At 42.5% G+C, this 144,179-nt stretch overlaps 2 protein-coding genes across 3 annotated transcripts; both read left to right on the forward strand.

Moving 5' to 3' along the window:
- The first annotated feature begins 8,309 nt into the window (after window positions 1-8,309).
- Window positions 8,310-81,107, forward strand: insrb (insulin receptor b). The gene is given in 26 exon segments (XM_034583971.1): window positions 8,310-9,686; window positions 31,569-32,117; window positions 62,737-62,945; window positions 63,056-63,189; window positions 69,343-69,482; window positions 69,788-69,932; window positions 70,025-70,239; window positions 70,631-70,757; window positions 71,253-71,503; window positions 71,923-72,090; window positions 72,209-72,407; window positions 74,084-74,102; window positions 74,105-74,227; window positions 74,709-74,862; window positions 75,579-75,727; window positions 76,964-77,120; window positions 77,905-78,001; window positions 78,228-78,295; window positions 78,469-78,698; window positions 79,200-79,308; window positions 79,407-79,571; window positions 79,723-79,852; window positions 79,947-80,081; window positions 80,618-80,652; window positions 80,655-80,936; window positions 80,939-81,107. Coding segments are annotated over 26 exon segments (4,116 nt in total). The 5' UTR covers window positions 8,310-9,592; the 3' UTR covers window positions 80,971-81,107.
- Window positions 81,108-92,131: 11,024 nt separating this feature from the next.
- LOC117760724 (rho guanine nucleotide exchange factor 18-like) lies at window positions 92,132-132,077 on the forward strand. Of its 2 annotated transcripts, none has more exons than XM_034583968.1 (31): window positions 92,132-92,266; window positions 96,791-96,945; window positions 97,711-98,309; window positions 98,631-98,805; window positions 99,756-99,882; window positions 99,992-100,046; window positions 101,200-101,274; window positions 101,651-101,759; window positions 102,298-102,478; window positions 110,681-110,748; window positions 111,338-111,383; window positions 112,461-112,662; window positions 113,274-113,380; window positions 114,171-114,311; window positions 114,698-114,948; window positions 115,121-115,246; window positions 115,934-116,051; window positions 116,153-116,404; window positions 116,617-116,693; window positions 116,963-117,141; window positions 117,394-117,467; window positions 117,752-117,937; window positions 118,142-118,288; window positions 118,611-118,726; window positions 119,733-119,801; window positions 119,990-120,037; window positions 120,187-120,468; window positions 120,560-120,709; window positions 128,810-129,149; window positions 130,064-130,183; window positions 130,653-132,077. In XM_034583968.1, the coding sequence occupies exons 1-31, from the start codon at window positions 92,191-92,193 to the stop codon at window positions 130,973-130,975; spliced, it is 4,974 nt and encodes a 1,657-aa protein (XP_034439859.1). In that variant the 5' UTR covers window positions 92,132-92,190; the 3' UTR covers window positions 130,976-132,077. The 2 variants fall into 2 exon arrangements, with proteins under 2 accessions (XP_034439859.1, XP_034439860.1); XM_034583969.1 differs by having other exon boundaries at window positions 99,995-100,046.
- Window positions 132,078-144,179: the final 12,102 nt, after the last annotated feature.

A 144,179-nucleotide genomic window follows, 5' to 3' on the forward strand; every position in this document is an offset into this window, starting at 1 on the left:
ATTAAATGTTCATATCCAACGACCTTTAATGTGCATTTAACAACAACCCACATAAGGTATCTACACTGGCAACATCATTTCTGTCGGTTTGTTATGTTTGAAACATAATTAATTTTTGCAAATAAAGGTCAGCTCATGCCAAGAAAACCTCCACATGAAACGTTCATAGTAGATAAGATGGATAGTTTAAATCTTACATATCTATTACTACTCTATTACTATCTTACTACTACACATGGTCCAGTGTCCCCATGTCACTGGAATCCAGGGATTCTTTGATCCTGCTGTCAGTTGCAATCTCAAATCCTTTCACTGCTGATTTCACATGCAGTAAATGAAACGTGGTCACAGTCACAATCCTTAAATGACACGTTTAACAGAAAGACATGACTACATCTAGAAATAAATTATCAAGATTCTCTTGATTCCATGAATCAACATATACTGACTGATTCTCAAATTCTCAAATTCTCAAATTCTCAAATTCTCAAAATCGCATGGATGGTGATTTAATAATTATACATAAGAAGGGAACTGAGTGTGTGAAATATGGTGCAGCTTGATTGAATTTCAGGGGACTTTTGGGCATTGGCAGACTGATATGTGCTCGTTGCTGCACATTTAAGTCTGATGTGAGTATTTAATCAAGAAAAGCTGAATAAACCTTAAAGTAAGTTTAAAAAGAAAAACAAAACTTGATGCTGAATCTGAGATTCCTTACAGTAAGATAGGTTTGACTTTTTAGAGCCAATAAACTTACCAGACTCATCAATAGAATAAAGCTGTACAGTTGATGTGTTATTATGAAGTTTCAGGCCACAATCTAAATAAAAAAATGCAGGTTTTAATAAAGATCTTCTCAATCCTGCCATTCGTCCAAACTTTAATCAAAGTTAATTCCCCCTCCCTTTGCTGACGGGGTCACCACGTGTCTCAGTCAAATTCAGTAAACTCACTTAAACTACAACCTTATATAAGTCTTCACTGTGTCGGAGCACCTCTCGTGGCATGTGTGCACACACGTGTACGACTTTCGTGTGAAAGGAAGCAACAAAACAACAGTGTCCCCATATTCCCAGTGTGAGGGGAAGCACCACAGCCGCACTTTGATGTTGTGCAGCACACGCTATTTTCCCGAAGGCACACCTTTCCCCCCCCTGAGCCGGCGCTGCTGAGGGACCTGTGACATTGACCTGACCTTGACTGTGCAGTGTATTTACCGGGCCCCTCTCTCTGGATGTGTTGTTCCCTCTGTCACTCTGACAATATGTGGATAAAGCTGTCACTGACACATCCTCCCAGGAAGGGCATTCAGGTTCACACTGGCCATGCAACACTCCGCCCCGCTCCCTTATCAATGATGAAACTAATCCTTTAACCCCCCCCTGTACATGAACTCCTAGACTCCTGCACCGCTCAGCAGTGTGAGAAAAGGAACACAGGGGGCAGAGGGCAGGAGACGGAGGAAGAGGGGAATAAAGGTAGATGGACACATGGAAGTGGATTCAGTCTTGAGATCGTGAAAAGAGCTGATGATGAGAGTTTGTACATGGAAAAAGAGGAGCGAGCAGCTGAAGTGACCTTGACAGTCTAATCTGTTTATAGATAAGTATGCTGTGGTCCATTTGTGGGAAAACAAGGCTCCCTGGGATGTGTGCATGACCCGGGGTTAAGTGTCTTACACTCAAGGCAGAGGTGAACACACTGGGACAAACACACACGCACATATAGAAGACAGTGGAGTATAACAGGGGCTGAGGTTGGGTGGAGGGTCCCATACAGTTCAGGACATTGTGACAGTGATAGAGCTGTCCCAGAGAGGAAACCTCTCCTTTAGAAAATAAGTCAGCGACATATAGAACAGACAGGATGTTGTTTTCACGAGGAGCAAGGTTATGTTCTCCAGTGTGACTTCAGTCACGTTTGACTTCACTACAAAACATGCAGAAGATGATTACGTCAAACAGCCTCTTAGGTAACAGCTCAATATTTCACACAAAATACTGTTTATTGCCATATTTCAAGGGGAAAAAAACTACTTTCATCGTTAGTGTGAGTCATGTACTTACAGTTTTAGTTACAAGTACACGAGTTTGTACTTGAAAGGGTAAAAGTAGAATGACCCCATCAGTATTATATTATTCTATTGGATTTAAATCATTTGGTTTTTCAGGTTTTTACTAGCTTAGATTCTAAGATTCGGTTCATCCAGATACGCTCCAGAATTAAATGGTTTCTCCCTCCCGTCATGCCCCACTATCCACAGGAAATCATTGAAATCGTTAGTTTCTGTGTAATTCTGCTAACTAACAAATAAATGCAGATGATAACCTCCTTGGTTATGTGGAACTGATAATTGTCTACAGTCTATAAAACTGTAAATTATAGTCAGTCGTGAATTTCTGATCCTCATAAAACAGCATCTCTGCTTGTCAAATGATTTCCAGAAGTCTGTTCTCTCCCTAAATGTACATCAATAGATGTATTTCATTTTTTATACAGTACACAACTTCTAATAAAATCTTTACGTGATAATAACTGAACATGAAGCCTTGAGCAGGATGAACGTGGAAGGCAAAGGAAGTGAAGACACAGTGCACCTGATATATGTTGAAACATTAACATGTATGGCTTGTGTGTGAATGTGATGGAGCAGTAAACTCAATGAGAGACTCCCTGTCTGAAGGGCTGATTGATGCACAGCGTGTCCTCTGTGATTCATCAGTCCTCCGCGGTGAATATCAAGCTGCTTCAGAGATGGAAACATCTACACTTGGTTCCAATTTCCTCATTGGTTTGTCAGACAGAGGCAGAGAGAGTTCAGACGCACCGAGGCTCCACGGATCAATCCGATGACCTGAAAGGCAGCTGTTATCAACATGGATTATTAACATGAGTTGTGTGGTCTGTGTGCGAGATTTATCGGATCACTGAACGCATCATAGGGCACATAATCATAGTGTTGAGCCGGCCGCCGTGTTCTTTCCGAAAGCTTTAGTCTTCCTCATCAATGGCTTAGTCTGACATCTACTGTCATATAGTCTGCAGCTCCCCTAATCTTCCTCACTGATCGCATTTCAGACAAACTGTTCCACACAGACAGGTGGGCTGCTCCTCCTCTCCATCCTCATCTTCAGGGAAGCGGACCGCTTCAATCCACTAAACTTTATTCCATCGACAAATCCGAGAGAAGGACATTTCTTTGCGCAGGATCTTTGATGTAAACTGTCACAGGTCGATGGGATTGTATTGGAGACAGTTACAGATGATGATAGTTGCAGTGAAGGTGCTTCAATAACACAAACAGGCTCACAACACATGAGGAGAACACAGAGACTTGAATACAACACAAGAGGAGAAGGTGATAAGACATCACTTTAGGGAGGAGCCGGTCATCACAGGTGGGAAACACACGGTCCAGGAAGCCACAAGGGGAAGATCATGGCATAGACATATACATAGTTTGGTTTTAATTAGTAATTTGATGCTATAAAAACGGGGTGAATGTCAGGATTGAAAGCTGAGACGGGCTCATGATTGGACGAGGGTGTGTTTCTGCAGGACCTCGATATCCCGGCTCCATCCCCTGATTACTGAGCAGACTCTGGCTCCAAGTGACATCACCGTAACAAGATGCCGGCATTTGTAGCTGAGATATTTTGGCTTCACTTCTCAATAGTAGGAGAATGTGAGTGTGTTGTCCATCTTTATATTCAGTCTAACAAGTTCACAACGACAGACAACGCCAATTTCCCTTGATGATGATGATGAGTACAGTGTTTTGCACGTAGGATACGTCTGAACCTCAGTTGACTTCTTCCAGATATTTTCTGTAGGTACAGACCTTCCTCTTGTCTCAGACGCCTGCAGATGCTTTGTCATACGAGAGGAGTGATGTGCGTCGGCCTGAGAGGAATAATCTCTCTTTTAGATGACGATACATGTGATTGCACCGTGCCTATAGCGACCATGAGAGAGAGAGAGAGAGAGAGAGAGAGAGCCTGTTGTTTGTGTGTTTGTCTGAGCTGCAGCCTGTGGGGCCTGAAGTGCAGGAACAGCAAGTGCTAAAAGTGTGAATCACTAACACAGGGAGCCGTCTGAAGAGGATAATCCAGCAATGCTTTGTCTGTGTGAGCTCATGACCCTCTCCTCGGTGGACGCAGTCTATCTCACGCACACACACACACACACACACACACTCACTCAGATGCCCTCATGCATACAGTGCACACACAGGCACGCTGAGGCTGAACGGAGGCTCCTTCTTCCTGGGCTCTCTAGGCAGCCAATTACCGAGCGTTCCACACCAACAAAGGAGGAGACGCTCTCCATTCGAACGTATTAATCCCTCCATTTACCGAGAGAGAGACGACTGCAGAGAGAGAGTGAACAGGAGTTTGTTTTGCCTTCTGCATCTGTGTGTGTGTGTGCGTGTCAGAGAAACAGATATGTGGGAGTTAATGTTGTAAAAGTTGTGAGGCAGGACGAGGAAATGCAAATATGTAGATTTATGATTCATTTATTTGTACGTGCGTGTTCAATTCACTGTACTGATGCATGCTGCTGCTTTCTATGGAGCTGGTATCTATTGCCTGAGTGCTGCTTGGTTGATAAGGCTAATCCATGTTCAAGATATTATTTGGGCCTAAAGCAGCATTAACATTCAGACATATAGAGGTGTGACAGATCTTATATAAGGTGCTGAGACACCACAAGCAACAGTTTCAATGCTCCTCGACAGATTCTCCATGTTTCTGGACTACACAAGCTTCATTCGTACAAAATATAGTGTATTATTTGGTGTTTTATAATCTCATTTCATTGCTCGCCAAGGTTAAAATCGGGTAATTTTAAAAAGCCAAAGCTTACGACTCATGTCATTTTCATTCTCATTAAACCTGAGGATGCATCGATCCGATACGCCAGATTGACTTTATTCAGCTGATAGATTATTGTCCCTGATGTGACCTGCCCAGCCTTTTTGTCCGAGCCATTGAAGAATTCAGTATTCCTCCATGAGTCACATTCATTCAGTAAAACTTAACTGCTGACTCAGAGCCACTGCAGCGATCCCTCGCATCAGGTTACGTGACTTGAAAATGCTCCAGAGGAGTTCCCCACGGTGAGGTACACGCATCCAGGAAAAGTGTGAATCTGAGAGAAAGCGCACACTGGTTATGAGGTCAGAATCAGCAGATACCCTCAGCTGAGCTATTACCGGGATCCGGTGGCCGGTGAGAAAATGGCTGATTGCTACGTCGCCAATCAAACCATTGACTGACTGCTGGTGCAGTGTATGGGTGCAAATGCAAATTTTTGTTTTGCTTCTCATTTGTTAAAGCCATGCCTTTTATTGATTGCCTGTATGTTATCAATAAAGAGATTGCTGAACAAAGTGAAGATAACATCAGCCTTCCTAAATGAAATCACAGATTTTAAAGCAAATATTCTGCATGAATGAAAACAATAATTGGTCTTGTACGCTGTCATGCACTTGATTCTTGTTGGTACTTTATCTTATTGTACCTGTAGACACAAAGTAGACATTTTGCGAGGGAATGCATGTGTTTGCTGTGCACTGCTGATTCAAGATTGATGATTCAATACTTTATTGCCATATCGATAAAGTTGATTTCAATTTTTCTTTGAGAGTATTGGTATGTTTGTATAAAACACCTAAATAAAATCCAAGCCAAAGAGATAGACTATACAAAGAATAGAACAACAATCACGATGTTTCCATACATAGATTTATGCTGTTTGGCTGTAAAAATAAAAAGAACAAAAAACAATATGAATTGGTACATTTGACGGGGGGTGAAGAACACCTTTCATTGTGGTGGTTAGTGCTGACCCTGCAGCTTTCCACTCGACAATTGAAGTACAACCACCTCTGTGTCTTTCACAGATCTGTACATCTCACAGCCGGAATAACTGAACAAATAGCAGGTGGAAACATCCGAGCTCTGCCCCAGATAAAAAAAGAGAGGTGTCAACACATATCCGTGTTCCCAGTGGAGAACGATGCCTTTGTGAGGGACTTGTGAGGATAAAATGCTTGGGATATAAAAAAAAAACAAACATGTTTTATTTAAAATTCTTCATTTGCAGTCATTATTTAAAGCAACGTTTGTAAAAGCTTCCCCACAAGCTCACAGTACAGAGTATATGCTGACAGAATCACATTGTGTTTATGTGACGAAGCCCAAAGCTCGGGGCGCTCGCCTCTCTGGTCAAATTGAATCCTATTTATTCACCACTTCGTATCCCTTTGTCCCTGTTTGACATTTGGTGTAGTAAGTGAATTGGCTGGATTTATTTTTAGTGCCACCTACTGAAATGAAGCCGTAGTACAGCGGTGCAGGAGCAGGGCTGGGTAGTGATGCACAAGTGCTGCATGTGTAGACTCACAATAACAGCACTCTGGGTAGGTTAGTGGGATACGAAGCCGTGCACTCGACTGCCTCCACTCCCACGGGAAGAGGAGAGGAGAGGCGAGGAGAGAAGAGTGTGCATGTGTGTGCATGTGTGTGTGTGTGTGCACGCTCCTCATGTTGGCGTCAGACAGGGTCACTACAACAAAGAGTTCTGTTTTGACTAGATTCCACAACCCTGAGTCCTTCAGACCTGTGACATTTAATCTCACTAATACCTCATTTACTCTGTTCACTGGGTAACAACATTCCTCAGATTAACAACAAGCCCGCTGCACCACATCTTAGCAGAGCAGCAGCAGCACTGTGTGTCCATCCAGGCACACAAACTGCATCCCTGTGATAAACAGGTAGAACACATTCTTCATATCTATTCTACTCCGAGTCCGTGTGTCTCAAGGTTGGCTGAGCACTGTGGTCAGGTGTCGGCCATGTCGTGTGGAGAATTGGAGTATTGTGTGTGTAAAAGTTCCATTCTCGAATTTTCACTATGAGCATATATGTTTATGTAAATCTGAGGGACCTACGTGCACCTTCCTGACTGCAGGCAGGTATTTATCTGATGTTTACACTGCTCAATGACACACAGCCATGTTGTTTCACCCACAGTCTCACCAGTGGAGGACGATGTGACAATGAAAATCTGGAAAACAGGTTAAATGATCAATAAATAGTCACAGTAGCTCACCTGATTTGAAAGATGGCAGCGTGTACGGAGGCAGCAGCTCTTGGCTCTCTTTTTAGTTATTGGTTGTGTATTTAGTGGTTTGAGTCTTTTGTCAGATTGTAAACGTTTTTTAAATAAATGTTTACAGTTCTTGCTGAGGTATTACCTCCAGTTGCATAGTACCGCTTTCTCTTGTACAATGACAATAAAGGCGTTCTATTCAATTGTACTCTACTCTATGTTTTCTGATGCGTAAACAATCCCATGAATCCAAACTTTAGCGTGAGCATCACTTAAATGTGCTTTTCTTTTCACTTTAAGCCAATGGAGGACCTGTTTAAAAATAATGTACACCTAATTTTGGAAGAAAAAAAACACATTTTATATACTTTATAGCGTCAGCTGAGTCTCTACATTTCAAGGCCACTGTAGATTAAGGCATATTAATATATTAATGAAATATGTGGCACAGATCTTTTCAATGAATCCACGTGTAAATGTAAACATAAAACATACGTGATATCCATGCAAAAGACAACCTGCACCATCAAGGCTAGAAGTAATAGTATAAAGTTAACATGTGTCCGACAAAAAAACAAAACACAAGCCAGACCGTTTTTTTGTTGGTCAGCAGATTAGTTGATTGATAGAAATTGAACCAGCCACTAATCTGTTAACGACGTCATATACGATAACAAACTGGATGTGTTTGATTCTCAACTGTTGAGCTTCTGAAGTTCCAAATGGTCATTCTTCCCCTTTTCTGTCTTTCTGTGGACCAAACCCTCTGATGGTTATAGACGGTCAGATCAATCAATAATGAAATAATGAAAAATAACTTCTTAGTTGCAGCCTAAACTCTTGTTATGCTGCAGGGCTGTGGTGTTGTTGTTATGATCTTGCCCTCAAAGAAACTTAAACACGAGCAGAAATGTGCATTTTAATAAACAGCCCAACAATCAAGCATTAAACATGAAATGGTCAATGTAAGAAAAGGCTTATGGTTTCTTTTCATTCACGTTTCTATTTGAATGTGTTTTTTGATTCACCTCCTCTTTGACAAAGAGAACCCGGCGCTGTGACACCGCTTCAGACGGTCCCGATCCGGACTCCGGCGGCAGCTCGGCGCCGGTCCGCTCCGGGTTTTGGCGCAGACCACGTGTGGCCCAGCTGACTGGCAGGACTTGTTTACTGGAGGAGAGAGAGACGGGGAACCTGAGGGAGAGCCAGCGCCGAGCGGAACGGGAATACAAGTTTTTACACTTGGCCCGTCTTTTTTTTACGAGAAAAAGCTTTTTATCTTCGTTTACCTCATCCCCTCCTTTTCCACTACCGGAGCGGGGGACACTCACTTTGTGTGCGTGCGTGCGTTTTTCCCCCCCTCTTCATTTCAACTCTATCGCCGACACTGAAACCTCGTTTGTTTTGGATTAGCTTAGCACAGGCTAGCTGTTCCCCCCCCCGCCACCAGCTAGCGTTCATGTGAGAAAAAGAAACGGGCGGCGTGGCGGAGACTTCCCTCACTTCACGGCGGCGTGCGGGTCAAACGGAGCCGCCATGCTCGTCCCTTCCCCCCGCGGCGAACGGAGACACGAGTAACGATTCTTCAAGTTTTTTCCCCCCCCCTCCGCGTTGCGTCGTTTTATGGGTGTCTGTCCATTCGTCCGCGGCGTGGTGGTCAGCGGGGGTGACGGAGTTCAGAGGAGGGTCGTAGCGGGGGAACGCTGAGGCGCTTGCACGTTTTCCCTGCACGTAGCTGCTCGGAGGAGTTTCCTGGGATGTGCTCCCATCTGTCTTCAAAAAAGAACAAGCGGCTTCTGAGGGGATCCGAGCGAACAGGAGTGATCTAAAGACCTGTGGGCTCCAGTCCCCGTCAACTCCCCTCCGACCCCACAACTTTCTGCTGGAGCGACACGCGAGGAGGCTGGCCGTGTTTTTAATGCTGTGCGGGAGAAAAACACCGATCGCAGCTCGTTGGTGAAGGGGGGATCTTCCATCACCGGAGCGGTGCATCACGGAGAAATGAGCCCGGGGCCGGCGGAGCTCCTTCGGGGATCTCCAAACTAGCCCCCCGCGTGTGGGGTATTAATAATAGTAACAGCATTATTCCTCGCTCGATGTGCCGCGGCACCCAGATTACACAGATGAACGTGGACTGGCGCCTTCACGTGTGGAAAATGAAGATTTTCACTCACACATGTGTGACCAGAAGCCAAGATCACGTTATTTAATGGTCTGCATTTTTTTCCAGGGCTCGCACACATCACGGACTCTGCTGGGGAGATACTCATAAATTTATTACCACCACCTCCCCCCCCCCCCACCCCCGGTTTACGACGGGAGGGCAACCTTGAATCACTTGTCCTCATTGGACCTCCACTTTTTATGAATTGTTTTTGAACTTTTGATTTTTTTAAATTAACATTCAACCCCTCGAGATTGGAGGTTTTTTTGTTGTTGTTGTCGGAGCACAACTTCTCCTCAAGTCAAGATGAGGCGGTGGACGCTGAAGCTGAGAGCACAGATCGTGTTTTTTATCATCTGCACCTGCATCATATGCCAGTGTGGACTAACAAACGGAGAAAGTAAGTCTTTTATTTATTCATTATTGTTGTGGTGTGTGTTTATCATGGCACATATCATTAAGTTGCCTCCAAAATGCATCTAATGTCCCTTAACACACTGACTTATCAGTTTGAACATTTTGAACTTTAGCATAAACAAACGTGTACAATAAAATGGATAGTATATTATATAATATGGTAAAACACTCAAACATACAGAATTGGCCATTATTGGCTAATAATTGCAAAAGGGGGGGAATTATTATTATTATTATTATTATTATTAATTACAAAAGCAATCTAATCAATCCAGGTGGTGTAATAAGTACAATTTAATTGTAATTTAACAAATTTGCAGTAGATGAAGTGATTGAATATAAAATCGATGGAGCTCAGGAAACAGTGTGACTGTTGTATTATTTTATATCATTTTATTCCATTGTTTTTGTGGAACTGGACCTTCAGCATGGCGCATGCGTAAAGCCTCCCACGGGCTCTAATTAAGGGGCTAGTGTTTTCAGTGGTTGCGTATGCGTGGCCGCGCGCTAATAATTGATATTCCTCAGCAGAACTCCCCCCCCCCCCCCTCCCCTCCCCTCCCTCCTCTTAAAGGCACATATATGTATTCCAGCGGCCTGCGTCGGATGCTCCGGCCCCAGGGCCAGATTAGCCGCTGTAACTGGACGAGGGTGGTCCGCTGCAGCGAGTCTAAACTGGGAGTAGCAGGATCGGCCCTGTGAGCGCGGATAGGCCTCTGATGGCGACAGGCGCGCGCGCGCACACACACACAGACAACAACAACACACATGCACGCGCGCGCACACGCACGCGCGGCGCTGCTGCTGCAGCCTGAACGTAAACAAATTAGCCGCCGACGCTAAGAGGTCTCTTTATAGGCGCGGGATTAGCCCACATCGGTGTGTCGAGCTGCAGATCGGAGTCCAGCGCGGTCCTCTCCTCCTCCGCTGCGGCTCCGTGCCTCCTCCGCGTCGTGGTGTTGTTGTTGTGTTTTTTTTTTATCAATGAATCTGGGTTTCCACAGTACAACAGCGTGTAATCTAAACAGCACCGTGATTCTCTGCCAGACACACACAGACAGCGATGGAGATAATGACCCCCCCCCCTTTAAACTGCCTAATGACCTCATATTAATAACGATGTTAGTGCAGCGATCATTTCCAATAAGGTACTTGTTTTCAATTGAAGCGATTATTGTCATTATAAATATAATAGACTGATCTAAGCAGAAATATAGAGGAGCAAAATAACAGTTAATGCTTTTTATTTGCAGAATAAACGTCATAAACGTTCCCGTAGAAATAGGACGTTACACCAGTTAATAGGGGTAAAGTGATTTTAAGGATAATTTACAGATTAAAATTCTAAGCATAAAATAATGTTAAATGCTCAAAGACAGAGTGCAGAAAGAGGACTTTATAATTATTTAATACGCAGGCCCACATGGTAATGTTGTAGTGTTATCTGAGTTTGAATGAATGAATGTCTGTTTAAAACAAACTGGTTGTGCATACAGAATGGCTCTAATACAACTGTCATTATTACAACAATTATTTGATACCCCTGTTACTTTGAACCTTTGGCCTACGATTGTCCTGTTGAGATGTGTGTTCAGTGTTGTTGATGATGTGTTGCACAAGTACACAGTGTTTTCAGTACATGAACTTAGTCCAGAACAAGTCAGCAGGTAGGCCAGTTTAAAAATAAAGAACAAATAACCCTAATCACACTCTTAATGAAATAGTGTTTGCTCTATTTAGTGACATTGTGGATCTTCTGACTTTTTAGCTGCATTACTTACGAGTTTGCTCCCAGAAACCAAGTACAAAGAAAATGTTCAGGCTACTTACAAAGTTTATGTATGCAGACAGAACTGAGGCCCCTGAAAGGGGTTTTATGAGGAAACATTGTAGGTACCCCTTCTTTCTTTCTTTCTCTCTATCTCTCTGTATATTTTTCTCAGGCAGTGCAGTGGTACATGTCTTGGGCTGTTTCTGGTTCCTGATTTACTCAATTCTCTGGGAAGGGACCATATTTGGCACTCTTGAGATGTTTACGCCTGGGGGGCTGGTGGTGCGGGTGTGTGTGTGTGTGTTTGGGGGGGGGACGCAACAACCAAAATACTTAGAATACTTCATTCTGAATCCACACGCAGCCAGACATCTGACATCTCCACATCAGTCGTGGGAAAGGGGGAACCAGTATTGATATATAAACCATGCTTTCGGGCCTGATCTGCTTACTGCACCCTTAAGAATGCTATGAGGTGGCTTTTACAGGCCGTCGTTAGTTGATTTTGATTGAGCTGTTTGTCGTAGTTATCAGCGAACAGTTTTCTGAAGTAACCGCTGAGCTGTCTCCTGGTATAACTCGCGAAAAACAAGTTGTGCAACTGGGAGCCTTGCCCCCTTCTTGTTCCTCTCAGGCTTGTAAGCACAGCTCTGTGTGTGTGTGTGTGTGTGTGTGTGTGTGTGTGTGTGTGTGTGTGTGTGTGTGTGTGTGTGTGTGTGTGTGTGTGTGTGTGTGTGTGTGTGTGTGTGTGTGTGTGTGTGTGTGTGTGTGTGTGTGTTATGCATGCATGCTTTCCACAGTACATATGCTTCTTAAACCGGCTCTGTCACATAGACTGCTTCAAAGCTGAAGTACTTCCCACTATGATAATCTGAATTAAATGCCCACAGCAGTCTTTCTTATTCAGGAAGAACAGTTCAATAGATATGTTGTCCCAGGTCTGTTGAAACAAATTTGAGTATATACCCTACTAGTTTGGTAGTTGCCCGTTTACACAGGCTCTATTCATTGAAGTGCACTGTGGAACGTGTTTGAAGAGGCTTACCATACAGCTGCTCTGAATGTGATTGTGTACTTGTATATCAGTGTGTACTGGAGACACCCTGTGCTGTCTGCAGGATCTCATGTCTCAGCTCTTGACCTGCCCACTTCCGGGTAATGTATGTTTTCTCTCTCTGTGTGTGTGTGTGTGTGTGTGTGTGTGTGTGTGTGTGTGTGTGTGTGTGTGTGTGTGTGTGTGTGTGTGTGTGTGTGTGTGTGTGTGTGTGTGTGTGTGTGTGTGTGTGTGTGTGTGTGTGTGTGTGTGTGTGTGTGTGTGTGTGTGTGTGTGTGGTGGCCATGCATGAGAACAGTGTGTACTAGAGCGACAGGCTCAAGAATGGGCTGCCTGTTAGCACTAGCCCCTGTGCCCTGAGGGGCCCCTTGACCCACCACACATCCACTTCTTTGAATGGACACATTGCACGATGTGTTTTTGTAATGAAATTAGAAAGAATTGATGCATGACGTCCTGACACATGAAAACAAGGTGGAGGTGAAGAATGTTATGAAGCTGAGTCTCCTTTCCTCGATTGAACCCTTTGCTTGATTTCAGCTTGACACATTGAAGCACACTGTTTAAATTTATGTTCTTGAAATTATTACGTATACTTAGAGTTTCAAACATGTACAGAACCAGTTTCTTTACACTGTGTGAACTACCGTCATAAAACACAAGAACAGCAGAATCACAACTTAACAAACAATGCACAAAACAAAATGAGGAGAAAAAACAGCCGCACACGGTTACCACAAGGCTAATATAATTGCATTCAAATTTCCAGGGTATGTTGTAGTCAGTTCTTGTGTTGTTAATTAGGTAGAATCAAGTCCATTCCAGAGGGGTCCGCCGTTTCCAAGCCTGGTTGCCATAGCTTAATAAATCCCTCGACATTGTCATGAAGGGTGTCGGTTAGTTTATTTTTTATTTTTTTCAAAGGGACTATTTTCAGTTCCTCCTCATGCCAGCAGTCCTATAGGGGTGTCCTCAGAAATCCGATTATGAAAATAACGTTTATTGCTCTATACAAGAGTTTGCATCTTTTTACATTTCCTAAAAATGTGTGCAAATGTTCCAATTTATACATTTCTTTTAATCCAGATATTCTATATCTGTCTGCCATGGCTTGAATAATTAGAATTACTAAATGTTTTATAAATATAGGTTGGTAAAGATATTCAGTTTACTTCAATGTAAGATGAGCAAAGATAAGCTAATCACATCTTACAACCATGAGGTTTTATTTCATTATATATTTATTTTCTGTGGTTCAAGAAATAGATTTATTGACAAATAGTTTTAGGCTCTTGTAAATGTAAAATTTAATTTGACTAAATTTAATTTGCCCTGATAGTATCTAAAATTGTCACTAGAGTGACAGTTTGAAACTTATTTTTCGTGGACTATGAAATTTTGGAATTCCTGCCACAGTAGTATTAACGATGTCTGAGGATTGAGTTTAGAGTGGGATGATGTGTATGAACCGGTCAGTGTCTGATATAGCTCACATGTTTTATTTTATATAAGTTATTATTGTTAGTAATTATTGTTTCTTAAATAATGGTTTTATTTGCTGTTTCAATACATTGCTATCAGAAAGCCCTGTAGTGTATATGCAATGGACTACATGCAGAATTCTGGCTTTCACAATAAACCGCTGTACCGCTGATTGCAGTTTGCCATTGTATGTTTGGGTAGTCCATGTTTACAGAGCCAGCAGACAATGGGGGTCATGAACTGAGGCTCCAGCAGCTGTGTGTTCCGTTTGGAGTGTTGGCCAGGAAGGCAATATGTACTGCTGAAGGAAATTAACTGTTGGGGTGCCTTTCCTAAGTGCTTCCTCCTCTGCTCTTATTTCTCCAAGTGTCCCTTTCAACTTCTCCTTACTTGCCAAAGCAATTTTTTTTTTTCATCTTGTTTGCACTTCTGTGCGTTTGCAATGCAAGCAGAGGATGAAATACAAAACCTGACTTTATGACTTCCTCAATTCACAGTTTGATCAGCTGACAAGCAAATACATTCCTCCAGCGTGTTTGCTTGTGTTCAGTTTTGTCTGCTCTCGTCAGACATTTCTGTGCTAAGTTTACGCTGTTTTCAGTTTATGATCATTTGGAAAGGCTCAGAGGATATCTTGAATTCAGCCGAACAGCCAACTAATATACTTCAGAAACAGCAGAGGTGTTCCAAGAGTGTGCTCTTACAAAGGGTTTCTGATACCCATCATGAGAATATCTGAAAGATATGAAGGTTGGAAACTTGATTTACTGTTCACAAATAATTTTAAAACAAAGAAAATCCATTATATTGGAAGTTAAACAATGAGAATTTCCAAGTTGTTACAGTGCATGGAGCATTTAATAAAACTGAAAGATCATCATATCATGAATAATATACTCTGTTATTACGAAATTGATCCACAATATCAAAAACAATAGATGTAATCTAATCAGTGTATTTACAGAGTTTATTCAAACTAACCCTCAAACAACAGAATTCCTAAACCACTTAGAAATATAACACAGAAACAAAAACATAACAGTACTTGGTGAACATGTTGACCCAGCAAGGAAGCTGAGATTGATGTGAACAATGTGTTTCTGAGACTTCTGAGAATTCATTGTCTCATTCATTGTGCACTTGGAGACAATAGTTAGTCATATTGTCTTGATACATTTAGATCAATTAATGTAAGTTAATTCATGCCCTTAATGCAGAGTTTTGCACTTACAAGAAAATAAAGGGAAATACTGAATTTTCTAACTTGCAGATACGTCACTACATAGACATCTTCCTGTCCAACACATTATCATGCCAGCTTCTAAGTTAAATGAGTAACTGTAATGTGTGTGTGTGTGTGTTGGTCTTTCCAGTTTAGTAGCAGATGACCTCCTCTCTGACTCCCAGTTCGAGAGAAAGAACTGTGACTGTTTATGTAAACCTCTGCTCACTGCACAGAAATGTGGTCAGGTTGGGAGGGGATGGATGGAGTGTGTGGATCACACATATACACACACTGGGAGCGCCGTTACGCCATGCTGCAACAATCTGATTCGATAGTCCTTGTTGCTGTTTGGATCTGCTCTATTTTAACCGTTGGTGACTTCACAGGAAAATCCAACTTGAGCTGGCTCTGTAATGCAGGGATCACCACAGGGATCTTTCGGGGGCCTTTTCCAGGCAGGACCAGACACTGACAAAGGCCACATCCATGTCCTGATTTGTATACATCTCTTTATTTTGTCCCCTTATCTCAAAAAATTATAAATATGTTTTTTCCCAAGATGCTGTCTAAAACTCATACGGGTGAAATGGCTATTTCGGTTTGATTTGGACGAGGACAATTAGTTGAAAATACCGTCATGTAATTATGACTCTAATCCATGTCTCCAAAAAGACTCCCCGCAGAGTTTGTTTTTTATCCTTGCTTTTCAAACAATCGTTCATGTGGAAATCTGTTTGCCAGGAATGACGTAAAGCTTTTGGCTCGAGTGTCTCTCGCCTGCCCAGTACAAGACAAGTGTTTTTGTATTGTTTTGACCTTCAGTGGACGGCAGACTTTATGAAAGCAACTGTGTAGAAAGAAAAACTTTTAACATTTTTAACGGTGTTTCCAGATTTATCGACATAAGTGCGACTTCAGAGAGGGAGGCTGAATTTAAAGCACATTTAAATATGCATCAGTATATCTGTACTGCGGTTGTTACAGTTCAGAAAACCCTCCGACATCTTGAAAGTTACACTTCCAGCAGTCAATTCAGTTTTACTGCAATGAAGGCTTTGCTTTGTCTGAGATTTATATTTTATATTCTATAATCCTCTTGTAACTGCACACTTTAAACATTGATTGTGACTAACACTAAGGTGTGGTGCCCCACAAGGTGTATTCTAATTCGTTTGGTTTATTCTCCATCTTATTATTGTTATTTTTCATCTTGTCTAAAAATGTTCAGGGTGTATACAATGGACTTTTAGAAATACGCCTTTGAGTTGTCCGTGTGCTCGATTCCCATATCTCAGGAAGGACTCGAGGGAATTTCTTCAAGTCGGCCTCAAACATTCACTTTGACTCAGGAATGAACTGATTAGATTCTGGTGGTCAAATGTCGCTGTGACCTCACGTCTGGCTCCTTCTTGTGAACGTCGTATATCAGGAACGTCTGGAAGGAATTTAATTACATCTGGCTCATACATCCTCTTGAATTCAAGGATGAAGTTCATGTGATTTGTAATTTGGTCGTGAAAGGTCAAGGTCACTGTAACTTAACAAAACATTAATTGGTCATAAATCAAGAAATAATTTTCAAATTATGATGAAATAGGGTTTGAACTGACAATAACTGTAACTAGATTGGTTGAGGAAAGCGAGGCTGTACACAGAAGCTGTATATATGCACCACAGCAACTTTTCCCTCCTGTGTCCGTGCTCACTGTGTTCGCTCTCCTGCCTTAGACTGGACCTCCCTCTCCTCCCATCCTCCCATATCCATCTTTCATTCTCCCTCCCTCCCCTTCAGTTGCTTTAACGTTCAGGGGTAAGAGGGTTCACTCTCATCCACTGATTTGTTTTTCTTTCACGCTGCAGATGCGCACAGCCTGCGGACCTGTCTCTCTCTCTCACACACACACACACACACACACACACACCTGCTAATCCTGCTCTGTATATGGTGTGAAAGCCTCCTCTTAAAGGTGTGAATACCATCCATTTGACACCTCTCCCTCTCCCCCTCTTTGTGTTTTGTGTGTCCTCTCTTATTAGACCTGCTCACTACAGCTGGGCCTAAGTAATACTTAACATTTACTCTTTTATCCAAAGCAACTTAGTCCCGATGAGCTAGCCTGAGATGGGTTGCTATGGTGACAACACTAGCGCTTGCTGGCAGTAGGCACCTTTAGCACCCCCCCCCCATCTCCTCTCCTCCCAACTCCCATGTCTAAATGTACTTCAAGCCTCACTGCATTTAACTGAATGTGTCATGACAGAAAGTAAGATAATCCTATTTGGCACAATTGTGTTGTCTTAATACACACTATAACCATATCATATTGAATTGCTGTTGTGATATAGTCATGGTTATTTTTTCCTCTTCTTACCCCCACTGTTAGCGAAACATAATCTATCCTAGAGTCCTGCACGGTTCATTCTACACAAACACGCACCTGCAAAGCTCCGGACCTGACCAGTTAACCTGCAATTACCTCCAAGTCATATCCTGACCCGTTCGGACCCCTTAACATGTGATCCGTGACCCAACCTGTCAATTCAACACCTTTGCCACATACACAATGAAATGGGTTATGATCTCCTTACCCTCCTGTTTTGATGGTTGAGTTTTGTTCTTGGAAAAGTGTCGCTCAATTGTCGCAGCACCTGAGCTCCTGCAGCGGTCGATGTGTTTCCTGCCCAGCTTGCGGAAATCAAAAGCTAATATATTTGACCGAGCAGCAAAGCTACTGAGAACTTATTCACCACTTTTGTCTTTAAGTGATCCATTGTGATGTACTAGCTAGTTGGATGTCGGTAGTGACAGTTACTTGAGCAGAAGTGAAGGAGTCAAAGGTGGTGTGATAAGCTTTTACAATAATACAAATCCTTGCACTTGCTAGGCTTCATATAAGCTGATTTAGATGTTACAAATATTGCACAATCATTTTATTGCTGATTTTTTCCCCACAATGAGAAATAACATACTGTAGTTCTAACCCGCTGCCCACGTACCCGTCTTGGTGCAGGGCTCTAATCCTGATTGTTTTCTAGTGCCATAAAAAATATCAGTAATCATGTCAGGGCCAATCGTCAATCAGCATGTGTTGTGTACTGTGTGGGAGTAACCTACTGTATCTCAATAAGTGGGTCATAATAGTGATCTTTGTCCCAGACTCACCATAGTACCACATTTATATTTTTGTATTGATCCTTATTACTTTTGAGAAATAGTGTGACTGACATCTCAGTTTTTAGGATCGGTCTTTTCTGATGAGGGACACCAACAGAATAAAACGGGCAAAATCACCTCAAGCAAAACTGCACTCGACCTCCTCTACTTCCTCTGCATGTAACACAAACACACTCTTCACTACGACTTCACCAATATTACAACAGATGGAGAGACTGATGGAAACCACCCAGAGAGAGGTTTTCACAAAGCTCCTTTCTGTGCTTCTTTTTTCTTGCGCCTGCTGTACCCCTCTGCACCATTTCACCCACTAGTCATGAAACCAGATGGGTGAGAATCTGGCCATGCCTCACAAAACCACTGTCCAGGCAGTAAATGTGATCTTTTAATTACAGAATATATGCTTGTATGATTTTTATTAGAGGGGTTTTATTAACTGTTAACTGTTTTTTTTATTAACTGGTTTGTTTTTGTGTGTCTGGAGTAAAGAGAGTTTTATCTATTGACCAGCATCGTTTATTAAATCCTTGGCAGTAATTCATGTAATAACAAACCCACTAATACCTAGTCTTCTACATGCCAGCCCGGCACACATCTGCTAGTCCAGTTTCTCATAAATCTGGAAGACATTCACTGCAAATCAATTGAACCCTCTCGTATTTATACCAACCAATATTTCAACCCATGGGGAGAGTTTGGACAATTACATAACAAGTCAAAATATAAAATGTCACACAACCCTGCAACTGTCAGAGGTATTTGATCTTTAAATTTGATCAAAAGCGGATGTTTGACAGATTAAATAAAATTAAAATTGGTTATATAAAACCACAATGCATTTCCAGCTCTGAAAATCATCATCAAGGGCCAAAGTCCTAAAGCGGGTCTGCATTTTACAGGTGCATAGTGTACTCGATGCATCAAGCTGGCCACGATTTCACACACTCATAGATATCAGTTCCATAAAGATCCATGAATTATTTCCTAGAAATATGGTTAAAAAACGCTGAACTCCCGGATCAGCACCAACATTTAAAGGGTTCTTCCCATACTGACCCCCCGACCAATTGCCGTCGCAATCCGTCTAGTTTTTGCGTAATCTTGCTTACAAACAAACAAACCAGCAAACGGACAGGGGTGAAAACATAACCTTCTCGGTGGAGTTAACTAAAATCAAAGTAATGGGCACCAATGTTGTTTTTACATCCAGTTTGTTGTTAAATGAAATCGCTGGTTTGACATTTATCCTTCCTATATGTGTGTGTGTGTGTGTATATATTCTAGGACTAAAATCAATATTAGAGACAGAAAGCATCAGTTATGGCAAAAGATTAAGCTCTGAGGCATTCAGCTGAGACCCAGTTTTTTTTTTTTATCACTGGATAGTTGTCGATGTGTGTGCAGTGCCATCATGTGCACTTTGCTACGGTAACAATGTTTAACTGGTCATAAGGTGGCACATATAAGGACATGAATCGAGTGAAGGGATCGTCTTAAATGTTTAGAGCTGATACTGGAGCCTCTATCTGAGAGCTAACGTGTGAGGGACTGATGCCAGGACGGAGACAAAGAGCTTTCACCTAGTTTATGAACTCGCATCAAGCATTCCTAATTCACTTACAGTTAGAGGGGGCCCATATTGAATCATGCCTTGCTGTTAAATGACAGCTTAATGAATGGAAGTCATTTTACAATACTGCCGTGGCCACAGACCCTACACTCAAGGGACCAGTCTGTCAGTGGCCGGTCAGCTGATTTGTTGGCCAACGGGCCCTTTTCAAAGTTAACATGACGTCAGTATATGATCCGTGCCATACCTAGCATGCTCGTGGATATCCTGTACGGAAAAACCAACAGAGGGGAGGGCAGCGATTGAAAGTCTTTGGAAATGTATGAAGGGTTTTTTGTGGAAAAACAAACAGCAGGGAAGGGGTTAGTTACGCATGTGTGTTTATTGATAACACAGTCGAAATAATCTCCTACTTTATGTTTGATGATATCAAGTCATACAAAGAACTGGCATCAAAAGCAGAGAGAACATTTTCCTGGAAAAAAGAAAGTCATAAACAGTTTGTGTTTTTGGTAAATGGAAGGAGGCGCTGAAGATGTGGGTACAGGCCTGAGCGATGGAAAAGGTAGAAGGAGGGAGAGATATGGAAAGAAGGAAGCAAAGGCAGGATGTGTGTCTGCGTGTGTGTGTTTGTGTGTGTGTTAGAGGTTTTCCTGCAGCAGCCAGTGAGAGCTGGTGGTCTAACAGCGCAGACAAACGGGCCATTAAACTGACCTGGCCCCTTCACTCTCCATCCCTCCTGCCTCCCCTCTTTTCCGTCTTGGTTTGTCGACTCTCACGATGTCAAATCTCTCAGTTCGCTCTCCTCTGCCACTTTGCTCTCTCCATCTTTCAAATTCCGCCTTGTTTTTTTTCTGTCTTTATTCTTTCCCCATCTCCCCTGCTTGCCTCCTAATTCCTTTAGTACACAGACACATATACATCCTCATACATTCACACACATACAATTTCAGTCTCATTTTGAGGCTGTTAGAATCAAATTATTTTCTCCTCCTCTTGGTGTTTTTCTTCGTCAAATTTTGGCTTCAGCTGTAGCTCGGAGTTGGCAGCCCTGCCACAATCCAGTCAAATCACAAGGATTTGCCATGCTTGGGATGAGCTCACTTGGAGCTTACCACACAGGAAACACCTCTGCTATACCCCTAAACTGTTGTAGCTGAAGGTTAAAACTACTGAATGTCAAACTGAGTGTTCATGTGTTGATACACAGCCTGGGCAGAGTCCCATCACAGTTCTCCTACTCTGTTATTCCTATTTTAATCATTCTTGTCTTACCTGATTGAGTCTTAATGCTGTAGCCTTACTGCCAGTCTTCCAATGAAGAGGCCTAAGCAGATAGACAAGCAGATTTGGAGAAGGAAAAGATGCCATACTGGCTGGAAGAAGTCGACTTGACAGAGCCGCCAGGCAGGCGTAGCTCATCCAGCCTCATGTGTAGCTCTGGTTTGTGGGTCGGAGCGTTGGTGGGGCCGGGCCCTGCAGCTGCTGCCGTGTGGCTGCAAGTCAAGCAGGGATACTGAGCCCCGGCTGCTTCCCTCTTAGGCTGAGGCTCACCACACCAAGACACTGCACTGCGCTGCACTCACTGACGTGGGAAGATGAAAAGGAACATCAGATGTTTTTTGTATTACTCACTGTGTGTGTGTGTGTGTGTGTGTGTGTGTGTGTGTGTGTGTGTGTTGTCTGTCTCACACTATGTCTTCAGCACAGTCCAGCCTGCAGTTGATTACCTGCTCCCGTTTCTCTCCTCTGTCTGTTCCAAAATGCTATGTAAGGAATGCTGCTCCCCCCCAACATGCTCTTTATTTGTTTGGAGCACCACCTGGTTTAGCTGTTTTTAAGGTGTGTCCCGAATTTTTCAGATTTCTTTTCTTTGGTTTGTGTGTTACCAGCTGTCCCATTATTTTCTACACAGGGAACATGTTGGTTGTGATTGGTCATATAGGTGGAAAACCAGAGTGAACATGTGTGAGTCTGTATTTGTTTGAAATAACATGTTGCTTCATCAGAGTACCAGTAAAGTGCATTTGAGTCATAGTAAACATGTCAGGTTTGGTGTATTCTATTGTAGAGGCAGTTTGCGTGAATGAAAAGTCAGGAAAATCCTCTGATGCAAAGACTATGACCATTTATGTGCTGTACATTCTATACTGAGAATTTTGAATTCTTATTTGCTTGCGTACGTCTTCAGCTCTGCTGTGAACATGAGTTAACCGAATAAAACAGTCCAGCACGCTCGCACAAAAACGACTCCACTTAAATTAATGTTCAGATGAATTTGCATATAAAGAGGAGAAGTGAGATCTGATCACAAGTGGTCACTGGGGACACATATGGAGACGTGTTCTAATGCCAGGTGTGAGCAGTTGCATTTTTCAGACCTTAAAATAAAGTAAAGTAAACAGGCTGTCCTCAGTCCTCAGCATTACAGACAGCTTGTCTTCTGTTTTTTTATTCAGGAATAGCAACATGTCCACATGATGTGGGGTTAGTGTTGTTTTCAGTCTGTTAACTCTGAGACCAGTGGTGGAGAATACCCACTTAGATGGTCCCAGGAATGCAGAGGTTGTCAGAGGGGCCAGCTTCAGGAAACAATATATCTACTTTAAAACTAAGAGTAGGAATTGGTCTGGATTCTTACTGTTGTTTAATGGTTAAATGATTAATTGTCATCTAAATCTCTAGACATGAGACATATCACTGTCACACTACACACATAGTGAGTATCTGTGTTAGCGTTGGTAGTCATGGACATGAAGGGTCAGTTTCCATCATGTAGCCTGTTACACTTTGCAGTTGTCAAACATGGCAGTCCACACTCTTTCTGCTGTTAATTTTTTTCCTCTCCTGTGAGCCGTGAGTCCCAAGGTCGATTCAGACTCGACTTGGAACGAGAAAATAGTGAGTCACTGTTTTTAAAAACAAGTGACAGTGACCCTGGCCCCACTCCTTCTCCTTTTCTTTTTCTCTTCCTCATTCTTTCTCTCTGTTTACCTTTCTGTCTCTTTGTCTCCCTCTGTCTGTATCTATCTTTCTTCCCTTCTCGTTCCGTCCCTCCTCCTCCCCTCCTCTCTCTCCTTTGCCACTGCCGGGAGGTAGAGGGAAGAAGGCGAGCCAAAGTCACCAGTGTGATCTGATTTAGGCCTCTCTCTTCTCTTGGCCAGCCATCTGACAGCGCTGGGCCTGCATGTTGCTCTTTTCTACCTGCCTCAATCTGCCACAGTCTGGCCCTCTGCCACAGCTGCAACGAGACCCAGCGTTGTATATAAATAGGTTAGACCAGCTCCCCTTGCCGTGCTCCTCAATGGGAGGCAGAGGCAATGGAGGAACAGGTGCTCCAACCCACACACTGCCTCTATCTCTGCGCTGTCTGCCCCCGCAAGCCCCCCCACCTTTATCTGATGTCCTCAAATGTGGAAGTACAGGTCCGGTAGAGAACACATGTTCGCTTGCTTGTCATATCACTTGATCATTGTTCCCTCTCTTTGTTAACAGAATCTTTTAAAAACTATTCTATATTTTATGGCACATAGAGCCTGTTTCCAGTCGGAATGCCCCCCCGCTCCCTGGCTCAGGTAGTGTTATTTTGGTCCTCAGCTCTCTTTGTTTTGGAGGTACAAGTTGGTACATGTTAATCAAAATGCCTCTCATGCATTTTCTCAGCATAATTTTTGTTGCTGTAGAAGCAACAGCTTGGCAGTGGGAGAACAGGGAGCTGGCTTTACTTCTCAGGACTTTCCACCGCTATATTAACAAACAAATGCATTTTCCACTGGCAGTCCACTTGGCACCACGGCCACATATTCTCTCTCCTGGGGTTTGTTCAGCAACTGAGCTGTTGACAAATCTATAATCAGCAGATCACCTCATCAGGGGCAACGTGCGCCTAAGCTGAGAGAGAGGGGAAACTTCTCACAGTCCGAAGTTAGCTGCCACCTGATTTCATGCTAGACAGGTCTGGTTTCACGCTAAGCTAACGTGCGGCTGCCCTCCGCTACAGTGAAAGGCAGAGGCAGGATGGCCTGTGGGCCACAGAGGGCTCTGCTCTCACCTTCTAAAACTGCCACCATGATCCACTTTCTCATTGCCAGCCAGCACCGGCTAGCTAGCCAGCTACTGTTAGCTGATGCATATTAAATTCTCCCCAGGGAGCACAACTCTAAAAATAAGAAAAGAATCTTTCTGAAATTGTAGCTACACTATAACGGAGGCTGCAGCTGTGGGTGCTCGCTGAATAGTGGAGATGGCAGCTTCAATTGGAGATCGGCGTTACATTGGTATGACCTCAGTTGCACCAGTCCTGCTCATTTCTGAGTTGAAATTGTGGTGAACATAGTCAGCGAGTTAACTCTGCTTCATATTTGATGCAGAGAGGCAGTAGAGATGTTTGAGTGACAGTTGACGGCAGGGAGCTGAGGAGAATTGTGTTAACATTTCTTCCATTTGATGAAGAACTGCTGTAAATTAGAAAAAAGACTGGATTCAACTTATTTAGCTGTTACAGCAGTCCTCCAGGCTGATATTCCTGTGATGTAAGCAATATCTACTACGGAAAGAAGTAAGATTGTTACACCAGATGTTTTCTTCTTCTTCACATCACATTGTTGCACACAACATAAACCAGCCCGCCACTCCACACAGCCTCAATTTTCTGTGTAGTTAAATCTAAATTAGAATATTTTATTCTCAGTTGCCACCATATAGCGTCTTAACACTCACGGCCTGAAAACTTTTTGTGGGAATCATACAAGACTTGATTCTAGAGTCTCACTTTTATAATAAAAATATGTTCAGTTGCCAAGTATATTAAAAATACTGGAATTTTGACTGCTTAGTTTCATAATACATACTTGCATGTAATGGAAAGCAGATGGACAGTGTGGATTTGTAGTGTATACAAATTAAATGCTGAGTATTTCATAGGGTTTTCACATGTGCAGCCTGACACTTATTGGTTAACTGCATTTTGCTGATATTTGGTTGAGTGTGAGGAACTGGACCTTTTACTAAAAGGATTGAACAATATACTGTTTCAGTATCGATATATGCACATTTGCAGAGGATGCTGTGTTATCCAGCAAATGTGACCCACTGTTGTAAAAACCAAAAGGAACCATTTTTCTACTTGATAGGAAATGAACCCCATCAAAATCCACCTCCTCTGTCCAATCCTACAGACAAACAGTCAGTCCCTCTGTTAAATAACATCATTTTGCCCCATTTCATTACATTCTGCTTATTGATTTGTTATTCATGCTCTGCCTGCGCAGCAAACATGCAACCAGGCATTCTCAAGGAGGACAGAGCGTCTTACTGACTGGTTTGCGATTGTCTTTACATTTGTCTCCATGTCCATATGTATGTTTTGATGGTCAAAGGTCAAGGTCACTTTTTTTTTCTTTGTATGGAGGGTGTATAGATTTCGGTGTGTGAACGTTTACATCATATTAAGATAACAGTAAAAATAAATCTTGTTTAATAACATGAAATCATTACTTGAATGAACATTAGAAGCCTTCACAGCTTCAGCAATCTGTCCATTTGTTTCTTGGTTGGTTTGTTTGTAAGTAAGACTACACAAAAACAATTGAACCACGAAAGTTGGAGGAAGGATGCAATAAGGGTCCGAGAAGAACCCAATAAATTATGGTGCAGATCTGGATCAAAGGGCAGATCCAAGATTATTTTTTTACTTCAACATTTTCATGGTTCTTGGTGAACATAAATCTGGCACATTTAGGGGACTGATGTCTATGAGTGTGTGAAATTTGGTGCAGCTTGATTAAATTTAAGGGGATGTTGGACCTTGGAGGAGGTATGCGCTATGAACCATTCTAGTTCAGTTAATGTTTCAGCTTGAATGTGTGAAAAGACCTCCGAACTATTGAAACATCTCAGATAGTCACAAATGTCTAGACAACATTTGGATGCTTTTTTAAAATAACAATAGATCTGACATCTCTCAGGATACATTTCCCTGTGTATTTCTAACTGAACATTTAAGTGTTCATTTGTTCTTCTCTATTTGAAGTCTTAAACTTATGCACCTCGCTCCATCTCCGTGCTTTCTTTCTGTCTGACACCCCCCCCATACCTCCCTCCTCCTGCTCCTCTCCTCATTCCTGCTGCCAAATTAAGTGTCAAACAGACAGGGAAGGCGGGTGGGATGGCCCACATTTCTCCTATAGAGGTCCACACAGTATGGCACAGTACGTTCCAGTCTGTGCTCTGTTATTCCATTCTCTCTCTGCCCTGCTCAGACACAAACCCCACCCCCTCACCCCGGCTCATTAGTGGCTGATTGGGTTGTTATTGTAATTAAGAGCTCCTGTACGGTCAGTGAGAGCACCGGGCTGTCTGCTTATGGGTGGTCCTCAGTGGGAGGGTGAGCTGGAGAGGGGTCACGGTTATTGTCCACCAAAAAAAACCCCCACCCACACAATCTCTTTTTTCCCCTTTCTGTATCACACATGAAGCTCCAACCTGGACTTAGTCCGTTTAAGTGAGTTATGTGAATCAAAGCCCCAGAGCCTTTTGTTTGACAGGTTCCTTTCTTTAGGCAACACAGAAATGAAAAACTCTGCAGCAGGTGTCTCTCGGTCTGTCTCCATATGCCGCGATTCTGTCTGTCCTTTTGTCACACGTTTGTCCATCACACCAGTTATGGTCTCTGTTTGTTTATTGTAGGTGAAAACCACTTATTGTTGTGTTTGTGTCCCTGACCCCTCATCAAGGTGGGGGCATATGTGTGTGTGGTCCAGGTACGTTGTGAGGACCTAAATGTGTTTACACAGTCAGATAAAAGGGACTTGTCTTACTTGTGAAGACAAATCCGCATAATGTAAATCAGGGAATTAAAAGTAAGTTAATGCAATGTCCTCTGAAGCCATGGAGACACGACTGTGCGTGTGTGTGTCATGTAACAGTGGTCCATAGCGGCCCTCCATTCATGCATGTGATCACCAACCGTCCTGTAGGTCCCTTACGTCACTGTATTCCTGCTTGGGCTCAGGTTACACTTTCACCCCCTCCCACCATCTCACTCACCCCTTCGTCTTCTTCCCCCTCTTTTGCCCACAATCCCGCGACTCAGTCTCCCTCTCCTGTGTCCCCCTGCTCCCAAACCTGGGAGGAGAGAGGAGATGGCTCATTATTTTAAAGACACAGTGGCTCTCATAGCCAGCTGCTGACTGCATGACAACCCCTCCTCCCCTCCACTCCTCCTTTACTCCCCCCCCTCTCTCCTCCCCTCCTTCCCATCTGCCCCCCGATGACCCCCCTCACTCCTTCCTCCTCTCTCTCTCTCATTCCTGTCAGTCGAAAACAAGACTCCATTTTGCGGAAGGGAACTCCCAGCAGCACCGTCTTCTGCTTCCCCTCATGGCCCACTAACATTTCTTTGTGTCAATAAAGCTTCTCCAACAGGAGGCGTAACATATGTGCGAGCCCGTCCGCCTGCTGTGCAAGTATAAAGACCTAATCCCCACTAAAATATTTCCTACCTGCATTTGGAACAATACATTAATGTGAAATGGTCACTTTTGTGTCCTCTTGGTACGTCTCAAAGAGCAACGTGGGCAGAGGTGAGATGCACCTTTGCCCTGTTGGTGCTGCGTGACGCTGTTTGTTATGTTGTCATGTTGCACAGTAGGTATCCGGTTAGCGCTGCAGACTGAGTGGGTGGCCTGTAGGCCTGTTTGATGTGTCCGGGAGATAAGGAAACGGGGGTAGAGAGGTGTAAGGTTGCTGTTATCACTGGAAATAACACCAACTGCTGTATTGTGGAGGCAGAAGTGTGTTTTTGTGTTTTGGTTTCTGTAACTTTAAGTGTCTTATAAAGAGGGTGTGGTTGAGACAAGCTGCTTAGGTTGTATGAATGAGTTGTCGTTTTTCAAACTCAGTGTTTATTTTGAGAGTTGGTTCACAGCTGAAACGCATTTGTCTTATTTACGAGTTGTTATTCTTCCAGACCAATGTGGATGAATGAGAATACAGTGTTCAAATGTTTGATCTAGTGTTTTACATTGTAATTTAAGTTTGACAAACTCACTGTTCTAAACCGGCGGCACATCTTCTCACCTTTATTTGATTTTCACATCTTTTATTGTCATGTCACTCCACACCCTTGCGGCTTGTAGAGATATTTGTGGACAACTGCTGTAGTTTAAACTCTCAGATAATTGATGGCTCCTTCAGCTCCACATTTTGTCTCTCCACCTGGAGCCACTGCTTCCTGGATCTGGGTGAAGTCAAGTCATGCGTCACCTCTCAGATATTTGTTGTTTCATCATTGTAAATATCCTGGCACTCCTCTGTTGGTTTATAAAATCTTGATGAGCTAATATAAAGTTGGTGAACAATGCTCCTGACATGTTGCTATAGAGAGCTGTTTCCTTTTTCCTAGTTTTGATCTCAGTCAATATAAACAAAAAAAGAAATTTAAAGGGCTTTGAGACTCCATAGCTTTACTTCATTCAGTTCAGTTATGAAAAATTCATTTTAAAAACATGAGACAATTTTGTGTGACATTAACAATTATGTCTCTCCCAATGATATATGCAGATCTTTTTAGTGCAGTGACTCGACTGCCTGTAACTCTAATGTAGTGCACTTCACAAGTGTTGGAGATAGATTTTTTAAACAAACACTTAAACAAACATTTCCATATTTTGAAATCTAGTTTTCTACAAGCTGACCAGAGTAAAACTTTATAATTAAGAGGATGGCTTGACTTTTTTTACTTTCTATCATTTACATTACACCAGTCACACTGAAAAAGTAAAAATATATACGTGCCAACGTAAACATAAGCATGTTTTACACTGGTGCTCACTGCTTTATTGGAAATTCCAATTTCACTTTAAAACTTGACCCTTTTTTTCAATCTGATCCAAACATTTTCTTCTAACCTCTAAGGTAATAACATGAGGTAAACTAGTTGGACCAATATTTTATGACCATTTGGAATCTAGGCTTGACTTTTTTCTGACCCCTGCTGCCAAGATGTGGACGTAGTAAAAAACATGGTTTTATTTGACAGTGTAGTGATTGTCGGCTTTATTGGCTGCTCTTCATTATAAAGGTCACTTGAACTGTTCCATTGATGTGCTGCTGGTCATAGTTTTTACCTGGACTGTTGACATGTTTGTCTTGCTAACCATTAACAGAATGGGAAGTTAATAGGTAGCTTACACATGGGAAATGACCAGGGCCAATAACAACTCAATGAAACTCCGCAGTCCGCTGCAATGAATGTTGACTTTTTTTCCATTTTACAATGCAGGTTTTAGTGTGATTGATTATTTTTCTAGTGTGTGCAAAGGCGTTGAGGGGAATTGAGGGTAATAAATAGTGGAAATAGAAAAGGTGGTGAGCAGATGGGGTTCACACCATTAAGATGCATGAAAGACACTTACAGATTGTGATTAGCAGACGTGTGTCTGTGTCATCGATTTGAGAACAGCAGATGAGATGGACACCATTAGATTGTCTCAGTGATAGAGATCTCATTTTGCCCTGCGTGTACAGGCTCAGGCCCTTTTCAATGTTTCATTTGCCAAAAGATAACTGTTGACACCAAAGTACCAGTTTTTCTTATTTGATTGGTATTCATTTAATCTTTATTTACATATTAGGCTTGACGTGAAGAATGACCAGTTTCTGTTGGTGTATCTTTTTTCATTGAAGTGTTTTTAGCATCAGAAGCATAAACTTCTTTATCATTCTTCATGCTGCAGTTTAACTGCAATAAACGTGGCTTAAAATAGTAACCTCATGTTTGTGTCTTGTAGAGGAAATGGCTTTGTAATGTTCCATTAGAAAGTTGCATTTAAATACAGTGTTCTTGCACATTGTTGGTTATTGTTGATCATTAACCATCTGTTTTGGGCTCTAATGGCTGCCAGTCTGGTTGATACGGTACATGAGTGGTTAAGTCATGTGAACAAATTAGTATTTTATGTCTGTGTTTTTTAATGAGTGTGTTCACTGAATGTAAATGGATGTTGACTCGGAGTTTGTATGCGCATCTATGCAAATGATTCGTTCATTTTTATCGCTATGTACAAACATCATCTGTCGCGTCACTCTGTCAAGCAGTAAATCGTCCCCTCTTTAAAGGAGTAAGTCTGTTCACAGAAGATGTCACTTGCTTTGACTATTGACTGATGAGCTTGTTCAAAATTTGAGTAATCCCACTGCTAGATTGTTCTTGATGTTTTTTGTGAAGCACTTTGTAACCTTGTTTAGATAAGTGCTGTACAATACAGTTATTATTATTATATTACTCTGTAAGAGTAGTCTAAACATAATTTTGTGGTTATATATTTAAAGAAAAATGCTGTTTTCTTCCAGTCATCTCCCTTGCCACTTTGAAATTTTCCTTTAACCGCTGTAGAAAACATTAGAAATGTACATCTCATTACTTGTAGTGAGCCACAGCAGCATGCTGCTTCCCTCTCTACACCTCCTGAAGTTACTGTCATCCTAATTGAATAGTGTGTGTGTGTGTGTGTGTGTGTGCGTGTGCGCAGCAGTAAAAGAGTATGAATGAGCATGGATAACCATTTGGTTCAAGGCTTTATTTCAGTTTAACCCCTTCACGTCTGCTCCATTCAGATCAGACAGTGCCATACAGTGAGTGTGTTTGTGTGTGTGAGAGAGAGATGGGGAGGAACAGGGAGAGGGAGGGAGCGAGCACAGCCAGCCAGTCAGATTGCAGAGGGGACTTGAGTGAGGCGGATTCATGAATGGCTCTGCTCTACTTTATGTAAATCACTAGAGGTTTCATGGCTTAAATGGGAAAAGAAGGATATGTTGATGAAGCTGTCATACTAAGAGAACACTTTTTCACCCATGATGCCTGTTACTATAAAACCAAAGTCAAGCTAGAATTGCGAGAGGGAGGGAAAAGTACGAGACATAGAAACCAAGTGTTGCTCACCTAGTTTATCAGTGATGGAAGGTTCTGAAACCATTAGTTGATCAATCAATTAAAGGGTAGTATGTTAAAAAAAATCTGTCTCAGTATCACTCTCTGATTATAATATAAACAATTTGTTATAATTTTCACTTCATAATTTGGTTATGTAAAGATGTCACCTTGAGGTTTAGGAAAGTTACATTTTTTCACTATTTCCTGTAGTATTAGGAACTATAAGCATTTCTAATGGAAAAATACTGCAATAAAAATGATAATCATTCAGCTGTGTTAGAAATGCGTCAGTGTAACTCAATACTCATCTCACACCTCAGACTTGTCTCTCAAGTTGAGCAAGACTAAAAGCACCTTAAACAAAAACTTACTTGTGAATGCAAGATTCATTGCTGGACTGTTTTAGGCTGCATTAGTTTTAGCTGGTTGTAATAAACTGGCAGCTGTGTGAGTGTATACTTGAAGTACACACTGATGTGCCTAGTTTGTATTTATGTTGCAGAAAGGTGTCTCAATAAAACTTAAGTAAACACAATTTAACTATTGATTAAAATATATTGATAAAAACTAGTTTAATATATTTTCAACTACTTGTAACTTATGCCTGTAATATTCTCTAATATCTCTCTCCATCATCTTCTCTCTGTTCTTCCAGTATGCCCGAGCAAGGACATCCGGAACAATGTGACCACCCTCCAGTCGTTGGAGAACTGCACCATCATCGAGGGACACCTGAAGATTCTGCTCATGTTTAAGACCAAGGCCGAGGACTTTCGTGGCCTCAGCTACCCAAAGCTACGAGTAGTGACCGACTACGTGCTTCTCTTTAGGGTCTACGGCCTTGAGATGCTCAGCGATCTCTTCCCCAACCTGACAGTGATCCGCGGCAACAACCTCTTCTTCAACTACGCTCTTGTGATTTATGAGATGCTGCAGCTGAAAGAGGTGGGCTTTTACAGTCTCATGAATATCACCCGGGGCGCCGTGAGGATTGAGAAGAACCCAGACCTGTGCTACCTGGCCACCTTGGACTGGTCCAAGATCCTAGACTCGGTGGAGGACAACTTCATCGTGGCCAATAAGAACGACAGGGAGTGTGGAGACGTGTGTCCTGGCACGGCCCAAGGTCAGACCATCTGCCCGCAGAACACCATCAACGGACACTTCAGGGGACGATGCTGGTCGCAGAACCACTGTCAGAGAAGTAAGTTTGTACCTGTGTTAACTTGTCTCCAACAGCTGAGCGTATTCGTCTTTTTTGTCACACAATTCTTTTTTGACACAATTGATTGTTGTCAGGTCTTTAAACCAGCCTCATACTCACCGCATAAAAAAAAGAAGACTGACCTTTGTGCTTGGAGCAGTGGAGAAGTCTTCATATTGACTGGCTGCTGTGTGCAGACATGATAGTTTAGCACCTTTCCAGGATCCATCACACAACTCGTAACGTGCTCCATTGGAACACATAATGAGAATATGCACTGGAGATTTCTTCCTCCCAAAGAAATCAATTGAGGCAACTGATGTTTTCATTCCAAATGGTTTATGTAATGATTTCTGTGATGCAGTGGGCCTGTCCTAATATCAGCAGCAAGGGGTGGTGGACACGCCCTCTGATTAACATTCATTGACTGGATCATTGTGGGCAAGTGATCTGTAATTACAGGCTCAGGATCTGCTTGATGTGTGAAATGACTCAACTGCATTGTCGAGTCAGGGAAGTGCACATTCAGAAGTAGGGAATTATGGGAAGAAAATGCCCTGAAAGGAGGAGGTTGGAGTGAGAGGCGTCGGACAGGCATAAAACAGTACAGTAAATATGCTTGTTAGAAATTGTGCAGATTTCCTCTTTGTAAAGCAAAGTAGAAGAGCTGCGGGTTTGCTCGGTGCAGCTGCCAGTGTGTTGGCCAGTCAGTCAGTCTTTTTCTCTCCTACCATAAAAGCAGAGAATGGCTTCTATTGTAAGACACACAGAGGGAATGCTTATTATTTTTTGAGGGCGATTATAGCTTGTGTTGTTTTTTTTTCTCTTGTGTCTGTGTCTGACAGAAAGGCTAGCGTTCAAAGCTTGACGACCTTGGCCATGTTTAGGCTCGAACATTGACTATTGCAGGCCGCCTTTGTAATGTCGGCTCCTCAATTTTCTGCCAGGTCCGACTGTTGGGAAAGTAATACAGGAAATGGTTCACTTTGTGTCTCAGTGTCCGTCTCTTTGCACACATTGCCTCAGAGTTTTGACTTTAAGAATGTGTACAGTACTCAATTTGTTGTAATTGTTAGTGTAAAACAATTATTTCAAGCATTACCCGGGAAGAAAGATTTGTTGTGTTTTCCCGGTGACTCTGGCTGTTGGAAAATTTAGAAATCTAAAATGAAAAGCTGCTGTTATTTGTGTCAACATAAAAGATGTATTGTTTTAAAAAACTTGCATTGACTAGATACTTAAATTAATTAATTAAAGTAAATTAATAAGAATTCCAAATGTTTGAGCGAGGTCTCAGATAGCTGCAGTATAGAGACAGAGTCTAGCACCCACCGCCTTGAACGAGTGACGGCACAAAATGTTATTGGTCGTGATGAATTATACGTTAGCTGAAGTTATATGTATAATTCAGAAGTGGGTAATTTTAGCCTGTTTTTTGCATTTCATTTGAACATTAGAAAGCATATTAGACCACTCTGGTCTCTGACTTTCTATGCACTCTCACAGTCTGCACTTGTTGATGTAGTAAGAATCTTTTCTCTCCTCTTACTGTACATGTACTTCTTTTGAAGTTTGATAGATACGGGCTCTGGACTTGGTCTCAGAGAAGAACAGGCCTGACCATTAGGGAAAAGAATGTGGACTGATAAAGAGGAGTGTGTACAGTACGTCACACACCACGTTTACATTTGCGTTCATGTCTCCTTAGCCTCGGATAGGCCAGAGCAGCAGGTATGACGCTGTGCTCTGTGTCATGTGACAGGTACCAGTTTAGTCAAGAGCTGTGTGTCAAAGCAGGAGCCATTTCTAGAACATGAGGCAATGGTTGTGTGCCCCTGTGGTGGGGGGAATAGTGTGTGTGTGTGGGCTGCACATGGAATGATATGTGCACACTGACTGTAAATGTTGTGTGTTTGATGTGTTTGCGAGTGTGATGTGTGTACTTAGGTACTTGTCCCTAGTGAAGGTAAAAGCCACAGTTACACAACGTTGCTTTAAGCCCACAGTAACTAAACTCTCAGACTTTAAGCAACGTTTTTCTCAAATCATTACTTTTTAAGATAATATAATTAATATACAAAAATAAAGACCATGACAGTATTTATAAAGATAATGGCAGTAATGTCATACTTTCCGTAACTTCTGTTTAATGCTACCATTCTGCAGCTTCATAGTAGTGTATCCTCAGCCTGTTATGGCCTCACAGGTCAACCTAGAGGAAATAAAAGTTTGCAAGATAAAAACATCAACAGAGAGAAAAAAGTTGTTTCCCTTCGGTGCGTGTGCAGCGCTACCCACTGGAACACGTGCTGGGTGGTGGCGTTGGGAAACTATAGGATCTTTAATTAGAGTTTCTGTGAATAAAAAGTCACAGTTTACAAACTTAGACGTGCACACATACACACATGTGTGCGCTTACAGACGCGGGTGCAGAGCAAAGGAACATTAGACGGGGCATTAAAGTTTATGTGTGAGTGGAAACTGCGGGGTTGTTTTTGTTGTGTTTTTTTACAGGGTTCCAGTTGCCTTAGGTAAGAACCAGGGGAGAACCTGCATTCCTCTGATCTCACACGCATCCCTTACTTACAAGCAGGAAAACCACTGTGTCCATGTGTGTGGGTGTACATGCACGTGTGCGTAAATGTTTAAATGTGCAGGGTCCTTAAGTGACTTGTTGTCAATCCCAAGAACCAGCAAGTTACAAATGTCACACTGAGCTAAAATGAAATGAATGAACATAAGTCTGGTAAATAAAATCAATAAAATATTACATTTTCCCATTTTTTTAATAGCTTCCTGGGGGTTTGGGTCCCCCCTAATGGCAGTGGAAATAGAAACACTGGATGATACAATGCTCTATCTACAAATGTGATACAGATGGATATTAGACCCTTGTACTGGCTGATGGTTAAATACAAATCATAAACACACACAAGGCTGGGAAACAGATTTTTCGTATTAGAAGTAACGGGAGACAAAAGTGCAGGTACAAAGAAAGTAAGTGTAATAGTCACAGATGAAAGAATGAGAGAATGGGAACAAGCTGTTGATTTTCTATCTAGTATTACAGACACCAGCCACCACTACGCTTGCACAACTCGCACACACAACCGCATACACACAACCGCATACACACAAACAGGAGGAGAGAAGGCTTTTCAGGTTAAAGATCACTCCGCATGCGCCTGTGTGCTTTGTTGTTTGTGCAATTGTTTTCAAGAGCATGCACGCACGCACACACATGCACATGCACACGCACAGAGCGAAAATGCCCTCTCTCCATTGCAGGAACCTCAATCAGACCGACGTAGTCACACAAGTTTAACCTCTGATGTTGGTCGATATGAATGGGTCAACGTGCGTCATCCACTATGACTTTGTGACCCTCTTTCTAACTAGAGTTTAATGCAGGTTGTTCATCACCCAGCTTTAGTCAGGAGTAGGGATATGAATATACTTTTTAGACATGGGGACTTTATAAAACATAGAATTAACTGCTCCTACTGACGATGATTTTTGCTTTGGCTGAAGTGGTAAATAAACAATGTAGAGTCGTCATGTGTAGGCCCATTGCTGGAGTTGTTTCCCACCAACAGATCTACATGAATGTACCTGGATATTTACCACAGCATTAATTCTGGGGTAAGGAAAGAAACCAGTAAATATAGACACAGATGGATTTTCCCCCCCATCAGTTTGGTAAAAGACCAAAATGTACCATGTTAATCAGTAAAGTTTTGAGATGCGTCCAGCTCTCAATTCTTCCTTCAGTTTTTATGCTTCGTATTTAACTGACTGACAACAGTATCTATCTTCTCGTCTGACTTGGTAAGAAAAGCCAAACGGTCTATTTTCCAAATTGTTGAACCCCTTAACATCAGTGTATGTTAAAATCAAATTGTGTCATTATGTTGTTTTTCTCAAGTGGTCATGAAATATCTTGTATACTGGATAAATATTGACCATATCAAACTGTAAACTTAAGTTGTCTCTTCAGCCGCTGTTCATGGTCGCCTTGGAAATCGATGTTTCGCTGTCGTTTCCATTCGTGCTTTATTTCTCATGCTATCAGATGAACGTGGACAGTCAGTGCGGATAAGACGAGGGCCAGATGAGGAGGCCAGGAGGGGAAGAGAAGGGGTTGGGCAAAGCAAAAATAAACAGAGCAAAACAAACATGGCGGGGTGTTTTCAAGTGTGGCTCCCAGGTACACACACAGACACACACTCCAAAACCACGCTCACACACAGACTCGCACCCTTTTGCCAGAGTGGCGAGCGGCCAAGCTAGAGGAGGCTAAAGAGAGGAAGAAAATGACAGTATTAAGGATGGAGGCGCTCAATGGAGCGTGCTGTTGGCCTGCACCCACAACCAAACAAAAACACTTCACTGGCCCAGCCTCTTAATTGGGGTGTAAAAGTGTCTCCACTCCGGCTGCTTCCACACACACACTTCTCTCTCTTCTTCTCTTTGCTTCAGTTTCTGCATTTGCTTCTAATGAGAGTGATACGAAAGTTTTTCTGAAGCTGCTGCTCTTGATTAGCCGTTTAGTGCTCGATGGCACAGGGAACATCGGAACATAAATGCAGAGCGACAGCCTGACTGAGTGCACAAGTTTTATACTTTTTATAAATGGTGTTCAACTCCCCCCCCCACCGTGATTTCTTTGTTTGTGAGAGTCCAAGCATCATTATTCATGTTCAGGACTAGTTTATACAAATGCTAAGGCTCATTTACAATAGATTATATTTAACTCCATTTATAACACATTACTAATGATAACATTAAATTTGAAGAAAGTGACCTAATACTTTCTTGAAACAATTTGTGTTAGTTTGAGTAGGAATCAGTAACATTTAATCTGAGGTGATACAAGTTCTTATACAGCACCTCAGTTTAGATTTTTATATCACAATACTTCATTCAATACCTTAATTTAAGAAACGCCGTTTTCACCTAACAAAGATGCGAAACGTCTCAAATTTTATACCAGTCAACAGAATTTTACTGTTTAATTGTATAAATTTGAGACGTTTTGCCTCTTTGTTATTATCAAATAAGTAATAAAGAACATGACACGTCCAAAATATCATTAGTTTATGAACACTGACATTTCCATACTTTTCCTAGTTTTAAAGACTTCCATGATATCAAAAAATTCTAACTAACAACTATCTCATATTATTGGCAGAGTAGATGAAATGCTGGTCTGTTACAGTTGACAGGTATTATTATTGTAGTTTATATACTGGAAACTGTCAATGTCTATATGGGCAATCAGTGAGAGCTCGCAGAGTTCGGTATCGTGCATATTCAAATGCTTCATTAAACTTGATGTTTTACTGATCTGTGAAGCAAAAACCTCTGGACACATTGGGCCACTGCCAATCACCTGTGTAAATAACACAAACACACACTCACTGATTCTCTTTCCCTGCTGGGAATCAACAATTGTGACGGGTGCAGTAAATGCCTAAAGGACATAGCGGCACATTTATCTTACTGTGTCTATAAATGGTCACAAAATGCAGCCACAAAATAACAATCTGGAGGCCTGGGGCCACTTGAACTTTGACCCAGATGCTTTTCCAGTAAGAAGGGATTTGAGATAGAAATGCTATCCTGTGCAGTCTTCTCCCTTGCTGGAATTAACCTGGCTGCCGGGAAATGGAAGCTGGTTTTACAGTTAACTAAACAACTTGTAGACAGTGAGAGGAAAACAAAGACTTGAACATGTGCTACATATGAAGCATGTGTTTCTGGAACATATTGTACTAGAAACGCTCAGGAAGCTGTCTGGTTTGTGACTCTGTATGCTTTCAAGTTGAATTGAGGTCATGCCAGCATAAGTGTTAGAGCTGTAAGACAACAACTAAGACAAATGTGAGTATAGATTTTACAATCATAACTATAACTAATGTTGCTACAATACGTAGATTCATGAATGCAAACATCATATTTCAGGGAATTGATTATTTCCCCAAAAGATGAATGTCTACTCTTCATGCTGCATTTGAACAAGAAAAATTACAGCGCAAACACTTTAATTATTGTATTTAAATTGTGTCAAATTTACCTTTAGTGCTGAGTTAAGTGAATTGCAGTAAACGTGATCCTGATAGTGGGACACCCTCACTCAGAAACAGAGAGCAGCGTACATTTGTTCACATCTTTCTCACACTTATTACTAAAGGCAGGGGTAAGCCCTCATTTGATGCTGCCCATTTGTGATAGTTAAAGCTTTTCTCTCCTAGCTTGCCTTATGCACACACACACACACTCGCTGGTGTTTAAATTACCATGAATATCTTATAAGGGACATTGAGTGAGGGGAAGAGACAAAATCTAAAAGAGAGGGAAAGAGAAGAAGGAAGGAAGGATAGTGACAGACAACAGGAGAGGGAGAGGTTGTTATAAGGCTCATGTGTTTGCTTCCCTGGTAGCCTTCATTCTTGTTAACAAATCCAAATGAACTTTGATAAGCTGGCATCAGTTAGGTACGTGTGTGTCTGCACGCTTCCCTCTCCTTCTCGTACAGTGAGTCCAGTAGCAGGCAGGCGGTGCTAGCCCTGCGCCCCAGGGGATCTGAAAAAGTCTCTCTCCTCCAGCTCATCAATGGACTGACACTCCCACATCCTTCTCCGCACACACACACACACACAGTGCTCATGCTTATATGTCAGTGTGACACATGCAAAACAAATACACACTTGCACACATGGCCAAATGGAGCACAAACGTACACACAAGGCTAAGTGGAGCACGCTGACACTGCGGCCCGCTATCCTAACTGTCAGATATGTACGTAGCCTATAGTGCTGAGAGGAGGGAGCATTTGATGATACCAACATGCTGTATCTAGATGTATGGCTACTATTGCTCCCCTGTGTTTTTTGTTAGTGTCAAAAGAGAGAGGCAATTATCAGCAAATATAAACTTACTTTTCTTTTTTTTCATTTGAATATACACTTTACACGTAGGACAGGTATATATCGAGAGGGAGACTTCATAATGAGGGCAATAGTTTGATTCCCTCTGCATGTGTGTGTGGTTTGATGTGAGAAGTTGTGTTGGAAAGCATGTTGGCAGGCGAGTGGTTGTTACAGCCTGAGCAGTGTGAAAGGACTTCCTCATTACTTCCTGCCTTTGTACAAAGCACTTCCTACTGCCGAGCTGTACAACTGATCCCTCGGGGAAGGCTGGCGGGGGAAGAGAGTGGGACGTACCAATATTATTTACATGTGAGAGCAAATGAAAGGAAAGGAAAGTTAAATGAATAGTTGACAGCTCTACTGGTCCGTAACCCTTTAACAGAAACAAAGCACTGACAGTCCTGCAAAGGGTTATGCCATTCATTGTTTTGCAAGCCTCCCGCAAATGCAATCCCCCGGGTCATGTACCGCTATTTCAGATATTAGATTGCAGGCAGCATTGACGAGAGGTGAGCTGTAAGGATTGCATTAAAGTGTTTGTGTGAGATGGAGGAAATTAACACGACCCTCCCTCCGGTCGAGGAGAGGGATTGTTTTCAGGTGTTTGGCCAGATCATATGACTGCCTGCTACCAGTTCTGATATCAAGCCTACAACCACACACACAGTCAAGACACAGTCTGATCATCAGCAGCACTACTCATTGTACTGTGCCATCACGGTTTGTGTTGTCATTTGATGAATGCCAACATGGTAGCTTGGAACATTGCAGCATTATAAATTGTACCCAAATGTTACCTCTAGGTAAAAAAACTACTTGCATGACATGACTTGAATATCACTAAGGCTTCCGCTCTATAAAAACATGGCGGTGGTAAAAAGACGAAAACATCAGGCGTGTGTAGACTGATGAGAAAATCAGTTGGAGACAAAGCCATGCAAAAGCCATGGTCACTAAGATCATCATTAGTGGTGCAACCTTATTCTCATCCACATATTTCTGTAGTGAATGAGTTTCCTCAACAGTTGAGAATGACCCTATTTGGCCTCCAGCTGTCTGAATACCAAAGAAAAGTCATCAAAGTAGATAAGACCAACTGGACTTGGCTGTAGACGTTTCCACTCTCATCCGTCTTTAGTTATCACCGACTGGCGGAGAGACCCAGGCACTTAACCTCTGTGAGGGCGTAATCAAGTCCATTTATGTCTCTTAGTTCATTAGCGCTTCTGGCTGTTGGAACAAGTCGCTGGAGTCACATGAGACCAAGTGTGAATGGTTGTTAGATCCCTTTGGAAAGGATGAAATGACACCATTTGAAAGTTAGGGGATAGGTGGCATAGTAGACTTCCTGAGCTCTGCTTGTAGTTCCTCCATCTGATCATTGGTTCATAGAAAACAAGAGTGAAAATTGCATTTATGATCTGCACTACTGAAGTGAGAAATTTCCTTTATTTCAATATGTTGATGATCAGGAACGTAGCAGAGTAACTGAACCTTCAAATCTTAAATCATGCCACCAAAGACTCCGCATACCTGCCACAAGATCTACTAATAATAATGTCTATTGCAACACTGGTCTGGTATTGTTTTGTGACTAATTCAAAGCAAATGCAGTCTTTACCTGTACGTCATTAACTCAATGTACAGGCAACGCCACTGCAGCTTCAGTTCAAGCATACATTAACTCAGAACCGCGTGGTTGAGGCTTAACATAGTCTGTAACTACAGCTGCTAGTATGTACTGTATTTGGAATATGTGACGCTTATGCTCCATCAAATACTTGAAATTTCATGGGTGACTGAGGTGTTGCCACGGCTCGGCTGGGAGGGATATTTGGAGATTTTAAATTCTCAAGAACTTTGTTGTTACATCCCCTTCTTGGGAACACATCATTTCCCACAGGTATTCTTGGGGTTGAGTTCTTGCTAATCTGACAACTCAGACTTACAAAATGAATATTATTCATCCTTTCATCATTTCTTTCCTCTTGTTTTGATGTTTTACACGCTGCTCCGGTTGAGTAAAAACACTAGAAAATACTTAATACTTAAAGCAAACGGGAAAAAGTCCGTAAAATTCAGCGCTGGAAATCAGCTTTGTGTTTCTAAAGCTTTTCCAGAACTGAACTTGTTTATCCTCATATGACCTCCCCATCCTTGAAGTTGCATCCAAACCCAACTCTTTCCATGTATTTCTGTCCAGACCCATCTCATTCACTTCGCTGAATGTCATGTCCTTGGCTTTCAAGAAACGGCTCTTTTCCTGGAGCCATTTAACAGGTTTCTATCAGTGCAAAAACAACAACAGCATTATCCTTCAGGGAGTGCAGCCCTACACAGAATGTGCTAAGTGTCTGGGAAAGAAGCATAATTTCTCTGCAAATGGAGCTTTGATGACGGCTACCCCCCCCCCACCCCCGTGCAGCCTGGAGTGGTGTGGTCCGGGGAACCTTTGTCTATTTAAGGCGATACTTGTGACACTGGGCTTTGAGGTGAGGGAGGATGGGGTGGACAGATGCATGGGTGCATTATTGGGAGAATGTGACCCTGGGTTGACCCACCCTGGTCAGGGGTCAGAAACCAGCAGGCCGTTTGCCGGCCATAACTACAGGGTAGCACTTGAACTCACCCACAGACATGTCCATCTATTCCTTTGGGGACACTCATTGACAAAAAGTATTCCCTGGTCCGTTACTCATACCTTAACCGTAAACCAATTGTTAACTGAATCCTAAAACATTAAGTCTTAATCTTCAAAAACCCATTTCTACTAAATGGGATCTCTATTTTTGTACCCATGGTGACAGAAACTTCAATTGGTCAGTGTACCTCCAGGTTCAGATCCTGATATAAAATCACTATTCCATTTTGGCTCACTATGAAAACTACAGCCATGTGGGGTCAAACACACAAACGTCATTGGTATTGGTTGAGGCTGTGACGTGGCTGGTCAAAGTTCACTGCAGTTAAACTCCATGCAAACCCACGCTGCGGATTTGCCTCGCCACAGGAAGCGAATATTTTATTCGCTTGCTTGGACAGAATGGAAGTGAACAGGAGGCAAAGCTTCACCCCTGCTACATTCGTGTATGTGCGACCGTGCCGTTAAACTTCATCTCACATCATGCTTTTATAAAATGAGGTGTTTACAGCATCTATAATTCATGTTTGATCATCTTTAAACAAAAGGCTTCTACTTTAGCTGAAATTTCTTTTACAGTTTCTTTAGCTGAACGTCTGGCTTCACCATCGCCTCTCCTCTGGTCTGTCTTCATCATGCCATAAGTATCCTGTAGTATAAAAGGGATGCTGTAAATATATCGGGTCTATAAACTCCCTTGGCTGCTCATGCCGTCTCAGCTCTCTTCCTGATAGCTGAGTGTTAATATACATTTGCAAGACAGATATAAAATAGCCACAATACTCCTTCTGTTTTTGCATTAATGCATCCCCTGATAATACCAGAGTGGTGACAGAGTTAGACGACTGCAGTAAAACTGGCTGCTGCTGTTCCACGGCCATCTCTCGTCTCTCCTGCAGTACGGTGACTGTATTGAACAGAAGTGGCAGAACTGTAGCACAGGACACGAGTGCAGTCATGCTCGTAGTATGTATTCCCTGCACTTCAACACTTGTGATGGCACCACTGCCCTCATGAGGAATGAATGCAGTTAATACATTTACAAACATGGATGGGATGGTCTAGTCGTCTGGCCATGTGGGGGAAAGCCTGGAAAAAGCATCAGTTTGATGAAAAAGAGAAGAAATTAATTCTCTCCTGTTTTGTTCTGTTTCTCTGTCCATTTCTGTTCCCAGCTTCTGTTGCTCCACCTCATGTGAAAGATCCTCCCTCCGCAATCCCTCCCTTTTCCCTTTTTTTCCCTCTCTCTGTCCCTCTGTTCCCTTGCTTTGTGTGCTCTCTCTCCCCCTCTTCCTTCCCCTTCCATGCTGTGGTATGCAGACATGCAGGAATTTCTGGGCCTCAAAATGATAGACCAAACTTGTCAGCCCTGGCTCCAGTTACTAAAGATGGCTGCCTTGGCAGTGTGTGGGCCTGTGATTGGTGCATGTCTGAGTTACTCACCATGTGATTGGTCATAACATGTTTGTCCACAGCTCGTGTTGTTGGCAAAAAAATGTGAATTGTATTTTTTTTCAGTTTGTGTAAGAATGACTTTCCATCCGTAATTTGTGACTGCTTAGTGACTATAACTCTTCTTATTGCTATCCTGCACAGTTATGTGTGTGGCTTCGGAGACGTTGGTGTGTGCGGCTGTGTTGTGTCTTCTTGAATGAGGGGTGTGTCGCTCAGAGCAACTCTCCACCCTATTTAGGGAAAGTGTAAAGGTGGAAAACATTACAGCACAAGACGAAGACAGCTGCTTGAAGATGGGCTGCAGCTGTCAAGTATTTTCAATATTAGTTAATCTGCCAATTGCTTTCGTGATTCACGTATTGATCATTTGGTCTTGAATGCCAGAGAATAGTAAAATGATCTTCTTTTGACCAATAGCCTTTAACCCAAAGACATTACATTTCCTATAATCATTATGTCTGTTTAATGATTTTAATGATCATATAGGGACTCAAACACATTGTACTGAGCTTTATTTTAATATAATTATTTATTAGTAAGATGCAAACATGCACTTAACTATTCTGTCTAAAGAAAGCTTTTAAGTGAATGCCTATATAGATGATTGAAAAAGTTGGTTAAACCAGTTTGTATGTAATGAAATACATATGAATATTTTGGACATTCCACAGGGATCTCTGCAGACCTTTCCAATTTGAGGAAGCGGCAATGAAATCAAAATGTCCTCCCCCATTATTTCCGTCTCCTAATATATACTGAAGATGACACTGACTCGGACCAATGGGTTGTTCTTAATATAGACCATGAGCTAGTGAGAGAGACTCTTACGACTCTTGTGTTTGTGTGTGTATCACCAGGCAGAGTGACGTCCATCCCAGCTAATATTTAGAATGCTTTGGCTGTTGCCTCCTCTCCAGTGTCTGCTGCTCGGGGCCTTGTGATGGCATTGTTGCAACTAAAAAAGGTTCTGCTCTGGTGCTCTGCTCGCAGCCTGTCAGCCAGACATACTGCACTCCACCGTCTGCTCCGCACACACATGACATACGTGACGCTCCCAACTATGTTTTGCTGGTATTTTGGATGAATCATGTTGCACCTGTGTTTCTGTGCGTGCACTGCGTATACCCATATCTCATCTGGCTACCCCCCCTGCGATTATAATAATAATCTTGACAGAGATGGAGTGGAATTAGTTTTTTTTTCTTCTCTCATGAGGAATTTTGTTGTCATGTGCCGTTGGTTTTCTTTCCTTTTTTATTTTGCCTGTGTGTTCTGTATCAACGATCTCAGAATTTAGGTAAATGAGATTAACCCGGACCACAATATTTCTGGTGTGTCAACCGCAAGCATGTGACACAGTGTAATTTATATCCACCACAAGAGAGGGCCACTGGACTTTAGCAAATGCACAACAACAACACCAGTGCATCTGCCAACCTCCAGCCAACTGACCCAGTGATCAGACCACCGTTGTGGAACTGCCATTTTCACTCAGCATGACTGCTTCTGAAATAAGGCGCCAAGGGAAAAAAAAAAACACACTTCCAAGTGAATCTGTCTCTAGTCACAAGGTTTACTTTTTCTTTTTTTTCTGTGGACTGTGTTGGAACTGGAAGATGAATGGGAAACTTAGGAAACGGTTAGGTTTCTGACACAGCTGATTACAAATGGCTTTGCTTGTCATCCACATAAAATGTAAGCCCCCGGGAGCAATGCTGGCGTATGTCTCCCCCTTATCGCCCACCATCTCTCTTCCTGCCGCCTGGCTCAACCAATCCCAGCGGAGTACAGAAGGAGAGGGGCACCCCTCTGGCCAATTCCAGGAAACTAATTGGTTGCAAGGGCTTGTGGGTAGAGGGGAGTCTGGGGGCAGAGGTGAATATCTGTGTGTGACCATGCCTGTGCAGACATGTGCACTTGGAGGTTCGGCCTAAGGAGTTGGGTCCTGTTTAGTGTGTTGTATGTTTATCCCTCAGTTCCTCCCAGAGAAGGAATGGTAACACCAAGGGAGGAACTGGGCGGGGCTCCTATTACTGGAAGTGCAATTCTGTTGCTGGAGGGGTTAACACTCGCAGAGAGAGGTCAGCCTTACCAAAAGGATGTGGAAGCAGTGGCAGAAATAGGACCACAGGAATGTAGCTGCTGATATTCATTGTTGGTCTCGAGTCTTGTTTATTATGCATCCAAGACAACTCCATTATGAAGATTATATTTCATTCTTATTGACACCCCGTAAGTGAAGTGTTGATTCAACTCCATGGTAACTTTAGAGGCTAAATAAAATGTTATTATTGAATCAGTGGGCTGATGTTTGAATGAATCACAAGCACCCAGCCGTGTTCCTCTGAACAACTCAGCCTGTCCTTAATGGTTTTCTTAATGTTCAAAGTCAGTGCTTGTGTGTGTGTGTGTGTGTGTGTGTGTGTGTGTGTGTGTGTGTGTGTGTGTGTGTGTGTGTGTGTGTGTGTGTGTGTGTGTGTGTGTGTGTGTGTGTGTGTGTGTGTGTGTGTGTGTGTGTGTGTGAGATTGTGGTTGGCTCGGTATGTGCGACCCCCTCTGAAGAGCGGACAGCAGTGATGGAGGGACGGATGCATGGAACAGCTTGGATGACAAACACCCCCCACCCCCCTGTTCTCTCTGACGGGGACGTATGTCTGGAGGAGGGACTGTCTGGCGCTTCATATGTCCATACTGTGGACAGTACTTCCATGTGTAGATTGAGACAGCTGCTCCATTTTCATGGTCTCATGTGTACCACTGACAGAGATAAATGTGCCAATAGCACTTCCCTGGACTGCAGAAAAATAACTGTTGTAATGCATGGCACTCTTCACCAGTGCAAGCTTGGTCTTAGTGCTTAGATTGGTTGATTTCAAGCTGTGGTATGATATTTTACAACATAGCAGGGCTCCTATTAAAAATGTGACACTGTTGTATTTAATCTAGAAACAGGAGCCTTCTGTCGTCCAAATCTGATATGCTGGTCCTTTACCAGACGCCATCTTTTTTGTTGTGTTTGCTTCTCATTAAGTAAAGGAGCGCCTTAAACATTTATATTAGGGAAAAAATGGTGATCTTCCTTGAGAGCATGAAAAAGCAGATTCTAATTTTTTTCTGAATCATACAGCCCTATTACATAATATCCATAAAACTAGAGCATTTGCTTCATTTGATATTTTCTTTGTTTGTCTTGATTATATTTATTTGCCACTTCTAGCAGGCTTCATAAATAATTAGAGATAGAGCCAGAGATCACAATGATAAATCACTGAGTTTGATCAACGGAGAATATATTAACAATGGAAAAGTTAGTAAATTATTTAGCATCTCAAGATCACAAATTCCCCATATGTTTGTTTGTTCAGTGGTTTGAGTTATGCTGATTATTGATCATTAGCGTGGCTGCCAATCAGTTAATGAAACAGCCAAAGATTTACATGGCTAGTTCCATTATGGGTGATTTAATTTAAGGAGTCACAGCTCATGGTAATAGCCTCTTTTCTTCACATCCAAGACCGAACGGTGAAAAGGAACTGATCTAACATGCGAGTTACCTTATTAAAACAACAGTATTTTAGATTTCCTCCTTTGTGAATGATAATATTTGCTCTGCACACACCACTGTCAACAAGTCCCTTAGCGAACACTTCCTTATTCCAGGAATCGACCGTGGGCTGATGGCATCAATGGTTCTACTTTTTAAAATCTTATTATAAAGACACACACATGTGGCTGTTTACCTTTTGCCAAGCCAACGTCTTGTGGCAGAGAATCACATCTGTTATACAGCGGTGTAGTGATGTGAGAGCAAGTATCGTATTTAGAAGCTGACCGCTGAAACGTGGGCTCGCTGGTTCACAGTAGAAAAAAAACCTTAAGCATTTTGTTCTTCCTTGTTTTTATATTTAGTTAAAACAATGTCTGATCAACTTGCAGACCTGCGTCATGCGGTTTTCTCATTATTCTAATCATTAATATATGGGTTGGGTATATAGGAACCCACCTGTTATTGTGTGCTCACACATTAATGTTTGCTTTTTTCCCTCCCTCACACACAGAACAGCAGCAGTTCTTGGGATAACAGTCGTACAGTAGCCAACTGAGCTGCAGGCAGCATGTTTTTATTTCTGAGCATTGTGTGTCCTTTGGCAGCATCCACAGATACAGTTCTTGCACTTTCTGTCATTGTTTGCTTGAATGTGTAGAAGTCAGCTTTGGGTGTTAGTCTGCCTTGGGTTGACTACTTTAAGGTGTGTGATGTTACACATAAAAGTGTGGTTTAATAAGATTAAGATTTTGGCCATCCAGTACATTGTGTCCTTGTAAACAGTGGTCTGTTGGTTAAGGGATAGAGTGTAGACTCTTTACCAGGTTATATCTGTGATTGACAGCGATTTAGAATCATGAACCTTCATTTAAACACATCGTCTTCTTACCCTAACATTTAAGTTGAGATATTTTTTAAAGGGTCTCAGTCTAGTTTAATCGATGAAAACAAAAAAACTACTATATATATGGGTATGGAACTCATATTAAAGTCCCAACCATAATAATAGAATAGCTATCAATCAAATTTCTTCTGCGAGCTGCTTCAATATAGCATCTCAGATATGACCCAAACTCTCACACTTATCCCAGGTATTTGTACAGTATCATGAAAATGTCCTCATTTGAGTGTAATCAAGCTTTTGTGAGAGCAAAGCAAACTCCAAACATTGCTTACAACTGACGTTTGTTCCCACAGGGGTCATTCTGTGCTACTTTGGTCTCTCACGATAAAATCTCAATAATTTCTGATTAAAAATAAAAGTTGACGCTGTCGACTAAAGCACAAAGCTCAGCAGACAGCACCTATGGGGCTACATAAACCTGTGGTAATGAGCACGGTGGTGGACCTCAGTCACTTATTCTTTATCCAGCCCTTTATAACAGTAAATACAGGTTCCTCCTGTGCTGTGTCGTTGGTACGATTTTGAATGCAGCATTGGTGACCATCACAGGCTGTTATCTTAGAGATAAAGTCTCATTCATCAGCACAGCGGCCAGTGTTTATTAAAGACAGAAAATCAAGATATTTAATTGTTGTGGGGAATTTTAGGAACATTTCATTTACTGCCTTTGTTATTTATTCCATGTTTTATTAGCAGCTGCGAATTGAAAGCTTGCCACGAGGCACAGGTGACGTCTGTTAGTTTGTCGTTCACCCTGTTTACCTCTGGTAAAGGCTTTTCTCTTTGTGTGCCACCCACCCACTCCCGCGAGCTGCCTGCCTACTAGAGGGGCCTCTGCTGAAAACACCTGCGCCCCCAAGGATAAGCAGGGCCTCTTCAGTCCCCTGACACCCTTTCCCCCCTCCTAATGTATGTGCTATGTTCCCTATTCTTTTGTCCTTTAGCCTGGTTTACATGTATTATGTATATGCATACACACACATACACACATATGGCCACACGATACAAACAGGTAGTCCTTTGTGGTCGGACCCTTCTTCTACAGCAGTCACCCCGCTGTGTAAATCCCTCAGCCGGGGTTTGTTTTTCAGTCAGGCCCCTGAAGGGACGCCATGTGCCTTAGCCTGGCATGTTCTGAGGCTGGCTCGAGGACTCGGCTCTTCTGTACTTTCTGCTTTGAATGTCCACATTAAGTGCAAGCTGCGGCCGTCATAGTTTGTGAATGTTTTCAGAATAAAACCTTTGTTTGGCTGGTGGAACCTCCAGCAATTTTTTTTGTTTGATTATTTGCTTTTTATGTTATTATCAAATTTGGACTGAACCCACCAGGGAAGAGGATCAAGTCAATTATAGCTGCATAACATCCAAAGGCAGTGGAAGCCTTGAGCGCAACTCTTTGTTATAGGTCACTGTTCAGTAATGCAGGCTGCAGCGTGTTATTATGCCCCGACAGAAGAGATTATGTGGTTTGTATTTCTGATATATCTAAATTCTTGGAAATAGTTTGTACACCACGTGCACCGTTGTTTGGTTTGTAAGAGGAAAACATGTTGTGAGTAAAGCTGCAGATTCTATTGTCTTGAGGTTGTGGAAAGCGCATGTACACGTTATTACTTAGGGACTGGAATCAGCAGAGGATTTAAATATTTTGATTCGGAAATATTGTACTATGTTACGGGTTTAATCCCACAGAACAATGGCGGACGATGATTCATTCTTTTAATTACCTGCTATATGTCGTGTTATATTACAGCCTGTATGTTTCTTAATGAGCAAGTGTATTCCTTTCTTTTCTGTCACATTTAACTCTGGAAAATGTTGCGATTCAGATGCATGTTGGTGCTTAACTTTGCCTGGACCGTCTTGATTAGCTTTGAGTCATATGTTAAATATGACATGTTAAAATAAAATAAAATGTCGTACATGTGCAGAAGCTCTCTTCCCTTTTTCTTTCTTTGGGGCTTCCAGTGAAAAAACAGCTCCTCCTCCTTGCTCACAGTCTCACACTTGGCAGCTTTGCAGACAGAAACATGCAGTGAACGACAGAAGTGAGAAACTGAAGTTGGCACTAATGTCGAGTTAAACCCACTAAATTACTGTCATATCCTTTTTAAAATTCCTACACTCAGTCTCTTCAATTCATGCAGTGTTGTCGGGTATCAAAATGCTGATTTGCGACTTCCCATGAAATCATATTAACATTTATTTGTGTCGAAGCTTGGTTATTTCTGTGTTTATTATAAAGGGCAGAGCATGGATTGACTGAAGTAGTTTGGATGTTCTATGGATGTGCAGATGGGAATCAATCCATGAAACGATTATTAAAATAATCACACGTTATATTTAAAGCAGCTAATAAAGTGGATTCTTTAAATATACCATCAATAAATTTAGTTTCCTCAGGGAACAGAGAGATTTTTAGAATGGGAATTTTAACTGAAATGTAGCTCTGTCTCTAATGGCCCTCCTAGGTAAATGAAGTGTCCACCGTAATCTTGTTTTTGAGGAGACGCCCCATGAATTCCTGTACCAGGAGAGAAAAACAAGACTGGGGGAGGGGTATTTGTCAAAGCAAACTGATCAGAGTGTGTGAGTGAGTGAGTATGAGGGATATGCGGACAGAAACGGAGAGCTCTTAATGCTGGAACTGTTGAATCCATGTTGCGTGTTATTTTGCTAATTGTTTCCCTCGCAGGGCCACGTGTCTGCTTCCTTACAGTTCACCGTCCTTAATGTACATGCTCATTCTTTTCTTTGGCTCGTTCAGCTCCTTTCCTCCTCATGAGCTGAAAATCCCCCCTTCTGTCTGCCGTACCCCCTCCTTCCGTCAACCAATCACTTCTTCTGGGCTTCTGTATCACTGCGTTCTATCACACTCTGTTTTCACATGCTGCATCGGCATTACTCTCCCCCTCCCATCATCACTGACATGTCATGGTACACTCTGACCAGAGTGCCAGCGGCATCTGTTAATGGCCTGTCTACCTAACTGTGCATTCTCTTACATTGAGGGCGTAACATTAGTGTCAGCCTGTTTGCAAGACTTTTGTTTTCTGAGACTTGCAGGAGTAAACGTCCATGCATCTCATAGATACAGCTTGTCATTGGCTTGTGAATGCACACCCATGCACACACTGCAATGCACGCACATAATCTCCCTTCATTCTCTGCTCCGGAGTTAATAGTGTGTGCTTATGCCAAATCTCTTTAGTCTGGCAGTTATTGGAACTAAGATTTTAATTAGCAGAGGTTTTAGAGCAGCCTGCGCTGCATTAGCATTACAACGGGGGCACGTTTGAGGGTTGGACCGGAAGTAAGTCAGGGAGCCGTCATCAGATGTATCAGTCTTGTCAAAAAGAGCAAAGAGATGAAAATGTAAACTCAATGGTAGGTTTAGTATTTTTCCACAGTCTAGACAAATAAGTGAAGTTTTATGCTGGATTTGAGGACTTTTTAGAACATGATCACACACTTTGTTGTCAGAAATACCTGCTGCTGTTGGATTGACGTGACTGATTCAATCATAGGTTTGGATTAGTGTTCGATGTAAAATGAACTTGGAAACATCCGTATATGTCTGCTGCTTTACTATTCACAACACAGCCAATAATTGCTCATTTGAAATCCTGCGGCCCTGTGCATGATGATGATGCAGATTCTGTGAACGTTTTCTTAAAATCCAAGCTCAAGAACAATCTAAAACTAGATTCAATTTGCAAGGCTGATTAAAGTTTGAATAGAAATCTGAAAAGTTATGGTATGAAATATATTTGTTTTTTAGTGAGGAACATCTTACATGTTCTTCTTTGATCCATATAATTGTGGACCTGTTCTCCTTACAACCATCAGAACCCATTGCAGGTTCCAGTCTTTGGTTTTCCCACAAACATTTCCAGTTCAGAACAAAAATAACCTGTTATTTGAGCGATCAGACAGACGAGTGATGACACAGACGGATGATCAAAAAGTAGAGCAAACAGAAGCAAAAGATCCCCCAACTTTCCCCAAATTCCTTTAAACCAGCTGAGCCTGAATCTGAGTTCACACTGTTTTACTTATGACTAACACTCTCCATAGTCGGTCCCTTTGCACCAGCTCAGGAGACCCCTGGCCGGTCTTCTCAGCTGCTTTCCTTGGCCACTTACTTCGCTGATGGAAATAAGACGCTCAGTGAGGTCAAACTGAGGCTTTGACAACTTTAAGTGAGGTTGTTGTGAGTGATGATGGTGAATTGATAACCACACTTCCATTGCTTCGATTTTTGTGGGCTAAGATGTTATGATTACTATGTTCTAGATTTTATGACCCAAGCACATTCATGACCAAGAGGCCTTGAAAGCCAGGCCAAGGAATTGGACAATCAACTATTTTCATCATTGTGTTCTCTCAACTCCTCCAAGAACATTGTGTACCTCACAGCGTAATTGTTAGGAAAAGGTAAATCATAAAGGTGACAGAGTGTCAGTCGTAAGGGCTGGCAGCTGTATGTTGTTCTCCAGTCTTGAGGTCAGAGGTGGGGGGGCAGGAAGGGAGGGACGCTTGTCTTAGAACAAAAGAACGATGCTGGAACCTCACATGTCTGCGACATGTGACCTGTGTACTGTATTTTTGGTGGGTTTTGGACATAAGATGAGGGAATGTGTGTATGTGACCCCTTGTGACAAGCCTCTTTCTTGTAGTAATGATGGAGAGTTTCCCTCCTTCAAGAATAAATAGCCTTCCTGCAGCATTGTGGGATATGAATGGTGGGAGGAGACAGGCGTGATGGGTGTGCTTGTATTTGACTGATACAAAGAGCAATGAGGGCACTTAAAATGACATCTGGCCACATTTATGAAAACCATCACGTGGCCAGAACAAAACTAACATTAAAATATACAATAATCTGTTTAATTTTTGTCAACTGTTGCTTTCTCCACATAACATTACAACATGTTGGAGCTTTATCGTCTCTCCTAAAACTTAAAAATTGATATTTGCAACCACATTGTACCGTGCGGTATTGTTTTTTTTGCTGCTCTGCTCTGTGTGCATGAATGCATTTGAGTGTGCACATATGTGTATTTGTGTGTGACTATGTGTACAGTGGCTCAGCTCTGTGCTATGCTGTGAATATGAAATAGGGCAGCTAGCATCTGCACTGCAGCCATCTTGCTCTGGCCCCCACACTGTGTGTAGCACTCAGTGCAGCTGACCAGCATGCTGAAACACAGGAGTGTGTGTGTGTGTGTGTGTATATGAGGAGGAAGGAGGTTAAGTAGTTCACTATTCTTTCTTCTTCCTCCTTATTTCTTCTGCTTTTCATTTCCGAGAGACTGTTTGTGTTTACCTGTGCATGCATGTCTTCACATCTGCCTTTATGCCTTTTTCTACGTCTTTATCTGTCCCTGTGCATCAGTATTGTTAGCGTCTCTTTTACAGTGTCTGTTATCTATGATCCAGTCGGGATTCCAAAAGTTTTCATGATGTGTTTCACATTAATGACCTAGACTGGCCCGTCATGGTCTAATTTGTCTGCTTCAGTTGCATAATAATCTGAAAAAACTTCTCATAATAATGTAAAAGAGCTCTGTTTTGCAGCATTGCCTAATTAAAGAGCTGCGTTCAGCACTCTTTGCCCCACTGTCTCTCTCTCTCTCTCTCTCTCTTCTCTCTTGCACTGTGTACAGCTGGTGACCCACCAAAACATCCATACAATTTTTACCATCCTCTGCAGGCAGGCAAAATTTGGCATGTTTGTGTTGAACGACCCCCCCCCCCCCTTCGGCTACAGCCATAGACTGAATCAAATTCTACAGGAAACACTGATGGATCTGCTGATGACAGTAAAGACTGAAACATGTCCATCAGGTTACCAGACCCAGGTGTTCGTGGCAAAATTGACTCATTTGTCAAATGCCATCACAGTGTTGAAGTTTATTTGACAAAATAATGAATTGACTTCCCATTTAACTTATTGTTCCCTGGGTTCCTTTTTCTAGTGTTCTCGGAGCTAATCCAACAAAGCTTGTTAGAAAATTTCGTGGCATCCCCAGCAAATTATTTTTCCAGTCGTTCGGGCGAGCTGAACTCAAAGCCCCTGTAACACAAGAAAGGCAGGAAAGAGGGAGAGAAATAGAGGTAGTGGGAGGTGGAGAGGAAAGAGAGAAAGATGGAGTAAGGAAAGAGGAGACAGGAACGAGATGGAATTTGTGACAATCAGCCCTTTGATAAACATTTTCTCTGTCAACTGAGGACACAGAGAAAATGAGACAGAGGGCAATCTGAGTTCTCTCCTTTTGCCTTTGCCTTTCTCTCCCCCTTTCCGAGGCTAATATGAGGAGATAATGGGCCATTGAGGCAGAAAGGGAAGGTTTAAAAACACCTTAGTCCCGATCAGACCTGGAGTAAACATCTGTCTCAGGCCATCTGATCACAAGTTGATAGTTCCACTTGTACAGGTGTGAATGCACCCAAGACGCATTGTGATCCAATCACTCAGACCACGTTCATAGGCGGCCATATTCTTTTAGCAGTGTAAACACAAATATGTCCTGGGCCTCATTGAAGGACGACCTACAGATGACACCTTCTGACTGGCTACAGTTTCTGAATGAACAGAAAATATTCTTTCACTTTATTCTTTCGCTTCGCTTTCACATACATTGATTTCTTTTAGTGGCAGCCTGCCACATATTGATGCTGTGTTTTTTCTTTACTATTTCCAAAGGGTAAAATCTTTTTTCATTGTAGAGCTGTATCCTTTCTCGCTCTCTATGGCACACACACAAACACGTTGAATCATCTGAGTCAATCACACTGGAACAGATGCCACTGGTTTTCTTATTGTTTGATGCATGCGTCTCTTTAGGCATGACACAGACCCATCAAGGATTCACTGACCTGATATCAGCCCAGACATGGTACTGAGTCTCTTCAACTGGCTAAAGTGTTAAGAAGAGACTCCTGCCTCTTATATTGTGTTGTGTGAGTGTATATGAGTGATTCTCAGTGGTTGTGATGTGAAGGGAAATCATGAGGCCGGTGATGCAAGTGTCTCGCTCTCTAGATGGATGTTCCCTCGCTGCCTCTCTCCATCACCTTGCCACTGTCACCAAACTGTCCAGTCAGCAAAACCTGCTGGACCTCTCCCTGCGTGTGTGTCTGTGAGTGTGTGTTTTTGCGTTTGTGTACAAGTATTGGTGATCTAAATTATGTCTATTACTGTTTTAGACTCCTAGCTTTGTGTGTGTGTGTGTGCGTGTGCGTGCGTGTGCGTGCGCGAATGAGATTGTGTTGACTGCAGCAGCGTCTGCATAAGCGTGTGTTTGTGGTCGTTGCGTGTCTTTGTGTGTGTGTGTTTTTTATGTTTGCATCCAGATGTCAGAAAAAGTGCTGCCAGCAGCAAGTGTTGTTACTGGTGGCACCGTGACAAAATTAAAGATGTAGCTCTGAGAGAAGGTGGAAAGGGGGGTTAAGAGGAGGGAAAAGGCACAAATGTGGCAGTGAATAGGGGGATGTAACAGAAGACAGGTAAGGAAGGAGGGATGAGAATGTGAGAGTTTTGCGACCTAAACATAAGTAACATTTTAATTCACGGCACCTATTACAGTAGCACAAATTCTGTTGTCTTTTCTTTCCCTGCAAAATCCAAGTTAGAACCATCCTGAGTGATCTCAGACAAGGGGGGATGTGGAGATTTTCAAGGAGGCTCTATAATGTTAGGTTGAGAGGAAAACGGCTGTGGTGCATTCTTCCTGCTGTTTTCTCTTAAATATAAAAATCACCAGTCTTGGCAGCAATGTCCTTTTTTTCACATATCACAAGCTTTTGGGTTGATAAACTGCAGCTACACTTTTGATGTTTTAGATATTTGTACAGCCACTGTAGAATGTAAACTGTATTGAAACCGTGAGAGCCTCGTCTCTGGGCGTAACAGCCCTGCATGCCTCCTATGGCCTGTTCATGTAATGTTACATTACACATCCAATCACATCCAGCATTTTTAGATCTTGGTATAATCATGCTGCATGCTTATTAGCTCCAAGACGCTGATGAGAGTTTGGCCTTAGATATTTGCTACCGTAAATGACAATGTCATTTTTGATGCTGTAAGCAATTTGTTGATACCATAAAAGTATTTAAGTTTGGTTTCCAGCCCTAATGGGTGAGTGTGGATATGTAGGAGAAAATGATAAGGAGTGGCGAGGTGGGCCATCAGCAGGAAGTATTGATTGTAGCTCCTTACTGACTGTAATGAGATCTAGTGGCTGTGGCTTTTTGGAGGAGCTGATTTGTCACCTGGGGCTAGAGACCATGGCTGGGCGGGACAAGAGGGTCAAGAGGAGAGGAGTGCACAGATCTTTTAGGGTTAGAAAGATGAGAAGAATGTGGCTTTACGATATAAAGATGAGACATAAATGATGACTAGAGGGGAATCTAAGAAAATGCCTGTCGGGAGCATGCAGCTAATTACTGCAGACAGTCTATGTCTGGACTCATCTCCATGGTAACAACATGGGCCAGCAAGGCTGGCCAGCACACAGGAAGACACAGACGACGAAATCAATGAACAGACAGACAAAGCAGGGAGCGAAACCAGGCTCATTGAGCTTGATTCACCCTTTAATTTTCTTATTTTGTTATCAGCATGTATTCATGTATGTGTATGGGTTCCTGCTCGTCCGTTGACCCTACGCTGTGACTTGATTAGTATCCATTTCTAGAGCAGCTGTCGATGATAACCTAACCTTGCATATAAAAGAGGATTGACTGGACGGCGCAGCAGCAGGCCTCAGCTCTAGAGACGGTCCTGCGAACTGAATGTTGCTGGTTCGAATCATGCAGCAGTCTGGAAAGTTTGTGGTTACAACAGAGGTCTCTGCCCCCCCCCGGCAGCTTCAGTTGAATTGTCCTTGAGCAAAGCGAGAAACCTCTAATTGCTCTGATCAAGCTTTTCAGTGTCTGAGAGCAGCAGCAGAATGTGATTTTACTTGGAAGCGATTAAACAAGTGTGAAAGACTCTACAGTGAGAAGCAAGACACTGCTGACTACACATGCTATTAAACCAAGGACATATGAAGACACTTGTTCATAACAGCCTGGTAACAGGTGTAATTCTATTAGCTTGTTGTGGCATTGGCATATTTTAAAAGTGGTTGATGAAGTAACTTCACTGACTTGCAACAAAGATGAATATATTATTAGATGCTATTCATGAACAGACCTTTCTTTGATATGTGGAGATTGATAGTGTTGTGACATGTACACGAGGCAAGTGCTAATATAAATGCTCTTGGCCACTCAATCGCCGGCTGGTCAACAGGCTAAAGAAGCGAAAACATGGTGTTATTTTACTAACAAAGGCTACAGCCATGGCAAACCCACGGACACTATGTAGCCCCTCTGTAAAAGATGTTTGAAACATACACAGAGCAAGGGAGACAACACGCAGACAGACATGGCGACAGCACTGGTTAGCGAATGTGTTGGAAACAGAAATACTTGGCTCGTGTCCTCAAATGGCAGTCAAAGAAATCCAAACCTTTTCCACCATTGGAGTTAGACGGGGCCGTTAAGGGCAATGCTAACTGTTTGATTTGGCCTTTAACTATCCGACAATTTGCTGAAAAATCAAGACAACTTGATCAACAACACCAGTGATAAATAATCCATGGTAATCATGACACATAGATTTTGATAAATGTACTAATTCACCTTCAAAAACGAACCTCCATGTATTAAAACATATAATCAACAAAACACTTAGCAGCACACAAACCACTTTTTTTTATTGTGCATGAAAATAATAAACACAAATGACATTAACTGCACTTAATAGTGATGAAGCTCAAACCCAGTATTATTAGACTGCTCACTACAGTAGTGCACTAAAGTAGACCGAACACAAATCACTCAATACACCTTGGCAGAGGTCTGTGCTCTGCTGGACACATTTGAGTGACAATTAATGAGAGTAATTACCCTCTCTCACCCCTCTCTCCTCCATCTACTGTCATCTATTACTTCATTACTTCTCCTGACGTTGTAGCTTGTTGCTGTGGTATTGTTTCATTATTGTTATGGAGCTATTTATAAAGATATCTTGAAGTCATAATTTCAAAGCTATACTTGAGTTATGCTACAATGCTCTGTTAGTTGTATACTTGCATTCATACAGTCTAACATGAATAAATTCATCATCGAATTCTGCTTGACATATACTGTGACATTTCTGGTTGTTTGTGTGTGTCAGTGTGTTTCCACCTGCAATATACAATGTGGTCGATAAACACCTTGTGACCCAGTGACATGAAACAGAGCAGCGAACATCTTGGCATGGTAAACCACCTAATCTCATTACTGAGTGACGAGTGTGTGCCTGTTTGTGTGTGTGTGTGTGTGTGTGTAGTGATCAGAGATGGCTCCCCGCTCATGGCTGCCTCCGCCTCAGTCCTTGTGGACATGCGTAAATGTCTTGTCCAAACATTTACCTTTTTTTGATTCAGGCTTCAGAGTGTGAGTCATACACACTGTAAAGAGACACCACCCAGTGTCACGGCCGTCATCGTCGTCGTCTCAGCCCCACAGGATTATATAAAAATAGTGCTGATAGAAAGGGAGAAAATGTGGTGATACTTCTGACAGATATCTCTGTATTTACTTCACTCATTCATAGTGTTGGCCTCACGCAGTATTGTAACAGCAGGGAAATATCTTGGTATTTGCGAGTGCTCACGAGTAAATTCATAGACTCCTGTCAGGTTCCCGTGTTTGTTAAGGTGCTTGCATAATGGCTTCCCTTTATCTGTGTGTCAATGACCCAGAGAGGGAGTGGCTGCTGCAGAGTAAAAGGAAGCGTATGACTGTCTACTTCTCCTTTCATCCTTAAATTCCGGTCAGGATCTATGCGCCTACTCAGGGTTCCGCATAAAACCTCCTATAATGAAAATATTTTGTTGTCACCTCTACTTCACTTGTAGTGCAGTAAAAATGCAGTGTAATAAATCACTGTGCTTTCCAACTGCTGCCAGCCTGCACCATTCACATCCATTGAAAAAAAAAAAAGAAGTAAAAGGTATGATAACAAAATTGTATGATTAAAAATAGCAAAACATCTGTATAAGCAACAAGTCATTTGGGAATCACACAGGAGAGACACTGTTTTGCTCTATACATAAGGACAGGCAACACTAGACCAGATGGGTGATGTTAAGCTCTTACTAAAACATCTTTGAACTCCTATGATGGCTATCTACTGTGATCAAATGAAACTCTTTACATAATGGTTTGATAAAACGGCATCATTTTGATCAATTAATTGAACATTTTCGTGTTACCATCACCCCTCTCTTCCTCTCCTTCACCTTTTACCTCTGCTCTGCTCCTCTGTTTTCCTCCCAACTCACCTCATACCCCTCTCTGTTGCCCTCCTTTCAGCCATCACAGTGAACACAAACAGACCTTTGCCTTTGTTTGTGTGTGTGTTTGTATTTGTGCGCTCTTGCTTTCATGTATATTTATGCTTCTGATGACAGTATCACTCTCGCCCTCCCCGTGATCATTTGTTTACACTGTTTCCCTCCCCCCACTGCCTCTCCCCTTTACTCTCTCAGGGTGAATGTCTTACATCAGATCACTCGAAGCATTTATAGCAAAGCTTTTGAAGCTTAGGACTCCCATCGTGGCCAAATATAGTAAACGTGAATCCAGCAGCCGTGTGTGTGTGTGTGTGTGTGTGTGTGTGTGTGTGTGTGTGTGTGTGTGTGTGTGTGTGTGTGTGTGTGTGTGTGTGTGTGTGTGTGTGTGTGTGTGTGTGTGTGTGTGTGTGTGTGTGTGTGTGTGTGTTCTCCTGAGTAAATGCTCTGGGGTAAAAACGTGTTTGTTATTGTTCCGAGCACTTCGACTGCAGAAAACACTGCCAATTAAAGGGGAGGTTTTATGTGTTAAGAGCAGGAAGTGTTGCCGTGTGTGGCTGCATACTATTGGCTGCACAGCTTCTCCCATGTTTCTTCCCCTGGGGACTGAGCAGCCAGAGCTCTTTACTGCCATTGCCAAATGAAAGGTAAACACGGCACACCTTTGATCAGGATTTGCATTTAAAACCCTTACTGGAACTGTTCATGAGTGTGCGCCTGTGTGTGTGTGCGGCAAGCAAATTATTGAATGACACAGTGAGGTTTTACGTGTGTGTGTGTGTGTTTAGTTTAATGAGAGGTAAGCTCTCCAGGATGCTACTGCCACCTCCTCCTCCTCCTTGTTGTTGAAGCATGAGTGAAATCATCCCTTCATCCTCGCCTCCTTCCCTCCATCCCCCCACCCGGGCTGCATGAAAACAAAACAAGGCGTTGTATGAATGAAAGTGGGAGGGGCTGAGTGGCCTAGAAAGGCAGGCAGATAGAGAGATAGATAGTGGTGCAGGGCAGGGTGAGGCTGTGGCAGAGAGGACGGATAGAGAGGAGGACAGTGGAGTAGCAGCAGCAGGAGGAGGAGGAGGGGATGAATGAATGAGTGAGCTGACTGGAGCATGTTTGGCATAGCAGCTAGCTTGTGTAGCCCAGCACTAGCGTGAGGAGAATGGGGAATAATGCTGCTGCAGTAGTACTCCCTGCTGTACTACTTGCTGAGGCCACAGTGCAGGCATGAGATAGAAACAGGAGAGTAACAGGGTGAATACAACTCGAAAGAATAACCGAAAGACAACAGAGCCGGGTGCATTGATTTATTGTATATATTGCATGATTCTATTAACATAAGAGGGGGTTGTAAACAACAGTTTTTCATGATCATGTATTGAATGGATTTGAGGTAAAGCTGATTTACTAGATCCACCTATCTCTGTTTTGGCCTCGCTCCAGTCCTAAGCTCATTGTAATTCACCCAAAGCAGCAGCAGCACATTCATCTTCCCTGGCATGCTGGCTGCTTAGCTGCGTCTGCCCCCTGTCTGCCCCAGCAAGGCTAGGGTTAACCCTGGGCGTCTCTCCTCCCAACATGGAAGAGGCCATTGAATGGCTGCCTCCCCCAGCCAGCAAACACATTGGCTGAAGCTGAGGGTGGATCTGGGGTTGGAGCGGCACTCCGGCATGGATCCCTCAGCTGGAACTGGATCAGGGGAGCTTTTCTCAGCCCTCCCTGCTCTGCTATGTGATGCCTTGGTCACAGCATGTACACATACACAGCAGACAGAGGAGAGGGGGAGGGCTAGAGAAGAGCTATGCATTTTTCTCTGTGGGTCAGAGACGACTGTGGGTTTACTAGCTCATTGTAAAGAAAACGCAGTGGAGCGACCCCTGCATGAACTAACCCGGAAGGTCAAAGATGGTTTTTTTTCCTAGATTGGTCCTCTTCTCTTCTGTTTGGACCTGCTATTGTCATTCTTCTTTTCTTTAACCTTATCATCCCACCCCTCCTTTTCCTCTGCAACCCTGTTTGTCCTCTCTGCTTTTACTCAGGCAGTATAATGGGCAGCCCTCTCAAGCAAGGATCCTAGCTGTATCCTTGGCAGTGAGGGCTCATGTCCTCACAGAGGTGTCATCCAAACAAGACTGTCATACTGTGCCCCCAAATGCACTTTTCAACTATTTTATACCGTGATGCTCTAAGTGGTGTTTCTTCCAGTGTTGACGCCGCAAGGGGATTTTTAAATGCAATAAATTTTACCCAAGAATAGGTCGGATATTAAAACTCCTAATCAAAATGCTCTTAAATGTGGAATCTTCCTTTTCGTTATGTTGTCTATTTCACCTATAAAGGACCTGACACAGGGCAGTAAAATCACGGAAATGTTTTTAGCTTTTTTATTTGACCCAGATCTGCTTCTTGCCCTGACTTCTTTGGCTCAGTTAGCACATGATATCAAAGCTGACAGTGTAGTGAGAAACATGGTGAGAGACGCACATTAACACGCAGGGTCATGAACAGGAAACCCAGTCGGGGGTCAGATTTGGCATATTTTGCTGTTTTTCTCTAGTGGATTCCAAAGTAAATGAAAGGATTAGATGTTCGAAATGCCGATGCTGTTTGGGGTTTTTAAGCATTATTGAACATTTTTCATTTAAAGGTGAGTAGCTGATAAACCCAAGGTGTCTGAGAGTAATTTACTCGTCCAAATAATTTACCTAAGAAATGTTACTGATGTCCAAGACTGGAAGGTCAGTGCCTGGTATCAGGTGAGATCTAATGAGTCTACTGGCTCACAGACAAGGCAATAACAGCTAGTTTATTGGATCATTGCAGGGCACAGGTCAAATCACAACTGACACTCAGGCTATTTCACCAAATGCTGTTTCCAGTTAGGTCAAACTAAACCTGAAAGAACCAGTGACGTAATTTTTGTCCCATAAGCAATTTAAGTTGGAGCTGTAGATTTCCCCTATTGTGGTCACTCACTCTTTCTTGGGTAAGAAATGTGAAATCAGTGGTTTTCCAAGTGAATGTTTGCAAGTCATCGCTGCAGCATATTTTGGTTTTGAAGGTTAATCATTGTTTTTTAATTCTATGCTTTTGTTTGAAATTAAGTTGAAATATTCAGCAAACCTTTTGGGTGAACAGTCACATTTCAGTATAACAGAGTAGAGACTGTGATGTAAGTATCAGAGTCAACAGTCCATCACTCAATAAGGAAGTCACTGATCTTAATTTTCTGTGCTTTGTCATAATTGATGGTTATTTTCGTCAGGGTCAAAACTTTTTTTACTTGCAGGACTGTAATTCTTCCTGTTGTCCGAATACTGTTCTTGTTTCTTCTTTGAACAACCACAACTATGAACACAATAAATAAAGCAATAGGGAGCCTAAAAGTCTAGCTGAGAAAACCTGTTTATAGCAGACACAGACATGTTCATGTGTGTGTACATACACTCCTCCAAACATGCATGTGGATCCCACGATGCTCTCGGATCAGAGCAAACCACCACCTGGTGGCCACTCTGACCACAGGGATTTGCTCTTTCCGCCTCTTTTTGTTTTAATGTTGTGAGAGAAAAGCCTTTGCCTACATGCTGTTTATTTATTGATGTTTTGTTTTTATATTTGTACCTTTATGTGCACATTTGTCTTTTCATCTCCAAACGCCATCTAATCTAAGGAAAACACTAGAGGGGCCAACCAAAGCTGATATTAACCACCTCTTTCTTTTCTCCCTCTCCTTCTTCTCCTCAGTGTGCTTGGACAACTGTAAACATGGTGGGTGTAGCCTCCAGGGCCAATGCTGCGACCACCAGTGCCTGGGCGGCTGTTCTGAGCCAGGTAATGCCAGTAGCTGTGTGACCTGCAGGAACCTCCAGCATGGGAACACCTGTGTGGAGAAATGTCCTGCTGGATACTATGTCTTCAGGGGCTGGCGCTGCATCAGCTTCTCCTCCTGCCAGGTTCGTAATAACTAGGATTAAAGATGAACTAATTTAATATTTAGCACAAATTAACTAAACTCAGGTACTATACATGTTTTATATGTTTTTGTTTATGTTTTCAAATTCAGGAACTTCACAACCAGTGTAAGCAGACTAAGAAGTTGAACCAGGATCGAGAGTTGAGCTGCAACGAATACGTCATCCACAATGGGGCCTGTATTCCAGAGTGTCCTTCTGGATACACCACTATAAACTCCACTACGTACGTCTGGCACACACACGCACACATGCGCACCTTAATGCCACCATCAACACTGCCACGGTTAATGATGGTAGTTCCATCATCACAGGATTGGAGATGTAACTGTCACCCACAACAAAACAACTCACTTATGACTTCAGCAGAACAAGTGGATTGTGGTCACTGAACACACTCAATAACATTTGGACACAAGAGATGGTGGCATTTGGAAGCTGATCAGACAGAAAGTAGGGCAGAAATATTTTCCCCCTATGGAAAGTGTTCTCTTGTGCTGTGGACATGCAGCTGGGTTGTTGAAAACAAAGTTCACAGACCCAGTCAGGTGAGCAAAGAAAAGGGCAAAACATCACCTGCTCCTCTGTTTGCCTCTTTGTCGACCGTAAGCAGAGGTGTTTAGCTCGTACAAACACGTAGCATTACGAATCATTTGTAACCTTGCACATATTTATAATTGTTTTAGTAAAAATAGCATTATGGATGTTTCATTCTTCCATCTGAACAAAAACATTCTGATCAAGTAAAAGGTCAGTATTTTAAAGCCCACAAAATAATAACATATGTCACTGAGTAGCACCAAATACAAAGTCTCCATATAGGCACGAGAATACATAATTTCATATGCAGAAAGCTCTCAGTCAGTTTCTGTAAACGAGTCCCTGGTGTTTTCACAGCCTCCATCACATTCTGTTCTCAGTGATTACACAGCTGCATCAAGTCAAAGCACAGAACCAAACATAAAAGAACAAATAATTTTCCACAGCAGTTTATAAATGTTTGTAAGCGTTTAAACATGCAGATTATATGCATATATTTTGTTAACTCACACTGGGTTTTGTGTTGCCCACGAAAAAACAATTTTTAGTCAGCACAGCGCAACATTTCTAATCATACTCAAGTGCTGATTATTTTGGAAACAGCCTACAAGGGTGCAGTGGAGTGAAATAATGTGACTGGGTATTTATGCACCCAAACAGCCAATTATTTTCCTATTCAAAGGATTATTCAGGAGCAACCTGAGCTCAACTTTACAGTTTGTCTGGTACATGTTTACTTAGTGTGGTTGAGCGGTTCACACAAGATTATTTTGTGTGGATTAATAGTAATTTGATTGACCTGGGGATGTATTTAAAGACAGTTAGATTTGAGCACATTGTGTGCTGCCAAAGAGAATATATTTTAGTTTAAAGGTGGTGAGAAAAGTTTAGCTGCTTTCAGATATGCACAGAAGTCTGGACATTTTCCTGTATGTGAGAACGCACATGTTGAGTCAGTTGCCGTGGACATTTTCAGGTACCTTTCCTGCCGACCCTCTAGTAAAAGGTCTGAGTGAGCCCATATGAGAAGACAGCAGGAAAAGTGAAGTGAGTGAGCGGGCGTGTTGACAGCGTTTCAAATAAGAGACTAATGCAAAACTGGAAGAAATATCTGAATGAAAAAGACACCTCTTTATCATGGACATAGAGGACGCAGACAAAGATCTTCATCTTGGAAAGACATTGAGACTTGAGGGCTTATTTTAATAATGGTCGACGTCTGCGTCGAATTCGATGTGTTGTAAACAAAAACTCATGATTTTAATAGTGGTAAATATACATCATGTCCTACCTCCTGCATTCTTTACCCAGGCGGCACCCCTCACCTAAATGGTGTTGAGAATGCGTCTGAATCAGAAAATCTCCTCTTCATATGTGAAAGGAGAACTCCAGAAAATGTCCGGACCTCATTTTCCAGAGTTCATGTCTGCAAACAGCTTCAGTCACACGGGTGTAAGATAAAAAAACAACTAATTCCTGTAGGATCTATTTGTCCATTAACGCAAGGAAGCGTTTATGTTATTGTAAATGGCCCATGAATGTAAAACCAACCTAAAAATAAATTATTTGACCTCACCTGGTCCTGTTTAGCTCGCAACTTTGTCTGCATGTGCAACAAGCAAGGGTGTGACCTTACTTAGCACTCCTACATTCTTGGTACTCATACTATTACCAGGGGGGGTGTTAAAGAACGTCACTGGCATCCTCATTAAATTACTTCAGTAGCTGTTGCCAAATGATGAGGACATGTATTTGTTTTGATGCCAAGTACATATTTCGAAACCGCTACTTGTTTGCATGCTTACAAAACACACACCCATTTCAGCAATGAGGACGAGACGTTTTATAGTAGAAACGTGGCGAATGAAATACCCCTGTCGTCCGTCTGTGGCGAGTTTAAAGCTGACGGAGCAGCTACGACAGGCTCTGCCAGGTTAGTTATATAATTTAAGACACATCATCACATGCCAAGTCACATACCGAGGAGAAATGTTATGCACTTATGCTATAAGGGAAGTCTTTACGTTTGTTTCAGATAAAGATGTGAAAGAATTTCGAGCAGGAAGAGAGATGAAGCACGAGTGAAGAAGAAGCAGAGTGAAGTGTATTTCTGAGTGGGTTCTAATAAGAGCAGGTTGTGTGCTGGGGATGTCAGCACTGATTGAATCCACAGGTGGTAGGATGATGGATGGTGTTTTTATGTTTCTGGTTTACCTGAATGTGTGTATTTGTGTGTACATATTTTCATTAAATGTTTATGTGCACAGAATGTGTTATTTCCTATAGGTGCAGTCTGAAGGAAGTGTCCACTGTTTCCAGATATAGAGAGATATATGGTTTACACACATGCACATATATATAATTAAACTTCACAGTTATGGCTAACTAGGTATAGTGTGTGTGTGTGTGTGTGTGTGTGTGTGTGTGTGTGTGTGTGTGGGGGGGGGGGGGTGTGTGTGTGCAGAGATTGACTTTCCCTTGCTTGCTGCCAGCCTGCAGGGATTATCAGGTGCTTAGACAGAAAAGAACATTGCTTTAAGTCTCAGTCATACGCCCTCAGGTATAAGACAGAATGGCATCCTTTTTATGTTTTTGTGTTTTTTGTCTGTGTGTCGATGTGTGTGTGTCGATGTGTGTGTGCCTCACATTATGTGATAAACAAGACTTCTCTTTTCCATTGGGATTCAGTTGCAGTCACAACATCAGGGCCTGTTTGTGTGTGTGTGTCTGTGTCTATTTGTGTGTGTTTTACTGCTATGCTTTACTTGTACAAAGAACAAGCGTCATCACAGTGGCTGAGCCAGGCAGAAGCTACACTCAGACACACAAACACCCAGATAGTCAGGCCGACGACAGACAGATCATATGAATGCGTACACGTAGCGCACGCACGCACGCGCACACACACATTTGGAAAATGGAGACTCTTTGCATCATGGTTTTTATTTGACACCAATAAACTGATAGATCATAACATGTTATCTCTTTGGCCTCCTATCATATTATGCAAATATAATTATATGTTTTGTCAGTCTGGCTATGTAGAATTTGAAGTTATTATATATAATACAAACAAACAGCTAAAACCTAATGAACCAGGTGTCACTTTAAGGTTAAACTGTCTCATGATTCTGACACAGGAACTGTCAGGTGAACGATATGAGATATGTTTGATAGTAAGATGCTCTTCATGGTCATTTCTTCACTTCAGACAGTTTGCTGTGCCCTCTTGATATTTGGTCATCACTCACATCTACTGTATGAAGTGTTTTCCTGGAGGCTGTGTGGGACTCAAGCGGCAGCTGCTGCCTCAGTTCTAGATGGTTCTAGCAGACCCTGGAGCCCGAGTCACAGAGTTCAGCCGGACAGAAAAACACTGTCCCTTTAAGAGCCGCCGCTGGACCCAGCCTGTCTGCCTGTGTGTCTGTGTTTTTCAGTACAACGGCCCAAAACATTCTCTCTTTCTACACTGCAACTAGAGCGTTACTTTTGAGAAGCTGAATATACAATTTTCCATGTGGAAGAGAAGAGAGAGGGAGACACAAAATATTCTAGAAATAGTTTCTCCTCTTCCTTCACTGTTGTTTCGGATCATTCGGATCATTCCAGTCCGTTTCCACTCGCTCAGAAGTCATCCAGGGGAAACACTGGTTTAGCCACTGATTGATGTAAATTATTAAGAGCTGGATAAGATGGAAACTAGGAGAAGCCAGGTGTGCAATGGGTCATTTGGCCCTCGCAGGGTGGACAGGAAATGCCAGACGAGGACCAAAACAGCACCCCTGGGAGTCAGTGTCGCATTTCACTGTGTTGAATTGCGTCTATAGCACAGCCTGGGAGTTTGGAGGGAAAGAAGGGGCTCGATATGGATAAGAATGTATGTACGTGTGAGTATGTGTGTGCTCCCTGGAGAGGAGGATTATAATAAGAGTTGCATAAACATAGAATTAAAACAGGGTCAGCTCACAAATGGCAGTTCGCGCAGAGCTTGCAAGGACCCCGCAGTGAACAACAGCATCCTTTGTTAGCTGCTCCCTGGACACAGGAGCTGCTTTATGAAGGTGCCTGTTAAAGCTGCTCTTTGATGTCACTGTCACCTTTCGCTTTGAAACTCTGATCAGCTTTAAAATCTATTAAATCGCCCAGCGTCACGCCTGCTCTCTTCTGATTTATAGATCGCATTTTCAAGAAAAAGGAAAACGTTTACTTTCTTATTCCTGTTACATCAGTGTTCTGAATAAACGCTGATGGGCGGGGAATGCAGTCATTTATTGGTGTTGGTGGCTATATGTGGAGGTCACCCACCAAACAAAATAAAGCATTTTCTAGTTTACGTGTGAGGCAGCTCTTTGTGGTTGGAGATGTCAAAGCTGGAAGTGGAATTAAAGAAGAGGATGATGTTCTTTTCAAGAGGGCTTAAAAAAAAAAAAAAAAAAAAAGAATAAATAGCGCTCATTTGTGAATGAAGCGCCCGGGTCCCTTTTCTCTGTGTGGCGTGTTCCCGGCTGCTCGCTAGACAAGGCCTGCCTTTTGAGAATGAATTTCCTGAACGGCAGTGCTTTCAAGGCCTCATTGCCCCGCGTGTGCGAGTGCGATTACGTGCATAAGCACATGTTTGCAGGGAGAGGATGCAACTCATGGAGCTGAGTGAGGGAGGGAGAGAGGAACAGAGGAAGCCTGTTGGGAACTGCAGCTGGTGTTTCAGTCCTGTTGTTTTTGTTGTCTGTGATTGTGCATTCGTGCGTGCGTGTGCGTTGCATGTGCCACAGGAGTAATTGAGGCAAAGGAGGAGAAAGCGAAGCTCTCTCCCTCTAACGCTCGGTACTAAAAAATGAAGGAGGGTGAAATGTGGATGAGAGATTGCGTAATCTAATTGTGGTCCTAAAAGCCTATGTATTCATTATGAGACTTATCAAATTAATTGAGAGAATTATAGAGATTCACCTCAGATTACATCTCAGCTCATTCATTGAATTTCGGTGCAGTGTTGTGATGATTGTCACTTATTTAAGACAAGTGATGGATTCGATCAGTGTGGGAACCACTTTAATACTAATTCAGATTTCTAAGCATTTTTTTTTACTGCAAAAGTTTAGTTCTAGCTCAAAGTTTATTCGTCTCTAAATCACTTTGGTCATTAGAAAATCTTGAGTTAGTATTTTGTGATGTGCTTGAGTGAGCACGTTTTTTTTACATTTTCTTAATGTTGAGAGCAAAGAACGGAGCTAAAAATTTGAAATGAAGTAACGTCAACATTAAACACGTTGTAAACTTAAATATTTGTTCAGAAATCTGTTGGTCTGCATTTGAAAAATCTGTATATATTCCATTGCGCAGACGAAATGTGTATCAGTTAAAATTCCTATGAACAGATCCGCCCTTGTTTGAATACGTCGTTCCAACCCACGCCACGACTGTACGTCACTGAGCATTCCTGCCTCATGCCATTCAATCCTGCTCCATTCCATTTCTCATATCTGCACACACAAACATTCATTGTATTATTTGTTTTGTTTTGTTTTCCTCTTTCATAAACTAGGTTGTTGTTTTGTTCCACCGACGGCATTACTCTTGAAATATGTCAACGATGTTTCCTAGCGCCTTGACTCCTGACACTTTACTCATCACGTTACAAATGATTGTGAAATTGGTCGTTAGCTCACATGGAGAGTGCAGCTTTACTTGTTGTGCAACATATTCTCATTTTGATACACTGCACATCATTTCCACACTTTCCCGTATTGATCAACATCAATAAGGTTCAGCGCATGAAAGTTAATTGATGCTGATGTTGTATTTATGGTTCTAATCTGTGTGCGCTTCTCTTGTGTGTTTACAGGTTGACCTGTTCACCTTGTGCAGGCCTGTGTCCTAAACTGTGTGTGGGAAATAAGACGATTGATTCGGTAAACTCAGCCCAGGCTTTGCGAGGCTGCACTGTTCTCCACGGCAACATGATCATCAAGATTCGAGGAGGGAGTGAGTACTGCTACACCTCACTGTCTGACGGGCTCGTGGAGAGGCTCTGGCTTTCTCACTGTCTCCATCTCCTCCTTCCTCCATCCCAAGTGTTTCTAAGTCCATGTCTGTCCCTTTATTAGGACATTTAGTTTGCCTTTCTTATTTCTTACCATTTGCTGTCTGTATGACCAACGGCTTTCTTTTCATTGTCTTAATATGTTCTGTTTTTTTTCTTGCTCTTTGACCTCTGAGATTAATTTTATGCTATGAAATGTGCTTTATAAATAAAGTTTATAATTATTATTCCTATCATCCCCTTGCAGATAACATAGCTGCTGAGTTGGAGGCTAGTCTGGGCCAGCTTGAGGAGATCACAGGCTACCTGACTGTTCGCCGAGCGTACGCACTGGTCTCCCTCTCCTTTCTACGCAAACTACGTATCATCCGGGGGGAGCATCTCGAGACAGAGTAAGTCCTCTCCTCCTCTCTTCCTCTCCTGTCCTCTCCTCTCCTAAGTTGTATTTAACTTCTTTATCTGTCTTGTCCTCTGCCTCTCCTAGTATTTATGCCTTCTATGCGCTGGACAACCAGAACCTGCGAGAATTGTGGGATTGGTCCAAGCACAACCTGACCATCCCGCGTGGTCGTATGTTCTTCCACTACAACTCCAAACTCTGCATGTCTGAAATCAGAAAAATGGAGGAGGTAACGGGAACCAAGGATCGCAACCAAAAGAATGACATCGCTGTACGCAACAATGGGGACCAAGCCTCCTGTAAGATATTCAAAATGTCTGACTTATCTTTATGAGCTTTGATGACGACTGTATTTATTTTAAAATGTTTTAGTTGCAGATCTTAGTGTAGAATTTTGCTGTAAATCTTTTTTATTTTTGAGCGTTTTAGTTACTAAATATATATTTACACATATAAGATAAATATTGGCAGACAGAAAAAAACCCTTAAAGCTCATGAGGACATCCTTACTCTATGTGATGAGCTTTTAGCCTCAGATTTATGTTTTGACACATGATTTTATAAATGAAAAAGCAGCAATCATGTTTTAATCTTTAATCCTTATTCTGTGATATCCTCGACCTCAAAAGCATTGATGTGTTTGATGTTCTGCTGTTCAATATCCAAATGCATATGCTTTTTAACCCTTAGGTGAGACTAAGCTGCTGAAATTCACTCTGATCAAGACTACATCAAATATGATTATGCTGAAGTGGGAGCCCTTTTGGCCGTTAGATTTCAGAGACCTGCTGGGATTTATGGTTCTCTACAAAGAGGCGTAAGTATCAGACAAAAAAGAAGGGATTTGTTTTTGATATCATGAAATAAAGTATTACCAAAGTTATATTAGCAGTTAGTCATATTGGGCAACTGCTTTGCTTGAATGACTGGCCTTGTTTCCTGTCACTGCCGCCTTTGATACTGTTAATAATGATATTTTGATGAAAAGACTGAAAGATTAAGTTGGTTTGGAGCAGGTCCTCTTCTCATTGGCTTTAAATCTGATGCAAATATTTTCCCTGAGGTTTCACAAGGATCTGTTGTAGGACATTTGCTTTTTTTATTCGATACATATGCTGTGATACAGAGGACTCACTGCTTTATTGTGATGTTCTTGATAATATTAACTGCTGGATATCAAGATGATTCACAGAAAAGTAACAAAAACCGAGAAAGGAAATTGATTGAATCGTAGAATAACAGTAACTTTGAGAGTCTTATCAGGAACTATACTACAACTGTCTTCTGACCATTTTCTTTCCATCTGCTCCAGGCCTTATAGGAATGTGACAGAGTTTGATGGCCAGGACGCGTGTGGCTCTAACAGCTGGGCAATTGCCGATGTTGATACTCCATCCCGTTCCACTGATGGCAAGAAGGGGGAGGATCCGGGGCACCTAATCCGACCAGTGAAGCCCTGGACCCAGTACGCCATAATGGTTAAAACTCAACTGTCTGCATCTGATGAGCATCAAGTTCATGGAGCCAAGAGCGAGATCATTTACGTCCGCACCAATGCCTCCAGTGAGTTAATCCAAGCTATAAAAAACACACTTCTCTGGAGTTCCTTTTTTTTTTTTTGTGAGAATTTGTACTTTTTATTTCGGACATTGGATTCAATAGAAACTGTTTAGCTGACAGTTGAGAGTGTCAGACTTTAAAAATAGATGTTAAAGAAATTCTACACAGACTCCCAATATTTTGGACTTTTGACTTTCTTGGCTTAAGGGTACCCTGTGGAGTTTATTCTGTAAACAAGCCCAAGTTTCTTTCTTCTTTTTTTTTTGGTGCCCTTTGCTTTACCAGTCACAGGACAGGTTTCATTCATGTGATCGAGTGGGATCTCCTTTCTCATTTTGGTTAAAGTATCTCTGAATGAGGCCTCAAGTCATAAAGTACCAATGCTGTCCTGACTGTTGTCTCTCTTCCTCTGTCCTTCCCAGAGCCCTCAGTGCCTCTCGACCCCATCTCCTCCTCCAACTCCTCCTCTCAGATCATCCTGAAGTGGAAGCCGCCAACAAGTCCCAACGGCAACATCACCCACTACCGCATCATCTGTCGCAAGCAGTCTGAGGACAGTGACCTCTACAAGTTCGACTACTGCCTACAAGGTTAGTATCCGCTGATTGCCGCTCCTGAGTTTGTCCAGACTGTTTGAAAACAAGTTAGCTGCTGCTCACGTCACATTATTACTCTGACTGTCCCCTCTCACCTGTTTCTTCTACTCAGGGATGAAGCTGCCGTCTCGCACCCCGACCCACCTGGACAGTGAGGATGAGCAGAAGTGGAACCACACAGATGAACCCACCTCAGGGGGAAGGTGCTGCGCCTGCCCCAAGACGGACCACCAGCTAAAGAAGGAGCAGGAGGAGATCGAGTACCGCAAGACTTTCGAGAATTACCTGCACAACGAAGTCTTCGAGAGCAGGTACACATCTCTGATTGTATTTAAATGTTGATTCTCATGCTGATCAGGAAAGTAATACAATTGGCACACTTGCATGGTCACACATGCCAATGCTTTCCGTTGCCCTTTAGCTGTAAGTCATTTTTATTTATTATTCTCTTGTTGACTTTAGGGGGAAGTCAATAAGCAATTCAGAGGTTAAATCATGTTTCCAGCAATATCAGAATGTTTTTAGCTCTTTTATTTCAAATAACTTTTACCGACATGCCACAGAGATACTTATGACACCTAGTGCATTAAAGATGCATTTTCATACAGACTCATACATTAATGAACATGTACTTGTTTATTTTCAATGCTCAGTGCATTTAAAGTTACAGTGGCACCTAGAAGAGCTCCCTGTGTTGTTAGTTTGTGTTTGTGGCCACACAGCAACAACACTGGAGCTCCTCTGTCCAGCCAGAGTACATCACTCCCACATGATGTGTGTCTCAGTGCGACTCTGTGCCAACCTTGTCTTTTCCATCCATGTGTGTGGTCCAGGTGTTATTCATGTTGTAGGGGCCTGTATCACATTATCGAGACTTGTCTTCCTCATGGAGACAAAAGGGAAATAACCATGATGTAAAACTTTAGATTTTAAGGTTCAGCAGGTTGTAGATATGAATGTGTTTAGAATAAGTCACCAAGAAGTTAATGTTATTCGTGGTAAGGCCTCTGAAGTCACAGAGACACGACTGTGTGTGTGTGTGTGTGTGTGTGTGCGTGTGCGTGTGTGCGCGCAGTTTATGTAGACACTTGTTTTTGTACTGGGCACCACAGTGGGGGGCTTAGGGTGGGAGGTGCTGATTGTCTGGGCCCCGGTGCCCCTACCCTGACACACACACAAACACCCACAGTCTCTCCCGCCGCTTCCCTAGGGGAGTGATTACTGTGCCCATTATTATTCATGCCAGTCAGGGATGCAGTCATGCAGACTGCCATTTGGACACACACAAACCTCCAAACTCACACACACACCTCCGCTGCATTTTGAACCCATGCCACTGAATCAGCCATGGTAAAGTACATGAAAAATAAAATAAGAAACTCTGTGTGCTTTGTTTTTCCAACATAAAAAGAGATGCAGGACATTTAGTATTTTTCTCCAACCTGAGCGAGTATTGGTTCAACATTAACTCAGTCGTACACTTCCCTGTCGAGTGAGGGAGACGCCTCCATTACAGCAGCTCTGGGGTAAAGTGCAGTGCTCAAGGAGACTTAATGGTGATTCTTTAAGGATTCTACTTGATGTTACACTGCTGGAGTTCTGGGTCTTACCTTTGCTGCGTTCATGGCCTTTGTGGTCGACTAACACTGAGTGGACTTTGTGGACAGTTGACTTTGCTCATCGGCACCACTGAGTGGTGAGGGTCGGTAGTTCTTCCAGCCAGTAGTAGATGGTATTTGTGGATAAATGTCATGTAATCAAACTTGCCCCACACAAGGTTATTGTGAGCAGAGGTCCCCTCTGGTCTCCCCCACACTACTGCTTCAGTTTAATTTACACAAAATGCTTCTGACTTAATGTTGACTTGCCTGAGACTAATGTAGAAACTTCAGAAAAAGTTTTTACTGACACTTCAAGAATTATTTTCTCCAGTTTGTGTTTTGCCTGAACTTTGTTCACTGATTTTCTTGTTGCTCTGTTGCTTCAGACCGTCTCGCCGTCCGACGGCTCAGTGGGAGTTGCAAACGCCACCCTCCTCCCTCACTTCCTTACCACAGCTCCCAGTTTTCCATTTGGCTCCACAACAGCCAGCCCTGATGACGACGACGACAAGGGCGATGAGGGATCCAAGGTCTCAAAGACGTTACATTTTTTTATATCATATTAGTATTTTTCTGCATATCCTTTATGTGTAGATGTATTTATCGTTGATTTTTCTTTCCTTATTTTGGGTTGATAGAAGCTCATAAAAAATATCAATCCTCTTTACAAGTCATTTGAAAAAACATACTCGAAAATCTGTAAATCCTTTTAACTTTTGCTAAATTTGTCAATCTTTTTATTTCTATTCTGTATTTTTTGTAAATCACAAAAACATACATTTTTGTATCCGATTATATCATTATCCGGAAAAATGCAAAGAAGAGCACATAAATATGTTTGCCTCAGAATGACACAGGTAGATGCTGTATTCTATGAAACACAGTTTATACTGAGCTTAAACAAAAAATAATTTCTTCTTTGGCATCAACTGCAGTGTGAGGGAATTTGTCTTGTGCCCATAAATCCTTGATGCCACTAGAGTGATAAGATTTCTCATCTTTTCTGCTCAGGTGGAGCTGAAGGTGTTGTCGAAGGAGTCAACAGTCATTTCCAACCTGCAGCACTTCACCAGTTACAAGATAGAGATCATGGCCTGCAACCACATGACGGACATCAAACGCTGCAGCATGGCTACTTATGTCAGTGCCCGAACAATGCCTGAGGGTAAGAACACATGCAAACCTCACACACACACACACACACACACACACACACACACCACACACACACACACACACACACACAGTTTTAGGTAGCCAACAGTAGATGCTTCGCTACAGTAAGTACGAAAAACAAGTCCTGATATGAATCCTACCTTCATGAAGGTTATAGAGTTCAGTTTTTGTTGAAACCATTACAGATCAATGTATGGGTCATTTTGAAGCTTTGTTTTTTGTGGTGTACTACATTAGAAATGTTGGCCACCCTATTTATAATCAGTCCTGGTAGGCTATATCGCAGAAAAATACTAATGAGAACTCAGATTAACACTAGAATGGCACTCAGCAGAGTTTATACCTCTGCCAAGGCTCAACAGTGTCCTTATAAAACCACATTTGAATTCACTAGATACTGACCTGGCTCCACACCCAAAATGAATGGGTTCTTCCGTGATTCATACCTTTCACCAAGTTTCGTCCTAATCCATCCAGTAGTTTTTGCATGATCCTGCTAACAAACAAACAAATGCTGATAAAAACTTAACCTCCTTGGCGTAGGGTAAAAGAAAACGCACGCAGTTCACACAAGTTCCAAAAAAGCAGTGAATATTTCTTTCTAGAGGCAGAAGTTGCAAGTGGCCACACTAAGAACTCTGTGGTAACACTTTGCTTTATACTGTACATATGTCACATGTTTCTCTTCATGTCTGGTTCCTGCAGAGAAAGCGGATGACATCCCAGGCCTCGTCACCCATGAGATAGTGACGGCTGAGCCTCCCTATGTTTTGATAAAATGGAACAAACCCCGATCCCCCAACGGCCTCATCATCCTGTACGAGGTGTTCTACAGGAAAGTTGGAGACTCAGAGGTCAGTATGAAACCATTGCCCAAGTATTAGAGTGTTGGGATGCAAGAAAAAAAGTGAGTGGAAGGAAGGAAGGGTCGTGGATCTTTTTTATGCAATGCAGGAGGCAGGGATGAGGGGGGGAATGAGGCAAGTGTACTCTGCAGGAAGAAGAAATATGGGGTTCAAAGGCGTGCATGAAATCATAGATGAAGGTAAGAAGAGGTGCAGAGAGAGGGAGTGATCTGGGTGAACTCTGGGGAGTAGATGCAGGTAGGAAAGGAGGGGTTTGCTGTATCTTCTCAAATTCTGTCTGTTCCTTATATAGAGAGAGGAACAAAGAAAATATTTGTTGACAAACTCCCAGTCCCACCACAGTGCGTGTTAACGTTTTCTGCTGTGTGTATTTGCATATTATTATTTCTGTGTTTGTGCAAATAAGTGCTTGTCTGTGACACTGGGTGTGTGTCTGAGTGTGCACGCGTGTGTGTGTGCGTGTTGTTGTTGTTTACTTGCTGTAAATGTGTGAATTCATCTCTCATTGCTATTCATTGCTGCACTGCCTGACCCTAGGAGCCAGTAGCAGGTCTGTTGCCATAGTGACAGAGGCAGGAAGGAAGACTAGAATGCAGTGGCAGGGATGGACTGATCTCAGACATCTCCAGTGCACTGAGCTGCACTGAAAACACACCACTCACTAACACACCCTGCAGTGGAAACAAACTGATCTGGATGTTCATGTCAGAGGGTCACATTCATTATTTAGTTTATTGCTCAGTGGAGGAACAGAGCAACACTAAACACACACAAATAATCATGGAACATTTTTGCATGTTCTCTAACCAATCAGTTTTGCGGGGTTTCTTGCATATTCTACAATGTGAGGCAGTCACTATAAAATTCAGTGATGTGATACAATATAAATATGATACTGTTCATGAAATGTATATTCTGCATTCCTAGGGCGTTGACTTAGGACATTAAATCTCACTTTACCATTAATTGACCAGAAGTTGCATAGAATGGAAATATGTAAAGAAAGATCTAGTAAATGATCTAAAAACCAGCTCCAGTGACATCGATTGAATTACTTTATTTCAACATGAAAAGATTGTGAATCTCCTTCAAACTTTGTTCAGTTTAAATGCTGTGTCTTTGAACACTTTGGCTGTTTTGTCTTGCACCTCTTGGTCTCTGGTGTAAATTTGACTTCTGGTTTTCTGAATCTTCTTACTGAAGTTATTTTTTTTCTTCTTCCAGGTTCACACAGCTTGTGTCTCACGGCCGGCCTACCTCAAGTCATCTGGCACGAAGCTCTCGCTTGTGCAGCCTGGAAACTACAGCGTGAGGGTCCGCGCCACCTCCCTGGCAGGAAATGGTTCTTTTACAGAAACCACTTACTTCTTCATGCCCAATCGTAAGTCCGACTAAACTCAAAAGGCATACATTACTCACATGCATCTGCAAGTTCATAAACTTTCAATTGACTCAATGCTGGTTACAACAGGTGAGGTCCTTCAAGACATTTTCTTTAAAACATTAAATGTATGTTTTGGGTAGAAAACATAAAGTAAATAAAAGCTATTTAATAACCAAATATTTTTTATGCTCAGACTACAAAATGTTTGTGTCCGTTTAGATGGTCACCGTGGGAGGTTAGGCAGTTATAGAGACATAAATGCTATATAGTGATAGACTACATGTTACTTCCTGACAAATCACTGTTTGCCATCTTTTTGTGTGTGACGTTCCGTGTGCGACTGTCTATCAGGGACAAGAATGTAAACAAACACGGTGTCTGAAGCTGGGTGTATGATACTGGCTCTTTTGCGAACGTAAAAGCCTGAAAAGCTTTCCTCTGTTTCACAATTCCACATTTGATTGAACTTGCACCGTACAACCACAACATCATTCCTCTTTCACTTTGCCATGTTTACATTTGGATGTGGCGTCATCTCATTGCTATTAGCTGTTTTATTGGTCAAACCCATCCATGTTAGGACATTGTGAGGCATCCCAGATCTGTAGTTGGTTGTTGTCCATTATGAAACTGCACGTGATGAAACAATCAATGATTGAATCTGAACTCCCAGTCCCCCTCTGTCTTCAGGTTACAGCTGACATCTTGTAGTCTGACCCCGCATGATTATTCTTTATTCACACACAGTGACCTGACTGCTGACTTCTGTGTTTTATTGCAGCGGATCCAGGTTTAATTTGGATTGTGATCGGTCCAGTCATCTGCTTTATCCTGCTGCTATTTGTGGGTGCTGGAGCCTTCTGGATAATCAAGAAGAGGTGAGATGGAGCTTATTTTGTTTAACAACCAATGGTGGGATTTGAATTTTGAGTGTTTAAATACTTTGACCCAGTAGCTATCAGGGCATATAAACTGTTACAGGACATATAAAAAGACTATTTTGACAAGTCTGTGTGAAGCAAGAAGGTCAGAATTTGCAGGAGAAAGTTCACGTGTTATGACAGTTTTCAGCGTCTCACGTGTTCTGTGGTTGTTGTGTTACAGACAAACAGAAGGGCCGACAGGACCTCTTATCGCCTCCTCAAACCCTGAGTACATCAGCGCTAATGATGGTAAGAAGGGCATCATTAAAGATTAAGAAGTACAACACTTGGAGCTTTCTCTGAATATCTTCAGATAATAACCATCATTGTAACTGTATTTATAAATATAGATATTGCCCCAGGATCATCTGGGAAAGCTCCACTTAATCAAAATGGTAATTTGTAGTCTGTTTTGTGTGTAGTGTATGTTCCTGATGAGTGGGAGGTGCTCCGCGAGAAGATCACGGTGCTCAGAGAGCTCGGTCAGGGCTCCTTCGGCATGGTGTACGAGGGTATCGCCAAGGACATCATTAAAGGAGACCCGGATACACGCGTGGCCGTCAAGACGGTCAACGAATCAGCCAGCCTGCGGGAGAGGATCGAGTTCCTCAACGAAGCCTCCGTCATGAAGGCCTTCAGTTGTCACCATGTGGTACGACATACTTTCCTCTGACAGTCCAATCACAGAAGCAGTGATAAATACTACTATACTTATAAAATGCTCCCGAGGACGGAGATCGCTTTAGCTTTCAGACAAAAGCGTATATCGTATATTTCATAAGATTTTTCTCTTGGATGAGAGAATTTACATTATGGCTTTAAGTTGTCACAGTGTGGTCCTGTCTGCTCCTTTTTAACAGCAGAACTGTTTCTTTTGAAGGTGAAGTAATTTAGGATGGCATACACTGAAGTGAAATATTGATACTGATGGATTTTAAATATACCCCAGGGATCATGAGGTTGAATTAAGCTTTCAACTTCAATGTGAAGGTGTTAACATCGTCATCTGCTGATGAACAGTGTGGTGTGAGTTGTCGTTCTTTAGTATTGTACAGGGTTTAAGTGGCCAACACTTGGAAGATTTTAACATAAATTTGTTGTTTTTACTGTTCATAATTTGCACGTGTATAAGCACTTGTTTGTCTCTGTGTAGGTGCGTCTGTTGGGTGTGGTGTCCAAAGCTCAGCCCACCCTGGTCGTGATGGAGCTGATGACCCACGGGGACCTGAAGAGCTACCTGCGGAATCTCAGGCCCCGCTCAGAGTAAGTAGTAGAAATGGTTTACAGCCAAAGGCAGCTCAGTTCTGATATGTCCACCCATCACTGACAGACTGAATGAATGTATTCTTGTTTGTTTTGTAGAACAATCCTACGGGCCGCTCACCTCCCACGCTGAAGGAGATGATCCAGATGGCTGCAGAGATTGCAGATGGCATGGCCTACCTCAACGCCAAGAAGTACGTCCACAGAGACCTGGCAGCCAGGAACTGCATGGTAGCAGAGGACTACACTGTCAAGATCGGAGGTACGGTTGCCCGTGTTTGTTTTCCTCGTTGTTTGTTCTGTATATGGTGAAGTTGATTCAAAGTTGTCACAGAGTGAAACTATCAATGGGGAGATGTTTGTGTGTGTGCGCTCACAGTGAAGTTGTATTGAGCTGTCATTCTCTATCATAGACTTTGGAATGACGCGAGACATCTATGAGACTGACTACTACCGTAAAGGAGGGAAGGGTCTACTTCCTGTCAGGTGGATGGCTCCTGAATCGCTGAAGGACGGAGTCTTCACTGCCCACTCTGACTGCTGGTGAGACATGACTTTAGCAGCAGTTGTGTGGTCTTTTCAATCCTGATACATGGTGCATTTGATCACATTGGTCTGTGCGTTTGTGTGTCTGCAGGTCATTTGGCGTTGTGCTGTGGGAGATCAGTACGTTAGCAGAGCAGCCTTACCAGGGTTTGTCCAACGAACAGGTTCTAAAGTTCGTCATGGACGGAGGATACTTAGACAGGCCGGATAACTGCCCTGAGAGAATGTGAGTAAATATAGACACTACCCTTCAACATAAGGTTATCTGCACAGTATGACACTGTGTCTTGGCCAGAAAGATTTAAACGTTTTAGAATTACATTAATTATGATTATACCACACTTGTAAAGCTGTTTAGCATTGCAACATTGACACAGGAAGAATTTTGATCATTACAAATGTTTTAGGGTTGTTTTCAGGCCAATTGAGACTTTGAGAGAATTGAATTTGATGAAATACATCTTAAACCATATTTCCAAAATATATATTCATATTATATTAAAATAGTCCACCTACAAGTGCATGGACAAATACTACAGTGTCTTCATCTGAGGTGAATGTTAGATGGTTTTACTGTCACTGTTTGACTACCTTCTTTACACCTTTTATGGAAAATTTAAATCCGGGAATATTTTTTGCTCTTTTATTTCCACGTTTCATTATTGTCCACCACCTTCCACATGGTTATTTCTCCTGATTTCGGTTTAAATATTTGTTTCCTTTTAAAAACCCTCTTTCTTAATATCCGATCCCCCCTCCCAGGCACAGCCTCATGCAGATGAGCTGGCAGTACAACCCCAAATGCGGCCGATGTTCCACGAGATCATCGAGATGCTGCGGGAGGACCTGCATCCCTCTTTCCATGAGGTCTCCTTCTTCTACAGCGAGGAGAACAAAGTCCCAGAGACAGAGGATTTTGATCTGGACCTGGAAAACATGGAGAGCATCCCCCTGGACCCATCGTCGTACTCTCAGAGAGAAGAGAGCTTAGGCAGGGACAGCGGGCCCTCGGTGGCCCTCAGGGGGAACTATGAGGAGCATGTCCCCTACACACACATGAACGGTGGCAAGAAAAACGGACGAATCTATCGTTGCCCAGATCCAGCCCTTCCTAACATTTCCTGTCCCCTAAACAAACTTGTTGAATCTTCCCTGCTCCTTTCCTTCTTTCTGTTCCAGTCCATTTTTTTTCTGTATCCTTCACGTTCTTCTCATCATTTTCTAATGATTCTTATTCTTGGAGAAGCCCTTCAAAAAACGACACAGATCTCAGGACTTTTTATTTTCTTCCTCATGGCTGCCAAACACAGGCAAGCAAGGGATGCAAACAGAGTGCAACACTTCCTCCACAACACATCGGGCTGTCGATTGCCAGATTACTTATCTATTGTTTTTCACTATTGCCACGTTTCCAGGACTCATCGTGATGGAAACATATAGAAAAAAAACTGTGAACTCTACGAACCTTAGACAACCAAGATGGCTGCTTACGCTCAACCTCCTCAAGACTTGTCCCTACTTTACCCTCTTCCACCAACTCTGCATTTCCACTTTTCTGTGCTTTGTCATTTTTCTCCCATTGAAACCTTTTTACTCAGATAGTGGCCTTTTTATATGTGGCCTATAAACAAAGAGAAGTGTCTATCAGCGCTTACACTAATTTTCCTTTTGAACAATGAATCCGTTTGGAACAGTGGGATGACTTGCAAAGACTTGATCCTAGAACAAAACATCGATTCCTAGAATGTTTTCCTTTTTGTTTTTTCTTTTTCATTTTTGGTTCTGCAGAATTCCAATATACACACAGATTCATCGGGTGTTTGGTGAATAGTTTTAATTTATTTACTCTTATCATTATTTTCTCTTCTCTCTCTTTCTTTCTGTGTCCTCACTATATGGCTGAAGGATATTTAAACAGTTAAAGAATTGGACAAAAGAGTTCATCAGACTGACCAATAGCTGCTGCTTTGATATATTTTACTGGGTATATAAATCTATAAATATATATAATATATATATAGTATATATGGATATTGGCATTTCTGCACCAATATTTATATAATAATATATGACAAACTGATGTTTTTGTAAATAGTTCATATTTGTAAGATTATTTTTTTGCTAGTATTTTGTTTTGCCAGGTTTTTTTCCTTTTCTTTTTTCTTTCTTATTTTTGTAGCCCCAGAAATCACACGAACGTACCCATTAGTGCTCTCTGCGTCTTCGGCCTCCAGACCCCCAACCTCCACCTCGAACCTCCACCCCTCTCACATCTCTCCATTGAGATGGGAAAGAGGAACGTCACAAAATATTGTAAACTCACCGCATCCTTTTATTTTTATAAACCTCGCTCCCACCGAGAGCTGTTGATATTCGGAAGCAGCTTCACTACAACAACAGGCGGAAAAAATAACACGAAACAAAGAAAAACAACCGATAAACCAAAAAAGCTTTATGTGAAAGGGGAATGAGGTCTTTGCAGGTTGACCTGCACCTGATGTGTGTTTGGGTCTGTTCTTGCTCTGGTCAGATCACGCTGAAATTAGTTTGGTTATCACAGGTTGATTCTGTCGTTCATGTCATCGTGCTCGTTGTCAGTCTTAACTGTCGGTGAGGTCAGAGATTGGTGTCGAGAGCTTGTCCCGGCTTAGTGATAGTACTCGACTATGTCAGCGTGACGGTGGAGGCTTCTGAGTGGTGTCTTTGCTGCTTGTGGTCAGAGCAGGGTGGGAGTTGACACCTGCTCTCAGCAAAATGCAGGAAAAGTGGATGATCAAGTTGGTTTTCCGGCCCTAAAAGTCCTCAGACGTTTCCTTCCACTCAACATCCTTGGTGTTGGATGGAAGCTTTTATTAAATTCACCCCTCTTATTGTCGCTCTGTTAGATTTGCTCTGCACCACATACCTCCTGCTTCTGAGGCCTCCATGGCTGTTTAAAATCGCTGCTCAAACCAGGCTGGGTGGAAATTTTCCACGTTTTCCACGTGGAGGGCTGAGAGGAGAAACGTGGGAAAGTTCTGAGTGTATTCAGAGTCCGCAGGCAGGTAGTGGAGAGAGGAGGGCAGCGTCTCTGTCTCTCTGTCTTTCAGTGCGTCTGAGAGAGAGGGAGTGTGAGTGATTGTTAATCCTATTATTCTCTCTGCTATCACATGCAGCTCGGCAGTCAGGACACAGTGTGCAGCAGCTATTTCACTCAGGTCTGACATTCCAGGATTTGGTTGGAACTGCTCGTTCCCTCGCTCCCCCCCCCATGTTATGCCCGCCTGCTGGCAAAACTGATATCAACACCGCACCCCATCAGTGCACACATGAAAGACTGCTTTCTTTTATATTCCTTCTTAATAATCAATTGCTAGAGATGCAGTGGAAAACAGATTTAGTTAAAAAGAGAAATGTGTCCCTCCTGCTGGGAATCAAAACATTCCCTTCAAATGTTCCCTCACACAGAGCAACAGTAAAGTCAGTGGTGCTCGGTGCCGACCCCTCGTTTTGTCTCTTTAGGATCGTAAATTTCGTCCGAAGCCCGAAGGCCTCTTCAAACTGTAAACGCTCCTTTCTCACTCTCTAACCACTTCAGTAGATGACAATAGTCAGCAGACGAGTAGAGATGATTTCCTTTTTATTATTTTGTATTCTTGAGGACACAGAACAGTGTGGTTGCCAATCTAGCCGGACAGCATTCAGCACTAATAGTATAGCCAAAGTGTTGGCAGCTTGCTGTCAACAGCGAGAACCCACAGAGTCGGAGTCAGAAGGCGGAGAAGCTGCCTCCACATTTTACCAGTGCCTTCTCAAACCCACAGCCACGTCCAGGCTAGTGTAACACACACAGGCCTCTGTGATCTGCTGTCTATCTTTCTCATGACGACATAAGGCTTAGAAAATAGAGCCGTCTCTTAGATTTGTATCGGTCGGCCTTTGGAAGAGGAATCAAAGTCTTTGGGGCAGTTTTTCCGGTTATGCGGTTGAACGCTGAAGTTCACCGGTGCATCGGCGGTGACACTGTGGAGTGGCCTGAGTCTCGGAGCGCTCGGAGGTGCCTGAGGTTGTGATTATTAATTGATAAGTGATGAATTATTCTGAGAAGTTACAATCTTGGGCTTTTTTACTTTGTAAATAATCTGTGACATAGTTTGGAAAATAAAAGCAAAATTTAAAAAATAGGTAACTAAAAAATCTGATGCCCGTCGGTTGTGTGTACATGACAGAAAAATGGTGGAGGTCAGCTCTGTCACACTTCCACACTTCATACTAATACCTGCTCTGATCTTAACAGTGAACTCTCTGGTTTTACATTTTCCTTTATATACACACTACTCGAAACCCATGTGGAATTAGTACGTAGTGTGGAAGTGGAATGTGGCTCTCGACCCCACCTCGACCTAGGTTGCTTATCTTGTGGTGGTGTTCACACACATATGCAATTTTTAATTAAGATGGTGCCCATATCTTTGAAATACCAGATATTTATTTTATTATGATCATTGTCGATGTATAAGAAGAAACACAGTTAGCTTTTTAGTCGAGCATTTTTAACGTGTTTGCGCGTGGAGCGATGTAAAGCCCTAGTTTGTTATTGTACAGGAGGAGCAGCTGGTGGTGAGCAGCAGGAGTACTGGTTAGTTAGTTAGTTAGTTAGTTAGTAAGTAATTGTTGTCTTTGTGTTTGGCCAGAGTCTACCTCAGTGCATATGGATGAATCAGTCTAAAAGGAGCAAATCATCCCCGTCAGTCGCTCAATATCCCGTCATTTCAAATAATATCATGTTTTATCGTACATTACAGACACTGCTGATGAATTAGTTTCCACTGTGGTGTTTATATTTCCTCCGACTCTTTAGTTTTCCCAGTTTCATCTTCCTCTTGTGTCCGGGGGAAAATTCTCTGTGGCTGTGGTTATTGTTGGAAACACTGCCAGTCACATTTTGTCCCTATTTTGTTTTAAATATTAAGATTTATTGTCTTATTTGATATTATTGGAACAAGCCTTTAAGATTTTTTTCTCATATTTTTAACCTCAGCATGTTACATGCGTTAGATCAGACATTACATTGGCTCTATGGGCAGTGTTGAAGAGGCTTCCCCCGGGCGCTGGAAGAAGCTACGTATCTCACATCAATCCTCTCGTCTCTTGTAGTAGCGGCTCTACTTGTTTCTGGGTATGTGACATTAGCATGAGCAAAGAGAAAAGAAGAAAGTCTTGTGACTCAGTGCACCCTGTATCTGTGATCACCTCCATGCAGCCGACACTTAACAGGCTCAGCTCATGCTTTTTTTATTTTTTTAAATCTCATCTTGTCTAAACCTGTTGTTCGGCAGAAAGCCCTACTCTTCCTACTCCTCTTCTTCTTCTTCAGTCTGTCAATCTGTCTCTTTGTGGTCACAACAGTTAGCGTTCCGATTCCCACGTCTCCTCCGGTCATCCTCAATTCATTCATTTGTTGATCTGCTTTTGTTTTGTATGTATATTTTTTCTACTGTGAATATCAAGAGATGACCTTTATTTTCTGTCAATGCCATGGATTGGGTCTGTTGTGGCTGATCAGGACACAGACACCTGGGCTGGTTCAAAGTTTTAAGGAGAAGGAACCACGCGTCCCCTCCTCTCTCTGCAAAGAAGAAAAGATGGACTGGGACAATCCTGTGTGCCATACGAACTATAAACAGACATGAAATCTAGATTGTAACTTTTCGTCTCAGGGAGGCGGCCTGATGCTTTGTGGTTGGAGGATAAAGAGGGTGAGGAGGAGGAGGAAGAGCTACCTACCTACCTTTTATCTACCCTGACTGAAGGGCAAGTTCTCAGCATCCTTGCAAAAAAAAAAAAAAGAGTAAAAATGGAGATGATGAGCCCAACGACAAGTTTTCAACAACAAAAACCCAAACGTCCGTTTTTTTCATGAATACAAATTCTCCCCTTTTGTTCAAAGACGATCAGGAATCCCCTGCTCTCTCTCTGACGTGACGTGGTTTGGACTGCCCTCTAGCGATTGGACGGGAGCGTTGCAGGTCAGGGGTGGCAAAGCAAACAGGGCCCCCGACCGATAGTGCCTTGCTCGGACTAATAGCCTGCCTGACTCCCCCCCCCTCCCACCCAGTCCACAGCCCTCCTCCCCCGCCTCGTGAGCAGAACTGCCACTGACTGGTGTGTCTCCACCAATCACTGCAGAGGATCTTTCCACCTCCAATACACGAATTATGTTTTTAAGCGTCCTGTTTTCTTTAAAGGAAAAAAACAACATTCTAACTGTAATTTGGGATTATTATGTGACTGATGATTTTTTTTTTTTACCAAAAAAAAAAAAAGAAATGTTGAACTTGTGTCTCTACTCTGCTAAGCTCTGGCTTGCTCTGTGCATGGAAAATGAATTATCTATACCAGCGGATAGCTTATTAATTTGATGTTTACTGATTTTCTTTTCTTTTGCTTCTCATCAGTCTGTTTTCATAATGATGCTCCAAAGCACATGCAAAAACCCTTGATTAGCAGCAAGTGACTGCATTCCAACTGGGGGTAGTTTCCCTTTGTGACGCATTCACTTGTTCCAGGACATTTAAAAATGAAATGAACTGATTAATAAGCTCTTAACTGTAAATAGCAGCAGATCACCTTGGCTCCTGAAAAAAACGAAAGCACTTGATCTTAGGGAAGTTTAGGTTTGTTTTGTTGAACTCTGGTGCCCTAAAAAGTGGTTGGACAGAGCATGCTCGTAAAGCAGCGCAGGGTGAGAACAAAGCATTGTATGTATTGTTTTGTTTTAAAGAAAAGAAAAGAAAAAAGTATTACATTTTAGAGATGTTGATTTCTATTTTTTTTAGCCAAAGTAGGGAGGGCAAAAATACAATTACTTTTTCTGACTGTAAACTTTTACTATTGTACATTATGAATTTAACATTGTTATCAATGTGTATATAACTTTTTTTCTAAATTTAAAAAGATAGATTTTGTTTTTGTTGTCGTTTTCGTTTTGTGTTCATGACACAACCCACTACACAGAAACGAGCAGAGTCAAGTCTGTGGTCGTTTTTTTACCAGGAGCAGCACAACTCCAGTCTGAGGGCTTAACCCTGTGTAACAAGACACAAACAGTACGTGGCCTGAGATGTTTTCACAGCGACCCCTGCTCTTAATCCGATGCATGTTCTGAATGTTGGCCCGTCGAAGAGGTCACACATTTGAACCGCCCCTGCCCAGCCACAGTGACACGTCACCCGTAAAGCCTTTTTCTTGTGTCATAAACGCATCGCCTATCGCTGATGTTGTCGTATGGTAATTGTTTCTGACAAGAGATGTGTGTTTAGTTTGCAAATGTGTTTTTATTTTTTTTTTATTGTGAAAAACTGGAAAAGACCACTGCATGTCCTTTTTGAAGAAAAGGAAGCATGAGTGATAAAATCCTGAATAAGCTAAAAACAAAAAAAAAAGGAAAAGTGAGCTCATGGTTCAACGACAACGAATTATAAAGTCGACTGTAGAGCTGGAGCTGGTAAACGAGTAGTTTGACATTGTGGGGGAAAATGCGCTCATTTGCTTTTGAATGCAGAGTTCGATGACAAGATCCGTATCATCTCATGTCTAATGTGCTACACATTAAAGCAACAGCTTGTAGCCACTTAGCTTAGCATAAAGGCAAGAACAAAATCAGGAAACGGCTAAAATCCACCTACCAAAACATCCATCCATTATCTTGATCACTTCTATGAGGGCCGCAGAGGGGCCAGAGCCAATCCCAGCTGATACCGGGCGAGAGGCTCAACAAGAACAGTTGTGTGAAAATGTGACTCTTTAGAAATATTTTTCATTCTTTTTTCATTCAGAATAATCAAACTTAACCATTTTAAAATTTGTGAACTTTTATATTATGTTTATCTGTGGACCGACTTGCTGTTTCTTTATGCCAGGGGCGGGGCCAGGGGGGCACTGCCCCCAGCGGAAATCTGATTGGCCCCTGAAGTGCCCTTTTTTTAACTAGTCTCTAACATTAGATAAGATAACGTGTTAAGAATCTTGTTCAAGTAAACAATTGACCTCAACAAGGAACAATAACAAAAAATATTCAATAATGTTTGGCTTTGCTCAAAGCTATCGATCTAATAGTAAACAAGGACTTCAATGTGCACCTTATTGATTCAATATGAATTGTGTCTGGATGTCGGAGGAATAATTGGCCCCTCTGTATATAAATTGTGGCCCCATTATGGCCCCTGATGTAGAAAAATCCTAGATCCGCCACTGATTGCTGCTAAGCTAAGCTAGCCATCTGCTGGCTGCATCTTCTATTTAGAGGACGAACGTGAGAGTAGCATCACTCTCTGCTTCCTGACCGTAAACAACCATCTTTCCCTGAAAGTCAAACTACTCCGTGGAGGTGGCTGAGTGTAAATCGGCTGTAAATGAATTTAGTACTGTCAGTCAGGAGTGTGCCGATGAGCTCGTCCTGTTTGTGTTATTGATGAGGCCGAGAGACACTGCTGGTCTCAGACAGACGGTGGTGATATTGAGGGTGTTGCTGCAGGTTTGGTGACTGATGGTTAGAAGACAAATCTGAGGAGACGCAGCCTCTTCTTGACTCTTCGTCACCCGTCAGTCCAGTGGTCTGCTCCAGTTTACACACCAGTACCTTCTACTTGTCTCTATCCTGTTCCCTGTGCTGTACGTCGTTTAAATCGGTGGAGTTGTGTCTGTGTTGTCCTCAGTTGAAGTCTTTTTTTTCCACGGCTTTCTTTGTCTCGCTGCTCTTCTTCTTCCTCCTCCTCCTCCTCCTCCTCTGTGTGTCCGTCAAGTCTCTTTCTCTCCTCGGTGCACATAGGTGGTCCTCCCCCAGAATGCTGTGTGTAGTCTTGCAGGATACCTCTTTTATTAGTGTCATTTTTATTGCAGATGAAAAAGCTGATGTATTAATTTTTTGGGATATGTTGTGTATACATTATGTTGAGACATCGGTGCGTATGCAGACAGGTGTATATGTGTGTATGTACAGTCCAAACTCCCCCTGAACCCGCAACAACCCACAGAGATCGCTTCATCCCTCACACTGGATCCAAATGTGCCATTATCTTTATGTATCACATATATCAACATATTCAACACACACACACACACACACATACACACACAGATACACAGAAATACATGCATATTGTACAGGATCAAAAATGTGCCATGACTAAATGAACGCTTGACAATTTATTTTTTCTATGTTTTCAAAGGAGAGTCAAGTAGTGACATGTACAGAAAATGTTGCAATGATATGAAAATAAAAATCTTGCTGTGTGTAAATTATTCAACAATTAACTGTTTATATTAAAATTATGAATAAAATTATTGGAGAAAATGTGTTGTCTCGCACTTTTTTAATTATTAACTGAGGCCGGTAACCAGAAGTGAAGCAAGTCAGCTTTTAACAAATATACTGATTTATTAGCGTAGGACAGATTGTTATGATCTGACTAAAGAGCTAAAGACTGAAATACAGTTACGAGAGCTCAGGAAAAAAAGCTTTTAGGTGGAAAGTATTGTGGGTTTTGATTTACTTTACATTTAGTATTTCCATTTTATGCAAATCTGCTTTGTAATATTGCACCCAACCGCATTTATTTGACAGCTGTAGTTAGTTCCTGTTTATTTTGAAATACATATGCAGCACAAGCACTGTTTATCGCACTATGTCAGAAACCTTTCAAGCTTGTTTCCACACATGATTCACTGTCGTAGCTCAGCCACAGACTCCTGAGTGTTGGCTGCTCGCAGTCACCTTCAGAGTAGTTTGTGGTTCTCCCTCATTTCCTTCTCCCGGTGGTCAGCCTGCTTCTCTTACTTTATATACAACTGTTATAAGTGCACAACTGCAGGGAAAGTGCGAGATAAATAAATAAACCTCTATCTGGTCAGTTTCATCAGAATATATTTTGTATTTAACTTAAAATAAACTGCAAAACCCATGGACAGCAACAATAATGTCCAGTATCATTCAGCTGTGTTTCACGAGACAGCAACACACTTTGTATATGGACTGTAATTAAATAGCACTTTTCCATTCTGATCAGTTTATTTGAGTCACATTCACACACATTCATTCAGGGCCTCTATACGCAGCAGCACGGCTGTCGGGGGCAAAGTAGGGTAGGGTTCAGTGTCTTGCCCGAGGACATCTCAGAACGCAGACTGGAGGATCCAGGAATCGAACACTGACATTCTGGTTATAGTCGACAACCCTCTCTACCTCCCTAGCCACAGCTGCCCACAATATTTCTATCATGTCAGAGAAGAGGATGCAGCTGTCCATTTTGCATATCCTGGCACTGGGAGGCTCTATCTTACAAACTAAAGGCCATTATGGGGTTTTGAACCCACGACCTTAGCGTCATTAGCACCACACTCAAACCATCTGAGTAACCCTCTTGCAAATCTTTTTTTTTTTTCTCTCTCACTGAGAAAAAAAAAGCCTCATCCTCCGTGTGAGCCAATTAGGTGCGATTCTGATAGAAGTTCCGCTCAGACTGAAACCACCAAAAACACGTCTTGTTCCGCTCTGACCATGTTTCTCAGACCCGAGCAGATGAGAGTGAAGCTGCAAAACATGCAGACGATGCAGAGACGAACACAATCCGGCAGCTCAGACTAACCAGAGTCATGAGATAAGACTACACCTCACTGCCTGCTTTCCAGTTGTGTGTGCGTTGCCTTTAGTTTAAGATCTGCTCAGAATATAATGAAGTCCCACTGAGCAGTCAAGACAACCTGAAAGAGTCTGTGAGGTCAAAGGTCAATGACCCTGTTCCCTCATTGTCCACCGACGACTTTGCTGGGAAACTACAGTTGCGTTTCCAGTGTGCATTAGTGCTGAGCCTGTGAGCTGACACTGCGCGCTGGGGTTTCAGAGCGGCACTGACGTGTGAAAGTCAGTCAGCGTCGCCTCGTTCCTTCAGCTGCGCAGTCGGAGAAAAAGAGGAAGCGGGGTTGAGATCCTGTGGCTGACTGCTGCTGCTGCTGCTTCGGCTCTCAGTGTGAGGACGAAGTCGACGTTCTCACACAGCACTGTCAGACCGGAAGAGCTTCAACCATCTCTTCTCCTCTGTGTGGTTTGATTATGATGCTCAGATATAAAGGGTCTTGAATGCAGCCACCTGTTACCTACCATCACAAGTAAGTAGAATCTGAGTTTTTCAGCACACCCTCCACACCGGGGGCCTGTTTCTGTCTTTGCATTTGCTCAAACACCGTGTGAAATGTGAGTCGCTCTCTGCCTTTTGAGATGTTTCCACTCTTCCTGTCTGTGCCAGTGTTTTTCTTCCCCCTGTCTGTGGGAAAGTTAGGAGACTTTTCCACTTGATGTGCAGCGAGCTGAACTTGACAGTCATCCGTGATCACACTGGTGCAAATTAAGGAGCACAATGGTTGCAACAGCTCTCGGCCTCTGTGTGTAGTAGCTGGAGCAGTGAGAGACACGTCCTCTCCTGTGCACGGATCAACCAAATACTTAAAAGACTTCATTTTGCTTTTTGGAGCGTTAACAGAAGAGGCGGTGGTGACTCAGAATAGGAAGAACAATAGCATGTATCATTGCCCTACACTTGCACTGCGTGTACTTCTCTTTTTCGGTTTCCATGTCATCTTTAAAGTGCACACTGACAAGTAAAGATTCTTTCTTCAATCCAAATGCACAGAACTACTACTGTCAAGATCGTTTCTGCCTTAACTTCAAGGTTCAATGTGTCAACAATGAATCTCATCACAATGAGTCATGTAAGAGGCCGATGGCCGCAGGGATAAATGACTTTAAGTCTGTGAGTTCTGCATCCTGGTAGATTGTATCTACGGCCAATATAACAAACTGAATATACAGTGAGTGGCCAGGATCATCGGGGGCCTTCTTATTTATGAAAGTAGAGTTAGTTCAAAAACAGTTGCATGTGTTTTTAGTTGTTGTTCCTGAAGCTGAGGCTTGAAACTGCGTATGAACCACTGTATGTTGACTTGGAGAAACTTTACCAGCATGTCCAAAGAGAACCCCTTCATCTTTAATTCCTCCGTCTCATTCTACCTCTCCTCCCACTCTCACCCTTTTTTTCCCCCCTTTCCTACTCTCTCTCTCTCTCTCTCTCTCTCTTTCTTTCTCTCCACTGGCGTCTTCAGGGAGGTAATCCCCAACCAACAGCAGCTCCCTGACCCCAGCCTTGTACTCTCTCTCTCTCTCTCTTTCTCCACTCTCCACTCTCCTCCCTCCCTCCATCCCACCCCCCACCCTCGTCACCCAGCCTTCCTCTCGCTCGGTGCCAGAGCTCCAGTGTTGAGCCAGCTCCAGTTCCAGCTGGCCTCCCCACTGCGCTGCTCCTATGGCGGACTCCCCTCTCAACAACTCCTGGCCCTCCTTCTCCAAACTCTGGATGAAGAGATGGTCCTTTAAGAGAGGTACGAGAGAAAATCGGCTTTTATTTGGTTGAGGTTGGTTTCAGAGGCTGAGAGGAAAGAGCTGGATAGAGAGAGAAGCAGACGTCCAGAGGTTGTGGACTGGATGTGACCTGGGGATGTTGCAGCTGTGTCATATGTGCCTCTTGGCTCTGTTCATTTCTTTTAACTCGGTTCTTTACGTAAAATGTTGTTTACCATTCAGACCTGGCTGGGGTTTGTGGTGAATGATGGCTGCAGTGTATCGAATGACAGTTTGCTGTAAAAGTTTAGTGAGTCATTTCTAACCTGGCTGCGTTTTTTTCAAGGTGTAAGAAAGGACAAATGTCACAATTTGAATATTCTCATTCTGTGTGTGTAGTGCTGCTGCTGTAACATGTAGCAGCCTAAGTGGGGAGTTGTTTTAAGGTTTGGTGCAGCATTTGGTTTGATTTTACAGTTAAGTAAACTCTTTGAAAAAAGCAGAGTGGAGCTTTCAACAGACCATTGATGCAACAGCTCAGTTTTTCTGTTCATCTTCCTCTCTCATCTCGCTCTATAACTCAGACTGTGAGTTACTGGCTCTCTGTTCCCATGCTGTTAACATGGAGGAGGCTTCAGTTGTGTCTGTTGGTGTCTGTTGAGCTCGGTGCTTCACACAAGTGTGTGATCAAAGATGATCTATGAGATGACAGCGGTTCTGATCTGTGCTTCATCCTCAGATCTAACGGCCTCTCTGTTCTGTTTTCACCCACACACAACATCTGTCACACACACACACACACACACACACACACACACACACACACACACACACGCACACACACACACACACACACACACACACACACACACACACACACACACACACACACACACACACGTGAATACAAACAATACAGGTACTATATGGTCCCCATGACCTTCAGCCGAACACTTAGTTGCTGTGTTGGGAGCACATCTGTGCACATGTGTCTAAACCTATGTGCAAGGTAATAACCCATCAACAATCAACTGACTGTATCATATGATGTCAGGTTCCTCTTGTGATTGCCACACAGCTTTGGGAACTTTGTGGTAAACATGTGGCCTCGTTTCCTCCTTCTCACATGTGTCCGGCTTTTCACATGACCCATCAAAATACTGAACACAAAAGGTGTCACATATTGTCAGGCACAGTTTTATGACTTACAATCTGCATAATTAATGCTACTGTCGCTTTTTATACCGTTCTATTTAAAAGTACTTTTTTCATAGGACTATTTCAAGTTCTGTTGACTTCATTGGAATTGCTTTTTTTCTTTCAGTTTTCTTTCAGTTTTGACAAAAACACAACCTGTTCAATAATTTAGAGGACACAAATAAGAAAATCTTGATATACTATAGCAATTATTACAAAATGTTAACAGAAAAACAAACTACAGCAATGTGGTTTTACATTTTCCAGTCAAATAAAACAACATTAGTTACATAAATTCAGTATAATGGCTGGTTAACAATTGTTTGTCAATGCAAAGTAAAGCCAGTTATAGTTATTTAGCCCAGAATCAATATTTTAAAATTAGTGCAACATACCTTTTAAAAACATGACATCTTTAAAACAATAATATCAATAAGAAAAAATACACAAAAACATTTGAGAAGTGAGACAAAAGAGAGATTTCCTCTTTTACCAACCTTATGTTACAGTTGTGGAAATAGAAATGAAATGAAATGTAAAATGAAATATAGTGAAATGTAGACTAAAAAAAGAGTTACACTAAAAAGTAAAATACTAAATACATATTTATTAATTAATTGTAAGAGTTTTAAGTGGGTTGTTAAAGTCATTGATGATTAATCAGGTGACAATCGTCATTAGTTTTAGCTGCAGACCACCCTTTGTTATGTGAAGCCAAACTGTGGGAAAACAGCTGACTGTGACTATGACAGTGCCAGAACAGTTATGGACACACACAGACACACACAGACACACACAGACACACACACACACACACACACACACACACACACACACACACACACACACACACACACACACACACGCAGCCTCACTAATGTTTCATCCTTGTGTGATGTATTAGCAGATATGAGAGGCCAACCATAAAAGGCGACAGCAGCTCGACAGCATCAAGCAGCCGCTGCAGTGTCTGTACCGAGTGTCTAAGTTTACTCCTAACACAAGAGAGATTTGGATGCAAACGCACTCCCCCTCCAGTGGGGACACTGCCACGCAGCCAGTGATTTAGTGATATAGAAAATAGATCTACAGTGTGTCTGTCACTGTGTTTATCTGTGGCTGCTGCGCTGCACAGGGGAGTGGTTGCTGTCGGTTCATAGCAGGACATGGTGCAGGACTCAGAGTGTGGCCTGTCTGCATTTTATCTCTCTGAACAACTCCACCTGAGTTTGATGGTAAGATCACAGGCGCACTGACTGAGAGGAATTAAGTGAAGTGTGAGTCTGAAATCTCTGAGTGTCACAATATGGATCAAGCTCAACTGCTTTTTTTTTTCAAACTTACTTGTTGATGGTTTTAGTTTTAGTTTGTGGAAAAAGGAGGAGTGAGGTTCTTGTCATCAGTTCAGTCATTTGTTCTGTGCTACAGACATAAGCTTTGAACTATGTTAAGTATCTTGACAACACACTGTAGATAAAATCTCGTGAATGAAAGTTGGTGCCTTCTGTCGAAGTCAGTGATGAATATCGTAGCTTTTCGTATGAGTCGCCGTGATATATGGTGGAATAACGTCTCATGGTTTAAAGATAGTGGCAGCCACATGGTCATACAAGGTTTGTCCATAATCCAATATAATGTAAGTTACAGTAGATAGTTAACAGGAAGACATCGAGCAGAGTTAGTTAGTTCAGTGTTTAACCGTTTTTAAAGCTGCTCTTATTCTTCTTCTTATGTTAACGATTAAATGACTGCTTAGGGTTTGCATTTTAGTGTCATTCAGCATCTTTTGCCTTGGTTTTACAGCCTGTAGGGGAAACCTGCTGCACCAAGCAACAAACATATAAAGTTATCAACCAGTAGAGCTGGTGAGCAAAGTGGAGCATTTCTTCCCTGAAGAGGTGGTGGAGACCAAAGTGGAGGGAAAAGAAGTGTGAATATTTGACTAACATTTGTCCGGTTGACAGAAAGATGACTCCACATGATATCAGTCATCAATATCAGAGGGACAACAATTGAAACAGCGAAAAATATTGATGTTTCCGTTTCTTTTTTGGCCGAACAATAATGTACTTATAGACCAGAACAGAGAATGTATATAAATGTCTGGATCGCCCCCTAGTGGCTGGCTGAAATTCAGGTCATATACCCTGCCTCCTCCTTGTTATTAGATGGGACATGGACCAATATAAAATGTCAAAATACAGGTCAAATGCATATTTTTCAAAGCTATTTCCTGTCATTTTGGTAATTCTTACACACTGATAAGTTTGGTTTTAATTCGTTATTTGTTGCTATGGGGTGAAATATCATGATTGACAGCTGATACTGACTGGTGATTGGTCAAGAGCGTGTATCGGCAGGACCTTGATAGCGCGGCTCCATCCCCTCATCGCTACTGTGCAGGCTCTTGTTCCAAATGATGTCATAGGTGAAAGATGTTTGTGTTCATATCTGGGATATTTGGGCTTCATTTCTGGATAGTGGGAGTGTCTTCTTTATACACAGTCTGTGGGAGAGGTCGACCATGCAGTGCCTCCTCGTGTCCAGCTCCCATTCACTCCTCAGTTCCTCGCTGAAATCACAGTATATCCTGTATAACAGTAGGAGAATACTTGTTCAAACTGATCTTGGAAAGAAAATGAACCTTCACTGTGGGAACGAACCTGAACCAGTGTGTTGAAGGAGAGTTGAGTCAGGCCCTGTGGAGCCAGGCAGGCTTAGGCTGAGGGATCACAGGAGGCGTCCCTTATGAAAGGAGGGTTATGTAACCTGTCGTCTGAGGATCTCCTCTCCTCACATGCAGCTCAAACCCAAACACTGAACATGACATCGACTCAGACGTCTTAGCAGGCTTTCAGACACCACGAGATACTGACAGGTTTATTTTCCTTATGTAAGAAATGTTAAATCCATTCGCTTTTTAACCTCAAATATGTATCACTAAACTCAGTTAACCTTTGTACCGTACATCTCCTTCATATGGCAGATACACATTATTACATATTAGGTTATTTACTGCAAGCACGCAGCTTCTCAGGCCACTGCAGGCTCAGTTGGGGAATAATCTCTGGCTCTCCACCACTGACATGGAGACTAATGCTGGCTCACTGAGCAGTTGCCAGTGGTGACTGTGGTTTGTGGCATCATGTGAATCAAGAAATCTGTTTATGCAATGGAAATGTAAAGGAGCTTTCAGTGTGAGGCTGGAGCAGGGGCCGTTTCTCAGCTTTTTCTTCCATCATACACACAAGAGCGCTTAGATTGAATACACAGGTGCTGAAACCAGCGACGTCTGATCTTCTTTTATTTAGCTTTTCTCCTTGTGTTGCTTTTTATCACTCACAAACGACACATCCGTTATCTTCCAGCATCAGAGTGCAAGCCATGTAGTCCGCCCTGTGGGCCTCCCAGTGGCCAGCTCAGTGTCCAGCCTGCTGCTCCCAGTGGGAAAGGGTCTTCCTCCTCACTCTCACCCGCCTCTATCACTGAGGACGTCTTCTTTGGTAACACCAGTGACGACCAGGTAAAGCTCTATATTCTTCCTTTGGGTCGGGTTCATTTTCAAATTTTCCCCCCTGCCTTTGTTTTACCCATACTTACAGCACGGCTCAGCGTCAGCCTGTCAGCTGTTCTGCCACTAGTCAGACTGGAAGATCTCAACACTGGTTGGATGGTTTGGCATGAAGCTCAGCACAGACATTCCTTGTTCCCAGATGTTTCCTAAGGCTTTTTTTTGGTGATCCCTTCACAGGGCCCCTGTTGGATTAATATTTGCAGTTTTAAGTGGAAAATCTTGTCAACTGTGGAATAGATTACCATGAAATTTTCTGTGGATATTCTTAGTGTATAAATTCTAATGACATTGATGATCACTGGACTGAGTTCTTCATTTTTATTTTATTTTATTGATAAATCTAGACTCTTATATGGATTGCATACAAATTCAAGTCACTGACTGAAGTATAATAAGTTGGATTTCTTGACCATCAGGTTAAAATTTTACTTTGTCAAATACTTTTACTGATTATTATATACCTGCAAAACTATGGACATTACAAGTCCAGCTGGGTCTCTGACGGCATGATAAGCAGTCTGATACCTGTGAAACGTCACTTGTAACACTGGCACATGCCTGCAGACTTTTTTGTTACTTGCCACTTGAACTGTAAATTATGGTTGATGTTCATAACATCTTGTTTATCTTTTCTCTTTTTTTTTCTCCCGTTTCTTTAAAAAAAATCTCCATGGCCGCATTCTGCCTCCTCGTCTCCCTGGCTGACCTACACAGGATGGGTGTTCAGTAGTCAGTGACTACGACTGCCCTGGCGTGGAAGTGGCCGGCAGCTTTGAAGAGCTGCTGGGCTTCAGCTCCTCTTTCACAGAATCTGAGTACTTTAAAGACTTGGAGGGAGACATACATGCGACACAGTTCCCTATAACCACCAGAGAAACCTCAACTGTTGGCCAACAGGTGTTTTTAAACTCAGGTCCTCCTGCCATCAACGTACCTGTAGAGACTTCTCTGAGCGCTCCCTCCCCTCAGGCCAACGCACCATCACTGCCCCACTATAAACAGCCTGCAGAGGGACCTCATCACTTTGTGGTCACTCAGCTTAGTCCTAAGATACTGCCAGGCTGTATCATTGACAGCGGAGACTCCTCAGGCCCGGCAGTCGGGCTTAGTGTGACAATAAATCTAAACGGACTGTTGGCATCAGTGGAAACAGCAAAAGGAATAACAGGATCAGAGGGAGTCAAGATGGAAAGCGTAATGGATTACGAAGGGGAGCCAGATGAGGACAGTTTTCCCATCCTGGTCAGATCCATGTCAACGTCTCGAAGGCACAGCTGGGGTGTCCCTGTGTCCCCCATTAACCTGGGGAGGAGGTAAGATGGATGAAGATGGATGGAGGGATAGAGAGATGACAAGCTGTTAAAGATGGATTATTTTCATAATTCATATCTTAAGTCCTTTATGTGTTTCTAGATAATGTAAATGTGACTTTTCACTGAAGTGTCACACAGAATCACTTGTAGTGACTCTCATTCCCTCTTCTCCCACTGTGCTATTTAACAGTTTCTGGTGGTTTGGTTGATTGTTCTTTCACGGTTTCTAAAATAATGCTGTCAAGACAACTTTGGGCTGTGAACATTAACAAATAAGTTAAGAGAAACAAGCTCAGAGTGTGTTTGTTGCTGTGTTGTCAGACGGAGTCTGGACACCATGGCCATGGACAGCGATGGGGGGGGGGACGATGACGAGGAGACACAAAATAGTCTCTTCCAGTCCACCCAGGACCAGAGCTGCACCAACTGTCCTGAGGAGGAGACAGATGAGACAGGGCCGAGGGTCCCCTGTCCCAGAGCCAGGCTCACCAGCATGGTAATAAAGAACAGTGACAGACTTTGCTGAAAAGATAAGGCTGGAGATATTCTTAAAGTTAGTTGCTGCCTACAAATCTAATCTCAAGACCACAAACAAACAGTGCGCTTCTGAATACCTTCCAACTTCCTTACCCTGTCTGTGGGTAAGGAAACCTAATGAATAAAAGGTCACAAATATATACTTTCATTTCAAATAGGCTACATCATTTCTTCAAATAGATCAAACAGGAGTAAGTAGTTTGTTGTTGGGACCATTTTTAGCTGCGGACGAAAACACATTTGGTGCACCACTGTAGTATCGATGATAGCAGGAAGTGAAACTGACTTATGTCGACTAAAGTGCACATGTTCATCACATAGTAGGAATTTGTTAATCAGTCCTATACAGTGTGGCTCATATTTGTGTTTTCAATAGTTTTTGGACCACAACTGGGAAAACATAAGATCTATCAGGCTTTGACTGCACAGAAATATATCAATATACTGTTGTTGTTGTTGCTCTTTTCATTACTGGATTTTTTTCTGACAACATGAAAACTGTAGAATATCATCAGACTGATATTTTAAGGCTGATGGGTGGAAAGAAATAACACATAGAGACTTTCATTGGATGGTTTCAGGATCACTCTCCTTAACATTGCAAGATATTTTCCCATCGCCATTTTTGTCACTTTCTCAGGAAATCATGTCAGAATGCGGATGTAGAAATCAGATCATGTCATGGTCAGGAGTTTACAGCTTCAAATCATAATGTGGATCTGACAGACATGACATCCTCCCACTGAGTACGTGTGGGAGGTGTCCACTGTAATGAGTGACATTCTAAAGTGACCAAAAATGTGAATTGCTAACTCCTAAAATGCTGTTCTCACTAAAAGTTAGAATCACAGGGAGGGGATGTGTATGTTCATCTGCTGTACATCTATGTTTATTCCTCAATGTTTTCAGGCCATAGGTGCATCTGGCAGGCATCTGTATTCCCGCTCAGAGATCCTCGCCACGGACGAATGTTCCCGTGCTGCACACATTTCTCGTGTTGTACAGACGTCCAAACAGGCCGCAAGGGCAGCGGGAGGTGAGGCTGAGTGTTTTTCATGTAGAGGTCATGTTAGTGTGTGTGTTTTTCACCCCACAGGGGGCTGTTTTCATCCTATTTAACCTTTTTTCTTCTGTCTCTGGTGCAGCAGAGGAGTTTGACCCTGAAGAAAACCTGCATTCTACTGAAGGCCAGAGCCACATGTAAGTCTACACCATCATCAGTAACTTACAGAGCCCCTCCTGATCTGGAATATGTGGGGGAATATCTGCTTCCTCTATAGCTTCAGTCCAACTGGCAGATCAGGTTTAATGATGTTTGGGAGAGGAAAAAAAAGAACTTATTCCAGTTTGAGTCACATGTTGGTGTAAGTCGTACCTGCAGCATTTGAATGGTGCAGTACATTAAGGCACATACTGTTCTTTAGTTTAGTTCTATAGTCTGGTACAGGGATCCGACTCCCATGTTACAGAGGGGCTTCCCCCATTTCTTTCTGACATTTCTGCTCCATGTCCTATGTCTGCAACCTTCTCCTCCCACAGTCCTCTCTCCCAGCTCCTTAGATGGCCCCTCCGTGTGTGTGTGTGTGTGTGTGTGTGTGTGTGTGTGTGTGTGTGTGTGTGTGTGTGTGTGTGTGTGTGTGTGTGTGTGTGTGTGTGTGTGTGTGTGTGTGTGTGTGTGGCGATTGTGTGGACGCAGCCGACAAGGGAGGATTATTCTCTAAATCACAGTTTGACACCCAGCTCCCAGCAGTCGCACTCTCCTCTCCTCTCCTCTCCTCTCCTCTCCTCTCCTCTCCTCTCCTCTCCTCTCCTCTCCTCTCCCCCTCTCAGCCTCAGTGTCTTGTTTGTCTTAGGCTGATGGTACAAAAAGTTCTGCAGGAGCTAAAGCTGTACCATGGGTAAGTAAACAGGAGAGGGAGGTCTGTCTGCTCCTGCTGCTGCTCAAACGTCATCTCAGTCCTCACAGCAGCAGCAGTGCAGGCCACAGGGGGAGCACTGCACTGTGTGGGTGTGTGTGTCTATATAATGTATTGTTTTCACATGCATGGATTTGCTGTGTGCATCTGCCTGTTTGTGCACTGACACAGTGTGGTATTAAACCTAGAAACGGTCTGTGGAGGACCAGGCATTTGTTTTATTTGACAGAATCACCAGCTGATAATGTGCTCAAGAGACTACGAAGCCATAGCCGACATTTTCTCTACACTGTTCACTTGTGCTTTAATAATTGTCTCTTATTATAAGGTCACAGCATGTTATTTACAGAGTATAAAAAACAGTGTGTATACATGGTTCATAGGACAATTTTCCATTCAGACTGTTTGCATTAAAATCATTCACATGTCTGTCACAGGGTGAAGCAGAGGAACAACAGATCAGAGGTCAAAACCTCAGCAAATGTCACCTGGTATGAGTTCCTCTCTCATGAGTAAGTACTGTCCTCATCCCTGTTACATCGCTGAATCTTCAGGATTACATTTTAAATTTGATCTTTAATTGGCCGCTATGGTTATTTGTTCAGCTATCTATGACAGATTGTGGTCAAAACCTATCAAGGGGTAACATCATGTGTCAGTACAGTGACAGATGCTGTTGATTTTGCAGTAATGTGGTTTCCTGTCATGGAAACAGTCCAGTCAGTTCTCACGTCAACAATGAAACAAACATGTTAAATATCTTGCAGAGGAAAAACACTGTTCTGCCTTTAACAAACCTAAAATATGTTTAAAAGATGATCACATTTTAGTAACTATTAGTGTTTCCTTTTAATTTTGGTGCATTGAATTCACTGCCTCTTCTTCCAGGCCCGAGGAAGAGGAGGATCGTACAGAGAAGGTGGAGAAAGGCACCAAGGTGAAGAGGACTCTCAGCTCTCTGAGGAACAGGGTGACCGGCTCCTTCAACAAAGATAAGGTAGACCCCCATAACACGGACAAATGGTGCATGTTGTTGCTTTACAGTGTTCCGTGCTGCTGAAACTGCTATGATGTGTTTTCTCATTTGATAAAGTCTTTGTTGTGTGTTTGAGTCTGGTTAACTTATATTTGCATTGGACAGGGGTTGCTAATTAACCTCCACACGTGTGCATTAAGCTCCTGAAACCTGTCACAATACTTCTCTGTGCGGTCAAATAAACAAATTAAATATGAAACTCAGCAACTAAGGGAGAACTTACAATTAAGATTCAAAACTCTGTCATGCACCAACACCTTTTTATGCAGAGTGTGAAAACCTACTAGGCCAAATCCTGAGGTGTGAACACTTTGTGTGCGTTCTGCTGCACACACAATGCAGTAATGTACTTACACAAGCCCTGTTGCATATCCTGCCACCAACGTGGTTATGATGTGATGTCAAACCCGGCCGTGCAGTGTGTGGTGCAATGAAAGAGAACGCACCCATTTGAATGTAAAAACCTCCCCCTGTGTTTGCTCCTCTCGTTCCTCTGCAGGGTAAGAACCGAGAAAAAGACAAAGAGAAGGAAGCCAAAGAGAAAGTGTGTGGCGGCAGCAGCAGCAGCAGCAGCAGCAGCAGCAGTGCGCATTATCTGGTGCCAGGCGCTTTTTCAAGCTGTGCCACCTGCTCACTGTGCAGCAAAACCCTGCAGAAAAAGCATGGCCTGCAGTGCATGAGTGAGTAACACCAGAGCCACAGGTGTACACACACCCACGCATGTTCCCAGGATGTCACACACATGCACAGGTGTTACGCTCACACACAAAAGTCGTATCTACTTACACCCAGTGGTGCTGCACGCATGCTCACTCACTCAGTTACCGGAGCACACGAGCAAGCAAACACAGCCGCACACATACACATAATCACTCACAAGCACAAAGTTTAAAAATAACACCTGAAACAAACATGTCACACAAAGAGTGCATACCTTCGTCCCAACAATCTTATTATTATACCACATTTAAATTCACCAGAAATGGATTTTCATTAGGATCTGCACCTAATTGCACACACTCATAAATATCAGTCCCGTAAATGTGTCATTTTTTTCATCAAGACCCATGAATTACTTTGTGAGGAATCAATGAAAATGTTGCAAAACTCGAAATGTTAGAGAAAGACCCCCAAAAAAGTCCTGGATTCACCCCCTGATTCGGATCCTCACCAAAATATAATGGGGAACTTCTTTGGCTCATGCCACCCTCTTCCAAAAAATAGTTTTTGCGTAATCCGACTAACAAACAAACAAACGTAGAAGAAAACGTAACCTCCTTGGTGGATGTAATTACCCAGGAGACACTCAGGTTTTATTTTTGGGCAGAACACGTGACTAATTCTGACTTAATGTTATTTTAATAGACACATTGACGTCTTTGTTTACTGAAGATAATTTCGGAACTTTTCTCTTTAACAACTATGCAATAACACCGACAGTGATAATTACATTCACCATACTGAAAAGAGGGTCCTGTTCCCTTTCAGTTCCTCTTTAAACCTTATTTGACACTCATACAAACACAGATGCAGCTCCTCCGTTTTGTTTTCCCGTCACATCATTACTGTGTGTGTGTCCTGTGTTGCACAACTCCGCTCACTTGTTTACATGTGTTATCTGATGTATTATCACCATCCTCTGACAGATGTTTATGTGAGTCGACAGCATGTCTCAACTTTGTTCCTCCAGATATTCCTCCCATTGCTATTGTGTGTTGGATGAACTCTTCATTGAGATAGTGGAGGGATTCCCAGATTTATGTGTCCATTCATAGAGTGGACCTGCACAGGACGTTTCAACGCCCCGTGACTCGTCTGTCTTGTCACCGTTGTGCCGCTCACATGCAGCCTGATCAGGGGTCAGCTGATAGACCTGTAATACCCAGTGAAAGATGTGAAGCTGTTAGAGTAGTGGAGGAAAGATAATCCAAGAGGTCAGACTACATGACAAACTGGTGATAGGAATTTCCCCATGAGTATGTGTAGTGTGATCTGTTCAAACTGCATATATTACATGAAGGACGACTACTGGTCTACTGCAGATTATAGTGCATGGACGTAATTTCAAAAGTGATGCTTTTAAATTCCTGTAAACAGGGTGTTTCCTTTTCATCATCATGAACAATGGCATGGACATTACTGTTATTCTGCTGGTGGGTAAATTTCACATCACCAAATAAAGTTTCCGACAGGGAAGCAGAGCTACTCTCTGTATCAGTAACGTTTCGTTTGCTCTGAAGTGGACCATTTAGTCATTCTGTGCTCCCACTTCATTATTTCATGGCAGTAAACTCTTAGGTGTTTTTTTCCCTTTTCTCCTCGTGCTCTGTGAGGAACAAAGGTCACAGTCACGGACAGAACATTTACAAATCTTACAGTCTGCCAGGAAGGGGGTGGGGTTGTGGGGGTGTATAATGTATGATTGTTTTTAATGGTGTGCTTATTAAACAAAGTTGTTCTGGTATATTTCACAAGACCCAGGGCACCACACCGGCCATCCAGAGTGATGCAGACAGCTCTGCTTCTGTTAGACACGAACCAGAGACCAGTAACACATCCATCTCACTCTGACTCTCTGCGGCAATGAAAACATCTGTCTGTCTTTCTGTCCGTCCGCAATGTGGAACGCATATCTAAAGAGATCAGGCCACTTGCTAAACAGACCTCTGAAATAGTCGGAAGAATAACAGCAAGCAAAGCAAATCATTCAAACATATATAAAAGCCACACGCGTGAACAGCAATAAAGCAAATTCATTTAATGAGATAAATGAGATTTTATTGCAGATAAACCAGGTGGGATGAACACAAAGTTGTCTAACGTCACTCTGCAACTAAAAAGCTCTGCTCACAATGTTCAGCACACAAACTATACAAAGTGTCAGTATATATTGTGTGTAATTATAAAGTAGCTCTGGAGCATTAAACGGGCAACTTAAGATTGGGCATTGTACTAGTTGTCCTAAATGTTGACACTTGTTGTTGTGGGGCTTCGTTACACACACGCACACACACACACACAGACACACACAGGCGTGGAGATAAGCAGTGAGTGTCCCTTTAATTTGAACCCAGCCCCTGTGGGGATCCAGCAGCCTGTGGAATGCGTCGTTTGTGTGCCAGGGATTGTTCCCAGTGCAGAGCAGGACACAAAACTGGACCAAACTAAAAAAAAAAAAAAAATGTGGCAGACTTCGGAGCTTGTGGTCGCCAGTGGCCGAGCTGATTAGTGGACGGAGCTCTCGGCTGGACGCCTCTTCCCTGTGGATGCAGCTGCCGGTTCGCATGGCCCCCGGAGGAACGGTAAGAGGCGGCCCGCCGCGGCGCTGGTGTGGAGCGGGATCAGGTGGATGCCTCTCGTTGTTTCCCTCAATGGGACTTCTCAGGCACCCTGACCGCTAGCCAGCCCGCTGCATGCTAAAAGTAGTAGTAGCCGACCGAGCAGCTTCTTGCGTTCTGTTCCTCCTCTGTGCGTGTTTTGGGTGAGTTTGTTAACACGTGGAATCCACTTGTTAAACTTGGTTACTTGTTACATTTGTCGCCAACAAGCCCAAATTGGCTCAAGTGCGTTTAAACTGAAGATGTAGCTGATTAGCCTTTAGCCACTTGACGCTAGCGCCGTTAGCCTGCCCACAACCGCTACTATTTGAAAAACAAGGCTAGCTGGGTCAGCGTTTAGCTCTTATTAGCTTAAAGTGGTTGTTTACGTAAACGCGCCACATTGCTGCTGTGTCTCCGTGGTTTCATTCTGTGTCGCTCTCCTTCAGTTTCACTTTGTCTTTTTTTACGAGTTCATCTCTGCTGCTTGGTTGCAGACTTGGCTTAAAGCTCAACAGGTGATTGCTACTCCGGCTAACGTTAGCTTCGTAGAGAACTTGTGTTTATTTATTCGAACTGAGCTTGTTAAAACATGGCTGGCCCGCTTATAATATCGTGTGAGAATCAGTTAGTATATGGGATGATATTCACTTTCCCAGTTAAAGTGTGAGATGCTTCTGTCCGTGTTTAACGGTCCCCTGTGTTCCCAGCGCTCCCCTCCCGTTATATCCGACACCCAGCAGCTGACTGGCTCTGTATTTCGAAACTCCATGATCCTCCCGTGTTAAATAGTGTTATCATTGTGTGTCAGATGCTTGTAATTCCTCAGCCCGGGCAGGTGATGCCCTCTACCAGCGCGTTATTAGCCTGGAGCACTGGGAATGGCCCAGGCTGAGGAGGGGGTCCACCGTCCAGCCTGTCCCCTCGCTCCTCTTACCTCCCTGTCCTGACTGGGTTTTCTCTTTGACTGGGTCACATGCTTCTAATTGTGCCTGGCAGGTCTGCTAGTGCAGCCCACTCCACTGACTCTGGGTCTCACCCATCTCCCCCTGTTAGCGCGCCACTCCTCCATGCATCGCTGCTTTGCCTTCCAGCGTGCTCCACTCTCCGGGCGTTTGCCTCTGACTGGATTTAAGACTTAGATTCCCTCAGCCTCTCCTCCGAGGGCCTGTCAGTAGATTTCCACCTCTCAACTGTGGTAGTCGTCTTCTTTTCATGTCATCGATTGACCTGATTAGTCAGCAGACTGATCAGAAAAGGAGCGATGGACTATTCAGGGATTAAAATAATACATCTTGTGATTGTTTACATGGATATAGGGCTGCAACTCTACCCACCATCCATTGAGTGCTAGTTAATTCCTCAGTTAAATGATTGATTAATCATCTTGTCATAGTGAAAGCAACAAGTGCCAAACTAGTCTATTCAGATTGCTTATTTCAATCAACCAACTTGTATCCTGTTTATTACAAGGAAATACACCACATCCTCACATTTAAAGAACCTGGAACTAAATAATATTTGGAATCGGTGCTTTGAAATGTAAAACCAAGCACAACTTGGAAGTGTATAGGATTTATATAGAGCTACATATGCCCCACCTCCTCCATGAAGTTTTGCCTATACTGCTGGTCTTAAAGGGTAGTAACCAGGACCCTTCTTTTTGGGTGAGACATGTGACTGGCGGAGGTGTTTCGCTTCATTGAGTCAACAGCTCCCTGAGCCCCAGTTCCTCCTCTTTCAGTGGGTGATGTCATGGTTTGGCTGGCTGCTTCAGAGTTTGCCCCAAGTGTTGATGTTTTTTTTTTGTCCCTTTTGTCTAATGGAGTTAAGTAACCTCTTCTACGGAGAATGCATGAACACACAGGAAGCAGGTGATGTCAGGTTTTTGGTTGCTCTATAAACCAAGGTGTGTATGAGGCGCGCTGCAATTACACTGCCAAAACACTTGTGGCTCTTTCTATTCTGGTGTTGAGTGTCTTCCGGTTTCTGCGCCGCTTATTTACAAACTCTCTGATGACTCTTTACTTCAGAACGATGGCGAGTGTTACTAAGTGGATCGTGCTGGAGCCAAAAGATGTTGAAGAGCAATTACTTTTTTCGTAAAGAACTGCACCGTAGAAAAGAAAGTCTTTCGTTCTTTCAACTCAATTAAAAAATGGCGGCTAGTCTGCCACAAATGCGATGCTACCAAGCGGACCAATCAGAGCTCTTGCGGACTGCGTCACCTTGCGTAGTAGTTACATTTTTGGGGAGGTGCACGTCAGGATACAGCATAGGGCTCTGGGTAGGGTAAACGTTTTCTCATAGGCTGCCGCAACAGATTGATACCTTTTTTTAAAAATAGTTTTCGTCTTTACAGCAGGGTTTTACTATGAATTGCAGACGGTGATGGGAACACATGGTTCTTTTCTGTACCAAGAATAGTGAAAGGAAACCACAGGATATATAACTATAACTATATCTACATAGTGAACTCACCTCAAAATGTCCCAAAACACTATCTGAAGCAATACTGTGTCAGGGCCTAGTTTATACTCCAGAGAGACATGTTGTTATACATGTAAACTGAACACACTGGTTAAGAAATGTTCATTAAAATACATATTTAGTGTGATTAATGTGATGACACTTGCAAAACCACTATTCTCACGCACAGTTTCACACACGCTGTCTTGTCAGTGTTTGCAAGCTGTATGATAAACATAGCTTTTAAGTGTCCTGTTATGAGTTAATGTTTCTCAGGAAGATACCAGCCATTGCTATCTGGAGCTCTGTTGATTCCAGCCTCATCCCATAAGATAACATGGTGCAACACATTCTTTCTCTAGATCGTGACGAGTACCACACGTGAAAACTTTTTGTTGTCATATTCATATTTCATATTCATATTTTAGCGCTGCCCAGGACAAACATCAGGAATTATCACTCTGGTGACCTGGACCTCGTCTGTATTTGTAGTTCACTGAGTGACTCAGTGTGCTTCCCGTGTGATAGGTTAATAACCAGTCAGCAGGTGGTGGTTGGGTTTTTCATAGGGCTAACCACAGTGCTGCTGACATGAGCGAGTGACCATCACACTGCTGAAGAGCGGTGGAGCTGGTGAACACTCCACCGCTCCACTCGATCCAAATGACAGTGACTATGTTTAAGGCTGATGACAAAGCTTTGTATAGTTTTATCCGTGGTTTTGACTCATTTTCTAGTGCAGTGTTGGTTTGATTCCTTTCGCCTGTAACAAAAACTATGCTGTTCCCATCATTGAGTCGTCTGGGATATCAGTAAACGGACAACACAGTGTTCTTTCTTATCTCTGCACTATTTTAAAAGTCTTAATAAGCACAGTTTATTTTGATTGCATTTTGAATACAACAACCTCAGTTACACATTCCTGAGCAGACGTGGTTTACGCTCGGGTTCGTCAGTGATGACTTGAGCGGATGTTTTACTGACACAGCTTTTTCATTCCATCCAGATCGGCTCAACTGTTCTCTTATCTTTTCCTGTTCTTTTTATTGGCATAAAAATATTTCTTTGGCTTCAAACCTGAGTGTAATATAAAGACGACTATCTGATGTGATGCAATAAGATCTTGAAAGGTGTTGGTCGTTTGAAATGTGTTTTTTGGACAAATGTTTCCCTGCTCTGTTCAGTACTGCTGGGCACGACTCAAGAGACACAACTCTGCTGTCGAGGACTATTCAGACACCCGTTTCTCTTTTCTTTTTCTGCTGCACAGTCAGAAATAGATAATTTATTACCAAGGAGAAGGAAGGGGGTCGGTTTAGAGATTGTGAATGAAGAGGAAATAATAGATTGGTTAGGACTAGATCTTAAATGTAAAAGGACAAAAGATGATGAAATCCTTTTTATTATACAGGACTCTCCTCTGTTCTTTGTGCCCTCCTGAGTTCACCTGCACACACATATCATTTCTCCCTCAGTGTCATGTTTGTAATGGACAGGAATGAGTTTTTGTTTTTGTAAGTGCATTGTACCAGCACAAAAGGCAAATAGGCAATAGAAGCCTTTACAGTAGGCTGTACAGAAGTTAGTGGAAGTTGCTAGTATGGGTCATGTTGACACTGTGTCATTAACAAAAGCAGAGCCTTTGTCAACAAGATTCAAACAATCACAATAACGCCTCTTGGTCCATGCTATGTAGTAAATGTATGTATGTATGTGTGTGTGTGTGGTGGGGGAGAGGGGGTCGTTTTGTAGGGAATGTTCACTTGCTTAAGGTATTTGCTCCTGGTCAATTTATAGATTTTCTTTTTTAACTTGGATCAGTAGTCATTTCACAAAAAATTAGCAAACTAAGTTTGAGAGAAAAAGTTTTAACTAGTAAATTAAAATCAATGAATTTATGTAGATCATTATTTTCATAAAAATTATATGTAAATTGCACACGAGTCACTGATTTATTTCAGATATGCAATGGAGGCTTTGTTTTCACCTTTGTCCATTTGTTTGTTCGTTGATTTTCATATTTGTTATAAGCAAGGTTACACCAAAACAACTGAACAGATTTCCAAGAAACTTGGTGGAAGGATATATGAGTCAGACAGGAACCCATTAACATTTTAATCCGTTTCAGGAGCGGATCTAGGAATTTGTTACTTTCTTTAATATTGTGACAGATTTCTAAGGAAATAATTCATGGATCTTAATGAGAAAAATCAGGCACATTTAGGGACCTGATATTGATGAGTGTGAGAAATTTGGTCCAACTTTGGCGGAGGTATGTGCTCTATTCTAGTTCAATTTTATATTTAGTTTCTGCTAATAGATCCAGCTACCACATGTGATTTTAAACTTGAATTTTATTTTCACCTGTCTATTGAAATGTTGGTTAGCTTCTGTCTTTCAATGTCTTGCAGAAAGAATCAGGAAGTATTATCATGGCTCTCATTTAAATACATATAAACATTTCTGCATGTATGCACATCTCTATGTATTTTGCATCTAAGGCCACATGTTTTTGTCCACGTCAGCCTGGTTTCACCGGTTTGGTTTGGGATCAGGCTTTGCATAGTGATGACTGGTTTTGTTTGGCCTTTTCGTTGATTGAGTAGGATATGGAAATGAGAACCTCCTGCTTGCACCATGTGTTTCCAAAACATCTCCAATAATCAGTAGAGAGACAATCAGTCACTCCGTCTATATCTGACAACAGTAGCTTTGTTTTCCAAACAGGCAGAAAAGTGGAGAAAAAAGTGTATTATTGAGAAAACTGCAGCTCTTGACCTGGTAGTGAGACTTTGTGCCATGTGCTTGTAAACCGAAAGCCAGAATTACTGCTGCACCGATCTCATGGAGCCAGAAGTAATTTTTTTTTTTGTAAATATTGTCAGCTGAAAAATCCATGCCTCCAGGCTTTTGTTTGAATCACAGCCTTCTAGCTGTTGGATTGATTGTGAAATCTCAAACTTTACTGTTTTATTGGTCCGACTCAGATCCATATTCAGCCCAGGAGCCACCACTGTTGCCTCTGTGTACTGTACAGTTGTTTTATCAAGACTAATACAACACTGATCCTGTTGTTCCTGTTCTGCTCTTTTTCAGATTGTGCTGTGAACGTTCACAAGAGCTGCAAGTCCCTGCTGGGTGAGTGCACCAGCACCAAGAATAAGGTAAACACTTTAATGGAGCATAGAAAAACAGCTACAAGAGAAGTCCCCCTCATTCCCAAAGCCTCCCCTGTGTTCTATTATTTTGTGTTTATTGACTAGTTATATTCACATGTGCACTGACAGTGGATCAGTAGTACAAAAATGAATTTTAGAGAGAAAAACTGAACTAAAGATGAATAAAACAAAAGGCAGTATTGATGTGACACTGTATTGTAAATATTCATACTTCAAACTCACAACGTTTACAACTACAAACTTTGATATTATTAGTTAACATCACTTTACTAGCACAAAAACACATTGACCCTAATCTGAGTCTAAAGACCTCAACACATAAAACCCCATTTGTACGGGAGTTTCAAGTGCTCTTTGGAGCCTATGCTTTTAAGACACTGTACTGAAGATAACATGCCTCTGTCACTCTTGAATATGAATCCGTGTGAGATGGACTTTGCTTGGTAACCATGTGAGCAGTCTCGTCCTGTGCGAGCAGTTTTTAGGCATTTTTAAATCTAGTCACTCTGCTGATTTAAAAACTTGAAAGAATGGCTTGAAGAAAATGCTCCCTTTCTTTCATTTCTCCACTCAGAGAGATTCTATCCGGAAGAACGGCTCATCGGGATTTCCTAACCTTTGTAAGTAGAACATATATGTGAGGACATGGATTGGATTGATGAATAAGAAGGCAGCTTTAGTCCTATGTGTCATAGAAAGCTGGTTGCTTCTCTGGTGGTTTGCAGTGGATTAAAAAGAAAAACAATTTCTTCAGTTTGCAAATCCATTTTAACTTATTGTGCATAAAGTTGCGTGGGTCTTACTGGCATATGTGTGCCTGCCTACATTCTGACCGCAGAGGAGGAGGTTGGCCTCCAACTGGCTATAGGCAAAGCTAATGATTAGCTATTGTTTAAAAGACAACTTGCCTTGATTCATCAACTATAAATACACGTTTCACAATGAAAATAGTATTTGAGCAGAAAAAACTTTTGAAAAGAAAACTTGTCCGTGGATGAGGTTTTGTCCTTATTTTCTATAAAATTTGAAACTGTAATGCTATGAAAAGAACGCCTCGACCATGATTTTCCCTTAAGACGGGCTAATTAGTCAAATTAATATCTACATACAATGAACAAAAGGAAATGTAACTAAGTTAGATCCTTTCAAATTGTTAATCTCAAAAACATTTTGGTGGATTGTTACTGACAATTTAGTTTTCTTCTTTTGAGAGATTAAATGTCTTTATTTATTAGACGTGATCAGCCTCAGAATGAATGTGCAGTTTGCATTCATTCTTCATCAGAACATGGTCCATCCCAGGTAATTTCAATCAGTGCTTTCTTATTGTAATATTCAGCAGGTCCTTTTGCATGTGATCAAATCCACAGGAGACATGAGCAGCTACAGCAGCAGCAGTTTAGGTTAATCTCCTGTAGCAGTTGTTATTCTCTTTTGAACAGCTGGATCCCTGTCAGTTGCACCTGATTTCTCCATGTGCTGCTCTGGCCAATCAGTAGCTCGTGCAAGGGGTTGTGAAGGCGAGGAGCGGAGTTTGAATACCAATGTGGTATTCAAACTACGAGAGGCCCCAAAGAGTGCTCCAGAATCACCCTCCTCTGCCTCATAGTTGTGTCTGTCCCTGCGTCACCTCATGTTCTTCCCATGTCCCCTCTCAATCTCTCTGTTCAACTGTCTCTCTTGTCTTTCCTCTCCAGCGCTAAAAGACCGGGACAGAGAGCGGGATCAGGCAGGCTCAGCCCCATCACAGACCCTGGATGTCCACCCAGGCTTGCTCTGCTACCCAGGCATGACCATAAGTCAATGGGGAGCTAACCTGACTGTCGCCCCTACCACCAGCTCCTTTGCAGCCCCTGCCTCCAGCCTTGGCCACAGCCTCTGTCACCACAATAGCTCAGGGTGAGTCTCTCTGCCCTGCATAGAGGAGTTTATTTTTTTTTTATCTCTGTTATTTTAAAGGTTAATAAATATTACCTTAATGACTTCTCAAGTTCAAATAAACACCCCAAAAATTAGCTGTCTATAGTGCTGTAGATGTTTGCAGGATCCGCTGTATGGTTATGCTGAATATTTTTAGATTCTTATTTTTTCTGCTCAAATACTATTTTCATTGTGAGACGTGTATTTATAGTTGATGAATCAAGGCAAGTTGTCTTTTCTTATTATACAGCCTTTTGAAACTGAAGCTAGACGGTTCATAGACCATAGGACTACTTTTATGCTGCATTGCTAAGAAGAGTGGGAGAAAGAGAGGGAGGCAGAGAATCAGGGGAGAGCAGAGAAGAAGGAGCGACAACCGGCCAACAGTACGAAGGAAGGAAGGAAAGAAGGAAGGAAAAATGTAGCTGCCTGGGTTTTACTTTCCTGTCTAATTTTATGTCAGTGCCATTGTGGAGCTGCATATGCACATGTTGTGTCTAAGATGTATGTAGACTGCTACTAGCTCGAGGGTTGAGGTGCTTCAGTGTCAGCATGTCTGACACCTTGGACCTGTTGTTGTCATCCCTCAGATCCCTCCCTGGGGAGATGGATGAGACAGATGCTCTCCGCTCGAAACGCTGCAACGAAGATGCCATTTCCCTCGCTCCCTCCACCACAGAGTCCATCATCGTAGAAGGTTAGTTGATTGACTGAGGTGAACTCGACTTTTGAAAATTCCTCTCTGGGCTGAAATTGTTAACTCTAAAGGAAACTGTTTCGGATTCAGTGTTCTTTTTGATTTAACTTTCTTTTCCACACCTGTTTTCTGGGATCGATGTGCTTTCCTGAGTGAAGAGAGATAGTTTGTCTTCAGGGAGTTTTCTTAAATCCAGGGAGTAGAGAGTGTGGAGTGTGTTTTGTGGAGTCAGGGGTGACCTCACCCTGTCTCATTAAGCTGAGTGTGTGGGAGATGCAGACAGGCTAACTGTGTAATAGCGTTCCTTCTTAAAAAGCCTGACAAAGTTTGGTGGGCTACGTTTTATATTTCAGATGTTAGTTGAGCTTGCATGGTTCATATTGCTTTATCGCTATCCCCATACATCCTTTTCAGCCCTGTGAAAACACCAAAAGATGAGACATGAAGTCATCAGTGAACTATTCTCAAAACTGGAGGCTTCACAAAAATGATCTGGAAAAACTTTTCTAAGTGAATTATCTTTTGGATTCATTGTTTATAAATTATGAATAATAAAAAATGAAGAGAATTCTGTTATCCTTTAGAGGAAAATAGAGGGGATGATTTTTAGAGAGAGTTTTAACATCGACTGGATTCTTTTAGGAGGTATTTCTGCTCAATTTGACCCCTGACTTCCCTGTGAAAAGACTCAGTTAAACATGTGACCCCAACATTACACAATGTCCCACCGCATTGGGATTATGACACTGTAATGGATGATAGCTTTAGATGCCTCTGCTCCTCTCTTCAGATACTCACTATGCAGCAGTGCGAGCTGACCTGGAGTCTGATGCCCAGGACCTGGAGGCTGAGTCGTGGAGTTTGGCAGTTGACCAGCAGTATGTTAAGAAGCACTTGAAAGAAATGGTGAAGAGACAGGATGTGATATATGGTGAGTGTGATTTGTTTAGATGTTCTCTTCGACATAATCTGTTTGTTGAATGAGTTACTTGTTTGACAGGTAGATAATTGGTTTAATAGTTTTGGGAACTGGTTACTGTCTGACAGAAATTTGACTTATGAAAGTATCCTACACTTATGTAGCATTACACTTCTATAACATTGTTACTGAAAAAAGTTGAAATCAAAGCAGCAGAACCAGAGACGTTGTATTTTTTATTCTATCAAAATGTCAGTTCAGGCAGAAATGCGGGTGTTATGCTAGTTGTGGCTAATAGAGCATCTCACTTCTTTTCAAACTCCACACCACCAGATGCAAAATAATAGTATATACTTAAATTGCAGGTCATAAATATGTATTTTCCTGTTATTGTACAGAGCTGATGCAGACGGAGATGCACCACGTGCGGACACTGAAGATAATGCTGTGTGTCTATGTCCGAGAGTTGAAGGAGAACCTCCAGATGGACTCGGGCAGGCTGGACTGTCTGTTTCCCCGCCTGGAAAACCTCCTCGAACTTCACACGCATTTCCTGTCTTGTCTTAAAGAGCGGCGGCGAGAAAACCTTGTTTCGTCCAACAACAGAAACTACACTATCAACAGATTGGCAGACCTTCTGATCACACAGGTAGGAAGAAGATATGTAGCATCTCTAACATGAACACGCATGCATACCAAAGCCCAGCATAACATGATACACAAGTTACATGTAAATAGCATTATACACGGTGCATTATGGGCCAGACAGTGAAAATAGAACTGACAAGATGACATATATAACAGTTGGCTTTGTTCTCCAGTTCTCAGGTGAAATTGGAGAGAGGATGAAGGACAACTATGGAGATTTCTGCAGTCACCACATTGAAGCTGTAAGCTACTACAAAGAACAGCTGCAAAACAACAAGAAGTTCCAAAACCTCATACGGGTAAGACACATTAGCATATTCAGATTTTTGAGAATCGGATTTAATCTACAGTGCTTCTTCAGCATGGTATAGTAAATTAATTTGCAGTCTGAGGTTTACTCCACACATACATGGATTTAAAAAAAAAAAAATCTATTTCTTCTTTCTAGCTTTTTTATGCTATTCGTCCATGTGCAACAAGTCGTCCCGCCCAAACAGATGCTACAAAATACAGAAAACACCTGTGTGGGTGGACTGTCATGCAGGGGCTTTCCAAGATATTAACAAACCAATGGTATCACTGTTCGTTACAGAGGCTTGTTTTGGTTGTCAGCGTACTTTCACTGGCAAGACTCCATGTTACCCTGAGATTGACCAACTTTATATTCAAGTGTGATTTTGAGGATTAACCGCACTTCACTATTTGTTCACTTTTGAGATTCTTCCTTTCCTAGATGCCCCACTGTTTTTTACCCACTGAAACTTTTTCAGGCCTCTGATTGGCCAACATGGCTTTAGTTCTAAGGTCGTATGGCCGCCTGTTGGTCTGAAATGCTCGTTCACACCATTTTTGTTTTCACACTGCCTGTGTGGACAGAATTTGTGTTTTAAGAACAGAGGAAAACCCTCTTTTAATAAATATGCGTATGTGAGAATTGAGTCTGATACATGTCGACTTAAATCATCTTTTTAATTTTTTTTACTCAGAAAATCAACCATCTGTCCATTGTGCGGAGGTTAGGAGTGACAGAGTGTATTCTGTTGGTGACACAGCGCATTACCAAGTATCCAGTACTAGTGGAGCGCATTCTGCAAAACACTGAAGGTCCAGTATTTATCTTTGTTTTTCTGAGAAGGATACACCAATATATTTTATTTAATAAATTTTACTCAAATTTTAACCCATCAAATTGTTTCTGTCTGTAGCGGGAACAGAAGAACATGAGGAACTGACTCGGGCGCTGGGTCTGATTAAAGACACCATCACTCAGGTGGACACGCTGGTTAATATTTATGAAAAGACGTCTCGACTCAGAGACATTCACAACAAGATGGAGCCAAAGTCATCGGGAAAATTCAAAGATGGAGTGTTTCGCAGGGAGGACATGGGACTGGCCAGAAGACGACTGCTTCACGAGGGCACTGTCAACTGGAAGGCTGCTTCTGGCAGGCTCAAAGGTTTGATCAAACTAAATACGGATCTACTATCTAGGAGCATGAATATGCTGTATATGCTGCTCTACTAAAAAGAGAAAAGAGAAATGTGTTATGATGGTTATCATTAAAATAGATGATCACACATTTGAAATGTTTCGACTATTTTCATTTACCTCCCATCCAGCTGGCAGGTTGAAGCCTCAAATTGTCACATTTGATTTTTGTATTTCCAGATATTCTTGCAGTGCTTCTGTCGGATGTGTTGCTCTTAATACAAGAGAAGGACCAGAGATATGTATTTGCTACAGTGGTAAGTGATTTATCTTTGATTTCTCTGTCAGTATAATAAACAGCATCTGTATTTAAGGAATAATTAACTGTACGATTAGCGGAAACAGATTTTTTTACTCTCAATCCCATTTTGTCAGTGATGCATGATCTATAATCCTCATCTAAGAATGTCATTTAACACAATTTATTGAGCAATCAAGTCACATTAAGTAAACATTTATTAATGAAGTCATCATTAATCTCTGTGATCTCTTCTTGTTCCTCTACTTGTTATTGTGATCCTCTCAGGATAACAAGCCGTCAGTGATCTCTCTTCAGAAGCTGATAGTCAGGGAAGTGGCCCATGAGGAGAAAGCCATGTTTCTTATCTGTGCTTCCTCCAATGAGCCAGAGATGTACGAGATCCACACCAACTCCAAGGAGGAGCGAAACACTTGGATGAGGCACATACGGCAAGCTGTCGAGAGGTAGCAGAGAGAATATTTTGTATTTGGGGAGACGTGCTGTTATGTTAACGTCATCAATCTATTTATTATTCTGTCTCAGAATCCTCCAAAATTATCTAAAATTGTGGAAAATTGTGTGATTTACCAGTACATAATATTAACAAAATATTATAGTAACACATCAATGCACAATGACTCAGATAAAACAGAGAATCCATTGTTTCTTCCTTTGTCTGTCCACCTCTCTGCCTCTGCTGGCTTCTGTCCTCTCAGCTGTCCTCACACAGAAGAGAGGCTGTTCAGTGAGGAGGAAGAGGCACGAGCTTCCAGGTTCAAAGAGTTTCGAGGTATACAATGTCCTTGAAAATTAGCCATACCGAACCACTAGGGGGTGCTCATGTATCATGTATCATGTATCATGTTAGATTTTTGCTCCTCTGAAACTTTTCAAACTGTTGAAGGTTACAAATTTTTTTATGCAGCCCTTGTCTTTACGTGTGACATTATGTGTTTTTAAAGGACAGTAGTTGCAGTAAAGATGCTACAGAAATTGGCTTGTGACAAACTGAATCACCATATGTTGTATAAGCTCAGAGTCTTTTCATATTGGACTCCATGTGTCCCGCTGTAGATCGGCTGAGTCAGAAGGACACAGTAATCTTACAGGCTCTCACTGAGAAGCTACAGCTGTTTGCGGACATGGCAGAGTCTGTGGCAGGTCTGGAGGACACAGCTTCACGTTCTAGACTTTTGCTTCGAGGAGACGCCTCAGACCTCCAGCAGGGGGAGACCCTGCTCAAAGGGGCCATCACTGAGGGTATGTGTATGCCACAGACAATAAGCATCTACTGTGGACACAAAGTATGTCAGGATGGCACAGAGGGAATTTTACACATTTTTATGTTCCTTGATGCAGCTATATAATAGGTAAATAGTAGTGTTGTTGAATTTACTACTGCTCCCATAACCCCCTCTTATTGTCCATCTTTTCAACTTTAACTTGGTATCTCTTTCACTTCAGTGGAAAACCTCCAGAACCTGCTGCAGTCCGGAGTGAAGGAGGAGGCTCCAACCTCTCGACTGGAGGATGGAGGGGGCTCCGGGGTTCTGCCCAGACGAGCGGATACCTTTGGGGGCTATGACAGCAGCCCCAGCATTCTCAACAAGAGTGAGTGCCCAAGGAAGTCCACCATCTAATGGATTTTACAGTTGTATTTCAGTGGCATTTGTGCATTAATAAATTTGAGAAATCTTTCAATGGCTGTTGATTCCTTGAATTGGCTTAATGTACTATATGTGAACTGTTTTCTAGTTACTACCTGGCAACAAAGCCAGCATGTGTAACAAACCAAAAAATACTTTAATGGTTACAGTTTTGTTTCTGTGCAGTGTTTGTCATTGTGAATATTTCTGTGTTCCAGTTTGATTTAATTATTTGTGTTTGTTTGTCATTGTGTCTGTCCGTGTTGGTGTTGATGTGTCTGTGCCAGAAGGCAGCGTGAAGAAGACCTCTTCTGGCGAGTCCAGAAACAGAGACAGGAGCCAGAGAGCCAGCTCTGACCCTCAGCTCAAAGACCTCTGTGGCAGCCACACCCTGGAGCAGACGGTAGGGGCTCAACATTGTGTCACACTGTTATTTCTCGCAAATAGTAAACAGACCAAGTCATCTGGAAAGTTTCCACGTCTGTATGTTTACTGTAACCCTGTTCTCGCTGCTCACTTCATTTGTTTATAAATAGATTAAACCTTGAGAAAATATTGTACTCTGAACACTGATTAACCTTCCAGTAAATGCTGGGGCTTGACAATGATCAGGCAGAAAACAATGTAATGACATGTTGCCGACAAGACCAGTCACACTCATAATAATATGCTTGCAACATAATAAATAAGAACAGAATTGGCCAAACAAAATAGGAATATAATCTAGAATGGCACTCAGAGTTCATGAGCCCTAACATTCTGCTTATGAAACCACATTTAAACTCACTAGATCAGGATTTTTATTAAGATCTGCACTTATTTGCACACACTTGTAAATATCAGTCCCCTTAATATGCCCGATGCTTTTCATCAAGATCCATGAATTATTATCTGAGAAATAAGCGAAAATGTGCAAGACTCCCTGTCAATGTTGCTACTCGCCAGAGTAAAGTGTTGCTCTGAGCCTGAAAGAAAACTACCCAAACCCGACCCGAATACGATAGGCATCCTGTTTTTTTGTGTATGAACCTGATGTTTTCTCCAAAAACAAGCATGTGCTGTGTAAAGATTTAATTGGGTACCTCAGCTAACGGGATTTTAACCTGACCTGAACGCGAATGTCATTACAAACATTTTGTCCTTACCTGGCCTGACCGGTTGAGACCTGTTGAGACCTGTTGAGATCCAGCTCAGGTCGGGTATCCACATTCAATGGCAGAGAACCACAGCTCATTTAAATCTCAGTTTCTCTCACAGTTTTTTCTATTTCATATATTGTGATCACAAATTTTAGATATTCCAAATGTTTTCAGGCTCTACTTTCATACTGTAGCAGCACAACATAGTACATACAGTGTGGTAGTGATGCTACTTCATTAGTATGACTCACTGTGTGTCTGACTGCTCAGGTTGATGAGAGCACCTGCTCTCCTGCCAGATGGAACTGCATCTGGTCCAACTCCTTCCCCGAGGCAGAGGTAATCTTTTCTTCTCTGATCTGTCACCTTGTGCTACAGCACACTGCAGGATGTGATATTCATAGCTGTGCCTGCTGAACTGATTAATATTACCCGCAGAAGTTTGCTAAGCCCATGAAATCTTGTATTGTTTTGGAGATGCTTGTGGTTATTTGATTATGATAACCTTATCCATGTTTCTGATCTAGTTCTTTGACAGAGTGCTGATGCTTTCCCAAAGGCTCTATAGTCTGCAGGTAATGGTGTCCCCCCAACTGTTTATGCTCCTTCTGAAGATTTCAACAAATTGATTATTTGGTGTTTGGCCTTGGTCGAAAATTAAAATATGTTTTAACATTCACTGTTTACTGCTATTTTCCTCCTGTGTCCATTGTCACGTCATCAGGCCATCATATCGCAGCAGGACAGTCACATTGAGCTGCAGCGGGCGTCCTTGACGGAGCGGGCCGCCCTGCCCGGCCGCCACCGAGGGAACGTGCTCCTGGAGCAGGAGAAGCAGCGGACTCTGGCCTTGCAGAGAGAAGAGCTGGCCAGTTTTCACAAGCTCCAGTCTCAGCACCGGCAGGAGCAACAGCGCTGGGAGAAGGAGAGGGAAAGGCACCGGCAGCAAGTCGAAGCCACTGAGGCCAGGCTCCGACAAAGAGAGGAGGAGTGCCGGCGGCTGGAGGTGAAGCCCACTTGCCGCTCTGTCTATTCCCTGAATTTCTGGCTCCATTTCTCCGTCTGAAATTTCACAACATTGCCTGTTTTTGGTGCAGGAACGTCTCGCAAAAGAGAGGGAGGAGCTCGACAGGCTAAGGGGGACCTATCAGGAGGACCTGGAGAGACTGAGAGTGTCCACCAGAACTGTGGAGAGGGATAAGGAGCGCCTAGAACACCAGAGGACGAACAAGAGGAAGACCATTGAGGTGGGGAACCTGTGGTGGAGATGATAGTGGTCATACATAGATATTAGAGTATGTCTTTGGAGAGAGTGGCTTGCTATTAAGTCAAAGACGAACAAGGTAGCTGATGCCAGTGGAGACAACATTTAATTATTCTTTATAATTATTTATCTGGAAGAAACATAAAGCAGCAGATGTAGTACAGAGATGGTAGCAGACATGCACCCTCTTTGGATACTATATTGGGCATCTGCATACACAGATGTGTTGGTGTGTACAGTCAGCCCATTAACAGATGGAAGAATAATGTCTTGTGGATCGCAGCCACACACATGTAGAAACTATAAATGGAGCTGAGGCTAAAAAATGTAAAAATGCTTATAGTTAGTTTATTTCAGATGCACTTAAAATCATAACTTCAAAGTGATGCTTATCGTTGAGAGCCTGATTGTGTAAACAATTTAAGTTCATATAAGAGTTAATAACCTGCAAGGTACTGGAGCATCCTAAACACTGTTCCAAATAAGCAGTATTTTAATACTTCAGCTGCCAGATTGTTACATTCGAGTTCATAGGAGGGGATTATATGTAATTCTTAAGTCAGACAGGTTTCTATTTACCATCTTTCTGTTTTTATTTACTTGCATTTGCAACACATCACATTTGCCTGCAACATTACACAAATGACATCTCTAATAGCTGCTTTGTAATTCCTCATTAGTCTATAACAGTAGCATCACAGTGCTGTGGAAACATGCATGAGTTGTGTAAGGAACTTGTAGTTCCTGCGTTCACGTCCTCTTACTGGTGGAAAAGAAGCATTGTGGAGTTTCAGCCCCCACAACCTGTGTAATATCAAACACACATACAACTCAATACACTCCTTCATTCACCTCTCTTTACCTCTTTTTTTTCTCTTCTCTCCCTCCTGTGTTTCCTTGCTTGTATCTCTCTTCCCTCTCCCAGCTGTACAATGTGGGCCATTGTTTGTGACTTTCATGGGAGAGGAACTTTGAGAAACACTCACTGACTGTAATTTCATGCCTGGTGCTAACAGATCTGTCAGGGAGCGTCAAAAAAATGTTTTCAACTGCCTGTATCACTGTCGCACTTTGGTTGATTGGCATTCTCTGTGACGAGCCCCAACGGGACCCGTGACTAACTTCATTCTAGCTGAACGTGAGTGTCTCTACTGCGGGTCAGTCACGTTTGTGTCCTCTGCTTTCTGTTTCACTTGTGTGTGTCTGAGCCTCTCCTCACACACACAGAGCTGAGCCGGCCAGAGGAGAGACAGGTTGATAACTTGTTAATTTGACCAAAGTCAGGCCAAAATATCAGTGTTTTTTCAATGCACACTGACTGATGACAGTGGTCTGTATGTTAGCAGCTCTGCTACTGATCACAGGGGAGTTAGTCCTGATTAGAAAACTAGCAGCTATCCTGCTGTTAGCGCTGCATATTGCAACAAGCAAAGGAGAACAGGCTTTGAACCATGAGAATAAATTTTCATTTCGGTAAGGTTAGAAGTGAAGCCAGATTTTATCATATTGTCATAAATGTTATCACAAAACTACCCTGCTCAAGTTTGACATTGCTTCAGGACAATCACCCACCTCAGTCTACACCACCCACATAAACCTCAGTGATCTTCTTTAGAGAGAACAGTCATGTGTTGTCTGTTGTCAACTCACTAGTGTTGTTCCTTACTCTTGTTGAGGGTTTAGGGCAGAGGATGCCGCACCTTGTTAAGCCCTATGAGACAATTTGTGATTTGTAAATATGGGCTGTACAAATGAGATTTGATTTGATATTCTTTTTCTCCCTCCGCTGCAAATATTCCCGAGTTCCCATAATACTCCTGTATGATGTAAAGTAGTAACTGAGGGTTAATTTGTAATTATTTAAAGGTTAAATTTAGGCTAACCTTTAAAACTAGTATTCTGGACTTGATAATAGTGGGCAGAGGATCACGAGTTTTAACTATGGCTGTTGTAACTGAGTCACACATGATCATCAGGAATAGGCCATTTATAACACACATACTCGTGGTGTTGTTCACCCTGACTAATGCTCTCATGTATAACAAAGGCATGAGTCAGTGTCTTATTCTTCTTTCTGCTGTTAAGATAGAAAAGGTTTGTCACAAACTGGATTTGAAGTTGGACCGAGTCACTGATGAGCTTTTTACCAGAGCAGCATATTCCTGTACAGGCACCCTCTCTAGTATCTGTCTTTTCTTCCTGCTTGACAACAGGTATCTCTGACTGCTCAGTGCCTCTCACTCCTACATACCAGGCTGAGTAACTGATGGATGACACAACACTGTGCAATCAAGTTCTGACATGTCCCCCGAAAAACTATAGTTCTTATTTGCAACTTGGCTTATTTTTGTACCCTTTATACTCCTCTGCAGTGGCAGTGGCCAGAGGCATCCTTTTTTGGGGTTGTCCATCCTTTCCATTCCACGCAACATTTTAGGAACACTTTTTGAGGGAATATCCTCGAATTTGGAGCATGCATTCACTTTGACTAGCGAATTAACTGATTAGCAGACATCAACATATTTAGAAACGGCTGCCTATGTACCAATCCATTTATCTGTCATCTCTAAGACGTCATAGTAAGACATTCAAAAACATCCCTCAGTCCTTAGTTAACTGGAGTCTTAACTCACGACGATCACAAACATAAGCAGCTGACATGAGTTGTTGCACCTATCATCTCATTAGTGGCTGCAGAAGGCAGGTCTCTGACTGTGAGCTGTACCTGGAACATTTCACAGTGACGCCTAAGAACACCACAGCCTCTGGTCTTGTGAAGTGAAAGAGCCCCAGGCTGAATGGACCTAATCTGCTGTGATGAGTAATGCAGGGACTCTGGTAATTACAGAGGCTGTAACTAACACCACAACAGTGAGTAACACTGCTTTGTGATTTAAAAACATGTATTGCAAGATTAATACCTGGTGCAGGTCATATCTTAGACCTCACCTCCTCTGAGCACCTCATTTGTGTATGCCAATAATATTTGTTGCAGACCAGATAAGTGTTTGCGTGTTTTGTACACATGAGCACGTTTGTCTTGCTCTTCTATACTGTTGGCTCTGCAGAGGGACTTTCTTGGCTGCGGTTTCGGGGATATTTGGAAGTGGTTTGTTCCTCCATTGCGTCAAACACATCAAACAATCTTATCATCAGGATCCTTTCCAGGCTGCAAGCCAGCACGATATCAACAGACGTTTAATCACCACCACCCAACATTAAGACTCATCAGCGGGCCTCTAGAGCTATGATTAGACCTCATAAAACAGAGAGGCCTCCATGTGTATTTTCTTTTCTCAACATGTGAGTTTGTGCAAGAACAGTTCTAGTTGCGGCATGTCCTGACTTCAGAGGAAAATCTCTTTCAAGTGTTAATCTTGCATGATCCCACTTGGCCTGTTGATAAGGAAATCATAGATCATTTATTTTTTTATGAGTCCTGTGAAAATGTCGTCTTACAGTGAGTGCAGCTGAGTGGCCCGGGCCCAGTGGAGGCTTGAGCTGGGATCTTTCAGATTTGAATTACATTATTACATTACATTTCATTTAGCTGACGCTTTTATCCAAAGCGACTTACAATAAGTGCATTCAACCATGAGGGTACAAACCCAGAACAACAAGAATAGAGAAAGTACAATTTCTTCAAAAAAGCAAAACTACAAAGTGCTATAAGTAAGTGCCATTTTAAGTGCTACTAAATTGTTAGTTTTTAAAATGTTATTCAAGGTATAGTCGGAAGAGGTGTGTTTTTAGTTTGACAGTTAACCGTCAAGAAGAATAGTCAGTGGAAAAATGTGGGAAGAAAACCTACTTAAAACTTTGACTGAGAACTACAGTGAAAAAATGAAGTCTCTGACCTGCTGGGAGTCGTCATGCTTCAAAGAATCACCATTTCTTTTCCCTCAGTAACTTTTTTTGAATTACAAGCAGAAAAGTGTCAAACTACATTGCTACCTTGTGTACGTACAAGAACATGACAGAGAACATTGCTAAAACATGAGAAGGTTGTCAAAAGTCAGGAGAAAAGTTAGGGGTCAGTCGTAGAAAGTGAAGCTGTTACCTCGTCCCCTCCTCAGTCTCCAGATTTATAATGCTGACTTGTGTGTTCCAACCCCACTGAGCTTCTCTTCACACACACACACACACACACACACACACACACACACACACACACACACACACACACACACACACACACACACACACACACACACACAACCAGCATGTCTTTGACTCGCTTCTTCTATAATCAGCCAGTAGCTGTTGCTTTTTTAGAGCTAGGACAGAACACCACATTTGAGGCGTGATATTTTCTCTATACCATCTGTCGCTGTAGCGGTTTCCCACCTGTTCACTGTACACTGTGTGCAGTACTGCTCTGTCCTGAACTTAAATATTATGAAACCAGAAACCACTCATAATTGAAGTTAATAAATTGCTCTGTGAGAGGGGAAAAAAAACGTCACTGCTCCTCTGTGACAACGTGACTGATCTTAAGTTTGGAAATGCTTGAAGCACAAAATGTTTTGAGTTTTTGATCAATAATGATAAGTAGCTCAAAAAATGTAAGTGGTTCCTTTCAGTTGACTGATCAATAAACACTAGGGTTGGTAATCCTGGAAAAACTAGCAAGAGCAGGCTACTCTACTGCAACTGATACATCCCACTCTCCCATCAGCCCTCCCGTCAAAACTATACCACCTGCCTGACAACTGCTAGAAGCCAACTTGTCTGTCACTCTCTCCCTAACTTCTGGCCATCGTCTTTGGCGATGTATGTCTCCCCAGCTGAAGACTCTGGTCATTAGTAGTGAGAACACGGGCAGGATGTGTGCAGGCAGGCAAGACACTTAGTGACAGACGGGTACGCCAGCCAGATTGGTCTGGTCAGATTGGTGTATTACAGTCCTGAGGGCCACAGACACTGGCCCTACCTAAAGTGAACCAATCCTGACTATGAATAACTTATAAGATCCCATAGTTTGACTTTAGATTAGACAGGTTCAGGCCCACACTGCTAATCTCATTTATTCACCCTGGATCAGTGAGGCTCAATAGAAACTCTTTCTCAAGTCAACATTTTCCTCATGTTACAGTTGCACTGATCATCTGGTCCAGGTACGATTCAGCAACCAGTATCTCCTTCCCAGTGGTGTCCACTCTGTAGAAGGCAAACCATTGTGCAGTGTAAGTGGAGATGTGTATAATTTGAGAGTAGCCAGGCAGTTTTCGGGATGAGGGGAACTTGTGTGTGTAATTAGCTAGCTCAAACCTGTCGTTAGGAGAAGCCTCTGGAAAGCAGCCAGCGCTAATTGTTTATGTGCTGTCAGTCAAGTCCCTGTGTGCTCTGAAGCTTCCGCACAGTTTACTGCCCTGGAAACTTGCTGTTTATGCTACTTAAAGCCGTTCACCTTGTTCAGGGAACAATGGAACATCTGTGTGCCAAGATGAGTTAGTGCTAAAAGAGAGAGAATGATGGAAGGGAAGAAGAAGACGACAGGGGTGATATAGTGTTGGGAAGGTCGAAGGGAGACTTTACCCACTGCAGGCAGAGGGGGGCCCTCTCTGCCTCGGGTCATCTCGTCATGCTCTGCTATTACAACTGGGGGAAGTTACAGTCTCCACAAACTCTCTCACACACACACACACACACACACACACACACACACACACACACACACACACACACTGTCACAGTCGGATGGGTCTGCCCTTCATGCCTTGTAAAACACAGTCATCTTGAATCCCCCCATCGCCACAGGAAGTATTCCGCATCATCATCAATCTTGCAGCATGTGGACTGAATACCAAGCGGAGTAGTTACAGACCTGGCAAAGTTAAAGTGAGAGATGCTTCAGTCAAAACTTTTTGAGGTCGGATCAGATAGGAGACACTGTAGCCTCATGTTATTAGTCTAATTGTTGTCATGTTTTTCTCACTCTTTACTACAAAATGTCAAGATGTAAGGTAAATCTTGGCTGACTGTATCTTGTATTTCAAAAACTAGAATGGCCCAACAGTCCCATTAAATTCAATCAAGCTGCATCAAATTGTACACCCACAGATTTTAGCTCCCTGAATATGCCTGATTTTGATCAAGATCCATGAATTATTCCCTGTGAAATTGGTCAAAATATCAAAAAACATCTCCCAATATTAAAGAAAGTGACAACTTTTTTGGATCCAACCAACATTTTCTGAGTTCTTTCTTGACTTATGTCTTAAACTTTCAAAAAGTTCTGCAGTAAGTCGTTTTTTGGGTAATCCGACAAACAAACAAACAAACCAACCAACAAACAGATAGGACAGGGGTGAAAACATAACCTCCTAGGTGGAGGTAATCATTTTACATAATAATTCTTGACAGGCAAACAGAAGTGCAGCTATGTGAGAATTTCTGTTTTTGTAGAATAACTAGTTTTTACATTCTGAAAGTTGTCTTATGTTCTCCATGTGGGATACCACACAAATTTAAGCATTTCTTCTGGAAACTCGCTTCTCAGTAAGCTCTGTTTTTCATTTCACCAAACTATTATTACCAACATTTTTTTTTCAATAAAAGGAATTTACAGTCTATTCAAATTTGAGTTTCTTGGCTATCAAGCTGAGATTCTAATATTTTGTGGCTTTACAGAGATTCAAACCAACTAATTCCAACTTCTTGACTTGTAATTAGTTTTGACAAATACCCCTCAGCTTCACATTGTGTTGTTAAAGAAATTTTACATTAGCTTATGGCAATTTTAGACCCAATTTGCCACTTCCGACAATCACGGGGGCGTTCCCGACCAGAGGTCAATCTGTGTCGATTATCTGCCCAAATAAACTTGAAGTGTGGGAGGTTTACAAAATAATCTTAATCCTGCCAATGGATTCGGAGGCTCCCCAGTCTCGATTATCGTAAATATCGTCCTCCTCCATGTTTGTTTATCTTCTGAAGTCTCGTCCAATCATGCGAGTGTTCCATACTCTAGTTCAGAAGGTGGCGATAATGCGCCTAAAATCTGTTTGCCAACCGCTATAAAACAGCTAAAGAAGAAGAATCTGTGGGATTTCAATCCACATTATGAAATCATTTCCTACAAGTGTGTGTGGTCCTGCACTCTGGCCAAATCATCCAGTGTGTGTGTGTTCTGAACATTATAAGATAAAAAATCGGTTCAACTGTCATGTCTGTGGTCTCCCACGTTTTTAAAATTGGTTTAGAGTTGAAAATCCTCGAGTGTGCAGCAGCCCTTAATGAATAGATGTTTTTTATAGATTGTATTACGTAGCAGGTGGGATAACTAAACACATACAAACACTACACCACTGCATTGTTGCAGTAATCCTTCTGGTCAGTGTCTTTCAGTGCAGACTGGATGATGATGTTGCCTCAATCTCTCGATGATCTTTCCCTCAGTCTGGTGATTAGAGTGACAATGCAGTCAGTGTCTGTTATGCAGTGATGTCATGAGAGCAGTTTTCTTGTTCCCCTGTTTGTCTAACAGCCCTGCTTGTTTAGTCAGACATGCCTTTATGTGCACAGGGACTATTAAGGGTTTTATGTTTCTCTCTCTGTGTGTGCGTGTGCGTGTGCGCGTGCGTGCACGTGTGTGTGTGTGTGTGTTGTCCTTCAGCCTCTTGGAAGCCATCAAGTGGCTGTTTCCAAACTTACCAAAGTGTACGCTCAGCAGAAAGACGCATGTGTTTCTGATTCCCTCCTTTGCCCATAAATACCAGGCTCCTCAACAGATTGTTTTTCTGTAATGACACGGCATCACTTAGGAGAGTTATAGTGTGTGTATCTCTCTGTGTGTGTGTGTGTGTCTGTGTCTTGTACTCGTAAGAAGCAGTTTTACATTTTTTCCCTTTTTTTATAAAAAATAAAACTACATTCGAACATGACCCACAGAAAACTAACACAACTCACATTTCAAACTGAATCCAGCCACAAATATGTATAATTGCAGTGTGAGACAAGGAGCTGTCCTCTGTGAACTTGAACGCTGAATTTGAAATCTTTTATGATGATGTTTGCAACACTTGAAGAAGACTTCAGTCGTGTCTCAGCAAAGTCTCATAGCCACTTCTTCTTCCTCCAGGTGGCTCCTCTATCTGGCAGTCTTAATGGGGAGCTCCTCATGTCCTCTGGCAGCGCCAGCGTCTCGGAGCTGCCCCTGCCTCCGAAGCCCCTGGTGCGCGCCAGCATGTCCGTAGCAGCGGCTGACTACGCAGAGCGTCCTGAGGTGATGTTGCGGCGGGAGGCAAGCTCTTCTACTCTATCGCCGAAGACGGAAGTACCGCTCCACCTCTTAAGCACAACCAACCAGCAGCACAAACTGCTCGGTGTGCAGCAGCAGATCCCTACAAAGCTTGCCGCCTTCAGTGGCAAAGGGAAAGGAGCCAAGAGTGGCAAAGCTTCGCATCGCACTGACAGCACAGGTGAGTAGTTAGACTTATAGTTTCACGTGATCTCGGCCATGGGAGGGTTGAAGGGTTTTAGCGATGCTGAATCCACGTAGCTCACTCAACTGTTACACCTGAGTTATTTCTACCATCTGCGGCTTTGTTGCACCAAGGGTTTTTCTAAAAGCAGCTGCCTACAGTGCAAAATACGTCTACTTATGCCAACCTTAAAAGCATAGTAACAGTAAACTCTTTAAAAACTGTGTCTGTTGCACTGAGGTTTATTCCTTTGTTATACCTCTTTTACAACAGAATTACATGTAGGATTGTTAAACACAAATAAAGGGGGATTGAGTCCTTTCCCCCTGGCCAGTAGAGGAGTTTGTCTTTCCCTTTTTCCCCCTGGTGAATCATGTTCAATGTCACAAATATGCCGAAAACTGAGAAGCTCTCTCACCTCACTGTCTTGCCAAATTAGTATGTTCACCTGGGGGTCATGTTCCCATCACTGCCTTTGGGTGAAAAAACAATCTACTGCAGAGTCATTTGACCCCGGGAGTAAATTCTTTCCCATTGTAGACAAAAGGCAGATGTCAGTGGGTGTTGGTAGGTATTTTGACCAGAGGAAAAGGGGCTTTACTTTCACATGTGATATTTATCAGTGCAGTATCCTGATAAAGTCTTTAAATTGTGTTTTCTTTATTTTTTTTGCCTTCACTATAAAGTATGTTTAAGCCACGAGTGCCTGACATGACCGTGACCTATTCAGCATCATTGGGGCACATTAGAGTCACATTAGCTGTTTAAAGTGGGGCCGGGCTGAGCTGCTCCCGTTAACCAATGTAATCTAATTTCACAATTAAATCACCTTCTCTCTTTGTCCGTCTCTTGTTGTTTTGCTGCTTTTTCCTTCCTCCTCCCCCTCCTCCTCCTCCTCCTCCTCCTCTCAGCCTCGGTGGATATGAAGCAGATGCTGAAGCTGTCCACCCGAGATGAAAGCGCCCTCAAGGCCAAGCGCTCTATCAGCCCCCACCAGCAGCTCTCGCTGTCAGCCCTGCATCACCACACAGGTACCTATTTAATTCACTTAGAAACACAGAGCTAAACACAAAGAAACGCACGCCCTCCCTCACTCCGTTTGGACAAACCCAAACACAGCCCTGTCTGTCTTTGCCTGCTGCATTATTAAAACGTGTGTTCTCACAGACACAGACATTCTCCACCTGGGCAAACCCGACCCCACCCGATCATGTTCCTGTGGCTGGCTTCATCCCCAGCCTCACCCTGTGTAAACACCTATCAATTTCACTGTGATTAATGAGCGGCTGCATTGCTGACCACAGGCAGTTTAACGCCGTAAGCCTGTGACCTCACAATTACAACGGACAAAAGACACTGGCAGGAGTTCATGTGACAGATTTTCAGTTGCGATGATTAAGTGCAGCTATTTTAAACAGGTGCAAATGTCTAATCTGTTTTTAAACTATATTCAGTGCAATCGCTTCTTCTGTAATTTCTTAAACTTTATGTCTTTGACAGATCAACTCAGTCCCCCAGAGACTGCCGGACCGGACAGCCCAAACACCTCCATCACCTCCTCCGTCACCACCTCCCACCCTACAAATGCTCAGAAGCCCCCGATGCCTTCTGCACAGTCCCACCCTCCAGCTCCCACCATCCCTCCCCACCCACAGAGCACCGGATTCCTCCCGTTTCCGCCCCAGCTGCAGCCGCAAGGCCTCAGTCCGAATACCCAGACCCACGTCCAGGTAAATCACGGGCTCAGCCACAGCCACAGTATGCCACAGACGTACAAGAGCCCCACCGAGGACGTCAATAAGGAGGACGTCATCTTTTTCTAAATTCCAGTCCACTGCCCTCAGATCAAGCACTGATTTAGAAAAAACTAAAAAAAAATTGATGGGATGCGTAACTGATCCCCAACAATCCTCCATGTTCATTTCAAGAAGCTACATATGTGCGATATTGTGATGCTGAGTGTATGCGCAGTATGGACAGGTTGTGTTGTCATTGATAGTTGAAACGACTGAGTGGAGTAGCAGCCGTCTTCTGCAGAGGACAGAGCTTCATGCGCTTACAGGAAGAAAAAAAATCATATTTTATTCAAAAAAAGAGGACTTTCTTTGTAACGGTTTTTATTTAATTTTTAGCTGTTTTTTTAACTGCAAGTATGAATAGGGAACCTTCGGCTCACCGACGGCTTCTTGTGATGAAAAGGTGTAAATGAAGTTCTAACAATCCAAAGACATGAGCTGTAAGAGCTGAAGGAATTTGACTGAAAGGAACAAAGCAAAAGAAAAACGGTCGGGTGCATTTTAGGAGACTTCTGTCAGTTCCTGAAGCGTAGAAAGGGAGAAGGTGCAGCGACGGAGCTCCGGCCTCAACCATCTGCTTCTACTGGACCTGGAACCACAGGAAATGATTCCACAGGAACTCAGAAGAACTCATTGCATTTGCACAGTGTGAACACTCCATTCCAGACGGATGAATGAACTCTGTTGTAATGTTCTCTGTTCATTTAGTTTCGTTGTTCTTCTTAATCATGCTTATTGTAGAAGGTTCACATTGAGGATTACATCTTTAGTGTTTCCAGTGGTTGTGAAACCTGACTTGGATCTGGTCAGAGGACAGTTTCTCCCGGCTGTTGTATAATAATGCTTCATTTCAATTAAGGGAGAGTTTGGATTTGATCATGTTCTGCTCCTCCAGCCCGCGCAGAGTGAGACTAACTCAGTGACGCCTTTCTAATGTCTCTATAGTTTGAAGTACTGTCAGTTATGACCTACTTCATGTCTGTCCCTGCCTTTTGTATTTTACCTTCCTGATACAGACTCACAATGCCTGGACGTTTGTATCGGCAGATTTAGTGCATTCAGAAAAATAACCACAAAGCAAAATGTTTTACCTGTGGGACTTTTCAGCATAAAATATTCCCAAATTTTACAAATTTTTTGTCTAACTCTTCTTTGCAGCTCTAAAACGAGTATTTCAAGTTGCAGTACAGCACAATTGCGGTTTTGGATCGGCAAAGAATTGAGAATTCATTCTTGATTCTAGTATAATAGTTTATTTTCTGGAAAATAAAAGTTTAGTTTTATCTGGGTGAAACTATAACACTTTGATACTGTGGTGTCAGATCGGTACTAGTGTGTCAGCTGTTTCATGAAGGATAACTTCTTATTACAGACATTTACAACAGATATTAAGGTAAATGTATTTATCATGTACTTTATTTAAATAAGCCATCCACCTCCAGACTTGTACCTGATTTGCTGTTGATTCTGACACCCAGGAAATTAGCTCAACTTTGCTGAACTCAACAGCGTTCATCATAACCTGTAGATCCCAAAAAGGCCTCAATGACTTTGTCTCACCCTGGGTTTCATTCACCAAAACTGACACTCAGCAAGCAATCTTAAAGAAATATCTAATGTACTGTACTGTTCATGACAGTTTTATATGGGAAATTGACATTTAACTGGATAATGACAAATGAATGGAGAAAATGTGGGGTGAAAAGAGCAGATAAGTACTAATTACAACAATTTTAAAGAGTTAATATGCACTGAAAATATTGAAATCCTTCGTTGTACTAATAGAAACTCGAACTTCAATGTTTTTGCACTAGTTGATCCAGTAGAATAAAAGCATCTGTGTTATTTCCAAAGGTTAACAGCTGAGTTTGTACAGGGACTGTCTGACAGTGACAACATGATGGAGCACAGTGGTAACACTGGTTTTTACCTCTCAGTCGAGTCCATTATGGAACTGCTTCATGTTCAGAGTCACAGGTCGAACATAAGCCAGGAATGTACAGATCATTGAAGAGTTGTAAAGTTTATCGATTTCCCCCATTCAGTCGTCTTTGGTCCTGATTTTTCTCCCAGTTTAGGAAATGAAAAGTTAATGGTTTGGAGTCATTATTTTTAAAGCGTGTGTCTCATTTTACCGACTCAACAGTTTGGAAAAATTGTCAGCGTGGGTTCATTTTTAGCTGAGCCCGTTTCTATATCTTTGAGTTAAATATGAAGATGTCAGTTGTAATCGAGGCCCTCGGGTCTCATACACTGTGGGGGGGTGTTGATAGTCAATGACATTTCATTAACTGGGTCTTAAATGTCTGTGCCTGACAGAGAAGCTGCGCTGTCACAGGCACAGTGGTCCTGAGGCCTAAACAGGACGATGAACTTTTGTCTGACATTTCAGTCTTTATCTTTCTCTCCATATGAAAATATATGGAGGTCGATGCCATTTACGTTTTTCTCTGCATGTACGTGGGATTCCTTTCAATCCTGAAGCGGTTGACACGTAAACGTTTTCTGTCTCTGGAGGGGAAAATATCATTAGAACATTTTTTTCCTTTGAGCTGGTGTCTGAAGGTGTGATCACTACCTGGAGTTCGATCTAGACTTCTGAGTGATGATGTATATTATATGTATATTACTGTACATATTGTACCGGGTCTCTTCTGCACTGCCTCTTCTGACACATTCTTATATTAGATACCAATATTTCACATGAATCAAGAAGCAACAGTTGTTAGTGTATATTCATTTCAAGTACACACATGGGTGTGTATGTACAGTCTGGTACGCTGCCTTGCTCGGACAAACTTGTGGCAGTTTATGAAAAACCACAATCAGTGGTTCTGTTGATTTAAATCAACTAAAATTGAAGGTTTGTATATTTAATCTCCTGGTGCGTGTGGATGTCGTAGCTTTGAAGCTGAGGTGCACCGTCTGTCTTTGTCCTGCGACTCCTGAGTGGTGCTTCATCCGGACGATGTAGCAGTCGTAACAAAAAACAAAACAAGAAGTCAAACATCTGCTTGTTTCCGTCAGTTAAACCAAAGAGACATTCGGCTGACTGGCCTTCTGTCTGTGCTCCTGTGAGAGGATAAATGACACAGTGCTGGTTGTGTGGTCATCCACAAAGTGTTATTACTTATAAAAACATCCTCTTGGGAGTGTCCATGACAAAGTGTGTTTACAGCACATGGCAGTCCACTTCACATCCTGCTTCACAGCTCGGTATTGGGTTTCCTGTTTGTTTTGTGGCCTCACATCCACATCGCTGGGGTCTGTTTGTACACAGGTGAACAGAATGATTTCAGAGTAATGTTGAAAATACATAAACCATCAACTCAGCAATAAATCAAATGGGTACGTCTGTATACTGGCTTATAGTGGCACTTGAACTGTGTATGAGCTCAATATTTTATTTATTTTCATCAACACTTGATCATTTTAAAGAATAATGGGCTGTTAATGTGCACGTAAACATCCTTTATGTAGTTTCCAGTGGGTGGAACCCTTTGATTACAAACAATCCCCTTTTTTCCACCCAGAGCTTTCAGCCATCTCACACAACCTTCCAGTGTTTTTAAAAGTAAAACCCTACATGAACAATTAGTCTTAAAAGTGTGACATCTTAAAGCTGTAATGTCATGACAACTGAGCACACTCCCATCCCCAGATGAAGACCATGTGATTCCATTGAGAGCTTCACAAAAAGCCAGAAAGACGACCTTGATGTTTGTGATTGTTATGCAACACCAAGTTTGATCAGAAACTTTTATTCCCATGTTTGTTCGTTTTCCTGTATTTTCAAGTGTCTCTTTTCTAAAGCTGAATGAGAAACGTGGGACAACAGTGAATCTGGTGTAAGAGCCCTTTAGTTCTGGTCCGGGTACGAGACGTCGTCTTTGTCGCTCTTTGGATCAACTCAAGTCTTAAATGTTGTTTTGCTGAACTGAACTTGATCTGTTTTAAAACTTTTGAAGCCAGTCAGTCACATCACTGTGCGTGTGTGTGTGTGTGTGAGCGCGTGTGTGTATCCGTGAGTCTGTTTGTGTGTGTTTGTGTATTCTTAAAAAAACACATCTGAAACTTTTCGAAGCTCTTCTTCGGTTGTGTTTTTATACACACACCTTGGACCTGTAATGTGTAAATAATCCTGAACATATTTTATTTCCTCGGCCAATTTTACACTAGTCACTTTGGATAGTAGCATACTTGAAGGGGAAAAAAATAATGTTGATAATGCTTATTCTTGTTTGTAAACTTTTATTTACCGTGAGCTGTCTAATGACGTTTGTAGCACACAGCATTGATTTCTTTTTTTTGTACTGATTTATTCACTGCGAGACGTTAGAACGACCTGTGGACACAAACTGCTGCCTTAGAGAGAGTTTAGTAATAAAAGAGTCCTGAAATTATTTTGTCTTTGTGTGTTTTTTTTATATCACAGTCGACAAATGTTGAATGTTTGTTTTTTTGCGTAAACAATGAATTATTCTCTTTCATGTAAATTTGAATTTACACAGATCCATTGTCTTTTCTTTCCTTTTTGTTCTCCCCCTCTACATCTAACATATAATTCTGCCTCATTATTTAGATTTCGCCTCCACAAAATAATCCTGCCCACCCAATTAGCTCGCAGCGCGGCCATGCCTCCGTGTCTGGGAGGTGCAGCAAGAGTGTGATTGACCCTGTGTTTAGACGACCTAATAACAGTCTATTCCCAGACAAAGCTCTATTTTCAGGTGCTGCGGTTGCGGCTGTTCAATCCCTCGCTAACAGCCGCACCGCCGGTTCCTTCGTTATTGTCATTCTGGCTGGGAAGACGCTACACTAGTGGCCAGTTTTTATTGTCTGCTGTCATTAGTGGCTTTTCCTCTGTCTCCTCTCAACAATTATTTTTCCAGGCTGCTTCCCCTGTGGAGGGACGCTGCATTTGTCTCCCGTCTTTGTTTTCGTCTCGTTGCTTCCACTCCTCTGCCCATTGCATGTCTCCCTGTCTCTTCCCCTCTCATCTAATGTCTCCGATGCATCTCAGCTCCACCGCCTCACAAGCTCGGAGGCGTTTCTTGTTTTTCTTTTTTCTGTTATTTTGTGATGCAGTCAGGAGTTATTCTGTGACAGAGGTTCTTCTAACCACAGAGTTAAACAAATAGATGCTCCTCCGAGACAGACGTGCAGACGGGCCTCCCTGCGGCCTCATAAAACACTCAGACAAATCAGAGTTTGATGGACTCCGTCTCTGCTGGTTTCTGTTTGTTTTTGTTCTTCCACTCAGATCTAACAGCTTCCTTGTGCTTTGGCACCATGGAGGTTGGAAAGAGACACTAAGCTGTTAAACGAGCATAGTTTGGCTACTGAGAGAGACCAGAATGCACATTCAGGGTTTTCTACCAACTCGGTTGTGGCCAGTTCGAACAAACAAGGATGTTTTTGTCTTGTTTGAGAATTGTTAAGAGGTGTGAAGAAATGGGCCCAGTCATACATGTACGCAAATGTATCAGTGGCCAACTGTCGCCTCCTGTTCACTTCCAATCTGTGCAAGCGAGGAGTCGAATAAAATATTAACTTCCTGTGGCCAAATAAATCGTAGCATGGCTTAGTGTGGAGTTGAACTTTGACCTGGAAAAATTGCTTCGCATTCACGTATTTGTGACCTGGCCCCTTAGGTCTGCAGCCATGCTAGAGTCTGTCCCACTTATACCACCAATAAACGTACGCTAACAAGGATTCCCATATTCAGTTGTTCTCTCAAATCATTCTCTCATCATTATTGTGAAAACTATTTGTTTTTCAGTCCTATATTCTCCAACCTGCTGCAGTAAATACTTCAAATACTACAAAAAGTGTTTAAATGTACAGTGTCCATCTGTTTAAGGAAAAAATTGAAGCTTTAAAAATTAGACTGGGGCCATTTTTAAAGCTTTATGTCTCAAGTAGGAAATGGGCGTCAGACAGACGGGGGAACTCGTAAACATTTTAAGCACAGTGGTGCCTTGTGCTAAATGACAGCATGATGTAAAGACGTTGCTGAATATGTGTAGCAGATACAATGTTTACAGTGTGTTTCTCTTTAGTCCGTGTGTTGGTGTGTTAACATTTGCCAATTACCACTAAACATATTGTATAGCTGAGGTTGGCTGATGGGAATGTCTGTGGGTCACCACGATCTTACAATTCATCCTGTGGGGGGGCAAGAGGGTCTTTACCAAACATATAAATCATCCAATAGTAATGAAGACACTTTGCTCCAAGCTATGAATTATGACGCTAGTGGAAGTCGGGGAATTACCAAAGTCAGTCAAACAAAAAAGGGAAAATGTGGCAACAATGTTTTTTTTTCTTGATGTCTTAATCATCTTGTGAACCTACAGATTTATCTTGCAAGTCCTCGTGGACTTCCTGACCCCTACAGTTTGTGAACCGCTGCTTTTAACCTTCCTAAGCAACGTCTCTAAATCAGACCACCTCCGTCCCTCTGTTTTTGTGAGTGATGTGAGGAAGGAATGTGCTTGATGGCTGCTTATCTGACACACAAAGATCCTCTTGTTGGAAATACATAAAGCGAGACTCTATCTGTCCTCTTTGCTAACACCCAAGGTGATTACAGGAAGATAGTCGGCAGTAAAACAAGTCTCTCCGCCAAGGCTGCTTCCAGCTCAGCTTACGTAACCCCCTTGGCAGGCGCTGGTGTTTAAACCAGGAAGAGAAGTCTGTCAAAGATAAGGAATTCCGATTTTTGAAGCTGTTATCAGAGATAGATAAGGAACTCTAAAGGTTTGTGGCCTGTAACAACAACTGTTTATTTACATGTCTCCTTGGACACAAGATGTTTCTCACTGGTTGTGATGTCTCAGATGTAAGCGCAGAGTGATTTCATGCCGTCTGGCTCAAAGTTCTGCTTTGGCTGAATGAGAATCATTGTTCCTCCACCTGCTCAACTGATCCTCCATCTTGAATCAACAAAGGACGTCCCTGTGAGGGGGGGCAGCAGCGAAGAGGCCTCCACATAGTGAGGTTACGGCAGGTAAAAATCCGATCAGGTGGAGAGCCATTGTTCTGCCAGAGGAGACACCTTACGTGAACTGAAAGGGGAGATGGACTATAAAGGAAGTGTGCTGCACGCTGACTCACCCTTTGTGCTCAGAGCATTTGCTCTCTGCAGTCAGCTGTAGCCTGGTGACTGACCGGTCAGTCCGGTTTTATTCCCATGGGCTCCAGTGCATCAGGAAGGCATGAATGGTGCCATTGTCCAGAGAAGAGTAAAATACATTAGGATCTCATTAAGTTTCACTGAGATAAATCTATGCTTCAATTACAGAACTATATTTAGATCAAAGGAAAAGTTTCACATTTCAGGAAATATGTTTATTTACTTTCTTGCCGTGTGTCTGATTATGATGCCACTTCTGTAAAGCTAGAACCAGCAGACATTTAGCTTAGTTTAGCCTAGAGACTGGATTGGTTTATCACATAGACTGTTAAAGATGGACATGTCTACTTCCTCCCATTGTACAAAAATGAAGCTAAAACATCCCGGATATGGCTGCGACCATCTTGCGGTTCTGAAGTCATTCGGAGCCGGAGTCTGTGCAGCAGTGACTGTGAGGAGGTTCAGCATCACACTCGACCAATCGTGAATTTGTCTCAGCTGTCAATCATAATGTTTCACTTCATAGTTATGTCAAATAACTTATTGAAACCAAACTTTTTAATTATAAACTATTTAACGTCAACCTTGACTTTATTTTGCCTCATGTCCCATCTACTAACAAGGAGCAGATGGGATTCATGACCTTTACTGCAGCCAGCCACCAGGGGGAAATCAAGATGAATTGGCTTCACTTCTGGTGAGCTGTCATGTCGTCCATCTTTGTATAAAATCTTTGGTTTATCACAATCAGCTCACATTTGCACCATTTTGCAATGGTAATTTAACTTTTGTAAACTCTTAAACCAGTTTGCTGTGGTTACAGCAAAACAGTATCATTATAGTATTTTATTCTGACCTACTTTTCCTATATTATGAGCCTGCTTTGTGAACGGTGTTGATGTTTTTCTTCATCACTGTTGTCAGAACTACAGAGTTAGTTAAGTATGAGCCAAGTTAATCAGGTTATAGTCTAAAGACAACCAATGAGCTCCCAACTGGAAAAAGTAAGAATTAGGTTTTTACACCTGACCGATTGGAAAATGACAATCCGATCACAAAGCAGTGTCCAATCAGAGGCCAGACTGTTGTGTTATCTTCATGTCTGCAGAAGGCATGAAAGATGTCGTAGGACCAGTCCGCAGAGTTAAGCACTTTCCATCTGTTCCAGGATGCTGTATTGTTCAGGCCTGATGCAGTGTGGGAGGTCTCTGTGGCATTTTCAGAGAAGTAGAAAGAACTTCCTTAAAACACACACACACACACACATTTCTGGTACCTAAAGTCGAACGCTAGTGGTGCCAATACAAATAGCCTCCTGGCAGCCATCATGGAAAACTCTCCTCCAAACCCAATGTGAAGATGTGGGCAATTTAATTTGCGAGGTTTCGCCCTGGAAAGACCCAACAGCAGCTTTATGTGAAGTTTCTTTGCTTTTATCAAAGATGTTTCTAAAAGTCTGCGCAGATCGCTGGGGAATATGTGCACTGCCTTCAAGACTAAGGTAATACAATGTGGAAAAATGTTCAAATACACATATAACTAAAGTGAAAGAGGACAAAACCCCTGCGGGAAGCCCTTTAAATCCACATAGTGCTGTGAAATGAATCTAAAGTGAGTAAAAGGAAGCTGTAGGCTCTCCCTATCAGGTAAAGGAGAAGCACTTTTGATAATGGTGCACTTAAACCTCCCTTTATTATCTTTGAGGAGTTCTCCGCAAGGATTTGTTGTCCCTTTCGAAGAATGCAGCCCGAGGTGGTGCACTTCAGTCCACCGCGACCCTTTCAACATCATCAAAAGCTAAAGAAAGTCGGTTTTGTGTTCTATTTTTGTGCACTTTGATATTTTCTTTGAGTACTTGTGCATCTTCACAACCACCACAACATTATTTGTCCCCGGTGAGTCTTTTTTTTTTTAATGTAACATTAGCTGATGAAGGAGGGGAGAGAGTTTGCACAGCCTGTGAAACCACAAAGATCCAAATTCAGCTGTGGATGGACAAACTGTGGCAAAGATAACTGTGCACGGCTCCCTCAGCGCTTCCTGCTTTCATGTTGGAGGAGTGGAGCGCAGCGGAGCTCATCACAAGTGCAGCGCTGCTCTACAGGGGAGATCTAAACACAGCCTCTCTGATTTAGGAGCTGGAACCGAGCAGTCGCCATGCAGCCTCCCACCAGAGCTGGCAGGGCTGGATGGCTGTCAGGCCGCTGTTGATGGGGTGAGGAGGGAGGAGAGGAGGAGGGGGAGGAGTGAAGGGACGGGGAGACGCTGCCAAAAGAGCAAAAGGCCACAAACTGCTGCTGCTAAGACAAAGCTCGGTGGGTTTGTGTGAGGAAAGAAAGGAGTTTTGAAGTTGGAAATCTGTTCATCTACTCACTCAAGGGAACTACGATTAAAAACAGACATGTCTACGTCATTTCACTCGAGACAAAAACAAAGCCAGCACTAATGCAAAAAGGAGGAAACAGGGCAGAAGCACAAAAACAGACGTCCATCGTCACCACAGTGCGAAAGACTCCTTCCAAAGGAGTAAAAAAAAAACAGCCTGTGACATAAAACACTGCAAACAAAGGTGCCAGAGTCCTTAACATATAAAAAGAATTGAGGCTGAGGGGATGGTGGTGAGGGCGGATGGTTGGTGGTTTGGTTCAGACAACAAAGGCACTTGGGTTAATGTCAGGAGAAGACTGTGGTTTGAGTTAAATATTAATAAAGCAAACCCGTCTCGTTCCTCATCTCAGGATTTACTTCTTCAATATTTAATCAAGACCAACATCTTTACCCAACGTTAACCCAGCGCTTTGAGATTCTAAACACGACCATGGAAATGTTACTAATGAAATTGTGAATAATACTTTAAACCAAATGAAATGAGTCGTCATTGAACATTTTGCAGATGAGACAAAAAACTAACTCGACATCATTTTTTCCTGTAAACACATTTGCTGCTGCCAGAGGAGAAGACAATCTGATACTTTACTCCATTAAAGGCAGACATGCAGAATTACTCCTTGCATTTTAAACACACTGCAGATGTGGCTCAGGGGGTAGAGCGGGTCATCCACTAACCAGAAGGTCGGGGATTCGATCCCTGGCTCCTCCAGTCTGCAAGTTTCCTTGGGCAAGATACTGAACCCCATGTTGCCCCTGAAGGCGGTGCAGACGGTGTGTGATAGAAGAAGTGCAGCGTATAGTATAGCTGTATGAACGTGTGAATGTGGCTTAAGTGCTTTGACGGGTCGATAAGACTAGAAGAAGCACCTTATAAATACAGTCTACACACACACACACACACACACACACACACACACACACACACACACACACACACACACACTAACACACACAATCCCTCTGTCAAAGGTTCTCATCACCTCTGAGGAAGAAACATCACTCATGCAAGCAGCAGAAACTATTTGCCAACCCAGTGAAATCCCTCCTGGGCGTGCACACACATGCATAGCATACTGTAAATACACCTGCCCACACACACATACAGCATGTGTTTCTCTTTTGCTTTTTTTATCCACGGCTCTTATTTCAGACCATTAGCATGTCAGAGCGGCCTGGCAGAGTGTTACAGTGCATTATGTGGGATAATGTGATAATGCCACACAAGCTCCGATGAAAGCTCCGCCGTCTACTGTAACTTGCACAAGAACCTGTTCTCCTACAAACAAAGGAAGTGCTATTGTTCAGTCACAACACAAATCTCTTTGTGCTTCCTGTTCGTGCTCCTCCTCTCTCTGTCTGTTTGTCTGCTCTCTGGGAAACAACATCTGTCGGCCAATCAGAGCCCAGCGTTCGGGCCGAAAACAAGAAACTCCACTTTGGTTACTGCCCTGAACGATGCACCCTGCAAACGATCAGCTTTGCACTACACTCTCATCATAAATCATTTAGTGTTTTTCGCTCTGGCTCGCTCTCGTTCGCAGTGACCCACCTCTGCTCGTCTTATTTCCTGTGAATCAAAAAGCAGAGGGAAGCTCTTGTGGGAATTTGAGGAATCTGAAATGAGGTGCTGGCCGTGGTGCAGCCACATGGCACCGTCTCATCAGTCTTTCTCTATATGTGTGCGTGCATGCATGAGTGAGTCAGTGAGTGAGTGTGTGTGTGTGTGTGTGTGTTAATACAGCATGTGTTTGCTTCATTAGCCCGCGTGCTCTGGTCTGAATGAGGAGGGAGGACGACACACGTCAGCTCCAGACAGAGACAGATGCTGCTGACATGTCCGAGTATCTCTCTATTGTCCTGTTCATCCTCGGTGTCACATCTCATCCCGAGTGGTCAGCCAGACACGGCCCAACAGAAGGGGTCACCTCACACACACACACACACACACACACACACCCACACACACACCCCCCGCGTGTGGTTTGATTTTCATAATTCAGTTTGGTGTGTCTCTCTGTAAGTGTGTGTGTGTGTGTGTGTGTGTGTGTGTGTGTGTGTGTGTGTGTGTGTGTGTGTGTGTGTGTGCCAGAAGGCGGGTTTACATCTGCCACACTCAAGCTCCAAGGCCTCGTCAGGCTGTGGACGATTCTTTTGAAGTTTATTTTTTTGCCTCCAAGCGAAAAGGATTCTTTTGATTTGAGAGGGTGTGTGTCTGTGTGTGTGTGTGTGTGTGTGTGTGTGTGTGTGAGTCAACTCAGGCAACGTACAGAAGCCCTCCATGCCACCCCCACCCTCCTGGAGCCTCACTCCAACCCAACAGGGAATTCATCCCCATCGCCTGTTTTATTAATGAGAGACAGAGGAAGTGGCAATTATATGAAAAAGAATCTCAGCTCCTACAAAGAAACAAAAGGCTTTGCTTTGTCTTCGTGACACAGAGGAACAGAAACGTGTCTTTTTGTACCACATCAATCCAAGTATGCCAGACTTGTCTGGAATGTCCGCTGCTCATCTGCCAAGCTCAGTGGACGAGGCCTTTGTGCGCCTCTCCCCTGAATGAACGTGTGCGTGTGTTGACTTTGTGACGTGATGGGAGATCACAAGGAACCTTCTACAAAGTGCATATTTCAGATGGTTCTCCCACCTCTTGTTTTTGAGGGGAGGAAAACATGGGAGGGGGAGAGGCATGTTCAAAATGACAGACAGGCATGCAACTACATCATCTGTTGTGGGTGGGGGTGGAAAAAGTACTCTGATCCTTTGTTTCGATAAAAGTGCAGTACTGCAGGAATATATGGACGTAGAGGTGAAGCATCAGGGAAATGTATAGAAAGTAATTTTTTTCGAAAAGTGCTCAGTGTGACTGATTTCTAATGATATTATGTATGAAATTATTAGTTTATCTAATGCTATAAATTGTGTTAAAGCAGCATTTTAGTATCGTAGTCGGTTTATGTGCTGGAGCTTTTTTTAAATATATTTTGTAGTTAAACCAATTATTCCAAACATGGTCCATTTAAATCCTATAGAGATGGACAACGTGTCTTCCCCCCCACTATCCAGAAATGAAGCCCGGATACAAACGCTGTCATCTCCAGTCCACACAGTGGCGATTGGGGGGGGGCTGGAGCCACGGTATCAACGTCCCTCAAATACGTGCATGCTCGACCAATTGCGAGTCAGTCTAAGCTATCAATTGTGATGTTTTTTTTTATAGCATCAAATAACTAATTAAAACCAATTTGCTGTAAAAAAATTTAAAAAAAAGAAACACAACAAACATCACAACAGTGTGATAACTATTAACAATTACAGAAACCATTTTTAAGAAACATTTATTGACTTTGACTTTTTGGTTAGGCCCATGTCGCATCCGCTAACATGGAGGAGGCTAGGTTTATGACCTAACCTGCAGCCGGCCACCAGGGGGCAATTGAGATTCTTTGGCTTCACTTTTGGTAACTTAAAGAAACGTATCACTATATCATGAAGTCAGAAGAAGTAGAAAATTAAAATACTGATTGGGGCTTTGTTCCATCGACAGGAAGAGAAAACAAGCTTTCCTGGTTTCATTATGAAGGTGGAATTTGAATCTGCAGGCAACAAGCAGTAAAATGCCTGAATGTGTGTTTGCATGTTTGAGCTTGATGGTGAGTGGAAAGCAGCAACACACACAACTGAGCTCATCAAAGTCCTGAGCGC

This window comes from Hippoglossus hippoglossus, chromosome 4 (assembly GCF_009819705.1).
Source record: "Hippoglossus hippoglossus isolate fHipHip1 chromosome 4, fHipHip1.pri, whole genome shotgun sequence".
In the NCBI taxonomy this organism is placed as follows: Eukaryota; Metazoa; Chordata; class Actinopteri; order Pleuronectiformes; family Pleuronectidae; genus Hippoglossus; species Hippoglossus hippoglossus.

What these genes read in the sequence shown, in the direction of transcription:
- LOC117760724 (XM_034583968.1), top strand. Translation starts at nt 92,191, where the DNA reads ATGGCGGACTCCCCTCTCAACAACTCCTGGCCCTCCTTCTCCAAACTC. An exon ending in ATCGGGATTTCCTAACCTTT is followed by an intron (nt 111,384 to 112,460) that starts GTAAGTAGAACA and finishes TTTCCTCTCCAG; the next exon opens with CGCTAAAAGACCGGGACAGA. An exon ending in AAAGGCTCTATAGTCTGCAG is followed by an intron (nt 120,038 to 120,186) that starts GTAATGGTGTCC and finishes TCACGTCATCAG; the next exon opens with GCCATCATATCGCAGCAGGA.